Source organism: Acipenser ruthenus, chromosome 4 (genome assembly GCF_902713425.1).
Source record: "Acipenser ruthenus chromosome 4, fAciRut3.2 maternal haplotype, whole genome shotgun sequence".
Lineage (NCBI taxonomy): Eukaryota > Metazoa > Chordata > Actinopteri > Acipenseriformes > Acipenseridae > Acipenser > Acipenser ruthenus.
Window position 1 is genome coordinate 103,998,202 of NC_081192.1, and position 144,179 is coordinate 104,142,380.

Consider the following 144,179-nt stretch of genomic DNA (forward strand, 5'->3'; position numbering starts at 1 on the left):
TCCGTGGTCGTCTTCATTAGGAATTTATGAATTTATTGTTCCGACTGATTGTATCGCAGTTTAATTGTATTCATGTATCATTCTTCTACAGGACTTTGGCTTTTTGCCTGATGATTCAGAACTCTGTATTGTCTCAGAAGAAAAACTAACCCGCTGTGTTTATGAATTTAATAGATCAGAAACACTACGAAAGGCTATACTTGAGAAATGTAAAATGCCTAAATAAACGAAGACGACTGATGACTCTAAATATTATTTAGCAAATACATAAATAGAGCAACCCTTTTTCTTTTTAAATAAGCATGTACAAACAGAAGGGTAGGCTACGCAAGCATTAAAGCGCTGTGTTGGCATGTGGTCTTGTTGACTGTATTTGTTCTTTAGTTTGATGCGCTGTGTGGGTCACACCTTAACGTTACTGTTAACCTGTAGGATGTAATCTACGGTAGTTGCTTTTTTGTATGGGCGGTTTTCCATTGTAACGTGAATGTGAAATTGCCGTTGACTGCGTTTTGGACGAGTTTCTTCAGACGTGGTTCTGTTGCTTAACCCTAATCCAGGTGATGTGCTGTATCTGCAGCTGGGATGCGAGGCCGCTTGTACTCAGCACTCGCTCGCAACACTCGCCAAAATATTGCAATAGGCTAATGCGCACGAGTAAAGCATTTTAAATCAAGGCTTTTATAAGAAACTTTTTATTATAGTTTCAAGCAATAGGACACCCTCCGCAACCACATAGAAACAGCAGGTTCCAACAATTCATGACCCACTACATCATCACATTATCTTAGTTACATTATCAAAGAGGGTGAACACTGTTTAGCCTATTCAAGGTAACTGACAATTGACAGCATATGGGTTATGCAGAATTGGCCAGATAGATGATAATTTGTGCCGGAACTACAGAATAAATGTGCCAATTCTGGTGGACTCTGTACCAAAGTCCTACTGTCACCGTGTGTATTCTTCAATAAAACTAATCCCTTTAAAGCCCCAGTCTCTCACACTGGTGAGGTCCAACTTCAAAAGTCCAGTCATAGGACAGTCAGGGTATTAAGTCACCTGATAGAGCCCTTTTAAACCTAGATTTAGTGTAAATATGGGTTTAACTCACTGATATTTCAATGCTAAAGATTAAGCACAGGTTAGCTGAGCAATTAAAGCATGATTAAGATAATACATTGAATTGATATAAACCCGCTATTCGCTATCAGTGCTTCGATACTGTTCTCACTATTAAATTGTATTTATTAGGAGAAACCCAAGATTATCCAGGGCTGTGGATTTAAAACATGTTGCTATGTTACATCTGAGGACTTATCTTGAGTTTACTATTGTAACATTACCAAGAAAAAACCCTTTGGAATGGCCCTGTTCCAAGCATTAAAAAAAAACACACCGGTATTATACAAACCCCCTTTAACAAAACGTTAAAGAATATTTCTGTACCAATCAGTCTATTATAATATGCCAAATCGTGGCTATCCAGCGATAGGTTTTAATATGTGAGCTTTTACTGACATTTTGTGACATAAATAAGCTTCTCAAAAATATATTTTTTAAAATTTTAAAAGCATAATGAAACTTGACTTTTTTTTAAATATCAAGCAAAAACATATTTAAAATATTGTCACATTGAAAACAACTCAACGATTTACTTCTATAATTTAACCAATGTATACCAAGCACAGCAATATATGACATCCGGCACAGCTAAAGAAAAGCATTACAATTATTCCAACTCTGGAATAGTTGAAAAACAGTTTACAAAGGATTGCAAATGCATTCCAAGACCTCAGTAGCAGCTGTGTCAGTACTAGTCTTTCCTAAATATATTTGTTAAAGGGATGATACAACGATCATGCCTTTTAACCATGAGGCTACTTACACAAGCAACACAGAGATAAAGTGTGTCTTGGATCTTCTGCAATGGTGCATGCTTACTCACAAGGTGTTAGGTTTAAGGTGAATCCGTTATTGATTGAAGTAGAATTCAGCAGACTGCTGGTTTGCCCAGCTGTGGGAGAACAAAGGCAGCCCTGTGCAATCTCTTCAGCAACCCTTTCCAGAAGAGGACAAGAAAGGATGGCCCTGGTGTGGCAGCGCACAAAGACAACATAAGAGCTTCCGACCCAGATCACCTGGCTTCAGGGGCGAGGTCAGCAAAGGGACTTGTTTTAACCACAGATAATCTGCAAGAAACCAAAAGGGCTGTAGGCTTCACAAAATGTTACTACAGTACAGTAAATATTGTGACAGAGGGGTTTGGGGAACATATGGTAAAGTATGTAACAATGCATACATAAGCAACAGAATGAAAACAATCCTGTTTCCTCAATAAATCGCTGTATGTATACTGGGTACTGTGTGTAATGGGGTAAAATGGCTGCCGACTAAAAGACTACGTTTCCCAGAACGCCATAGTCAAATTGGGCTGAGGTAATTGTGTAATAGGACGCAGCTGTATCTTGTTAGGGCGGGGTCCTGGCTGTATAAAGCCAGCCTCGAATCCAGTGAAAAGGACAGTGACTACCAGGGAGGAGGTTGTAGTGTGTGATACAATGTTTCTGAGGAGATGTATGTAAGTACGCAAGAACAACTGTTACTGGGTGGAACAGTTGCGCTGTTGGTAACATTTACCAAGTGTTTTTCGGTACAGGGAAACAGCCTAGCTGTCCTGTCCTAGATAGGGACTGATTGTTAGTTAACACTCCTTGTTGGGGTAGGTTTTTGTTTGTTTATTTTTATTTTGGCACTGTACATAATAAACATACGCTACAGCGTTTCACTGCATCTCCTGTGTTTTGTGTATTTCCTACTGGAGGCTGCCTTGGCCATCGGTCACGCTACCACAATATATATATATATATATATATATACTGTATATATACCTCTCTCTCTCTCCCTATATATATATATATATATATATATATATATATATATATATATATAGCAATCTAATTGTATAGGAAATGGTTAGAAAATGGCAACTGCAAAAAAAGAGACATCTTCCAAAGTAATTTAATTAAACAATAATAGATTAACCCAATGATGTTATAACAGGCCAAAGCAGCCTCCAGGACTGGCATTAGACTAGATAGGTTTATATCATCACTTTGTTGAAACTTAATAGGAAATAATAATCTCCAGAATACTTAAATTATAGCAGCAGTGTGGAGTAGTGGTCAGGGCTCTGGACTCTTGACCGGAGGGTCATGGGTTCAATCCCCGGTGGGGACACTGCTGCTGTACCCTTGAGCAAGGTACTTTACCTAGATTGCTCCAGTAAAAACCCAACTGTATAAATGGGTAATTGTATGTAAAAATAATGTGATATCTTGTAAGTCGCCCTGGATAAGGGCGTCTGCTAAGAAAGAAATTATTATTATTAAATTATTATTATTATATGGAATTATGGTTTTACCACCACTTATTAATATTGACAAATTAATATTTTAATTAACAAGCTAGCAAACAAACAAATATATTCATACACAAATGGGCTCTACAAATCCATAATACATTATTAAATCTAGACATCCTGATAAGAGCTAAATCTCCTTCGATAAAACATTACTCTGCTGCTGTATATTTAGTATAGGCCTATTGCACTAGGAATCAAAGAAGTCCCACATGTCTGACCCATGGCGAAGTTCAATTCAAACTTGTTCTGTAATAAAGTACTTTGTTCTTATGGGCATGGTTTATAAATCACCCTGGAAATACAGTTTATACAATCCATAGTGAGCAGATATGCCTATATTCACTGGGCGCCTAGGAGGGCTTGAGAGTAAAAGGGGGGCGTGATGGACAGCGAGCTTCGGAGCGTGTGAGCGCTTGTGTGACAATGGTGTTGGACATAGAACAGGCTGGACAGATTCCTGTACTCACAGGACTGAGTCAGGTAACATCCTCTGGCTGCTGAGCGACAAGGAGAATGAAAAGACAAACATGAAGGACGCTCTCAAGTCCAGGTCAGTTCAGGCAGCATCCTCTGGCTGCTGGGCGACAAGGAGAATGAGAGATAGAAGACAAAAAGATAGATTCCGTCACTACTCAGGCAGCATCGGGTGGCGTGGAGAGTTAGAGAAAAGTGTCTCGAGTCCGTACAGGAGAGACGAAGGAAAAGACCCCCCCCCCCCCCCCCCACGCGGGGGCCGACTCAGCGGGTGGGGGACTCGGCCTGCCTCAGAGGGGGCAAGAAAGGTGCTCGGACCTGGGAAAGAAACTAGGGAGAGTGATAGCAGGTTGTGGCCCCCATGAGGCAAGTGCATAAGCTGCAAAAGTATAGATGTGGCCGGGGGTCCCCTCTGACCAGAGAGGAACCGCCGGCAATGACAGTGACGTGGGCAGGAGGCTGACCTGGTCGGTCGGGGAGAGTGAGACTTACTTCCTCCCCAGAGGGATCCCTGTGTGGTCAGTGCAGTATTAGAAAGGAGCGGAGGAAGAGAAAAAACAAACACAAGACAAAGAGGTGAAGGAAAGAGGGAGAGATTGACAGGCGGAGCTGCCAGACAGAACCCCCGGCGCTGCCCTGGCCACGCCCCTTGACTGACATGGCGAGTGCTGCGCGAGGCTATTGTTAGAGATGACTAGAAATGAGCTACTTTCAGTTACTTAGCTCCAAATGTTTTTAAGACCACCAGATAACAGTGATTTAAGAACTGTCCAGGCATTTTAACACGCAAATCAGTGAATCAAGGCTACAATGAATGATCTAAAATGATGGGGCTCTTCAGTTTGAACTCACTTGTACAAGTATGTTACAGTTAAGGTTTGCTATTCATGAAACCTCTCCAGACTGTGGTTAAGAAACCAACAGCAGCCAGTTTCAGGTTAAACTGTATTTATTTAATCAGAACAGATTTATTCTTTAAATTCAATTCAGTTCAATTCAAACCTTTATTTAACCAGGTAACAGGTTCTCATTTAAAATGCCGATCTGGCCAAGAGGCAACATAAATACAACAGACAACATATACATAGACAGAGACATTACAACAATATGAAATCAATAAAAAAATTAAATTAAATTAAAATTAAAAAAACCTAATAAAATCAGTGTCTGCTCTGACAAGCACAAGAAACAGGGAACAAAGCTTCAAGTCTAGAAAAGAAAGCAACCTCTGAGATAAAACCAGGGAGTTTAAGCCTTGATTGTAACTCATTCCAATCATGAGCAGCTGCATATTGGAATGAGTTATGCCCAACAGCAGTAAAAACACGAGAGACAATTAAACTAATCAAATTGCTGAATCGAAGGTTGTAATAGGAAACCGATATAGTCAACAATTCGCTTAAATAGAGGGATGATTTCCCGATTAGGGTTTTATAAATGAATCTGTATCAATGACATAGCCGACGTGTTTGAAGTGAGGGCCAGCCAACCAAAGTGTAGAGATCACAGTGATGAGAGCGGTAGGGAGCACCAGTGACAAATCTTATTGCAGAGTGATATAAAGCATCAAGCTTCCTAAGGACAACATTAGAAGCAGCCTTATAAATGACATCTCCATAATCTAAAATGGGTAGTACACACATATGTACCAATAAGTACTTAGCTGGCCGTGTGAAGCATGATTTATTTTGGTAAAGAATGCAGAGTCTAGCTCAAACTTTCGATTGTAGTTTAACGTTATGTGGTTTAAAAGTAAGTGCACTGTCTAGCCAAATACCCAGATATTTATAAACTTCCACTTGCTCAAGGTCAACCTTACAAAAGGTACCAATTTTGCAGCCTTGCTCAAGAACTGCAGGATTGGTAACATTTGCACGTCCCCTATTAAATAACATACATTTAGTTTTATCAACATTAAGCAATAAACGTGGATCACAAAAAGATTTTTGAATCTGATTGAAACTTATTTGCAAGTTTGATAGCACTGAAGATAGAGTAGGGCCAATTGAATATAAAATAGAGTCATCAGCATAGAGATGGATATATGAATTATCTATTCCATTAGCAATATTATTAATATAAATGGAAAAAAGAGAAGGGCCCAATATCGAACCTTGTGGCACACCCTTAGTAACCAAACAAGGCTGTGATATAAACCCATCCAATTTTACACATTGCGTTCTGTTTAAAAGGTAGTTCTGAAACCAAGCAGCAGAAACCCCATCACAGCCTACACTCCGTAGCTTGTTTAAAAGAATATAATGATCCACAGTATCAAAAGCCTTAGATAAATCTATATATATATATATATATATATATATATATATATATATATATATAAATAACCCACGAGTTAGAGCATTGCCAATAGGGCCAACATATTAGTAAAGATACCATTCAGCAGCATGAACTAGTGGACTTTTAGGTTGATTGGATCAAGAGCATTTCACCGCTTTATTCTGGAATCCTGGAATCACAATGGATAAGTGCTTGATGTAATCCAGTGTGATTTCTCAGCTCTGGTTTAGCCTGTACTATAAATATGTTACTACTTCACCCTGCACTTGACCCACCTCCAGCTGCTTCTACACAACCAGAAGCAGGGTCCTCGGGGTCAAAGCATTTCACTGGCTGGAAACACCCCAGTTAATGGGGGGAGCAGGTGGGTAATTAATGACAGGAAAGAAGACATTGAAGAGGTAGGAACTAACAGGTGAAATGACCAAGGAAGTGCAACACTAGCTGAAAGCTTGGTTTACAAACACAGATTCTTTTAACCTAGATATCAGGCATCTATCTATCTATCTATCTATCTATCTATCTATCTATCTATCTATATATATATATACAGTATATCTATCTCTCTCTCTCTCTCTCTCTCTCTCTCTCTCTCTCTCTCTCTCTCTCTCTCTCTATATATATATATATATATAGATAGATATAGATATACAGTGCCTTGCATAAGTATTCACCCCCCTTGGACTTTTCCACATTTTGTAGTGTTACAACCTGGAATTAAAATGGATTTAATTAGGATTTTTTGTCACTGATCTACACAAAATAGTCCATAATGTCGAAGTGGGGAAAAAAATCTACATATTTTTCAAAATTATTTACAAATAAAAAACTGAAAAGTCTTGATTGCATAAGTATTCACCCCCTTTGCTGTGACACCCCTAAATAAGATCTGGTGCAACCAATTGTCTTCAGTAGTCACATAATTAGTTGAATGGAGTCCACCTGTGTGCCATTAAAATATCACATGATCTCAGATTAAATACACCTATTTCTGGAAGGCCCCACAGTTTGTTAGAGAGCATATCTAAACAAACAGCATCATGAAGACCAAGGAGCTATCATAACAAGTCCGGGATAAAGTTCTGGAGAAGCACAAATCAGGGTTGGGTTATAAAAAAAATATCCCAAACTTTGAACATCCCCCGGAGCACAGTTAAATCCATTATTAAAAAATTGAAAGAATATGGCACAACCGCGACTGCCTAGAGAAGGCTGTCAGGAGGAGGGCATTAGTCAGAGAAGCAACCAAGAGGCCAATGGTAACTCTGAAGGAGCTGGAGAGATCCACAGCTGAGATGGGAGAAACCGTCCATGGGACAACTATAACCTGGATGCTCCACAAAGCTGGGCTTTATGGAAGAGTGGCAAGAAGAAAGCCATTGCTGGAAATTTTTTTGCCAAAAGGCATGTGGGAGACACAGCAAACATGTGGAAAAAAGGTTCTCTGGTCTGATGAGACCAAAATTGAACTTTTTGGCCTTAGCGCAAAACGCTATGTGTGGCACAAAGTCAACACTGCTCATCACCCTGAGGACACCATCCCCATGGTGAAGCATGGTGGTGGCAGCATCATGTTATGGGGATGCTTTTCATCAGGAGGGACTGGGACACTGGTCAGTATTGAGGGCAAGATGGATGGAGCCAAATACAGGGAAATTCTAGAGGAAAACCTGTTTCAGTCTGTAAGAGACCTGGGACTGGGGCAGAGGTTCACCTTCCAGCAGGACAATGACCCTAAACACACAGCCAAAGCTACACTGGAGTGGTTTAAAAACAAGAACCTGAATGTCTTAGAATGGCCCAGTCAAAGCCCAGACCTCAATCCGACTGAGAATCTGTGGCAAGACTTGAAAATTGCTGTTCACCAACGGTCCCCATCCAACTTGACAGAGCTTGAGCAATTTTGCCAAGAAGAATGAGCAAAAATTGCAGGATTCAGATGTGCAAAGCTGGTAGAGACTTACCCAAAAAGACTCACAGCTGTAATTGCTGCCAAAGGTGCTTCTACCAAGTATTGACTCAGGGGGGTGAATACTTATGCAACCAACAAATGTCTTTTTTTTTTAAATTAACTTTTGTGTCACAATAAAAAATATTTTGCACCTTCAAAGTGTTAAGTATGTTGTGTAAATCAAATGGTAAAAATCCCAATTAAATCAATTTTAATTCCAGGTTGTAACACTACAAAATGTGGAAAAGTCCAAGGGGGGTGAATACTTATGCAAGGCACTGTATATATATATATATATATATATATATATATATATATATATATATAAACATGTTATGTAACACCAAATGAACGTTACCGATGGACTAGCAGATGTTGTGGTGACTTGTAAAGACACAGGGTATTGTGTGCCGTACGAAGGTACTGTTATACTGTCACCAGTCGCTCCATGCTTGACCCGTCATATCTAAAGAACTGGGCACATTCAATTCTTTGTATCTTGCGATGGAGCAATATCTTATATCTGTATATTATTGTACTTCACCTTCTAACATCAAGTCAACATCTACATCCTGTGGTCCCAAGTGCTGTATGCTAGCATATGCTACTTATGCTTGCTATGTCTCCAGGACAATCTCAAAAGCAAAACTGTTTATTTTGGATTGGTGATCCTAGTAAGAGTTTGAGTATATTGCCTCCCCCCCCCCATGCTTTAAAGAATAAATACAGTGTTAAATGGCTGCCTACAATCAATCAGTGAGATTGCATGAGGAAAATGCCCCAGATGTACTGGCAGAAGGTCAGTCTTGACAAGGTCTTTCATTGAAACCTCAGGATTTTTCATTATCCTTAATTGACAGCCCTTCACCCTCATAAAGAGGCTCCTGGATGTGGATCAGACAGATAGTGCTCTGTTCATTGTCTCTCAGGCGACACATCTACTGACATCTCTCTTCAGAAATCATGTGTGTAACACGTCTGAACAGGGACGAGCCTGGGCTCCTAAAGCTTTGGAAGCAGAAGTTGCTGCTTCTAGTTTTGTGTGAATTGTGTACAGCAGAGATCTGAAAAAAACCTGTATTGCAGTTTCATAAAACCAAAAAACACATGGTTACATCTCAGTGTGTTTTATTCAATGGTTAATAATGGTTACTGTACATATCCCTCTGGAAGTATTTCTATCACAAGCAGACCATCAGCTTGAACCAGTGCTGCTGACCTGCCTAACAATAGCAGTCCTAGCTAATCCTGTTTATTTTTTAAATGTGTTTGTCCATCCCTTATAAAATATATTCTATTTATGCAATACCCAACACAGAGAGAACTGCTTTTAGTAGTATGGGCCAAAGTCCTCTGTGATTTCTAGCAATGACGAAGAGGGTATTATTGTGACTATAAGTTATTGCACATTTTATTTAATTAGTCTGTGGGAACAAGAAATCCCCTCAAAAGTTGTTGTCCTTTTTGTATAAGGGTATTACTTCTAGCTTCTGAAGATGAGCTCTCAGGCATGTTAGCAAGGATAAGAGTTTCCAAATATTCCAGCCATACATTTATACGGCTAAAGCTAAAATAAAAGATGTACGCTGATGAAGGCAATGCTAAGTGAAACGCTCCGGATTATCATATTTTTTTAACCATTATTTTAACCGTATTGCTCATTGGTGGCACACCCATTTTACATTTCTAAAAGTGAAAGGAAAAGGCTGAAAATGAACGTGAGCAAATCTACTGGTTAGTGATCCTGTTTAATACATTTTACACTGTACACCTAATTTTGACAGGGACATTAGGGCCAAGTTTAAGAGAAGAATGAACATACTGAATGTGGCAGTGCCCTGCCCCCTACAGGCTTTGTGAATCACTGTAATCCATTTGTTCAATGTTTTTGAAGACAAGCTTTTTTTCCTACCGAGGGCACCAGAAACAGCAGAATTTATCAACAACGGGATCTTCTGATAATGAAGCAAGGCACACATAAATTAAAAAAAAAAAAAAAACACACCTTTTATTGCTCCCCAGTCAGCAGGGAGAGAAGCTCTTAATCCACAGGTCAAAGGAGTCTGTTAATAGCTGCTTGTTTCCTTGACTTTGTATAGTGAATACAAACCTTGGAATTTACTGAAGACAATCTCCAGAAAGCGCTGCCCCAGCTGAAATCCATGTTAGTACAGGATTAAGGACTCAATCCCAAGGTCTGCTGAATGCAACAATGTCTTCAGGTTTCCTCTGCCTGATGTGTTACTGAGCACTTGGTGAAACATGCTACAGGACTCCAGCTTCATCATTGGCTGGTGCAGGGCCCTATGATACTTTTCAGGGAAATGTAATTCAGTGACGCTGTGGTACAGAATAAAGTAGTGACTCATCACAGTACCAACTCACACCTGCAGTGACGGATATCTCTTTCAATTGGTGAACAAAACAAGTTCTCTTGTTATTCCAATTTTAGAAAATATGGTTTTACTCTTTTAATTGTTCCATTTTAACAAACTAGCTTTTTATCTTAGTTTTTCTAAATTTACAATTACAACCACTTTTTTTGTCTCTTAATTTCTGTTTTTTTACATTTTGTATTAGACTGTTTTTAATTTAAATAACTTGTAAAGTTTCATCAGATTCAGACAAGCACTTCTTCATTAGCCCAGCCACAAGCCTGAGCTCTTCCACAATGCGGTTCCTAAATTTGTGTACGATGTTGTGCTATTGTGTGTGCGGTATGGACACCTAAAGCATATTCCTGTTGGGGGGGGGGTACACATTCCTGTACAGGCCTAACCACATTTTAAAATCAATTAAACCAAACAAATAAAACAGGTACTGCCTTATTTTACCAATGAAAACAAGGTTGTTGCTTAGTATTTTCCCAAATGCTGTCCACACATTCTTGGTGTGTTTAAGATTCCTCCTCCTTACAGTTTCAGCTTTGCATCCTTCACTTGCATGCCCTGCTCTGCCACGCCAGCCCTTTCTTTCAGCAGGCTTGCTTGCTCAGCTGTTCCCAGGCTCAAAGCATTCTTCAGTAAAAAGTGAGTGATGAAAAGCTTCAAGCCTTCCCGCAGCATTCCGAGCTTTGGAATTCCTGAAATCCTGCACAAAGTGGAAAACGTGATTCTCAGTTCTTGGGGATTTCAACAATAACACCCCCTTTGTACTCTTAACCCCCCTCCTCCCCATACGAACCAAAATTAGTGATTAAAACAATGATTAATCAAAACCATCTGTGGAACTGTGAAATGCAGTCTTTACTAGGATGTAGAAGGAATCTCGAGCTGTGGAATAGACAGTTTACCAGGATGTAGAAGGAATCTCGAGCTGTGGAATAGACGGTTTACCAGGATGTAGAAGGAATGTCCTGCCAACAATGCAGTTCTGTTACTTGCCTTTAAAATGAGAAGCGAAAACTCCTACAGGCAGTGTTTCTATTACAATTTCTACAGGTATGCTAGGATTGCTAGGACAGAAGATTCAGAAAACAATCAGCCAGTATTCCTGCATTGCTCATGGCTGTGTGCGCCATTAAAAGGAAGCTCCAGTTTCTCAGGGCACCCTTTTAAAAGATTGGTTTCTCTGTCGTAAACAGGCAGGAACTCATCAGCTACAACTACATCAGGTTTTGCTGGGAAAAAAGTTAAGATACCAGGACCCAAACATAGTTTATGAACTTAATGCATTTACATTAGTCTGTTTGCTTTACAAATAATGTACAAAAGGGTTTCATTCTAATTTAAAAGGTTTACATCGATAATGATCTCTTTGCTCAAAAGGGCTCAGACACAGTTTAATGTTAAAGGGTTAATAAATTGCTAAAGTAGGAACGATACAGTCACAGGTTACACTGAAGTGTAAAAAGATGTTGATTACCTCCCAAAAATGTCTTTCAGCTCCTCTGGTTCCGTTTCACACAGAAGTTTACTCAGCAGTTGGCGCAGGAACCGGACTTTAGGCTTATCCAGTTCACTGAACTCGATAACCTGGTTTAAATAAAAAAAAAATAACAAAAACAAAAACACATGTTAAAATAAGATGTATTTATTTATTTAAAACAGTTAAATTAGCCTTAATGAAATGCAACTCCAAAATAAGTCTTATTCTTTTTTTGTTTCTAAAAATGATCTCCCCAATTTTAACTATCCAATAATTATTTTCTCCTCAACGCATCAATTCCCTACACAGCTCCGATCCCATGACCAATGAAGCCAGGAACTCCAGAGCAGATCTTGGGCTTTGGAGGTTGGTGATGTTGTGAAAAGGTCTTGTAATGGTGTAGTCATTATATCAATCACTTACTTTCTTTCATTGAACATGGTTCAATTGGGCACTTCGTTTTATGTGAAGTGACAGCTTGCATTTAAAAAGTGAAACTGCATTCCCAAACACACCATCTTTAAGTACCTGGCTTTTTTAAATGTTATCTGCAACTGAATCCATTCTGTCCTGCTAAGAGCAGTTTTACTGTTTTAGACCCTTAATAAAATGTGCATTGATCAGTTTCCATCTGTACCGTACAACTGGTAGCAGTGGCCCATCAGTTAATAGAGCAGTGTTCTCCCCAGGAATTCTGTATAGCTGGGTGGCAGAGCATTATAGCCAGGTACACTTAACAGAAAAATAAAATGGCCTTACAGTAAATATATAAAAAGAAAGAATTTGAATAAGAAGAAATGTAATAATTAATAACAATCCACCCTAATTCATACACAGGCTACACTGCTCCATTTACTCCCTGATCCTTTGCAATCTTTTTTGTGTTTCTGGTAGAGCTTGCACATCATATCACCCAATGCCTTGCTGTAAGAAAGCCATTTCCATTTTTTCCCCACGTAACATCATACCCACTGTCATGACCTTTATTTATTTTTTTTTACACACCGGACCCTCTTTCGGTTCTTCCAATTTGCTTTTTACAAGTTGCTCTTCGTTTACTATATCTGGTTGCTCTAGTTCATTTTCTACATTTTCTTTTTCATCATCCATTTCGGTTTGGCAAATTCCACATTCATGGACGCTATTTTGCTTTGAAAATAAAATAGGTTATTTTTTTAGCAGTAATTAACACTTCGAGGGCTGGAAAGCCCACCCCTTCCACTCCCTGATTGGTTAAATGTAGTGTCAAGACGTAACACAGCAGTCCTGTGGTTCCAAGACTTTCTTTTCACCCAGCAACGCGCACAAGTGATCTAGTGTGCTAGCAGCGCAATCAATCCTTATTGTAAAAGGCACAATAGCATCTGCAAAACGGGCGGTGACAGCCACTTAGCTGGGCAGTTCGTCCGGCTGAAATGGCCTGGGGAGAACGCAGTAGAGAGTATCGTATCTTACAGGATCGGATATGATTGTACACTACTGTACAGTGTTGCACAGGAGACCTAAAACTGTACTTACAGGACATAATAATAATAATAATAATAATAATAATAATAATAATTTGTTTATTTAGCAGACACCTATATCCAAGGCTATGGTGTGTGAACTATGCATCAGCTGCAGTCACTTACAACAATGTCTCACCCAAAGGAGGTTAAGTGACTTGCTCAGGGTCACAGTGAGCCAGTGGCTGAGCCGGGATTTGAACTGGGGACCTCCTGGTTACAAGCCCCTTTCTTTAACCACTGGACCACACAGCCTCCTACATTACAAGTATTCATTCCTCCAACACCAATTAATAAGGTTGAGGTTAATTCTTAGCAGATCCATATCTACATAAAGACCTTGAAATCAAGTCTGCCGTCTGAACTCACTGCATGTATTTCAGTGTACAGTTGAAAATGCCAGGCCGTTTAGAACCTGATAGAAGATGACGGACCTTCAAGACTGAGAGTGAAAGAGACTTCTTCTTGAGCAGATGCACTAGGAGATGAACCAGGTTGCTGAAGGAGGTGCTGGACAGGTTTGCCAGATCACGGAATTTGTCCCACATGCTGAACTGAAAAGTCATCTAATAATTAAAGACATAGTTAAAATGAGGAGAGCCAGCTTACACGAGAAACAATATTTGCATGCATATATATATATTTATTTTCATTCATAGCATCTACTCATTATTCTAAATCAGTCTAACTAAATAAGCAGGACCCTCCGTGTCAGTTTACCCATTTTCTAAAATAAATACACAAACACTGTTGGATGTTTGATTTCCAGAACTTTCTCATTCAAATTTCCCTATTCTGATTATTGATATCCACCAGTTCTGATCAACTAAATGTCATTTAAGGACTGCAGCTAGCACACAGTACCACCTGGTGGTCAGATATTGTACTGTACAGAATTTTCTGAAACGAATATACATATACATATATACACACACACACACACACACACACACACACACACACACACACACACACACACACATATATATATATATATATATATATTATATATATATATATATGTATGTGTGTGTATATATATATATATATATGTATATATATATATATATATATATATATATAGGCAAAGTAAGTGAAGGGAAATATGTTAGCTTACGGCAGAGTAAAGCATTATTCCCCTATACAGGACTTGTAGAAAAGAAATGGGTAAAACAGACAGTAACAGTTTGCTGACCACTAAATGTCATCGGTCTGCAGAAATCAGAGCATCACCTGGAGTTAACCCTTTTACAAGGTATCCAGGTGAAGGGAATCAAATGAAATGGATGGTTAAGAAATTACAGGCGGGGTATAAAAGGTTTGCGATGTTGCAGCTCTTTGTCTAAGAGGAGAGGAGTACAGACTGAGAAGAAAACATAGGATTTATTTAGTTATTGTTGTTTTTGCCAACGTATTGGACGGCTGTACAGAGTGTTTAAGAAACTGGATCAACTGGATCAACACAAACACAGCTAAATACCAGTTATTTATATATATTTAATATACCTTTGTCAAGGGAAAGTGGAGGTACTTATAGCCTTTTAGATGCCTTGGTAATCCCACACTTATTTCCATTTAAATCTATTAATGTGTTTGTGATGTAATTTACTACATAGTTAATGATGTAACGATCTACTATTCCTTTCTATGTAAACCTCCAGGCATCATGGCATTGAGTATTTATTTTCCTTTATTCTTCTGTATTGTACATTATCTAATTGTATTTCTTCTAAAGCTACAAATTGTAGGGAATTAATGCTATGTTCATTTTTTGTAAAGTGTTTAACTATTGGTTCATTTACTTTATGTTTGATAAGTGATTCTGTATTCTTTTATATAATACTGTACCTGCCTCTGATATTTTGTTAAATTTTTTGTCAGAATATATCATAAACATGGTTACTAGTTTTGCATGATGGGTTTCTTCTGACTGAATATTCACTTTTATCTATATATTTGCATATGTTACATGTGTCATTACAGGGATATAGAGGACTACCTGAAATCGCCTGTCATATTCACAAAACCTCTCGCCCAAGACAGCATAGAAAGGGTTAAAGCCCTTCTCTTGCAGACAGCAGTCCATGAGAACATGCACAATATCTCTCTCTTGTTGATCCTTCAGACCAAGCCTGCAAAAACAAAGACAAAAGAAAAAGAAAAGGGTTCAAATTCAGCCATGAAAAATGAAACAATCAATAAGCCCTGCCTCTCAGGAAATAATACAGCTGACTGGGAGGGGTTTGTTTTGTGAACCCCTGGTTTCTTCTTGCAAGGCATACCTGATCAGTTTCTCAAAGGCATCAAGGAAATCCTCGCTGGTCATCAGGACACAGAAAACGTTTCTTCTTATATCAGTATTCATTCTCTGTTTACGAGCAAGCTCCAAAATCTTAGAGCTTACCTTCAAAAGAAGAGAAAGATTTTTAGAAATCTACAGGAGTACCAGCATCAAACTTTGAATCTGTTTGAAAACATTGAATTACACACAAACTGCAAAGGAACCACTGGATCTGCCATTTTACCTGAACAGACCTTTGAGATCTTGAAAGCTTGTGATTAATTACCGTTTAGTTAGTTCAATAAAAGGGATCACATCTCCTTCTCTTTGTCTATCATCTCTGGACTGACACGGCTACCATTTCATCTTATCAACCTTATTTAGCAAAGGCTGTGTACAGTACCACTGTGATAATGATTAATGCAACTTCTGCACGTGGAAACAAAACAAAAAAATGTTTGAGTCATCTTAATCTACAAAAATCATATGAATTGACCAAATGTACTGCAATTAATGTTAAAAAATTTGCATTGACGCAGAATAGTGCAAAGGGTTTTTTTATTTTATTGAATAGACTTCAGGTCCTAACTTCACAGTTTGAAACACACACACACACGCACACACACACAATGCTGGCTTAGCAAGCAGCAGTTTTGGCTCATAGGAGGGTACACATAACTATCCTCTCGCCACACTCCCTATACCGAGAAGCACGCTGCAATAGAAGACAGATTCATTATTGGTGAAAATTACCTGGCCTGCAGGCTGATTCAGTTGTGTGCTGCTGCCAATCATTGGCGCTCCGCTCCATGAGGACCCGACAATCCACCAGCGCCCCACCTGGTCTGCAGCTAGCAGGTTCTCCAGAGAGACCCGCAGACAGACATCGCTGCCACTGGCACTGCTATGGATCTGAAGAACAAGCATAGCCTGAGCTCTTTTCACTTTACAGTGAACCCTCGTGAAGTTTCATGCCTACTCGATGGCAGCCAGAAGAACCTGGATTAATTGTTAAGCAAACTGATTCAGATTGGATGTCAGAAATCCCACTGGGAAGTAAAAGGCTTGAACAAGATCCCTCTTACAGAGTGCAAGCTGTTTACTTGGATCTTGCTTCTCAAAACTTTAACAAAATCCTTCAAGGACATCAGTCCGAGGATCCTAAACAAATGTTATCTATCTGGAGGGAACTGTTGTGGTGCAATGCCCTCTGCTGGTGTTATCTTTAAATCTGTTCATACCAACAAATGCCTGGATACTGGTTTATCTTTTCAGTGGATTGCAAAGTTGTTTTTTTAATGCTGTAAAACAATGCCACTGTAAAACAAAGTTGTAAAATAAGATAGGGCTTTATTTAACCTAATCTTTCTTCTATTGGTTTCCTGTCTGGGGACTGTTCTGGCAGTTAGTGTTATCAGTTTTTTTTTTATATTTGGAGTGCCCAATCATATAACAGTACCTGCTGGTTCTGCATCCCTAACCTGCATGCGCGCCAGAGCTAATGGAACGCTCCCCTCCGGAATTGCCAGTGAAGACCGCCGACTTCACCCAGCCCGGACATGAACCTGTGCTCCCCTGACTGTATGACTCACCCTGCACACCACACTGCTGTGCTTTTACCAAGGAAAAGCTTGGGGGGGGGGGGGGGGGGGGGAATACAGTACCCACAGTTTCAAACAGCGCTTTCAGATGGTGGACAGGATTGGTGCTTTACAAATCTGAAATAGGTTGTTGCTAATCTGCCAAATGATGAAACGTGGTGCATATGGAGCATTCCGTTTCTATGCCTAAATTAAAATGGGGAGAGGAGTACTGACTGAGCGTGGTTACCAGTGCCCGCTGTAGCTTCCTCAGTCTATCCACTGGCTCCGGATCGTAGCCTGGGATTTTTCTCATGTCGTTGTTCTTGAGTGCAAGCATGGTCTCCAACATGAACCGCATCTGTAAGGAGTTCAAAGTTAACACTGCAAGAATGATTTCATAAAATAAGATACTATTTTAATAAACTAAATGCTACCCATTAATATACTGTCCAATGAATAAATATATACACTGTACATTTAAGTATACGCAAGACAAAACTATATATTGTGTCTGACTAAAAGGTGTACATTTCAGTAGGATGGTATGTGTTTCTTTAGATCAGGGATTTACAAACATAATGTCTGTTTTTTTTTTTTTTTTGCATTTTACAAGCACTCAGCACCATATTACTTTCCAATCCCCCTTGATCCCTCTTTTTAATGAGCACGTGGGATTCTGCATGCAGATTTCATTCACAGGTGCAGTCATACCCTGGTCTGATCTTGGAGCTTTGTTCCCATAGCGTTGGCCTTACTCTGTGCTTCAGAGATCAGCTCCTTCAGTGACACCGCATCATCTTTTCTTAATAAAAATCCAACGTTTTTCAGTAAAAACAGGATCAGCTCGATGTCCTTCTCTGTAAAAGCCTTTGTGAGCTTCTTCAGAATATCAAAGACGAGCAGAGAGTGCACCACGTGGAAGTTGTACAGGTGTGCGATTATGGCAATGAGGTTGTCACACTCTTTACCTTCACTGCCAACCTGGTAATGTTCTTCAAACTTACGAACCACTTTTTCCAGAAAGTGGGCACCAACCTGTAAAACACAAGCAGCACGATAAGAATGGATAAAGAATACAAAAGAAACACAGACATACCACACAGATAGAGGACAGTCTTTTCATTTGAGCAGTCACATCCTTGCAGGTAAAAAACAAACGACCCATATGAGTGGCTAGAGCACAGGAAATCCAGGATACTACCCTTAAGGCAATAGGGTCAAGCTGATCTCTACTTCGAAACAACTCACACTGTGCTAGATTTCGAGATGATCTATTCTTTGTATTAATCACATTCACAAACAACTGCCAAACTGCTAAAGTTTATGTGAATGTGTTTAAGCCTCATCTTTAGAATCAACCAAGTGCTTTATATTTCTGAAGAGGCAGCTAACATTGTTGAAACAGATTTAAGAAGGAAAGAGTAAATAGAATTGTGACATGAATTATGTAATAAAAGTCCCGTTGAAGGAACGCATCCGAAACAGGACAGTTGCTTTTGAATTATGTATAAAAGTCCCGTTGAAGAAACGCATCCGAAACAGGACAGTTGCTTTTGGGAGTTTAGGTTTATTCTTTTAACACGCTTCCTGTTAACACTGAAAATGAACATGGTCAATATGTGCCACTTATTTTCTTTAAAAGAAATCCCAGAAGCTAATTCCATTGGCTTGCATCCGAGTATCAATCACTGCTTTTCCTATGACTGACGTGTTTTCAACGTCAACTTGGTTCCTTTATTGCCCGGAAGTATCTGCAAAGAGAGTTCCATACATTTTCAAATAGAATACCTTCAAATAAAATATAAAAAAATCTAATTCACCTTTAACATAATGGGGAAAATCTGAGACCTATGAAATGATGGCAGTATACACAGTACTAAGATTTACTGGAATTATTTAGTTTTGTCTGTCACTGTGAAAGATACCCCCAGATTGGGTAACCCTCTATTTCATTTCTATAATGTGACTTTGTTTTTAAATGTACAGTACGTGGTTTCATTATTACTGACTCTGGGATCATGTGAACAGGACAGCTACAAACAGGATCCATTTTTCAGACAGCAGTATCTTCTCCTGAAGATCGGATGTCATTACCTCCAATCCCACTGTGTGATGGAGAATGCTGACCAACAGGACGTGCTCCAGCAGCAAGCGGTCTGGCATTAGGGCAGGAGTGACACAGGCCGCCAGCAGGATGTCTGTCACAGTGTCATTCATGTCCTTTCGACTGTGGCTCATGTACAGCTCCTCCAATTGGCTGCTTATAGATGCCATGTTGTGCTCTGTTAGCCTGCAGACAGATGAACAAAATAAAATACTTTAAACAGGGTTTCCACTGCCCGGAACCTGATATCTCCCCATCTCTCTCTCTCAGAATGGTTAGTAGAATAAAGCATTCTCAGTCCAGCTGAGTAAGTTCACACTGAGTACGTAGCAGAGTTTACTGTACAGACCACATTCCGCTATCTGCAAACGTAGCTACTGTACTGTGCGTCATGCCTTTATACAGAAATCTGTACAGAATTTCACGTCAAGGCAGTTATTTGTGTGTGTGTGTGGATTGAGGCAATGCTAAATATGGAAAACCTAAAAGCCAGATTTCTGTATATATTTATGGTCGATGCAAGCATGCTGTAAAAGCCGCCATGAAAGGTGACAATAGCTTAAATAGTAATATCTAGAGTGAGCCAATAATTTCAGGATATTTTTTTGTTTGTTGTATTATATACAGTACACTGAAATTAAAATGTGTGATGCTGTAAATGATAGAACAGAGAGTTTTAGACATATGACTTGCAAGCCTCAAAGCAGCTTGTGAAGCTGTTGTGTCTCCAGTGGTACAGGTGTAATGCTACAAACAAAAACATCTCATGAAATCACAGTTTTGTACTGTACAGAAAGGCCATCCAGATTATTAACAAAAACATGTGCAGAAGATAGTCACGTTTAGGGCTGTGTTCGAAGGGTCGAAGATTATCGCTAGCCAGGAATTCGAAGGTAGGTGTAAACCTTCAAGGTCTTTGTTTTCTCTGTTAACAGAAACTGTTTGACAAGATGTGAATATGATAATTAAAATCACACAGTAAATGTCACTTGCATGCAAAATTCTCTCTTTTGATTTGTATTATGCATATCACTTAAACAAAAGTTGTTGTATTAAAATCCACTACCAAATCATTATACGTAGCAGCTCTATATGGTGCCGCTGTTGTGTATGGAGCAGGGTACAATATGCCAAAGCACTGGGGGGGGGGGTTACCTATAGCAGTTGTAGTGCTTCAGTAAAATAGGTAATTAATACTTATTGTACAAGACAGTGTAAGAGAAGTGCTATTATTATTTGTTTAATTTAGCAGACACCTTTATCCAAGGCAATTTACAGAGACTAGGGTGTGTGAACTATGCATCAGCTGCAGAGTCACTACAACTAGATCTTGGAGCACAAGGAGGTTAAGTGACTTGCTCAATGGTCACACAGTGAGTGAGCTGGGTTTTGAACTGGGGACCTCCTGGTTACAAAGGTATGGTAGAATATGTTTGAAACATACAAAATATATGCAAACACAGAATTTTAATTTCGAGCACTGAGAACCGTCGGCCCCTCCCCCCTCCAGCTTGTGTTATAATTTCTTAATTTGCCATCTCGACAGCAAAGCGTTGTATAGCATAAGCTGTATTGAAAGAAATGTCTCGAAACCCCTCTGTTGTTTGAGATTTTTTTTGTTAAATGCCCAGACGACCAAAAAAAAAAAAGTTGAATGCAAACTGTGCAAGCGACTGTTGATGTATCATCGAGGCACATCCAATCTCTGGGATCGCCTGGCAAGCTTTAAATTCATATTCTTATTATTTTTAGTAGTAGTAAAATGTGACTGTGGCGGATACTCTACTTGAAACGGTGACTGTTAAATAAAGCTTTGTTTTGCCCAAGTCTGCTGCAGTTCTTTTAATTGACTAATAAGATACTGCTGCAATGCAAGCTTACTGTATATACAGCAAGCAGCATCAATTACATGTACATGAACAACGTGTATTTTTATATAAATGATAAAAACATGATTACTGTTCTACAGAACATATTTTTGAACTACATGTGAATGTTTTATTCCATTTACATGAATTACCTGTAAAACAGGATTTTCAATCAAATATTTAAAGTAGCTATGGTGATGTCACCAGTAAATTATGCAAATGAGTACCATCGAAGGTTCAGACCTTCCTTCGGTAATGTGTTCCGAACTTTAGAAGGTCAAAATGTACCCTTCATTATAGTCCTAGTCATGTTTCATCACAACTGGACAAGCAAACAAAAGAAATCCACGAGCATTACCTGTTTAGGAGTCCTTTCACATTCCTTTCCAGTCTCTCCAGCTCCTGTCTCCTCTTGGCATCGTCAGTCTCTGCAGACTCCCTCTGGTGAGGTGGGATGTATTTAGTGCTGCCTTCTTCCGAGCCCTTCACAAAACACACAGGAGCACAACTAATATGTTACACTTCAGTTTGTGCAAGTGCTGCACTGTACACTACCGATTAGGTAACACAAAGTGTGTTGCTACCACTAGGTGGAGCAACTAGTCAATCCTCTTTAGCTGTTCCAACTTGAGGGTGCTTGTACTTCAGAAGCTGCCCACCCCACACACACTTACAGCATGGGATAAGATACATCATTCGACCGCTACAGTAGTGCACTTAAAAGAAACGAGATACAATTTGAACAACATTCTGTCGCACAAGGTGCTTGTTGTTAGTATTCCACTGTTTAACTCATCACAGAGCAATGTATTGTAAATGGGCAGGTGGATCATGGAGATGGTACACCATACCATACCCATTTTGTTTATGTACAGGGATCTCAGAGCACTTTACAAAAATAAAACAAACTAAAAAGAGCTCTGAGCAGTCTGCTAGTAAAAGACCAAACCAAAAAAGATATTGTTTTATGATCGATTTTAAAACAGACTCAATGATGATGAGGAACAAGATTCAATGAATATTGACCATGGGCCATATACATTGACCTGTAGCAGATGCCTAGTTAATATTTGTACTGTATCTAAGGAAAAGTTTGCACCATCAATATCAAATGTGAAGCAGCACAACACACACAACTTTTTGGAGGATGGATGGATTCCTATATTTGGGTTAGGATGAATTTATTCCCCAGCTGCAGAACAGTTTAAAGCAGCACATTCATTTCTAATGCCACTGTATTCAGCGTACACTTGCAATGCACCGACTCACTCCAGAATCAGCGGCACACAGCCATACCTTTTCGTTTGTATTGCCTCCATGCTCCTCTGCTGTATTCTCTGCCTCTCCTCCCTCAATAACTGTATCCTCCTCATTTCCACTCTCCTGGTCCAGTACTTCATCACACTCCTCCTCTTCAATGACCTCCATCTCTTCAACATATTCACCGCTGTCCTGCTCATCCTCGTCTGACGATCCCTCCTGTTGAGAATCTTCAGACAGCTCAGATTCACTCCCACCGAGCTGTTCCAGTCTCTCCTTAGTCAAGTCCATGTCCTCGTCGCTCTCGTACAGCCCCGACGCGGAGGCTCCGGGTTCAAGAATGCCCAAAATATAATCCAGTCCATCCGCAGTGAAAGATTGGGGCAAGGTGGTTTTATTCTTACGTTTGTTCATCCCCAGGTACTTTTCCAGTCTTTTGATTTCTTTCTCTTCTTCAACATTAGCTTCCCGCAGCGCCCTTTTCCTCACTTCTTGTTGCTTGGTTATTTTCTTGAACGCTGCTTGCTGCGCAGTACTGCTGCTAGTTATTTTCACTGACTTCTTCCGCGAATCGCCGGCGGTACTGCTGGTCAATATTCTCTTTGACCCTTGCTGTGAATTTAATGTTTGCCTTTTCCCCTCCTTTGCATGGTGTGCTTTTTCTTTCTGTTTTGGATCAGCAGTGTTTTCTTGTTGCTCAGAAGATTCGGCTGCTTGTTTTGCAGTCTTTTCCCTTTCTTCAATGGCATTTGGTTTCGTTGGCTTTACCTTATTTTGTACCATTGAGACAGTAACGCCGGGGCTTGCTTTGAAAAGCTTCCCCTCATAATAATCTTTCATTTTAGCCTTTTTGTTTTTTCTTTTTTCTTTCCTTAATTCCTTTCTACGTTTCCTCTTAACACTGAACAGCATGCTCCCATGGCAACCATCCTCATCTCCCCCGGTCTCTGTGGATTTGTCTTCCTTTCGTAAAAACTGCTCAACGGATAACTTACACTTTTGAAGTTTGCTGAAATCTCTTTTTACTCTGCGCTTGCCTTGAGGCTTCCTCTTCATTTTACGTCCAGGCAAGTGCAAAGTAAAACAAATTCAAAGATAATCTTTCCAATCCAAACAGCGCTTAGTAGAGAGGCTTTTAAACCACGTGCTATGTTAAGTAAACGACTACTGTCAACATTCAATAAAATACCGTTGTAAACACAAAGCTTAAGCTTATTTATACTTTAACTGAGTATAAAACCATGCTCCTACATGGGCGCCGCCATCGTTGAAACATTTACCGGAACAGCTGATCAAAAGCACGCCCACTTCCGCCAGTTCTAGTGCTAATACAGGATCACTTACACGATTCACGCGGTTCTACTGCAAAATTCATGTTCAGTGTTATGCTAAAAACGATTCTCGGGAGTGTGTAAGTACTGTACACTCTGTCAGAGTTCACCCTTCAGTAAACGCAACTTTATCAGAAACCCTAGGTACATCCAGGTAACGAATTACACCTGCCAGACACATCACTCTATTGTTAATAAACCGTGTGAGACGAGACAGTCCACTTAAAGGTGTGCGAATGTATACACGGTCGGTGTTCTGTTTGTAAATGTATTTCACCCCCTGTAAATCTAATTTATTAAAAAATAAATACAAATAAAACCCATACCAATAAGTAACTAATGTTTATTAATATTATACTCTACCCATTGTATAAATGATGTGAACATAATCATCAAACCGTAAGCTTCATTTATTTTAAGGATGGATTTTTGTTGTTTTTAATTTTTTTTTAGATCATTTTTGCAAAACTGACTTGTGCTTTGTTTTATGCCACACTCATCACGTCTGAATAGCGTGCTCACCCGCACGGAACTTTATCGTCATATCCTGGGATAATGAGCTGAAACGTTTAGGCTATGTTTTTTGACGTCACGGTAGAGTCGGGCGTCTCAGAATGGACTGGTCAGAAAAAGGCAGAGCTTTTGAGAGAAGATAAGGCGCTGTGAGGCTCTGGGTGACTTCACGATACTTGATCGCCGGCTGCAGCCAGTCTGCGGGTGACGTCACGGTCTGCAGAGGGAGTGTTGACAGCGTTGCTACGGAAACTGCAGAAGAGCAGACTGAGAGTGAAATGGGATGCTGCTAGAATTGCATAAGCCAGTTATGCCCATTGTATGTAGTAAGACAAAGATACATGGTAATCTTAATACATTCACTCAATCATCTTTAGTAAAAGACACTTATATACGTGTGTTCAACAAAGCCATATCTATCAAAAATCACAGTTATTCAACTTCAATGGAATTGTTTGTTTCATAATTTTCTGCTGTACTAATTGTCCTTATGCATACGTCTATGCTGGCAGACCAAACAAGGTTAGATGAAAACATCCACATACAATGTTTTATTGTGAAACTGAGAATTTAAACGGATACGTGTAGCAGTGTGGAGTAGTGGTTAGGGCTCTGGACTCTTGACCGGAGGGTCGTGGGTTCAATTTCGGGGGGGGGGGACGACACTGCTGTTGTACCCTTGAGCAAGGTACTTTACCTAGATTGCTCCAGTAAAAACCCAACTGTATAAATGGGTAATTGTATGTAAAAAATAATGTGTTATCTTGTAACAATGGTATGTCGCCCTGGATAAGGGCGTCTGCTAAAAAAAAAAAAAATATGTATTTTTTTTTTAATTATTTGTAGTAGCAAGTTAATACAAACCACCTTTCAGTCATTTGCAATGGTACGTGTAGCGATGTAAAGCGTTTATCTATTCTGAGGCGTGTCATTCATGAAAACAAAACAAATGACAGCAGGACTAGACGGCGATTTTGTGTTATTCACACCCCCTGACTAGGTGGCAGCAGCAGGTTGAGTGATACTCGTATGTAGTTGTCGATGCCCTTCTCTGTCACTCAGCGCTCCTCCGCTGTTTTGAAGCCGTGGCTGCTTCAGCGATCTGTGGACCCGCTACTGCCAGGGTCTGCGTGACGTCTGATGTCATATCCTGCTGAGGTCAAGCAGACGGCGAGCTTGAACGGTTTCTGCGCAGAATGATTAATGTCTGCGCGTCAGGAACGTCCTCTCCGGGCTTCTGTTGTTTATTTTGGGGAGGTGGGGCGGTTTTGCGAAAGAGAATTTTGTAATTCTTGAAAGTTGCTATGCAGCGTAAGTAAGTAATTTATACTTCTTTGCAATATGAAGAATGGAAGAAGACGATGTGACCATCACCGTCAGAGAGCAGAATTTCCACAGCCAAGTCAGAGAATACATTGTGAGTGCTTGCTGTACAAATACAATATATGAACTTGGGGGAAGCGTGGGTTTGAATCAACAGCATTTATTTGGCAGGCCCAATACTAGAAAAACAATCCGGCCGACTGCAGGCCAGCTGGCTTTGAAATATAAAGGAAGTGTCTCGTTTCAAACGTGTAAACATTACATTTAGGGAACTGTTTTTCATTGTGTCATAGTTATTATTATTATTATTATTTGACGTGTATGGACAGTCAACGTGTGAGCTAGGCTTTATTATTAATACATTAAGCTTTAGCGCGTTTCCTTTTTTATTTTGTGGAAAAGTACCAGGGATTATGAATCAATCTTCATAACAGGCAGGGTAGGGATCAATTCCTGTTTTTCATGTCCAATTTCTTCGAAGGAATTGGAATTTATATTTGAGACATAATTACTATTCTGATTGTTCAGCTGCTTTCATTTGAAGCCAATTTAATTGACTAACAGTGACTTCAATGTAAGCAATTTGTTGCCACTTGTTTTAACAGAATAGCGTTAATTGTGATCAATGATGTGGGGGGAGATTTAAGAATAATTCATTTTAGCTTTCTTTGGTGCAAGTGACACCAACTGGAATGTGCTAGGTTCAGTGTTGTTTCCCTTTTATCTCATAGTAAAGAACTAAGAAACTCTAGAACAAGAAAATGCCATACGGCCCACCTATGCTTGCATGCTTTGATGCAAGCGTGGTCCGTTAGCACTCAGAAGAGGAAAAACAAACAAACAAAAAAAACCCTAACCAAATTAGTAGGGGAAATGAAACCTCTGGGAATGCATGGCTAGACGGACCGCCCTTCCTCCAGGTGGCTAGCTAAAGGTATTGTTATGGTCACAGAGGGTTATACTGCGTTGTTCATGACAGAATATAGTCTATTCTTGAAGGATCCCATAGTCTCTGCTTCAACAACTCTGTCCGGCAGCCTGTTCCAATGGTTCACCACCCTTTCTGTGAAAAAGCTCCTTCTCCCCTCGGTTCTGAATATGCCCTTCAGCCTCCACCTGTGGCCCCTGGTTCTGTTCTCTGTCACCTGTGAAAAATAATTCTCAGCAGTTATTTTGTTAAACCCCTTGACAATTTTAAATACCTCTATTAAGTTGCCCCTGGCTCTCCTCCTTTCTAGGCTGTATAGATTCAGCTCTTTCAGTCTATCTTCATATGACATACCCTTCAATCCTGGACTTAATCGTGTTGCTCTCCTCTATCTCCAATGCCTCAATGTCTTTCTTATGATAAGGGGACCAGAACTTGACACAGTGTTCTAGGTGTGGTCGTACCAGTGCGTGGTGTAATTAATATAACTTCTCTAGATTTGAATTCAACTGACTTGGCTATATAATTGAACATTCTATTTGCCTTTTTTTTAATAGCTTTTCCACACTGTCTAGTTGGCTTAAGAGATTCATCCACTACTACCCCAGAGTCCTTTTCATACATAGCCCCCTCTATTTCGTTACTGTTCATGCTGTACTTGCCTCTAATGTTTTTGCGCCCTATGTGCAAGTCTTCACATTTACTCACATTAAATTTACTCTGCCGTGTGTCACCCAGGCTTGAATCTTGTCTAAAGCTCTTATTAAAGTTGCTGATTGGGAGTTGGCTGCCCCTCCCAGTTTTGTCGTCTGCAAATTTGCATAGTTTACTGATTGTCTTGGTCCAAGTCATTTACCCCACTTGTTATGTTACTCCAGTTTGATGCCTGGCCTCTAATAATAACTCTCTGCTTTCTATCTTGTAAGCAGTTATGAATCCATGCTGCTACTGTACCATTTATTCCACATGATTTCATCTTTAGATATAGTGTTTTGATTTTTTAAAAGTCATACGCACTGTCATTGTCCACTCCAGTAGTCCCCTGAAAGAAATCTAGTAAATTAGTTAAACTAGATCTACCCTTCCTAAAGCCTTGTTGGCTGTCTCCTATAATGTTGTTACTATATAAATATTCCTCCATTTTGGTCCTTATTATAGGGTTGTTCCACGACAACTCAACCAGAAAAGGGGTATTTTGTTACCCGACCGTCTCAGATTTTGCTAGAAAAATTCACCTGGGGGTTCAGAAATGCTAATCATTTTAAAATTTTTATTTCCCCTTCAAGCTGTGACCTGTCAAAGGTCAACCTAAAGTGAAAATGTGACCCTGACCAGAAAAATCACCCAGGGCTCAACTTAGATGCTACGATCATGTGTAGCATCTCGTTCGACTCGTAATGAATAGAAATTTTGGTTTCAAGTCCCCCCCACTGGTCATTAACCCCCTATGAAATTAGAATTTTTGGTATTTCTACCAAGTTTAGGCCAAAATAACTCGCATGGTGGCGGCTCCAAAAAATCACCCAAAGATATTTTTGGATAGATATTAATGAGATCTACAAGAATCAAGCAAAACATTTTGGTATCGGCGGATTTTGGATTTGAGGATCACTTATGGCCACTTTGAGGCTAAAGTACCACATAGTCCTTACCAAACTGGCGTTATTCTTCAATTTTGCATTGTCTGGGGTTAGATCTAGATTAAAAAGTGACAGGCTATCAATGTAGGCCTATACTCCCATTACATGGTCTGTTTCAGTAATGTAGTAAAACTTTTTTTTTGTTCTCCCAAAATGTTTTACTAATTTAATTTACTAAAATGAACCCCTTCTTTTTTTCTTTTCAGATTTGTTTCCTACTTTTTGCAGTCCTCTACTTCGTTTCATACTTCATTATCACCAGATACAAGAGGAAAGCTGGTGAGTATTGGCTGTACATTTATAAAGAACACTTCAGAATATATTGTGCACACTGATATGGTCACTAAAAATCAATTGCTGCTGTGTTCTTTTACTGAAAATGTCAATCTGTGTGGCTTTTGAAGCATTGCGCATGTGAAAAGCAATATAATTGGTTCAGCGATGACTGTTTGCAAAACACCATGAAAAAGCTTATCTCATATACTGTCTGTATTATATACGGGATGTGCACATTATGAAACTAATGACAAAATGCATTAAAACATCGGTGTAACATCTGTATTATCTGTACAAACTGATTGTGCAGTATGTGGGAATCGTTACAACATGCATCAATAAGGCAGGATCGGTAGGATCACATAGATTTGTGTGTCTAACCTTTAATGCTTATTATATCAAATAGTTTTACGTTGACAGTGTAGATTTCACAGTTGGAATAGGTGTTGACGCGTGTGTTCTGTGTTTAAGAACATAAGAAAGTTTACAAACGAGAGGAGGCCATTCAGCCCATCTTGCTCGTTTGGTTGTTAGTAGCTTATTGATCCCAGAATCTCATCAAGCAGCTTCTTGAAGGATCCCGGGTGTCCGCTTCGACAACATTACTGGAGAGTTGGTTCCAGACCCTCACAATTCTCTGTGTAAAAAATGCCTCCTATTTTCTGTTCTGAATGCTCCTTTATCTAATCTCCATTTGTTTGCTGGAGCAGCTCCAGCTTCATTAGTTGTAAACCTTATTAGAAGTGTGCTGAGGTCTCTGGGTTCAGGTCTAGAGTGGCAGTGATAAAAACATGACGAGCCTTTCTTTAAAAAACGCTCGTTTACTCATGTCTGGATAGGCTGTAAACAGGACAAGGCAAATTCTTATACATGTGTAAAGCCCACCATACACAAGGAAACATTTACAATGCTAGATGGATGTCTTCATGTTTCATGCAATGAAACTTGTATCCACAGTTCACTTGGCGTCGCACCAGAACTATCTTGCTTTTTAGCCAATCAGGAGAGATTCTTTGAGCATGTGACTCTTATGTGCCTATGCAAGATGATGCGATTTGGACAGCTGCTATAACTTAGTAATTTGAATGTTATTTATGCAGCAGACCATGTCTGTATAACTTATCACAGCCGGATCACTCGATGTAGTATTAATGCTTTCCTCCATTGTAAGACTGTAGTTAGTTTTTATTTTGTGTTGTTCACTGCAGCAGGTAGTGCAGGTGGTGGTGTGTGACAGTCTGGCTCGCAGTGGTGACGTCACGGACCAGGAAGTAGAAACCAAAACAATGGTTGGGCGGTTAAAGCGTATTTATTAATAAACAAAATATTAAACAAATTAACACAACACAAAACAAAAGGGCACAAGGGCCAAACGAATGAACAAACAAACAAGTAAGTGATGTGCTGGGAAATCCAGCACGTCTTAGCAATTGTTTTGTTAATGTTGCTTTTTCTCTCTCCGCTCTCCCGTACTCTCCTCTACACTCTCAACCCCGAGTGCAGAGTGCTGCTGGTTTATATACTCTGGCCGAGGGATTAACTAGTTGGTAATTATCTTATTATCCCTCGGCCAGAGTCTGCACGCGTTTGGTAAGGATGCATGACTGTCAGCTAGTTAAATAATCAGTAGCTGATCAGCCATGCATCCTCACGGGGTTTTTAAATATAATAACAAAAGACGCGGCGCTTTTACCCGCGCCGCAAACAAAAATACAAATAATAATAAATAGGGGCGGGACACTCCGCCACACATGCCCCCCCCTTGTGCGCAGCACACATGGCCTTTTCGGCCACCTCCCCCCTTAGTCCCCAAAGTCCCGGTCAGCAGTCCCGGCGCAGGAACAGGGGCAGCAACGGGCCAAAGGTGGCGGCCACGGTGGGATGTCCTCCTCCCACCCAAACAGCCGTAGTGTTCCAATGGCCCGCGCACCGGCCAGCTCCTCTGGCCAAAAAATTTTTGGGGGTGGTCTCCAGACCTGCCCCCCCTTCTTCATGGCCGACAGCTCCCCTCCGTGGGGCTCTGGCCACCCTTTCTCCTGCAGCGAAATTGCTGCGGGGGAAGCTGGTCTCCTGACCTCCCCCCCCTTCTTCATGGCTGACAGCTGCCCTTCACGGGGCTCCAGCCACAGTATTTCCTGCCGCGAAAGTGCGGCTGGGGGAGCTGGTCTCCTGACCTCCCCCCCCTTTTCCATGGCTGGCAGCTCCCCTTCGTGGGGCTCTGACCACATGATCTCCGGCCGCGAAAGTGCGGCTGGGGGAGCTGGTCTCCTGACCTCCCCCCCTTTCTTCATGGCCGGCAGCTCCCCTCCGTGGGGCTCCGACCACAGTGTAGTGACCCCAGGCGAAGCAGGATCCCTGGCGACCCCAGGCAAAGCAGGATCCCTGGCGACCCCAGGCGAAGCAGGATCCCTGGCGACCCCAGGCGAAGCAGGATCCCTGGCGACCCCAGGCGAAGCAGGATCCCTGGCGACCCCAGGCGAAGCAGGATCCCTGGCGACCCCAGGCGATGTGGAACAGGCAGCCCCAGGCGATGCGAGGCAGGCATCCCTGGGTGGTGCGAGGCAGGGCAGGAGCAGTCCTTCCCATGACGGTGGATGTGGAACCAGCAGGTATTCACCCTCTGCTGGTGGAGGTGGGAGGGGAAAGCAGTCCTCCCACAGCGGCTGAGACGGAACCAGCAGGTATTCACCCTCTGCTGGTGGAGCTGGGAGTGGCAAGCAGTCCTCCCACGGCGGCTGAGGCGGAACCAGCAGGTATTCATCCTCTGCTGGTGGAGGTGGGAGGGGCAAGCAGTCCTCCCACGACGGTTGAGGCAGAACCAGCAGGCATTCATCCTCTGCTGGTGGAGGTGGGAGGGGCAAGCAGTCCTCCCACGACGGTGGAGGCGGAACCAGCAGGCATTCACCCTCTGCTGGTGGAGGTGGGAGGGGCAAGCAGTCCTCCCACGACGGTGGATGTGGAACCAGCAGGCATTCACCCTCTGCTGGTGGAGGTGGCGGAGGCAGAGGCAGCTCTTGCTGCTCTGCTCCTGGTGATGGTGGAGACAGAAGCAGCTCCTGCTGCCCTGCTCCTGGTGGTGGTGGAGACAGAGGCAGCTCCTGCTGCTCTGCTCCTGGTGGTGGTGGAGGCAGAGGCGATGGGGCGGATGCTGGCCACTCAGAGGGAGGCTGTGGCGGTGCTGGCTCCCTCTGCTGTGGCGGCTGGGCTGGTGTGTGCCGTGCTCCCTTCAGCAGCATAAATAGAGGCTGCTGGGGAACACCAGCATCCTGCCCTTCTCCCCCCCAGAAAAATTCAGGGGGTTGAGCCTGTAACTCCTCCCCTTCTGGCTCTTGGGACTGCAGCTTGGGTCCTAAGGCTGTGGAAGCGCAGACTTCCACCTCTTGGGCTATGGACGCACCGACTCCCCCCTCTTTGGGCTGTGGACGCACCGACTCCTCCCTCTTGGGCTGTGGACGCACCGACTCCTCCCTCTTGGGCTGTGGACGCACCGACTCCCCCCTCTTGGGCGTAGGACGTTCGGGCTCCTCCCACTCGGGCGTAGGACGTTCGGGCTCCTCCCACTCGGGCGTAGGACGTTCGGGCTCCTCCCACTCGGGCGTAGGACGTTCGGGCTCCTCCCACTCGGGCGTAGGACGTTCGGGCTCCTCCCACTCGGGCGTAGGACGTTCGGGCTCCTCCCACTCGGGCGTAGGACGTTCGGGCTCCTCCCCAGGCTGTGGAGGCGAAACCAGCAGGCATTCTCCCTCTGCTGGTGGAGCCAGTAGCGATGGCTCCTCTCCCTCTGATGCTGGAGACGGTAGCGATGGCTCCTCTCCCTCTGATGCTGGAGACGGCAGCGATGGCTCCTCTCCCTCTGATGCTGGAGACGGCAGCGATGGCTCCTCTCCCTCTGGCGCTGGAGACGGCAGCGATGGCTCCTCTCCCTCTGGCGCTGGAGACGGCAGCGATGGCTCCTCTCCCTCTGGCGCTGGAGACGGCAGCGATGGCTCCTCTCCCTCTGGCGCTGGAGACGGCAGCGATGGCTCCTCTCCCTCTGGCGCTGGAGACGGCAGCGATGGCTCCTCTCCCTCTGGCGCTGGAGACGGCAGCGATGGCTCCTCTCCCTCTGGCGCTGGAGACGGCAGCGATGGCTCCTCTCCCTCTGATGCTGGAGATGGCAGCAGCAGGGTCTCTCCCATATCCGCAGCCAGGTAGTTGAACACCATGGCTGCGATGTCTGGGAGGGAAGCTGGGTGGTGTTGCTGTTCCCAGGCCTCCCAGCGCTCCCCATCTCTTGCCCACAGGAGGTTGATCACTGCAGGGAGGGCTTCCTCATAATCCCTCCCCGGCTCCACCAGCCAGTCCCAGACTCCCTCAGAGGAGAGTGCATTCGTCCTCTTTGGAGGATGCAGGTCCTCCCTCACTGGACGCTCTGGCTCCTCTTTCTCCTGCCATGGAGGGGGTTGGTCTGGTGCCACGTGCCCAACCTCACCAACCGCGAAGCACCACTCCTCACCCTTCAGGCAGGTGAGGCAGACATCCAGTGTGGCAAGGTAAGGCTGATGTTGCTGCGCCTCCTGCTGCTGCTGCTTTCTCCTCCGGCTACTTTTCCCCATTTTTAATTTGAAAAAAAAAAAAACGAACAAACAAAAAAAAACGCACTTTTCAATCCTGGTCCGGCTGTTGGAGGCGTTGTTTATCCCACGCAGGACACCATATGTGACAGTCTGGCTCGCAGTGGTGACGTCACGGACCAGGAAGTAGAAACCAAAACAATGGTTGGGCGGTTAAAGCGTATTTATTAATAAACAAAATATTAAACAAATTAACACAACACAAAACAAAAGGGCACAAGGGCCAAACGAATGAACAAACAAACAAGTAAGTGATGTGCTGGGAAATCCAGCACGTCTTAGCAATTGTTTTGTTAATGTTGCTTTTTCTCTCTCCGCTCTCCCGTACTCTCCTCTACACTCTCAACCCCGAGTGCAGAGTGCTGCTGGTTTATATACTCTGGCCGAGGGATTAACTAGTTGGTAATTATCTTATTATCCCTCGGCCAGAGTCTGCACGCGTTTGGTAAGGATGCATGACTGTCAGCTAGTTAAATAATCAGTAGCTGATCAGCCATGCATCCTCACGGGGTTTTTAAATATAATAACAAAAGACGCGGCGCTTTTACCCGCGCCGCAAACAAAAATACAAATAATAATAAATAGGGGCGGGACACTCCGCCACATGGTGACATACTGATTCACCGTAGTGACACCAGAGAAAATGCTTTTTACTGTCATGCTCTACAATACCTTCTTAAAGGTCTGATTGTGCAGGAAGTAGAATTAATAATCGTGGTCAACTGTTGAATTCTAATTTGAGATTCAATGTTTCTTACTTATACACAGGGCTAAAAAAAAAAAAAAAAGTTTTTGAAACCTAAAATTGCAGCCACAGTGTTCATCACTTGAAATGCTGAATCTGTCCTGTGGTTCGGTTTGAAATGAAATCCGTGGCTGAAGCATGAGTCCTGTTATAGCAGTCCTTGGGTCCATGTCCCTGGATTGTTCAGTTACTATGCTGTAGTGGTCACCACCTAATTGAGAGAGTACACAGAGACAAGAATTATGTTTCTTACTGTGAAGCCTTATTATTCTATAAACTTTACAAATATACAGAACAACTGATATTGCTGTTTCTACTGTGTAATAAATAGTGCTGGGACAAATTATGATTTGTTTATTTAGCAGGCACCTTTATCCAAGGCGACTTACAGAGACTAGGGTGTGTGCAGAGTCACTTACAACAACATCTCACCTAAAAGATGGAGCACAAGAAGATTAAATGACTTGCTCAGGGTCACACAGTGAGTGAGCCGGGATTTGAACCGGGGACCTCCTGGTTACAAGCCCTTGTCTTTAACCACTGGATGAATTTTTTGTGACATATATTCGGATACAAAAATCAGATGTTCATATTTGCTAGAAATGACTAAAATACCTTGCAATTGTTTACCATCTCACCAGAGTTGCGCGATTCAAAAATGGCAAATGAAAAAAAAGCTCAGTGTGAATGTGAGATTTACTATATTAAAAAAAAAAAAAGCACAGGATCAACACAGCCTCTATTTAAAAGTTTTAGACAGCAAAAAGTAAAACCAGATTATGTGCTCGCATGCATAGTGATCTCTATGGAAAGCCATCTGGGTCAAAAACGCGTTGTGCTGCTTTAGAACTAGTCAATCTCATGGGACAGAAAAAAGGCAAGCACGTCATTCTGAAATGCCTCGCTTAAACAGCGCCCAACTTGCTGGAAATGTGTAGTGATTTTTTATATAGATTTTATACATTCTATATTTTTGGTTGCGACTTTCTGTTATATGTGGAATGTAATAAACAAGAACCAAAACGGTGAGTTTATTACGAGATTTACAGCGCCATTTCCACATTTGTTTTATTTGAAGTGTTTTAAAGTTAAATTTCTGTTTTCGTTTGCTTGTTCAGCTCCAAAAAGGCACAAGTAAACCTCATGTTATTACTTTATGAAAACATGTCTATGGCCACTGTTTACTGTGAAGAAACAGCAATGGCAAGGAATAAAAAAAATAAACAGGTACAAAATAAATAAAATGCTGTGTCACCTTTATGTACTGTTTATTTTGGGAATAAACAAAACGTTTAACTTGAACTGCCATGGCATCCTTTGTTCTTGTAGTTAATTCACTGGGGTAAAGCAAGGTCTACACAACGTATTCTTTACTCCTGGGATATTTTTCTACTGTAACATGTTGCATATTGTAACATCTTGCTTGAAAATAAAGGCACACACAGGGGCCACGTTCCCCTGCCCCTGCTGCTATACTGCTAATGGCTTTTATTACTTTTTGAAAACAAACAAATATTTAAATTATGAGCAAACATCCGAACATGAAAATCCCATGTTCGTCCCAGCACTAGTAACATATGATCATCTTAAAAAGTATAAAAGATTGCCTCAATGGAATTAAAGAGCGTGATGAAACACTTCCTTGCCATGTTTCTTTTGTCCCTTTGAGCAAGATCACAAATAATGTATGAATGGAACTATTGTAAAATTAGAAAATTCAGGGATGGAAATAAGACTCCCGTTGCATAGCATTGTGATCCATTCCAAACTTTACTATGACTTTCATAAGACACACCTGACCTTGTTACAGTACCTATACCCTGGGGCTTAACAAGCAGATCCCTGCAATTCCCTAGCAATGTATGCTACTGTCATGTGACATGTCATGTCATGTCATGTGTCAAATTTACAAACTTGGTTCCAGCTGCTTTTAAATTAAATCTGTGAAACTAAAGTAGGTCATAAATAAGGCCCATCCCTCTTTTTTGTTTCACTCAAGGTAGGAATAGATCTCATGATTTAAAATATGGTTTTGTACAATGTCACCAGTGCAAACTCTTCTGCTGTGTTGTCTGTGTGTTAGTCAATGGCTTCACATAGAAGAATGTTTCATTCCAGTAACATTTCAGTTCACTTTCCCATCTAATCACACCATATGCCAGTGTTTAGCTGACAGCCACAATGTGTTGTGTTTGTGATGAACGTAAGACTGTAGTCACCCTTCCCACCCCCTTTACTGCTCAGCAGGATCTTTTGATATAACAGATGCCAGTGTTTTATTTGAACTTATTTTTAAGTCGACATTACACAAATGTACCCAGTTGTGATGAAATATTATTATGAGTTAATTTAGTTTGTAACTGAAATGCAATATTTATTTCATAACGTTAAGCCTTTTTATCCTTCCTTATCACAAAGGACAGACAGGCCCACCGAGAGGGCGGGGAGGACGGGGAAATTTCCCCGGTGCCCAACGCCCCAAAAGGAGCCCTGGAGAGGGGGGAAAAAATATATAGTTTTAATATGTGTTTCCACCACCACATTTAAAAAGAGAAAACACCAGTACTGTACACTGAACTGATGTGCACTGTACACTGTTTCTGTTGTGTAATGTGTACGCGGCAGCAGTGCCGCTCTGTCAAAATACTATGGACTAGGGATGAGCCCTGGTATAAAAAATACAGTGGTAACCTTAATATCACATTATAGCCCACAGTACATCATGTTATAAAATGAAAGCTTACAGAAAAATTGAGTACTACTACAATTCACAATATATCATACACTTCCTTTCACGCAATGATTTCAATTTTTGCATTTTGTATTTTACTACACCAAAAAGCTGAAAAAAGGCAGAGCAATTTTATGTTTTTTTTTTTTTTTTTTTTTTTTTTAAAGACAATCAGAATTTTAAAACTTTAAAGGAACCCTCAAGCTGCATAATATGTTACACCACTACAGTATGAATTATTCTATTAAGATCTATAGTTTGCTCAAAACAACGTGGTGCTGCAGTTTGTTAGAAAAATTCTATCATATAAAATAAAATACTTTCTTCAGCTGATGGTAAACACAATTAGAGAATGATCGGTTTTAGTAATACAGGTTATTAGTTCAGAGCAGAGATGAGTGATTTATATTTGGCACAGGATAAATAAAATAGATGTATAGCAACACCATTAAAATACATATTAATACTAAAAAGTATGTTTGATGTTAAGTAAGCTTCCAATGTTGTTACTAATGACTATTACACATCTGGATTTTGTACAAAAAAATAACAGATTCACTTGCCTAATTTTATTTATTTATTTATTTATTTATTTATTTTTTTTTAAATACCGTAAATAACTATCTACTTTGAGAAAGTAAACTATCCTGCTGCAGATTTTAATTGAGATATTGAAACTTCTGTGTTGACAGTTTCCTCCAAAACCATTATCAAAGTACTATGTTCAAAAGATCTTCCTCAGACACTTTGCTGAGATTGCAAGTATCATCGCTTGGTTTAGAAGCAGGTTTGCAGTAGAAAGATGAAAGGCAAACCGACGGTGATGCTGGCATGGTGATTGACAGTAAGGCTGAAGTGGATGGAATGTTCAAGTGTAAGGCAAGGTGAGAAAGCTGAGCTGTCCTGAGCTTTGTTTTGTACAGGACATTGAATATTAAAAAGGACTTCATACAAAAAGGACCTTTTCCTTCACGTCGTTCATAGGAACACACAGATAGCATTAACCGTTGTATACCGTAATTCCAGTATGTGTGGTGTAGCATAACGGAAACTGTATCAATACTGTAATGTACCTAACTGTGGTAAACCGCTATACCGACTGACAGACCCCTTATTGCAATGACCTATCCATCAACGTGCTTTCGCAGAGTTATACGTGCTTGAAAATATTCTTAAATCAGATTTTTTTTATCGTGATTTTGTGTGGGTAGTGTAACAGCAGCGTGTGTGTGTTTGTGTCGCTGTTATGAGTACAGACAAGTCAGGAATGAAGTTCATTACAAAGTAACTGTTGGATAACTTTCACAGAACAGTTTGTTACTGAAATGTTAAATTTGTTTATAATTTACGAAAAGCTGCCTGTGCATTTTTTGATGTATGTGTTATTGAACTCAGCTGGGGCAACGAAACTTGCAAAAAACATACAGATTAGTTTAAGGGTTAGAACTCAGTTTGTATACATATATAAAACTTTGACTTGTTTACAATAGTGTATGTCTTTGACAAGGAGTGGTTGTTTGTGCATAAAACATTCATGAACGGGGTTAAGTTAATATGATACTACCATTGCAGCGCTTTTCTGCTTTTAAAACACAGATCAACACAGAAAATAGAAACAAAACCATTGTCCACTGTCTGTGACTGCAACAGAACCTAAAATATATACAAAGCAATAGGAAATTCTGCAAGACGCATGTAATTGTAAAAACATATATACTGTAATTGCAATCTTGCGTGCTTTAACTGTATAATTCCATCTGTTGTCTTCATCTCTGACATTACGTTTGACCATCAAGCGATCGCTAAATACAGTACACGTCATAATGTTCTTCCCTGGGCTGATGAGTCAGATGAATGCAGTACCGTGTGTGGGGCGGGGGGTGGGGGGCACATGTCAGTCCTTCCCCGGGGCCTACGATGGCTCTCTTCGGCCCTGAAAAAACTGCTCGGTTTAAAAAGACCAGTTTGGTGATTATGAATCTGGTTCCGCATCTTGAAAGGGAAAATAGAATACATGCACAAATAGTTTCAAGCAAATAAATAAATAAATAAATAAAAGGTGTGAGAAAAGACATGTATTAAAACGATAATGTAAAAATTGACTCTCTTTGGACATATAAACATTTAAAAGTTTGTAAACCACGCCCAGGTACTGTCCTAATCCAGCTTCAAATTCTGAATGCATTTAATACTTAGTTGTATGATGGAAACACACAAACACCTCAAAACTTTATAATATAAATGTATTATTTTTTATAAATAAAGCAATATGTTCAACATCAGATAATAAATAGTTAAAATAGAAGACAAATACTACATTTGAATCCTAGACCCCTAACTGTCTCATGACTGAACTCCCTTGATAGTAAAATATGCTGCTGCTGCCCTAAGTGAAACTTGTCAAATATCCATAAATGCAGAAATGATGACAAATGATCATTAAGAACATGCATTGAGGAATAATAAACAGATTTAAAACAGGCAAACTGGCTGACAGTTTGTCTTCATGACCTATGTAACATAGGCTAGGTGAGCCACAATGTCTTCATATTAGTAAGAGCTACAGTAGCACCCTCTAGTGCAAGCAAAACAATAGAGAACTTCATCCAGAGTGACAGATGACTGGATGGTTCTAGCTCTTGCTTCTATAAAGACACTGACCTAGCCTACACTACATCTAGCATTAGAGTTTGAAGATTGAAACGTTTTTCAATTGTTACAGACATTTAGAATTCTTGGTAAGAAACTATATCTGTGCAATAACTGTAGATAAAGCATTCCTTATTGGAAGCCACACTGGATTTGTTATAAAAAATATGCATGCCAAATATGTGGGCTTTGGTGTACCATGTAAGCTATGTATGTACCTGTATAGTCTGTATATACACAAATGTGTTCTCATTAATGGTGTTGTATATCATGTTATACACCATCACAATCTTTAACAAATCCTAATAGGTCTAAAATGAGTCCCCTCTGGATCATACATTAGAATCATACCCCGTCATACAGTAATACTTTGATTATCTCAACAAATCCATTTTTGTTTTGTCTACTATCCCAAAGAATAGAAACTTCGCTCTGTGTTTTTACTGCTTCATTGACTTTATTCGGTATTGTTTTAAACTCCTGTTATCTTAAGTTGATTAACTACAGTAAGTGGCCCAATCTTCTCTGCTTGACCTCCAGTCACTGTGACTCTTTTTAGACTAGTGCTTCCCAAAGGCTTGGTGCTCCAGTGGATTTCAAGCAGTGTGTCACATTGGGTTAGCTGAAAACACTTGGCCACGTCAACTCAAGTCATCATGTGGTACTGGTGTGGAAAGAGTATTCCAGGTTGCCTTCTCCTTCTGCAAGTGCTTGCCTTGGCATAAAGCATACAGTGTTAATCTATGTGTTCACATTCAGTGACACTGTGAATATCACAAATGGAACAGTTTATTGAACAGTCCTTTTGCACAAGCATGTGCAGTGATGAATAAAGCCATTTTGGCAGTGTAAAACTATGAAGAAACATCTTGGAACAAAAATGTTCCTGCTTATACTGCTAGTTTTATAACTTTACATTTCTTCTGAGACCAGGGTTATTAGACTGCAATCTATATGAGTTTGTCAGCAGTGCCTCAGGACACACAGAAAATAATAGCCAAACTAGTTGATTGTGTTTTGAAAAATGCAGGAAGATGCAGAGGGCAGCAGTCGGCCCGTTCCACGCTACGTGCGTTACACTTTGGAGTGCACTCACCCTCCTGCATTGTGATGTGGGCTGCAAACTTGGGCCAGTCAGCATTGGTGTGTTTAAATATGAATAGTGTGTGTTCAGTGTGCGGTGCCAGTGTGGAGTGTTTACCAAATCTGTCATACTAACAGTGGTGTCTTCTGTTTTCAGATGATCATGAAGATGAAGATGCCATTGTCAACCGAATATCGTAAGCTTACTTCTCACCTTTTGTCTTTTTATATTTAATATATATATATAGATATAGATATAGATATATAGATAGATAGATAGATAGATAGATATCTGTCTATCTATCTATCTATCTAAGTGGTACTGAGGCCAATAGATACCTTATGAACAACTACTGTAAGACTAACAGACATCAGTTGTTCAGCTTTTTGTGTCCAGAGTGACAATGTGTTGCATTACCCAAGTAGCACTGGTACTGTTATTTTCAGTAAGCCTTCACCTACATCACAACCTCTTATAAGGATCTTATGATAAATGGTAAAGGATTTAATGATAAATAGCTGTGGAAAAAGGCTTGAAGTTACACTGGAACCATCTTTTCATAGTGTGCTATATCGTCTTCTGCATGTGCTGAAGTACCCCAAAGTGCCCAGCAGAGGGAGTCCTGTTGTCACAGACGGTATATTATTTCACTGATAACTAATATCCAGCCAGTGGTTAAACAGAAATCATATACTTGGGAGTAGAATCCAAACTATGAAGCAAATGGGTTTATTTTTCTTGTGTGATTTAAAATCAAATAGCAATAGTGTATGTGTTGGTTGTACTACAATGATAAAACTGTATTTGATATTCATGCAGTCCTGTTTTAAAAGCCTGCACAGAGACATATTATTTATTTATTATTATTATTATTATTTGTTTATTTAGCAGACGCCTTTATCCAAGGCGACTTACAGAGACTAGGGTGTTTGAACTATGCATCAGCTGCAGAGTCACTTACAACTACGTCTCACCTGAGCAAGTGACTTGCTCAGGGTCACACAATGAGTCAGTGGCTGAGGTGGGATTTGAACCGGGGACCTCCTGGTTACAAGCCCTTTTCTTTAACCACTGGACCACACCGCCTCCTATTAGACCAATTAGACAAAGAGTAATTTGTGTGCAAATATTACACTGAGGATTTCTACAGGCAGCACAGGGCAGCTTAAAGCATCTCTTTATGACTTTGGCATGCTCAAATCAAGGTTGTATTTAAAGTCTTTATTTGTTGTTGATTTGTTAACTTCAGGTACACTTTGTTATTCTACAATAGTGTGCAAATGTATTGGAACACCCCATTGCTTCTGTTTTGAATTGCTGTGCATATGAAATCAAACCACTGGAACTGAATTGTCAAAACAGGCAAATTACTGTTTGTCTAATTGGTGACTTTTAATATGCCACAAATGCAGTTCATTTAAATTGAGAAAAGGAACACATAGCCACAAATGGTGCAATGCATGAGACTTTATAGAAGTTGTTTAAGATGCCTAATTAAAGCACAAAGTGGCCTAACATTTTCACACACAAGTGCCTGTTGTTTCTATATCACCGATTACTGACTGAAAATTGAAATTCTCACACCATGAGGTTTTCGTGCAGGTAGGTACAGTATGTAATGGATATGAATGACAAATCTTGAGGTGTTCTAACACATGTGCACACTGCTGTACATCCTTTTACAATACATTGAATCTGGTGACTAACACACACTTTTCTTTATTTTTGTTTATAATTTCACAGGCTTTACTTGTGCACCTTCACTCTGGCCGTTTCAGCTGGGGCAGTGCTTCTTCTGCCATTTTCAATAGTCAGTAATGAGATCCTGCTCTCCTTCCCTAAAAACTACTATATCCAGTGGCTTAATGGCTCACTAATCCGTGGTTAGTACTGTACCTCCTTTTATTGTGTTACTGCTGTCAATGTTCTGTGTGTTAAATATACAAATTCAGCCTGTTTGCTTTCAGCGTACCTACTGCTAACTGAATAACTCATTTCATTGATTTGCATGTACAGCTATAAGAAGTTCCATTAAACTTGATATGGTGCTGCAAAAATAATCTAATCAAATGCAATTTTTACTGACCTCAATGTTTGATAATGTCTCTGTTGTACATGCTTTCCATCCTATTTTTTTGTATTAAACTCAGTTCAGTAATTTGGTTTTGATCTGTGTAATTTCTGCATCTATAAAAGCTAAATGAAATCCATCAGTATCATGAAGCAGAGCCCTGTTACCCTCATCCACAGTATATTCAGATTCAATTCTCAGCGCCACATACATACTGTACATGTGATTGGATGTACAGGCTCCTCCCTGTATCCCCAGACACTGACACTAAAGAATATTCTTACAAGCCTCCTCACTGGGGTAGGCAGATCTCTCTATATACACTATTAATGTGCTATACATTTACAACAACTTCATTAGAATGAGACACTGTCTTCTTCATGACATACAGCTTTCTCTAAAATGCCCTGCCTGCATGTAAAGTGGCCCACGTATTAGTATTGTGGTGTTTTTTCAGACTTGTATAAACTACAGCACTTGGAACCTAAGGAAATGTTACAGCACACCTTGTTATTAGTTCGGTGGGATTTTCAATGCCTTCCAAGTTACTCCTCATACAGTAACGAGCCAGCTACAGAACTGCTTGTTAATGTTACCCAGCTTGTATATTTCAGGGCTTGTTTTTCAGCAAAGCCTTTGACTGCTGTGATCTTGCCCACTAGGGTGTGACCTGAGGTCAGTAAACTAATTTCACATGAGGCCTGAGTTGCACAGTCCACCGAGGTATAAAAAGTTTATAGTGGTGCTCTAAATCAAACCACAGTCCCGCTGCAGCTCGTTGAATAATAACCTCTAGCGAGTTCATTTCGTAATTATGACTCCTGCTCTAGTTACATCTTCTGGGCATTCTCTAGATGTATCCCTCTCTTGAACAGAAACATTTACTGATGTGCAAAGTTGGTAACAGTACTTGTCAAATCGAACGTGTCTGGACTGCAGTAACCCTCTGTGTAAAGTTTTAATTTTGCAACATGGATTACACTATGGGCTCTTATAGTGACCCCAGTTGCCTCTCTGAAACGGTAAAAAACAACATGATTGAGAAATTTCTTGGATTTTCCCTTCAGTCCTGACAGAATACACAAATACATATTCTGTGAAATTGAAAAGATTCTGTGGTAAGAGAAAAAAAGGTCCTATCAAACTAGAACCCGAATGAAATCTGCCCGGGTATCCCTAGACGTGCTATGTTGTGTAGTTTCTTTTGGGACACGGTTTGGGGGTCTAACTTTCAAGGGTGTATTCATAAGACTAAAAATAGGAATGTGCGTGTAAATAAATACTGGTACATTGATTCCCAGCCTGACATTATTGCTCCAATTTATGGCACAATCTCTGTATTTTAAGTTGTACTGGAGGGATCTCTAGCACAACTAGCACTTGAGAAAACTAACCTCTACATTTGCTCATCCTTTTAAATATGTTCTGTGGTGTGCCTCATGGTGGCAGTATAATATAACATCTCCAGGTCGTTCTTGCTTGTGAATTAGTTTTCCTGACATGCTTTATAATAAATTCATGAGCATGTGAAGAAGTTATCAGTAAATTAGTGTACACTGTTTGACATTTTGAAAATTCCAATACCGAATCTGATAAATAAATGCTACTTTACTTGTGAATATGTGAATTCAGTTTGAAGTGTTTGTGGATTGCTGATTAACCTCTTGAACTTGTTTCAGGCCTGTGGAATCTCGTGTCCCTGTTCTCTAACCTCTGCCTGTTCATGCTCATGCCCTTTGCCTATTTCTTTCTGGAGTCGGAAGGGTTTGCTGGATCAAAAAAGGTACATCAAGTTATTATTATACCACTCTAGCCTCTACGTTTCTATGAGCTTGTATTTCTATGTTCGCTCATGCCTTGTTACTTATGTGGGGAGACAAATACACAATAAAGTGAAGTTGGATGCCATAATGCTTCATGGTCATTGAAAGCAGTCATGAAATTCTCACCAAGTATAGCTATAAATATGAAGAATAAGTTTTTTTCTGTATTTGTTTTTGATAAACTGTTCCTGGAAATAGGTGTTGGACAAGTGTTCAAAACATACAAGAGGCCTATATTTGAATTAAATTTTGAACAACAAATATCTGGCTTATTTGCGGGATGGATAACTGAACGGAATTTGAATCTAAAATATTTACAAGTCGTTTTAAAAAAAAACAAACAAACAAAAAAAAAACTTGTTTTTAAAATTTTTAAAGTATTTGTAACAGAAACAGGTGTCTTTTTCCTGTGCCTTTTTGTTGACACAAGTCTGTGCGCATAACTTGTTAAAATAAAACATAACGTTACTCATCAGCAACAGCCACATCCTGAACTATTATTTAAATTATCCAGATGCTGCAAAATGTTCAGCATCCATGTGATTGAAGAGTTCAAATCCCCTAAAAAGAGAAAACTTCAAAAGGAAAGTCTAATAATAAAGCAGAATGGCAAAATATTCGAGGTAACTTCCTAGTTCAATTAATTAGCCCAAGAGGCCAGCACTGGTGCTCAAAAGATCCATAAAGCTAAACAACATGACAGCACAATAGACGAGGAACAAAGATTTCTTTTTAATACACTTCTATCCTGTGTCACAGTTTGAAGTGGTCCTGGTTTACGTCCCTTTTGGCAAACTGACATAAAAAATGACCCTGTACTGTATTTTATGACCAGATGACTTTTTTTCCTGTTGCTAATTTGTAATTGTGTGTGTGGGGTGGGGGGAGGGGTTCCATATTAAACGAATGGCTAAAATCGGTAGGACGTAAAGAGCCTGCTTCTGTCACTTTTTTTTTTTTCATCCTGCTCTTTCATTTTGTTGCAACTGTTTTCTGCTACTGGTCATCCATAAATGTGCGGGAAGGAAGTGCTGCTTAATGTTAGTTACACGCTCAGGTATTTGTGGGTGCAGAGGAAATCGTGTAAAGGCACGGAGACAAGGGAAACCCTTGCTCAGGCATTCAAGGAAATTAAAATGCCATAAACACTGGATTTATATGCTTATAATAAGACATTAGTCATGTGCCAATGACAGTGTTATGCCTCAGTCTTTCAGTGCCAAGATAATTGCACTTGAGGCATATCCATCAATACTGTGACTTACTACACATTATTAGAAATCTGATAAAGAAACAAATATGATGTGTTTGATTTCTCGTTTTAGCTGTTTCAAATGTAGAGACGGCACATGGCTGTGTTACTGCTATTGTGTGGTATAGGACCTGATGGACTTGCATTATTGCGATTATTGCTCAAGACGTTAATGTGTTTTTACATTGAGAATAATCTTTTTTTTTTCTTATAAAGATATGTGATGCTAAACTTAATACAGAAATATAGTTTGCCGCCTTATAAGTCACATCCCCATTGGATCCTATTCCATGCAACTACACTTATACTATACAATATCACTGAGATTGTAGATCTCGCACAGAATGTCATTGACCGAGCATTCTAAATGTTTAAACCACAGCAGGTTCTATAAAAACAGATTAAGTACGTTTGTATCAGCTTTTCATCTATTTTAAATTTAGATTTAATATGTTATGTTTTGTAAGAGTTCGGTGGCTGCCTCTAATCAAGTTGAGTGTACTTTCTCTTGCACTTTTTGTATGACAGACCCTGACACAGCAAAGAGTGCAAGAGATTGAAATACACTCTCGATTACAGGTAGCTACCGAATACTTAGAAACGTGTTATAATGAGGATGACTGTAGAGTTCCGGGACATAAGATTCTCTAGACAAATTCGAAGCAGCTTAAAGCCAGGTATACTGTAGCTGGGATCTAAATGGGCAACAAAAAGGGCAAGGCCAAAATGGCCTTCAGTTCAATAAAGTTGTAGAGGCACCAAGGCCACTGAACTTAAGTCAAGGCCCAAGTGTCACATTTTACAGTTTTTATGGAAAACTACAAAGCGGTATGTTATTCAATATGTTACCGTAACATTCGCGTTTATGAAGCAAAACGAGTTCATTCTATAGGGCAAAAGGCAAAACCTTTGGCCAGAGCTGTAGATTGGAGCCTGCGAGGACATAGCCCCCTGTGCTGAAGCCAGGCATTGGCTTTTATCACTAATCCATGGGACCACTTTTGTTCAATTTTAATAGCATTATTCTACTCAGTTCAACATAAACTAAACTCAGAAATCTTTTCCTGCGTGTAAAATACAAAATGTTGAGGTGCTGTGTTGCACCTGTTATACAGCTAATAAAAATGTAGACTACGTGATAGCTTTTTGCAGAATACTTATTTCAGTAAATAAATGAATCATACACACTAGCTGTATCCAGATCCCTGGAAATGGACTCAACATAAATGAATCATACACATTAGCTGTATCCAGATCCCTGGAAATGGACTCAACATAAATGAATCCTACACACTAGCTGTATCCAGATCCCTGGAAATGGACTCAACATAAATGAATCCTACACATTAGCTGTATGCAGATCCCTGGAAATGGACTCAACATAAATGAATCCTACACATTAGCTGTATGCAGATCCCTGGAAATGGGCTCCCAGATTAAATGGACTCCCAGATTTTCTCCCTCATCGCTGGGTCTTTATAATTTTGTTGTCCTTTGTTGTACAGCTCCGGGTATTTTGATACTGCAAGAATTCACTTTTCTTCTGCCATTGTTTTCTGAAGAAAGGTGCATAACGGGAAGCTGCACCTCATTGGTTCTCTAGTTGGCGTGTGACAAAATTGGAAAAATAGGCACCAATCCTATTTGCAATAAATCAGGCGTGTGACAAAGCGTTTTTTGGTGTTTCTACTAAAATGTATATATTTTCCACATTGGGTAAATACACACATCTATCTTAGGGTTCAAAGTTAAATAAACTATTTTTTAAAATGTTTTAAAGGTTATGATTGTCATGTTTGCTTATCCTTAGTCTTGTTTCAAATTGGTGCATCGGTGTCTTCATTTGTATATTCAATAAAACCAACTTACAGTAACCTTTAACCTTGGTTAAAGAAAGTCTGCTCAATAGTGTTGTGTTTTATTCGACTGCCATCTAAAAAAACACAAGACTTGAGCAGACTTTCTTTTAACCAAGGTTAAAGGTTACAGTAAGTTGGTTTGCAAGCTTTGCAAGTTTTTACTTTTTGGGTCGCAGCGCAAGTAATTCTTCGCTTGATGTATTTTTCATCACTCACTTTAAAAGCTCCTTTGCCCACATTTTGCAGTTATTTACAATTTTCAGTGAGTGTGGGGGGGAGGTGGGGAGGAAACAGCCTTGTGGTGTTTCTAATCACACTTCCTGCAGTCAGACTACTGTATCGTTTGATGAACAGATTTACTGTACTTTGGCAAAATGCTTTGAAATTTACTATACAGATAAGGCTTCTTTAAATGACATTTTATAGTTCAACATTATTGCAGTTGGTCTGGCTCCAGAAAGCCATTTCTTGTACAGCTCACATGAATTATCGCCTTGTACTTAATAGGCCGAGATAAAATTGGAAACATTCTTTGCTCCTAATTTGCATACTTTTTAAACAGCTGCTCGCTCTCTTTTAAGGTTTGCTAATACAGAATGGTTATCATCTTGTTTTCTGTATTCCAAAAGCAATTGGGTCTTTGCACATGGCTACATTTTGTATTTTATACTGTACAACATTTCATTACTAAGGAATGATGCACTGTACTTGTGGTTGAAACTGCTGCTGATCCTTGTTTGAAGGGATATACTGTATTGTTAGCATTTAGTTACTGGAGATGGAAAGGTCCAGTCACCATTACTGTTTTATTTTTCATACACATACATACACATTAAACAAATAAATAAAGGAAAGAAACCGAGTGTTGTCTGAAGGTGAAAGCGGCAAAATCGTGTGTCACAATCTTTTAGAAATACCTGTGGATAGAAGAACCGCTTTGTGTGATGTAATCAGGCTTCTGCCCTTCCGTCTGGTACAGTACCTTTCAGCTTCCTGTGAGGTGTTTTGTAATGTTACATGGTACATTTATCTGGAACCATCCTATAAGGCTGGTCTTCTGATTTTAACACTGTTGGTATCTTTGAGGTCAGGACATGATGCTCCTCAAATGCCACCTAAATACAGCCCATATGGTCCAGCAGAGAATAGTAGTTTTAAACTGTTTTCAGATGCTTCCATTGATCATCCCACGATGACAGACAGTATGTTTATAGCAGGCTAAATGTCTTACTGAGCAAACCTTATCTTAATGTTACTAAGATACCCTCTTTGTTGGAGAAACACAATAGGCTTGATATTTATTTAACATGTGCTGCGCATGCAGACATTTTTTCCCAGGCTTTCTCAAGGGGTGGGGGACTAGTAATGTTTACATACCTTGCTAAAGGTCAGGATGTCTCGGTAAAGCTGTGTTTGAACTCTGATTGCCATAGAAACATATTAGTTTATTGTTAAGAATTTTTTTTTTTTGCAGATTGTTGGATCCCCCCCCGTTCTTTCAGACCAAATGTATTGCAGTAGGTTTAAATTATTTGCATAGCTTTGAGAAACACTATGAGTATGTACTGAATTGGATTTAATAAATAATTTATCAATTAGATGTTCATGTTGGCTAACACACTAGCTGTGTTAAAACTAGAATGTAAGCTGCAGCCATGTTTGAGACACTGCTGGTACAGAAAAATACCCCACTGTAGATGAATTCCCTGTGTGGCAGGTACTAAGATCCCTCCTGAAGTCACCAAGTTTCAGGTGGGGTCCAAATAGTTGTTGTACAGGAAATTAATCTGCAGTGTGGTGGCAGGTGAAAATACACTAAAGTTGTTTTGGGAGTGTTTTGAAGCCTTGGTTAGTACTGCCTTTAAGAGATTTGGCTTAAGTACCATAAATATATTACCAATGAATTCTCCTTAGTTTGTGGAAGTTTCTTTTTAGGAATAGCTGGTTTTAATATATCTCTGGCTCTTTCAGATGTGAGGGATCTGGTGCTTTGGAATGGCACTGCAGTTCATTCTTAACACCTCGGCACCCTGCCTTAGTTGGTGTGATAGGCTATTTACCCTTGTGGTATTAGTCTTGATGGGGCTCCACATAAGAGTACAAGCTGCACTTGAGCCAAGATACATAGAGCCAAATATGTTTTTGACTCCTGGAACCTGAATACTTAGGGTGCATTCACACTTGGTTTGTTTGGGCTGAGTGTGGTTCGTTTGGTTTTGGAAGCATATGCAAATGCTTCAAAAGAACCAAATCCCTTTCAGAGTTGGTTTTGATCGAACCGAACTGAGTCCTTCTCAAGAGGTGATCTCAGTCCGTTTGGGCAAAAGGACTGAGTTTAGTTAGTTTGTTTCAGTGCAATGTGAAAGCACAGTCAGTTCAGAAAAATGTTGAGTGAACCAGCAAAAAGAACCAGAGTCTTCAGTTTGGTTCATTTAGAAACAAATCATACAGTACGTGAAAAAGCCCTTATTCTTGGAGTCACACTGGGTTTCACAGCCTGCTTGTCTGAGTGGGGTTTCTGCTCACAGTGAGGATTCTCCTGATCCTATTATAGTTCATCTCTGATAAATGCTACTACTGCCAGTGGAATTATATTTTTTTCACTTCTGTAATTTATATTTTAGAAAACTTACTATGAAATGTTGGAATTAGCTGCCATGTACCTCTCTTAAGAAGCTTATCAGAAACTGACAAATATATCAGTAATAGAAAACAGGTGTATTAACTATAGAACAAAAAAAAAAAAAACTAAAACTTTTTTATATTTATGCAACATAAATCTTTTCTCTTTAATCATACATACCGAGATATGTTTGATGTGACGAGCTTTGAGCTTTTGAAAATTATATTTTTTTATTCTTGATTTGGATTTATTTTTAATTTATTAAAAAAATAAAAATAAATAAATAAATAAATAAATAAATAAATAAATCACAGCTTAACACATTTTTTATTGTATTGTTTTTTCAGCCAAAGTGCTATAAGCCTTAAATTATGTAAAGCAGTATTTCGCATCTGCCATCTATGTGCCATTTACTCTGCTGTTTTATTATGAGTTGTAGCCTTCTGCTTTATGTCCATGACACTGCCCTGCACTGCACTGCTTCAGCTGAAGGATATACTAATAAGTTGGCCTGACATCTGGTGCGTCTTTAACTAAAGTAAATGCACAAGCTGAACTGATAGCAGGGCCTCTCTCGGGACCTTCCCGCTCCTGTCCCAGCTCCTGCTCCTGGCTGTTAATGGAAGGAGGAGCAGTCGGCTGCTTTGCAGTCTGTGTGCTGACCTGCCTGCCGCTGATTTAATGGTGGTAAAAGCTCCTCTCACAGCATCTGAACCAGAGGCAGAGATGCCCTGGAGAGGCACAGGGAATAAGACACCCTACCTTAATGACAGCCAGGGCTTGGGGCGATTTTATCAGCAATTGTTGTATTATAACATTTATCGGAGATTTTCTTTCAGCTCACTTTTTTTCTCTTTTAACTCTTAAACCTTTCCCTGGCTGCAGCCTACAAAGCATTTTTTTTTTAAATAATCTCTTTCCACTGAAGAAATACCACACTGCAGGCCATCAATGAATTTGAATAAATCAGCAATTCATTTTCATACAGTATTTATATTCTTAAAAAAAAAAAAAAAAGATAATATGATCATTGTAAACTGATTTAGTATGTAAGCCTATGTAAAATGAATGGGAAATTGTTATACAAGGTACTAGCAATAATGTATAGCTGTCCAGAGTAATCTGTTCCTTAACAACATTTTGCTTGCTGGCTGCCTATGCTGTCTCACGTTTACACTTATCAGTTAGTTTTGTCTTAAACAGCCAGTCATACTGTACCGCAGTGCCAGCTTGCCATTATTATCTACTTTTAAACTGAACAGACTGACATTTCAGGGATTTCCTTTGGGGCTGCTTTCTAACTAAAGTCTACGGTCCCCTTTGGGAACTACATTCCAAATGGTGGTATAATGTCCCAAAGAATGAACACTTGTGTTTGGCACAGACACTGACATTTCTTGGAATCGGAGCGCTTGATAACGATAGATCTGGCCGACATTCTGCTGAGCAGCATGCGGGAAATGAAAAAGCTCTGAATTGAGAAGCTCTTAAATATTTTATAGTGCTATATTTAGAGCAGGTGTAGACGTTTTAGAGGAGCAAGAATAGAAACGTATTTGACTTGCATATTGTTTTGTCCTTTGGACTGTGAGTTTATGATGCTTGAATGCACTGCTTTTTACAGTAGTAACGTAGTAGCATGTCCCTTGGGGTTCAGGGTTGTATTTATATCCTACAGACCTCATTCACCTAACTGAACAATTTCCATCATAAGCAATACACAAGTTGTGGCATTCTAACAAAGATGGGTGATTTAACACTAAATGTACAAATGGAGGATTGCATTTCAGTGCACTTGTTAAGGGTTTCATTTTTCAGTTAGGCAGCCCTGTGGCTATAACTGAGTGTGGTGTTTTATTTCCTAGGAAATGGTTGAAAATCAATTTTGTGTTATTAGTATATGTATTTATTTATGTATTTATTTAGTTTTGTAGATCTAGGCCTAGACAGGTCCAGCATCTTGTTTACTCAGAAGACTGGACCCTATTTACAGAGATAAGGGACCTCAATACTTGGTTGAGAACCGAAGAGAAACTGAATGTATTGGGATTTATTAACGCCCCTTCTCTTCTTTGAAAGTGTGCCAGGACCTTTGTGTACTGGCTCATCCAGATGATAGCAGCTCCTACACCACAGTGCTCTCTGTAACAGTGCCCTGGACGGGAGAGCAATCTCCAATGACAACCCTGCTTTTTGCAGCACCTGATTTTCCATTGAAGTCGCCCATCAAAATACTGACCTGAAGACGCAACATTGCTTCTAGCTTTTCAGAGCTGATGGGATCGGACGCCATTGTGAATTCTTTTGTTGTTGTTTTCAGGCATTCAACATTGGGCTGCTTTATCCTTCTCGTTGAACAATGTGAGTTGATTACATTCATGCAAGCCCAGTTTAGAACAGTATTGAAATTGAATTATCCAGTATGAACACAAAAGAGAATTACTAAAGTCGGTAGACTGGTTTGATGAATAAAAACAAAACAACAAAAAAAAGCAATTTTTTTTATTTTAAAAGCATTGCACTTCTCTCTTATAATCCAGCATCCTTGTTTTGAATTTCTGATACATGAAGGCCACAGTTGTGGCAGACTAAGTGATTGAATTGAGATGCATATTGTGCGTTTGGCATATACTGTTAATGAAATGTGCAGAGGCAGTCCAACATTCTGTTGGGTTCATAATGAATTGTTCCCCAATGTCTATCCTGGAATCTTTTTTGGGATACAGTTACAGACTGGTTTGTAGCACATCTTGAGTGTTGAAACCCACGGATAACAGTCAGATTTGATTACAACAGCTTTGCAATTGAAGGGTCATAAAAGGGCCTTTAAAATCACAGCTCAGCTTTTAAATTATTATTGTTTTTGTACTAGATCTATATGCTCAGAGCACCACCAGTATTAGACACAAACAGAAAGAGAAGAAAGCAAGCTGAGCCAGTAGGAGGAGCTGAAGAGACACAGATCAGACTGTCCGGATGTGCTCCAGTAGAAGCCAGACTGTTCGTTTGGAGCTCAGGTAGTTAGGCAAAGCAGGCACTTCATCCGAGGAAACTGGAAGGAAAACCTGTGCGTCTGTTCTGTGATAATTAAGCCACTACATATAATTATATATATGGCACTGCTTTCCACTTGATAAGGTTTCCTTCCATTGGTCTGCTGAAGATGGTGCATTGAGTTACTACACGTACCTTTCACTTTTCTGCTCGATGATTTTTTCAAAAGAATGGTCAGTTATCTGATGTGAAGATGTCAACAATGTTAAAGTTGTACAAAAACAGATTGCTATTAAATGTAATTTAAGGCCATCTGTAGTTTTTGTTGAAAGTCCCAAGGGTGGCCAAGTTGCAAAGACACTGAGAGAACATCCACTTAACTGGAGCACATTGAATTCTGAATGCTCTTCAGGGGTCACAATAATATACACATAGTGGTTCAAGCTGAGCTTGTGATCTTTGTAGTTTTTCTGCCTTTATTGAGATGAATTGGCATTAATAATGAACATGGAATGGCCTGAACTTCTCTGCAATGCAAGTCTTATTTTGCTTCCTTGCACTCATGGGTTTGTGTTGTAGCAAGATTAGCAGTTTGTCAGGCATCCACAGGATGGCTCTGTAGACTTGCTGTATGTTGATTGCAGTATGCTAGATTATTATTAAAGGATGACTAACCCTTTGTAGTAATTGAAACCGAATGATAAATCTATATCTTTTCAGTGTCGGACAGTGTTTATACTTCGCTCCATTGCAACTCGTCTTTTACCACTCTAAATTAAATGTAATCTATATAATATATATTTGGAAATACACTCACTGATAAAAGAAATAGGAGCATGCTGAAAGACATGTGCAGCAATGTTCTAAAGGCTCAAATAAATGTTCAAAGTTAAATAATCAAATGCCAAATACACTCACTGGCCAAAAAATGGCCACAAATGACAGCTCCTGGTGCATTGTTAGAGTGGAAACAGTTTCTGTGATTTCTGGGCATCAGTAGCATCGCAGTACATGGTTGATCTGTCATTACCCACTTGTGATGGAAGGTGTTCTTTCTGGTACAGTAGGGTTCCGGGAACTCGAGAGAATATCTTGATGCACACTTTGGTACCTTAAATATGCTCTAACCTTAATAATAATAATAATAATAATAATAATAATAATAATAATAATAATAATAATAATAATAATAATAGTAATAGTAATAGTAATAATAACAATAATTATAATAATAAAAAGCTTTTATTTCCTAAGTCCGGTGCATCACATGACATTCCACATGATCACATACATTTGCAAACTGCAAACTTTACTTGCATTCAAATAATTTGCTGTGGTTTCTGTTGATGGTTTGATGTTTTTTGCCTATCTGCCATGATCACAGACCCTTCCTGGATACTTCTCAACACACCTGGAGCCCTCTCTAGTCTGTTCTTGCTTACCACAATACTTTTCTTCTGTACGGTCATAGGTGTCTTTTTGGGCTGTCAGAGTACAGAGAGGGGGAGATGACGGAATTGCACATGATAAGTTCTATTCACTGGACCCAACAAACACGTTATTTGTAAAAATGTACTGGCTTGGCTTCCATGCATGGCTCTCTACATTTGTTCAATTTAGACAACTCTCCAAATCATTGCACTCGTCATTGTCTGCATATCAGAAAAAAACAACATGCACTACCATCTAATTCCTGTCCCCCAGTAGTACAAGTCTCTGGGGAATGCACATACCTGAGCAGTGTTTGGACAGCCACCTGAACACACCAGTAAGGTGGAGCCAGAGGCAAACCCCGGAAAGAAGGCTCTCCTGCAGATTTCCTTTCTGCCTGCCTTAAAGCTGCCATAGTGCTTGTTCTGGTTGCATCTGTGCAGGGGTATCTATTAGCTTCCATACGTTTGTATTAGAAAATATGCTTTTGTGGTGTTCTAGTTTATCATGAAGAAAAAGATGCTATTAAATGACTTTAAACAGTTAAACCCAGCCAGTTCCAACAGTGACTGTAAGCTAAATCAAGCCAAATTAAGGGTAAATGTGCTCTTGTCCTTCCTAGCCTGCTGTGGAAGTCCCCTTTGCCTGATTGTTTGTCTCTTTGCTATCTCTCTCTTCCCCCCTCCCACTTAAGTCATAATAGTTGTACAGTATTTCATGTTAGATTTCAAAGTGTCACATTTTTCAATTTGTCAGTTTATGGGAAAACTACAAAGTGGTATGTAATTCAATATGTTAATGTAACACTGAAAGTCCTAGAAAGGGACAGCCTGGTTTCTTCTTGCCCTGACGACAGTGGAGTGTTCTCAACCGCATCCCAACAAGGTCTTGGCAAAGACTAAAATTAGAACTGTAGCCTGTTGCTTTTCAAACGCCATACGGAAGAAGATTCAGCAGTTTTTTTGACTTTATGAAGCAAAATTAATTAATTTTATAGGGTGATCCAAAATGTTTGGCCATAGCTGTACTGTAAATATTTATTGCTACTGTATCTGTTACTGTAAAGTGATACAGAATAGATATGTAAAGTGTTTCTTCATACTGTTTTAGAATTGCAGCTGGAAAATGTAAGTAATATCCTGAAAACCTTACCTTTTAATGGCATTTGTTTGTCAACTAAGCTTCTTAATTTTACTAACAGTAACTTTGTCCTTGTCCTACAAAACATTGTATAAAAAAATAAAAACTACTCTCAGATATATTTCTTGTAATTGCTCGCAGTTCATGCTCCATATTTTAAACAAGGAGCTTGGCAGTACAGTACAGGGAGGGTCCAGTCTGTAAAGCCAGTTGAGAGGGCTGGCAGCTCACTGCAGCTTCCCCCAGCTTGTGGCACCCTGGTTATGTGTGTGGGAAGACATTCCCACCTGATGCAGTACATACAAACCCTGCCAGCAACACAGGCATGGCAGGCACTGCCACTGCAGTCCTGTGCTGAGGTCACAGATGCACTTACGAGTTGCACCCAATCAGAGGGCTGAATTGAACTTTTAAGCTGAGGGAACACAAAGCAACTTTTTCAGGAGCAGTGGTTTGAAGCCTGGTTCCAGGAGACATAGTTTTTGCTGTATCAAACCACAAGTCTCCCCTGGTGTGCTTTGCAATGGCCTGAAACCAAGTTCCAAGCCACAAAGTGGCTTCCTGTTCCCTCAGATTTAAATGTAGTGAGGTTTCAACAGAAGTTCATTTTGAACCTTGCATATGTAGACTAAGCATGATGCTGCTGCTAACTTGAGATATTGGAGGATCCTGCTAAAAAAAACAAAAACAAAAACATCTGCAAGCCTGTAGCTCGGGTTAGAAAACCAAAGACTGCATGTGTGAATTTCAGATATCTGAGACCAACATTTGATCTACCTGAAAACTAGATGGGGCCCTGCATTCTGAAATACGTTCCTCTTACAACGTGTTTGTGGACGTGTATAATATTAATCTTGCATTCAGAAGGTGCCAATGATAGATGCAGTGTTTCTTTTTTTTGTTTTTCAGGGCATTAAAGCTCGAGTCCTGGAAACATTTGTGATGCTTATACTGCTGGGGTTGCTTATTCTGGGAATAGTTTGGGTAGCGTCGGCTCTTATAGACAACGATGCAGCCAGTATGGAATCCTTGTATGGTAAGAGTTAATTTTAAATCTCCTCATGCAGGTAGTCTCTGCGTATTCACATCATCATGGAAACATGTATTTAATCAAGGTCAAATCAAATGTGTTGCGAATAACGAAGCTGGAGTGTGGTCTGTCAAGGACCTCCTCAGTCTTGTTCTGATGTGTTTTCATGTGTGTGTTTTTTTCATTTCCAGATCTTTGGGAGTTCTACTTGCCTTATTTGTATTCCTGTATTTCTTTAATGGGGGGTTTACTGCTTCTTTGTAAGTATTCCTTGTTTGAAATGTGGTCCTTTTGGTTTGCTCTTATAGTGAAATGCATACTTCTGAATAGAGAAATCTTCCATAGATAAAGCACAGGTGGGTTCTGTGGCTTTGAGAAACGCAGTGTGGTGATAATTGTATTTAGCAGTCTGTCACAATGTGTTCCGTTTACCTGGGCACAGTCACCTGTTTTATCTACATCTGGCATTAGTGGATATTGTGTGCTTTATGGGTAAATAACCATTATGTATGTAGGTATGTATGTACAGACGTGCTCAAATTTGTTGGTACCCTTACAGCTCATTGAAATAATGCTTCATTCCTCCTGAAAAGTGATGAACTTAAAAGCTATTTTATCATGTATACTTGCATGCCTTTGGTATGTCATAGAATAAAGCAAAGAAGCTGTGAAAAGAGATGAATTATTGCTTATTCTACAAAGATATTCTAAAATGACCTGGACACATTTGTTGGTACCCCTTAGAAAAGATAATAAATAATTGGATTATAGTGATATTTCAAACTAATTAGTTTCTTTAATTAGTATCACACATGTCTCCAATCTTGTAATCAGTCATTCAGCCTATTTAAATGGAGAAAAGTTGTCACTGTGCTGTTTGGTATCACTGTGTGCACCACACTGAACATGGACCAGAGAAAGCAAAGGAGAGAGTTGTCTGAGGAGATCAGAAAGAAAATAATAGACAAGCATGGTAAAGGTAAAGGCTACAAGACCATCTCCAAGCAGCTTGATGTTCCTGTGACAACAGTTGCAAATATTATTAAGAAGTTTAAGGTCCATGGAACTGTAGCCAACCTCCCTGGGCGCGGCCGCAAGAGGAAAATTGACCCTAGATTGAACAGAAGGATAGTGCGAATGGTAGAAAAAGAACCAAGGATAACTGCCAAAGAGATACAAGCTGAACTCCAAGGTGAAGGTACGTCAGTTTCTGATCGCACCATCCATCGCTTTTTGAGCGAAAGTGGGCTCCATGGAAGAAGACCCAGGAGGACTCCACTTTTGACAGAAAAACATAAAAAAGCCAGACTGGAATTTGCTAAAATGCATATTGACAAGCCACAATCCTTCTGGGAGAATGTCCTTTGGACAGATGAGTCAAAACTGGAGCTTTTTGGCAAGTCACATCAGCTCTATGTTCACAGACGAAAAAATGAAGCTTTCAAAGAAAAGAACACCATACCTACAGTGAAACATGGAGGAGGCTCGGTTATGTTTTGGGGCTGCTTTGCTGCGCCTGGCACAGGGTGCCTTGAATCTGTGCAGGGCACAATGAAATCAAGACTATCAAGGCATTCTGGAGCGAAACGTACTGCCCAGTGTCAGAAATCTCTGTCTCAGTCGCAGGTCATGGGTCCTCCAACAGGATAATGACCCAAAACACACAGCTAAAAGCATCCAAGAATGGATAAAAACAAAACATTGGACTATTCTGAAGTGGCCTTCTATGAGTCCAGATCTGAATCCTATCGAACATCTATGGAAAGAGCTGAAACTTGCAGTCTGGAGAAGGCACCCATCAAACCTGAGACAGCTGGAGCAGTTTGCTCAGGAAGAGTGGGCCAAACTACCTGTTAACAGGTGCAGAAGTCTCATTGAGAGCGACAGAAAACGTCTGATTGCAGTTATTGCCTCTAAAGGTTGTGCAACAAAATATTAGGTTAGCGGTCCCATCATTTTTGTCCATGCCATTTTGATTTGTTTTATTATTTACAATATTATGTTGAATAAAAAATCAAAAGCAAAGTCTGATTTCTATTAAATATGGAATAAACAATGGTGGATGCCAATTACTTTTGTCAGTTTCAAGTTATTTCAGAGAAAATTGTGCATTCTTTGTTTTTTGTGGAGGGGTACCAACAAATTTGAGCACGTATGTATGTAAGTATGTATGTGTTTTGATGAAGAATCTTACCAACATCCCAACCAGAAAATAATTTGGAATAATTAGTTTAATTTTCTTTCTATTGTAACAGAATGGCAGATTGATGATTATTAGAAGCTCAATTACATGAAACAGCGTATTCAGTGTTGTAATGTGTTTTGGTCACATAGTCTATATATGTACAATATGTGTGAAGGTTTCCTTTTGTTCTACAAACCTACATCAATCTTAATTTTAGCCTTTAACTTGAATCTATGTTTTTATAAGGTAATGCCCTGTGATTTAATGTTTGCAAGAAAGTTGGATTTGAAAACTAAATATTGCCTGTTTTTTTCTGTTCTCATCTTTTGATGTGTTCAGTATGCACACCTGTGGGCCTTTCCAGGATGTTTACAGTCATGGGACAGTTGCTGGTAAAGCCAACAGTAAGTAGCCAGACCGTGTACAGCTCTGTTCTCGCTGGTTAATAATAATGTTTGTTCTCTGCATCAGAGATTTCTTGTACCCTTTGCTACATATACAGTATGGCCCAATGAGTTATTAATATGTATGTGTTTTTTTTTTTTAAAGAATAAATACAGTATGATATTCTTGAAATGGTAATATAGTGATGTTTGCTTCTTTACTTCTTCCACCCCAATTATTACCATCATTTTGACAAGGTTATGAAGCTGAAAAATATTAGATGACCAACAAGAAGCTGTACTCCTTTATCTAACAGATTCATTGAGTTCTGCAGAAAATATAACTGTCTACATCAGCAACGCTACTGTGACTTTGTAGACAAGAAATCAAAACAATGTGTGTGCCTTTTTGAAAACAGCACATTTAATATGGAAACAGCATTGTGCTGATATGGAAGCTGTGCAGTGATGATTACAGATCCATCCTTTTAATCAGAGTATCATGGCATATTGCTAGAGAATATGGTACTGTAGGTGATGCTTTAGATAAGCTGCACCAAGTTTCTTTGCTTTTCCTCTTAAGGACTAGATTTAAATCCAGCTGAAAACCAGAATTGACAGCGACTGACCGTGTCCTGAAGGGCGTAACAGTTCTGCAATCTGTTCAGACTGCATGAGCAAGCTGTTTCCTGCATATCAGAAACCATGACGCACTGATGCTAAATCAGCCATCAAGGCATGGGGATCTGGAGCATGAGAGATATATCAGTGTCTAATTGGCACCGCGGCAGTATCTGCCCACCTGGCTGGGGTCAAGGGGGGTGATGCTTCTGACCTTGGGTGTTGCATTCTCTTTTGTCAAGGGCTGAAACTCCTTGGCTGCACATAGCAGTTCATACAACCTGACAAGAACGGGGATGCAGCTACTGCCATTTCTCTCTCATTTCAACTTTCAGATTCTGGAAGACCTGGATGAGCAAATTTACTGCATCCATTTACAAGAGGAAGCACTTCAAAGGAGATTAAACGGTACGTCACCGCAAATATGCCAACACGTTCTTGGAAAGCGAATAGCTCATTGGGTGTGAGGGAACACTGAGAAAGTCAATTAATTGGCATTGATGAATGACATCATTTTATTAAGACATTAAAGACTCTTCTGCCTGTTTATTATTCCCCAACTTTGTAATATAAAGTTTAAAAACTAAATTGTTATTACATGTAAGAAGAAAACTCAGTATTGTAGTAGTACACCATTTTATACTGTTTTATTGAATAACCAGATGTGTGCCACATTGCATTATATACAAAGTGAACAATAGTAAAAGATGTAATATGAATGACATTGTGACCAAGCCCTAGCCCTGGTTATATTTCTCTTTTTAAGATGTTTATTTTTTTATTTTACTGACTTCATTCTTTTGGTATTAATCCAGCTTGCCCTCTTTTTAAAAAAAAAAAAAAAAAAAAAAAAAAAAAAGCACTGCTACTGTAACTGCTGCTGTTCAATCTGCATTTCAGTTACGTATTCCCATGGATACTTTACCCATTTTTATTTCATAAAACATGAAGCAATATAAAATAAGACCATTTGTCTTGGTTGATGCATTGATGTATCGGTGGTTTTGGAAAACAATGTATTGATGGTAAAAAATGAGGCATCGTCCCAGTCTTAATATAACACTTAATAATTTCACTGCCAATGCATTTCCAATACCATACACACATGTGCTTCCCAGTTTTACAGTACAGGGTCCATTTTGAACCTTTCAGAATTACAGATTTCAATTTGCAGATACATTATGAATGTTGTTGTGTTCAAGAATACATTTCACACAGATTCAAACAGAAATGCTATAGAGTGATTTATGAGAGGTTTTACATACCTGGAAATATTCCAAGTCCTAAGCAAAATGAACTGAAAGCGAGATATGATAATAAATGTGTCTTTTATTACTTGCAGCATTAAAATAGGACACGAGCTCCCCCGGTGGTTTTCTGGCAGTGTAGTTTTTACATACCTTTATCCAGCATTGACCATCTTGTAACTAGATTTCTGTAGGCTAGGTTTCATTTATTTGTCATGTTTGATGTGCTGTCACTCAGTACCTGAAACAAATTCTCCTAACCTGTATGTATGTTCTGCTTTACAAACACAGCTGCCGTTTTGAAAGGGGCTCAGTCCCATGCTACAATTTGAGAAATGGACACATACACAGTTCATGTCAGGACATTCAGAAAAATCAGACATTTCCGATATAACTGCATTAACAAAACAAGCAACACAAAAAAGTGCCACAATAACCTGGTGTTTATATTACATATTCACAGGCATGTCTGCAATACAGCTTTTGATCTGACAGTATCTGCAGGCTAGTAGCCGTTGTATGCACTTACTATGCTCTCTGTGTGACGATCCGATAAATTTAGTGCTGCTCTGCAAATGATCGCTTCCAGTTACTCATAATAATGTGAAGCTCATGCTTCGTACCTGTGTGAAATACTTAATTCCCAACTGATTCATTTTATTAAAGGCACAGATCCAGATTGTGTCCGGTTCAACATGCGCAGGCATTCGGATAAATAGGACATTCAAATAATAACCGCATCAACACAATCAGAACGATTATCAATAAATTACTTCTAGTGAGTAGAAAGTGTATTTATTTCTATTCATACAAATCTATATTTTCACAGCAACAATACTGTTCATTCCATTCCATATTCTGTAGATCCAGGTTCTGCACTGTACCCAATATAAGCAGCCATTGGGGGATGTTTACTATAATGGAAATAATTAATGCATATTTTATTATCAAAAAGCCAGTCAGACTCTGCTTGCCACATTTTGTATCTTGCCCAGCACTATCCAAATGGATTACACAATCTTATAGTGAAGTAAGCACATAAACATAAACCTTCCTTTTGAAAGTATGGGTCCGCCTCCAGAAAAGAAACTGACATTTTCAGATGCCAAAAACATTTAGTTACCTTGTTTTTCTACATGCTTCGTATACGATGGATATTCTGATAAATATTTAACCCAGAGGGAACTTAATGTTCTGTGAACTTGAATACAGAGAGAGAGAGAGAGAGACAAGCCTTTTAGCAGGCTAGCTTCATACCCTAGTGTTTGATATCCCGGCATCTTCCTTGCATCTAAAAAATCATAGCATATGAAGTATTTGGACACTAGCCAAACCCACTTTTTAATATCAAGTCAAGCGAGCAACCAAGTGTGCAGATGTAAGTAAATAAAAAGACGAGTTTGTATTTAAAATGGGGAGGTAAGCAAGATTTCCCAGTTGATAAGAAAAGGAGATTGCTTTACTATTTGTAGGCTACACCTATTCTCTATAGGAGTTCTGTTTGGTAGATTTGCGTTTAATACCAAACAACTGAAGATTGGCTTGCTGCAATGCTTTGAAGGCCTGATGCAGTAATTGTAATCTCTTCTTTATCAGCTGGCCTTGTTTGATCTTTCTTTGCCACTGAGTTTTCTTTTCCCTGCATTTGAAAACATCACGATATGCTGTACAGTGTGTTCAGCGTGCTTTGGCCTCTCTTGGCATCTCTGCTAGATTGTTGTGTTTGTCTAGAGTTCAGCATGGCATGATGGGTGGTGCTGTTGTCTGTTTCTCTATTAACTGGACTGACATGAGTAGTGATACAACACTGCTGGAATGGTGGAGTGTTCAAAACACATACTAACCTAGTCCCCGTTCGAATCGTGTGGATATCAGTCTGATGCTGATGGAAACATACGGGACAGATTTCAAATCGCTTTCATCTCAATCCCAGTTGCACAGTAGAATCCAGGCATATGATACATTTTGAACACGGTGCAGCCTGAAGAGGATAGCCTCTGGGTCAATATTTTGTCAAATGAAAGTGACAGAAATGTTTTGTAGGAATACAATATATAAGTAACATGTCAGGCTTTTACATCCGTTTAACATTTCTGCACTGCATACTGTAACTAGAATAGAGTATGGTGGAACTGCACTACCCCAAATCTGTGCCTTTGTGTGCAGTGCACACCTGCCTCTCGTGCTAAAACAACACCAATAACATTACTGGCTTAATATCCTCTTCAGCTTCCAAGACGCATAACAGACTTTAACTTTGATCAGTAGACACTTCTTTCAGCACATTGTCCCTCTGTGCAGCTGCCCTGTTGCCAGAGTATAAATCGAAATTACACCTCTGCTCAAGTTCCAGCTACTCCTCCAGGTTCTCCAGGGATCGTGCTTCATGCTGCTGGTGAAGGTGCACCCTTGCATTGATTTAGACTACTCAGTAATACAGTGAGGGCAAGGGTTTAATAAAACATATGCATAGTTCAGACCCAGGTCCTTCAGCGTATTCATTTTGAGGGGTAATTGAAAGATTATGCAAGGTACATGTATTATATAAAGACCAAGCGTGAATCTACGATTTTATACTGTATAAAAAAGTAAAGTGGAATTTGACACCCCTTTTCTAAATGTCCTCTTTCAGCTACCAGATTGCACTGTTTACTATGCAAACATTCTATTAACAACAAAAAAGGTTAGAACATGGTTCTTTCCGCTATAGTAACTGGTTTATCACACATCCGTGTCAGATTATATGCTTCAAAGCATTCACTCATCTATTTTTGCATTACATACATGATGGACCGTGGCTAATGATATGTCAGACAACAGTGGGTGTTTATTACTTTTATTATGTCCTATTCATGGCAACTCTCACAGGTTTGTCAATACAGAACTGCAAAGGAGAAGTGAAAAGATCATGTATTTGTAACTATGCCTTACATACACATAGTAATGAAGGCTTTTTTGGACAGCTATTTTTTTTTTACATTTATTTTAGCACATCCTGATAACATTGTAAAAATAAGTTGTTATTGGTTGGCATAATTATTATGTGAGCTTTTGTAAAAATCGGATCACAATTAAAACCGATTAAGGAAAAGGATTCCGGAATATTAAATGATGTAACCCCTTAAAGGGTGGACTTTAAAAGGAGGAATTCATGTCATAGACATGCATTGAGATCACATAACATGAAACTAACCAAAACCCCAACAAAATGCACAAATTACCGCGCATTTCTATGCTTCTATTCATTGTCCCCTTATTAGAGTAAACTGCAATTGGGTTTTCTTTTTGCCAGTTTTTTTTATTTTTTGTAATGTTGTATCAAGAGCTGGGTGTTATTGCTCGGAGAATATGTGTGAATTTCCAGTACCTCCTTCTGCCTTTGCATCTGTACTTTTTTAATACGTTCGACGATGCAGATCAGTAAATCGATTGAGCTCAAGTATGACGAGTGAAATCCAGGTTCTTACCTCAAGTCACTAAACAAACAATGACTGCATTTCACTTACTAATAGGTGATCTGATTTCCATTTTGTTATGAGACCACGCAATAGGACAATGCAATAGCTGCGAAGTTTGGCAGCCAATGCTTGGGAGTAATAATGTGACTTATTCCTTCAAACACAGACGGAACAAAATAACATATCCTGTTCCACATTTTCACTGTTTTATGATATAGGTCTTACCAGTTCAAATTTGCATTAGTGGTTGCAATACAAATTTTGCCAAGATACTAATAAGACAAAGTGCTGTTAGTTATTTTAAATTTTTGTGTTTCTTCTCCCTGAATCCAAAGAGATGGGGTGTGGTAGGATGAAAAAAGACTTTTGATCAAAGTTAATGGCTCTTCACCTCTGTAACAAAAAAAGGTGTTATTTTTATTGCACGCTAGTAACAGTGCAACACTGAACTAATTGGTGTTGCTCTGCCAATCCCCCGGAGGGGATGCAAATAGATACTCTTCCACTTTACTTTGAGGACTCAAACCATACTTCAGGGCTGGAAGAAAAACAGAGTATAACAGATACATTAACCTTAAATGAGGTGCTTTGTGGTTTTCCTGGAGAATCCCTTTCTATTTTTTCCTGACGAGTCGAAGCATGTAGCGTCTACCACAAGATCTGTTCTCTAGACGGCTCTGACACGACTCGTTTTGTATCAATGTTTGAAATCATAGTATAATCCATTAAAGTAGGATTATCAATCTGTCGGGGCCCCTAGAACAGGATCTGAGTTTAATAGGTGTGTACAAAATCCCACAAGAAAGTACGGGTTTGTTTTGTACTTAAAAAATTAAAAAAGACAAGTGGAAACCCAGACCATTTCTTTTTTAAAAACAGGACTGAGTGGTCGTGTTGAAAAGACTAAACCATACTGTAATAAATTAAGTTATTTATGCAATTATATCTGAACATAACCTTGTACATTCAATACAGTAGTTCATCTAGTATATGTCTGTCTGTTTTTGTATCTGTGTAATATAATTAAATGTGTCTGCACACTGTGTTTTGCTCACTGTATGAGAAGTTAGCACACTGTTTTGCTCACTGTATGAGAAGTTAGCACACTGTTTTGCTCACTGTATGAGAAGTTAGCACACTGTTTTGCTCATTGTATGAGAAGTTAGCTCACTGTTTTGCTCACTGTATGAGAAGTTAGCACACTGTTTTGCTCATTGTATGAGAAGTTAGCTCACTGTATGAGAAGTTAGCACACTGTTTTGCTCACTGTATCAGAAGTTAGTTCATATTGGCACATCTTCTAGGTAGACTGTGTTTATATCTACCCTCCTAATGTAATTCTCTCACATGCCAGGGTTTTTGTATTTTGAAAATCAGAATCAAATATTCCAGACATGTGTCACTGTGTGTTGTTTTTTTGTTTTTGGTATGTATAGTATGTTTACATTGTGTTTTTGCATTTTTTAGGGATGACCTCACATTCCCAAAACAACCCAGTAGATCTGCAACAGGAGCTGGACAGCGTAAGAAGCATGAAAAATAAACTGGGTGAGCCGTTTCTTACTGTTCACGAAGCATAGTCAAGATGGGTATTAAATAAACTGGGTGAGCAGTTTCTTACTATCCACGAAGCATAGTCAAGATGGGTATTAAATAAACTGGGTGAGCCGTTTCTTACTATCCACGAAGCATAGTCAAGATGGGTATTAAATAAACTGGGTGAGCCGTTTCTTACTATCCACGAAGCATAGTCAAGATGGGTATTAAATAAACTGGGTGAGCCGTTTCTTACTGTCCACGAAGCATAGTCAAGATGGGTATTAAATAAACTGGGTGAGCCGTTTCTTACTATCCACGAAGCAGTCAAGATGGGTATTAAATAAACTGGGTGAGCCGTTTCTTACTGTCCACGAAGCATAGTCAAGATGGGTATTAAATAAACTGGGTGAGCCGTTTCTTACTATCCACGAAGCAGTCAAGATGGGTATTAAAGCAGCCGTGTCTCTTTGAATATTATTGTTTATGAAGGGAGTTGTTTTCCTCGGTCACGGAGGCGGAATTCATTTGTTCTTTTTTTTCTAGAATCCTTTTAGCTATATTTTTAATTAAGGAAACTACATCTGAGCCTGGGGTGGAATTGGCATAGTGGCACTTAAGATATTGGACAAAACCTTTCAATGATGTTTATTAAGTACATGGTGCAAACAAAATAATTCCAGTATAATATTACCTAATATATATGTGTTGCTATAATTGTGTTGGTCTCCGGATTCTCCAATATATGAAAAACGGACACATTATGGTAAAGTTGAATTTCATTTTTTTTGGTAATTTATTTTAAGATATTGTCGAAAAATATTTATCAAACACTCTTTGCAGATACTGCAATGCTGTACTTCCAGGTCAACTTCCTAAACTCACATGAAGGAATGAAGTCCCTATTGAAAACCTGTTCGTCATAAGAAAAGCAGGGATTTGTACTCACTTGGTACTTTCTTTTTACTGATACTGGTACCAATGATGCTGCTCTCTTTGGTTTGGTTTTGTCAAAATGCATCACATTCCCAGACAAACTGGCCCTGGCCGACCCCCTCTAGTGTTGCACTTCTGGAACGCAGATTTCCAAAATACCTGTTGTAATTCCATCTGGCCGTTCCGCCATTGGTCTAGTATCATTTTTTTAAGCATCACTGCCCATTTGTACTGTGAAGTATTCAATTACTTTGGACATTAGAACCTGGTCTGGTAAAATCACCGGATATTAGGTCTGACATCTGATACATAAATTGACAAAGTTCTCAGTGTGTAAACCTCTTTGTTACTACATATCTCCTGCGAGGAAGTCTAAAATATGTTCCTCTTCTCCTACAGAAAGGCGGAAGAAAGCTTCTGCATGGGAGAAGAATTTGGTGTATCCTGTTGTCATGTTAATACTCCTGGCTGGAACAGTAAGCATTGTATTTTTGTTTTTTTCTTACTCTTTTTGAATAGCAAGATATTTTATGTAAGTAGAGGTATCCTATTGATAGGATACACTTTGTATTTTAAGGCTGCGTGGCGGAAAAGGTCACTGTAGTCGGATGGTTTAGGGGGACGTTTTCTTTATTTTCATGCATTTGTATTTTTAATGTTCAAGGGTTAGTAACTTTGCTGGAACCATGAAGTCATTTTAGTTTAAATGTGTTCTGTTAATATGACCAACTTTCGTTTTTTGTTTTTATTACAGACAATTTCAGTCCTTCTGGTTGTGTTCAACATCCTCTATTTGTTAGTTGATGAAACTGCTATGCCAAGGGGATCAAAGGTAAATAATACAAAGGTACACAGCATAGGCTGTTCTCTCTGTTTAATCGCAATGCTGACCAGTTCATTATGGTGTGACTCTGCTTGTTTTGAAACTTTGTTTAAATACCGGGTATGCTTAGATGCATTGAAGTTAAAAAGCCAGAAGTTGTATATTATCTGATTTAAGATTTTTCTTTTCTTATCAGATATTTCATCAGTGTCAGCATGTTTGTTTTTTGTTTTTTACCATTAAGAATCATTTCACAGTACCTTGCAGATCAAACACTAGACATGTTATTGATTTGCAAAATGTACACAAAGTGTAATGTGTTCAGCCAAATATATACTTGGCATTAGTTAGGAATCTAAGTGCAAAATGTATTGTGCGTTTAAAATTGCACAGTGTGTTCCACATTCCATAGTTGCAGTAAGAAGCTTTGTATCTTCAGTTAATAGTTAAATTTTTTTATTGTATGGGTTGTAAAAACATAATCTCTCTGGATTGTGATTCTGCGATAATTCAGATTTTAATGAAAAAATAAATAAAAAGGAAATTATTTTTTATTTCTATTAAGTGTATCTCATCCAGGGCCATTGCATTCAAATTTCACAGTGCCATAGATCTAGTCATTTTCACCTGTTGCAAATCCAAATGCTAAGTGGAGCGCCTGTGAGTTCTTTCTTTACAGTAAACACATCTGTTTCGGGCTGCATCTAGAACTCGGGTCCATGTGAACTTTTTGTAATTGTAACTAAATAGGTCTTATTTCTGTCTCTCTTTGCAGTACCTTTTCCGAACATTCATTTTTTTTCGTTTATTTAACTGTATTTTTTTTGGCATGACCCACATGAGAAAATCCCCTAAATTACACATGTCATAAGTGATGTCAGCTTCTTGACAGCGCTGTTTGGTAAATGGTTATATGTTTGAAGAGCTGGATGCATTCCATTGCTCTGATCTCCTGTCATGTGTCTGAGGTGTCCTCTTTAAAGCTAATCAATAGAGCTCTCCGTTTGATAACCATCTTAACCCGACATGTTGCTGTGTTTTCTTAGTTGCTCATGCACTGCCTAGAGTTTGTGAAAGGTAATCGGATTGGAGGTGAACATTTTTGTGTTTTTGGTGTTTTGAGAAATAAAAAAAAAATACCAGACTGGTAATCCATATACCTCTGTGTGTGTGTGCGCTTATTATTATATATTATATTATATTATATACAACATAAAGAAAAGAAAACGAATTGTTTGTCATGTCTGTATTTGAATGTTATATTTTTGATATTGAGACCCTTTGGTTTGTATTGTATGTCATACTGTCTGTTGCTCTTACCAATGTAATAACACAATAATCAATAACAGAAGTGTTTCACTGCCTGTAACTAAGAGCAGTGACCTGATCAAGTTCTGTTGGAGGCTGTATTTTTGGAACAACTAACTCATTTGATACCATATATTGAATATATGACAAATCTCATCAAGATGACCTTTTGAATGGATGGGTAATTTCATTTTTTTTTTTTTTTTTAAATACATTTTTGCCCACTCTTTTAAGTGCAGAACATGTCCAACTCGCTCACTTAAACCCTTTTTAAATTTACTTTATCTTTTTGTAACGTTTCCTGCAGATATATTTTGTACCTTTTAAAGAGTGTGATTAATTAGTTCCTGTTTTGTGTCGTCACCACCTGGTTGTTGAACGTCATTTATTGTAAACTAAATCCCTTCATTGTTGTGTTCTTAGCAATTGCTTCTGAATATGTTGAGCTTAATATGAGGAAATCACATTTGTTTGCCCTTTATTGTCAGATATCGTTGAGCTTAAAGTATATTCAGATTCTTTGTTGGCAAGAGGTATCAGATCTTTTGTGCTGTTCATGTCTCAAAAACAGCAACCTGTGTTTCATATCTGAGTAATAAGATGACAGTTGCACAAAGACGTGAAAGAACATGTTCAAATTCAATAAATATACAGCTTACAACAAAGAACTTAAAAAACACACAAAATTAATTTTTAGCTTCATGCCGATGCATCAAAAGAAGCTGCTCCCCTTTTGGTTCATGTGGGTTTGAGCACCATGGACACTTCTAAATGTGCAGGTTTGTGTGGTAATCCCTGAAATAAAGAGCCAAGTTGCGTAATGTAAACGGCAGACAATGCCAAGAAGTCTTTCTTAGGAAATTATCTTGGGTAACGTTTTTAAGCATCCCTGTGAGAGGAGCGTATATGTTTTTGTAAGCCGCTATTTTAACTGCTAATATCTCACAGCCATGTTAGATGCCGACTTGGTATTTTCAGTGTATTGGAAACGGACGGTACCCTGGACTTTTGCCTCAGCACGGCTGCCATATAGGGGTTGTACAGTCCTATCACCTCTTCTAGGTTTCTAGAATAAGGACAGGGAACTTTCAGCTGTGTTCTCTGTGAAAAAGTATACCAGTCATTTGAAATTCTATAAGGTTTGTGTCTGGAGACATACTGCACAGAGCACACATGTTGCTTTTATATTGTTATTTTTTCAAAACAGCTGTGTGAGTTACCATTCTATGAACTGATCCTTTCAATTGGGTTGGGTTTGTACTTTTACTGAGAAATATAAAATAGTAAAAAAAAAACATGGCTTTTGTTCTTTTAGTATTGTTTGTTTTCACGGATTCTCTTTCTTTTTTTTTCAGGAGCAGGGGATTGGAAGTGCTTCCTTGTTCACATTTGGATTTGTGGGAGCAGCACTTGAAATTATCCTGATTTTGTATCCTTTCTGTTGTGTTCTGTGCGCTTGCTTTGTTTTGAAAAAGAAAAGATAGCTAAGAACTTTAAATAGAACCGTTACATTAGTATGTTACCCCAGACTTTGTTTTTATTTGTCCTTGATTTTCACAGCTATCTAATGGTGTCTTCTGTCGTTGGCTTCTATAGCCTGCGCGTCTTTGAGGAGCTCACGCCCAGGAAAGATGACACAACCATGACAACGGTAAGGTAGGCTCCAGGTGCTCCTATGGGCCTCGCGCTTTTCTTTTTTTTGCCCACCCAGACTAGCTGTCCTTCAGTAGTTGCCCTGAATGACTCATTTGCGTGGATCAATATTTGTTTGTGAGCTGCGTAAACACTAAGTGGAAGGTTTTCATGAAGCTGAATGAGTGGGAAAAGTTTGGTTTTCATGGTGCCCATTCATTTGTAAATAGCTAGGGATGGTGAGGCTTGTTAACTAGCCACAGCAGTTCAGTGAAAGGACTCTACAAATGAAAGAACCTGGTAATGAGCAACTTCAGAAGTACTAATTGCACAATCAGTGGAATCCGTTTAACTAGAAGAAGTGTGCGTGGTAAGGGACCTTTGGAAATAACGTGTTGCCTTACAAAACCATATGATAAAAAGTACGTGTCATAGTTCTAAGCTGAATATGTTTTATTTATATGTATTTTATAACAAAACTGCCACATTGAAACTATCCTACTTTCTGATTATAGCACCAACCCCCCCCATAGAGAAATACATAATAATAAAAAAAACAAAACCTGTCTAATCGGAGTTCTCAAAATGATCCTGTGCAACCTTGTCATAATTCTAAAGTATATATTAGTAATTAAACAAATTAATAAATCTCACAGTCTTCATCATCATATATAGTTACACAATGAACACAAACACGGTCTAAACAATGAATTCGCCACACTGCCCCCCCCCCCCCCCCCCCGGAATGATGTAGTAGTACTGAGCAAGATAAGAGTGTCTGTAATAGAAACTGTTGGATTCTACTCTGCTAGCTTTACATTGTCTCAGGAATTGTAAAGGTAATCATTTTGGGTATAAAACAAGTGACAGCTGAAATGAATGAGTGTGATATTGATTTGATTTCTTTACACTTGCTGTCAAATGTTAACCTTATTTTTCTCTGGTACATTATGTCATTCTGCCAAAGAGCATAACAAATATTTGTTATTGATATTACAAATATCAGTCTTGATTTATATCTCATATTGATCAAAAGACAGCGTCTTCTAACCTGGTTTTGTATTTTCTCTTGGAGAATCTGTATGAAATAGTATTTGCAGTTTTATTCAGATTTGGCTTTAAGTGCAAATGAAAACGCTAAAATGCTTAAATCGGTGTCTGCTTCAAGTGTAATTTGTAATCTCCATGTAGATAGGTACATTATGTAAATTGTTGCAGAGGGATTGGTTGGCGATCTAGGCTCTCCTTCGGTGCCACAAACTGTTTTGGATTCAAATGACCTGGTGGCAGTTTTTAATTTCTCAAGTCAAGGTGCTGTTTTGCATTATGAAGTGCGCCCAAAAAGGTTCTGCCAAAACAAACTAAGTGAAGCAAACTAAGTCAAACATTAGTGGATTGATTTTGCAGATGATCTACTAAACAAAGCTTGTTCTAAATAAGTCTAATTTCTCAGCAACCACCACATGTATCATTTTATAGCAATATAAAATGTTCTATATTAACATGCATGGTCTGTACTTATAAGTGATATTGCAAATTGTAGCTAAAGCGGTTTTTCTTTTATAAACAGATCATTGGCTGCTGTGTGTCTATCCTTGTGTTGAGTTCTGCATTGCCAGTTATGTCAAGAACCTTGGGTAAGTGCTTGCATAAATCCATTAAAATAGCATTGATTATTGGTGGATAATTGTCTCCTGCCTGTAATTTACAATAAGAGTCATGACAATGAAAATGATACCGCCATAGCTGGTTTATAAAGACATTAAATGCTGTACTCTTTAATGAACTCTTAACAGATTTTGTATTATTGCCATATATTTAGCCGTTTCAACATTTCAAGTTTGTGTAATTACAAAGACGCAGGAGTGCTACAGCTGTTCGTCTAGCAATTCCGGTGCCACCGTCTTGAGAAGCAGTAGCTCAGCAGCATTATTCATCTTGCATCTCAATACCTGCTTACTGCTGCTGGAGAACTGACTCACTTTGCAGACAGGAGGCAAGACTACCGCAGAGTTTACATTGTAGACTTGTGCCATAGCTGAGTCAACTCCAGCCAGAGCAAGCACCCACGAACTCCCAGTCCCTTGTCTACATTTATAATATATATATATATATATATATATATATATATATATATATATATATATATATACACATAATATACAGTTGTAGTCAAAAGTTTACATACCCCAATGGAAATTTTATAATTTCTAGAAATTTCTCAAAAACAAATAATTATAGGAAAAATATTCCGGACCAAAAGTTTTGCTTTTGTGAATGAGGAAAAAAAATCACAAGTAGATGTCTACAATTATTTTATTAAAGCATTTTTTTTGCAAAACTCCAAAAATGATCATTCAAAAGTATTCATACCCTTTGATGCTATGATAGTATTGTCTTCAAGCTGCTGGACATTTCAATATGATAATGCAGAACCCAATTCTAGAAAATGTTGGATTGTAGGTGAACATTCTTAATAGGATTAGGTATAAGATGATTGCTGTCATTAACAATAAGTCAATATGGGACAAAGTAAAGAGCTATCTGAAGACCTTGGGTACTAAATTATTTATTGTCATAAAGCTGGAGAATGATACAAGAAGATTTTCAAGCATATGAGTATCCCAATTTCAACTATTGTTTCTATTATCAAGAAGTACAAGACTCATGGTACTGGCACAAGGCTCCTTCGGTCTGGAAGAAAGAAGGTTCTTTCACCAAGAATAAGAATTGTGAAGAAGGTTAATAACAAGCCGAGATTGACTGCCAAAGATATTCAAAGTGAATTGGCTGCAAGTGGGACTGGGGTTTCCATTTCAGCCATAGGTTGAATATTGCATGGTGAAGGTCTCAATGGTCGCAGGCCAAGGAAAACATCACAAGGACAATCGCTTAAAGTTTGCAAAACGGCATTTGAATGATGGATATGAGTTCTGATCAAAGGTTTTGTGGAGTGATGAAACAAAAATCGAGCCATTTGGTCTCGCTGATAGTCGTTACGTTTGGAGAAAGTCTGGTGAGGCGTACAAAGAAAAGAAAACCATGCCTACTATCAAGCATGGTGGTGGTAATATCCTTCTGTGGGGCTGTTTTTCCTCTAATGCCACAGGACATTTAGTTCCAATACATGGTAAAATGGATTCCATAGCATACCAAAAGGTACTGGCCAATCATCTGAAACCTTCCGCTACAAAACTTCACATCAAAATCTACTTCAGAATGGTTAAAGAAGAATAAAATCAAGGTTCTGGAATGGCCTAGTCAAAGTTCCGATCTAAATCTGATTGAGAATCTTTGGTATGAGTTGAAGAAGGCTGTGCACAAGAGAAGTCCTCAGAATTTGAATGAACTGGAACAATTTTCCGTTGAAGAAAAATTAGGTAGAATCAGGTAAAAAAAATCAGTAAAGAATCATGCCAAAAGCTCATTGACAAATATCCTAATTGTTTAAAAGAGGTTATTATTGCTAAAGGTGCCTCAACTAGCTATTAATTTAATTTACCTTTTCAGGGTATGAATATTTTTTAATTAGAATTTCATTTTGGTAAATCACTTAATATCTATCTATCTATCTATCTATCTATCTATCTATACATACACACACACACACAGAGATTGACTACTTTATTTTGGTTTACATAGAAGCATTTAAATTATTTTAACAATGAATATACCTAATGAAAAATATCTGCAGCAATTTTGGTATGCTGTACAGACACAGATACAATTACTTTTCATACAATTTTATGTGAGGAGCGCATCATATTGGTGTACTTTCTATTATAAAAGCAGACAAAATAGGTGGCAAAGGCTCACCACTGTTTTAGATCAACAAACTAAATTCTTCAATAGTTTACCATAGAGATTGAATGAGGGGGAAAAAAGAAAAAAAAAAAAGATGGAACAATTCAAATGAAGCTAACAGATGCACGGACACAGCTGTCCAAACAGGATTAATGGTGGGTGTTAGACTACAGAGGGTCATGTGGTGCTTCACAGAATACCAATATGCATTGCTTTACAGGCTATTCCAAGTGTCATTCAGTGGATGAAAATAAATACATGCGTTAAACAGATTCATTGAGTCTTTTCACAGTATACCAAAAAATGAGCAGGATGAAGAGGGGAAAAGTAGCTTTTTTAAGTGTGATGGGAAAGGTAATCTGGGCAAAGCTACTGTTACTCTCATTTGATCATGGAATGAACTCGACATCACATATACAGAGAGTTCTGTTCAATTAAAGAAGCAGTGGTGCACAGATTTCATATTGGGAAATAATCCAGCCGACAAACAAGAAACAACAACAAAGATTTGCATCCATTTGCATTGTAGGAGACTTCATTACTGTACCCTGTGACACTGACAGATAACCTGGAGAGACTACAGTGAAGCTGATAACCACAGTGGAGCAGGAGTGCTCACAAGTACAATATGAGAGACTACAGTGAAGCTGATCACCACAGTAGACACAGAGAACAGTTTAGAGGTAGAAAAAGTTTCCGTACAGAGATGAAGAGAAAGGAACCATGTGGGATCATCCCTTCTTTCTGTTTTCTAAGTGCAAGCTGCAGCCCTACACAGAGATGTAACTTTTGCTTTTATGTTAAAAGCAATGTCTTACTTGCAGCGATTTGTGGATAGTGGGAACGCTGGTGCAAAGCAAGGGGGATTCTAAAACAGCCTCCTATAGATGTTTCATATTGCATGTGGCTTAATCCGATACACTCTCCATTTTCATAAATATATTTCAGACCGTTCAAGTACTGTGACATTATTAGGCGATTGAGGACCCTTTTTTTATGTGCATGCATCAGTTACCTTTAAGTACAGACGAGCTAAACCACATGGGGTGAAAGAGTATGCCGTCTAGAGCAGGGAAAGATTAAGATCATGTAATTCCAAAAATAATCTGAGGGGAACATCAAATCAGCCCACCCTGCGAAAGTAAAAATAAATACAAAAATATCAAAAATAAACACACATAGTCCTGTGTTAGCAATTGAAGCAGGGCCATCATGTTCTCCATAGTGGTTTGGTATTGCTGGTATTGTATGATTCTAATCTAATAGGACAATAAGTGCCCTAAAGTTTGAGGTTGTGCTTGTGGACTCCAAGCTTCGGGTAAATTCCTGTCAATTGTAAAGTATAATGATTTTCCTTCTACTCCTGCAGAGCACATTTAACATCTCGTCCACGACTACATGTTTGGGCACATCTTTCATCAGAGTCTGACCTGCGGGTTCAAATCTATGTATAAAAAAAACCCCAGGGATTTCTTCAGGAACCTTTTATTTAATATTCATCTTTTTCTTTTTTCTTTTTTTTTCTTAAGTCTATCAGTTAATCTACAATACAGATGCCAACACCTGGTGGATTTAGTTAAATCTTTTGAAGAAAAAGTAGCATCAATTATCATATCAATGCCAGCACCTGGTCAACTTGTATAAATCTGTTAACAAAACCAACAGCAGTCATTGTGTTAATGCCAAGACCCTTTCAGACTGGTTTGGAATGCAGACAAACTCAGGGAGCCTTTCAAGTTGCATCATCACTGCAGCGGCAGAAGTACAATATACACAACACTCCACTTCCTTCCACAATTATTTGTTGTTTTGTACTGCCACAATGCTAATTTTTTGAAGATGTTTCTTTAGAATGATTTCCTGAACAGTATGGGGACGTATTACTTAACAAGCTGATGCAGTGTATAGGCCCTGGCTTTGTTTTTTTTTATTTTCTTTTATTTTATTATTATTATTTTTTTATTTATTTTTTTAGAATAGTGCACTCTGGGGTCTTGGCAATCAGATGTTCAGCTTCTCATCTTTTTTCTGCAGTTTGAAGTTTTGCATGTTGTTTGTAAATGCACACGATTTGGAGAAACCTGTGCCAGGCTGCAGTCTATGGTTGACGGAGTCCCAATTCAAATGGGGCCATTTCCAGGTCTGCTGCCAGCAGATATGAACAGTTCTGATTTGAGCTTGATGCCACTTGATTTAGATTCAAAGCCCTTTTAATGCATTACAATACCACAGGTTCATTACTATAGATGTACAGACGAGCATATTGTTTTGGTTAAAATGTTTGGCCATTTCAGTCACTACACAAAGTAAAGGGATTTAAACCAGTATCTGATAGCAGTTTGACAGCATGTGCTAAATTAATTCAAGTAGTCCTCTTGTCACAGAAAACTAGGCTGTCTCTCAAGGTAATGTTAGTAGTTTAATCGCTTAAACTATAACTTTTGCTTAAACGTTGAATATATATTTAATTAATTTAAACTAGAGTAAAAAACAACTACATAAATTCGTCTCACATACATCCATAAAATGTGAGGTAAATACTATTTTGCATGCCGTGTAGTGACAGGTTGATTGCATCTGCGTGGACAGGAAGGAGAATCCAGCTAGTAGCTAACATGGGTCGTTCGAAAAGGAGCTGGAATCATTTCTAAAAAGTTAAAGAAACGTGTTAAATGTAAATTATGTAAGGCAGAATTTACTTCTTCAAACAGCACTGGAACAATGCTAAATCATTTGAAACTTAAGCACCCATGTGTTTCAATGGGAAATAAAGATGACAGTAAGCATACAACGCTGACAACATTTGTTTCTGAAAGTTCACGTAGATGCGGCACAACCCGGGCTGAGAAATGAACTGAGCTTTTGTGCACTATGATAACTGAAGACATGCTGCCAGTAGGTTTTGTTGAAGGTGCAGTATTTCTCAAATGAATGGCTTTTGTGGAGATGAAATACTGTGTGCCTTTGAGGCAAATTATAACCACACGGTTCATGGTGCCCTCGGAGCGTGTTTCTTCCGCTGCTGGACTTGCAGTCAGTTGCAGTGGACTCACCCCGGAGCATGTTGAGATGATCATTTTTTTAAACAAACAACTTAAAGCATGTAACTGAAGTAGAATGACGAGGTTAAACTACTGTTAACATTGAACTTTATTATTTTTTTATTTATTTTCGTTTTTTAAATTAGGATTTCTGATTGAAGCTGAACTTTTTTGACAGCTTTTTAGAATATTACAGGCTTTGTGTTCTGGAGCTTTTTTTTTAACTGAATTCTCTTAAACTAAAACAACTGAAGTTGGATGACAATTAAAACTATTCAAGGAAAACGCAGCTACTGTAAACTGAGATTCAAATTGAACTTGTATTAACTTTTTTTCATCTTGAAAGAATATTTTGAATATTCTTGGATTTGTGGTCTTCAAATTGATTTCTGTTCTGCAGCTTTGGTTGCACTGCATTTGTTTACTGTTCCTAATAACTTTAGCACTGGATAAATGATTCTTGGTAAGTACAATAACATAACCAACATATTGATTGTGTACGGAATAGAGGTATATGCCAGTGTCACTTTTTGTTATCATTTAAACGTTAAACTACCACAGTAACGAGTATAATTGAATACCTAATTAAACAATATTGATGTCCCTAATATAGACAGAATACTAAATGCTTTTAAACACAAAGGGATTAGATGGGGTTGTTGCTTTTCCAGAAAACCATGTTAAAATGGTGTGTTTAATCATCTTTACTGCCTGTATATTTCTGTTTAGTTAGAACAGCTTAGCTGGAAAGCGCTGTGTTCCCAATAGTTAATAATACTCATCCTACCGATGAGGTGAGGTTTATGATTGCATGTATTGCATATTACCTCAAGTATATAAGTGGAAGGCATTGCTGTAATAAATAAAAGCATGTATAGCCATACAGTAGCACAACACTGCAAATTGATGCCAGACCAGACTCTAGAATAACCCAGCATAAATAAATACAGCACAACAGGGTGTTGATAGCTCAGCAGGCAGCATATTGTCCTCCAAGACAGATGGTTCTAAATGGAGGATCTACTCAGTCTGGCAAAACCCCAGCATGAAGTTTGGAAGTTGCAGTATTAAAAGAGCTATCCTTCTGATAAAATACAAAAGAGAGATCATCTTTTCATCTGTGGATGTCAATGATCCTGTTGCTTTTTTTTTTGGGTGCATGGAACCCTTGCTTTGGGATCTATTTGGTATGAAAATGATATCACGCTCGAAGGACTGCCGCATACCTCGCATTATAAACCTAACAGGTCATTATCTACCAGTGAACGCCCACTAGTGTGAACAAAAAGCCTCATTACTGTGTATTAAACCAGCAGTATCAATTCATTTTGAAAACCATTTTGGGCAACAAGTCCTCCGAATGGAATTGTATCCGAGAAAAGAAAACTGAATGAAACTTCTCACCATTTTGTTTAATGAAAAAAAATATATACCAATTGAAACAAAACAACTACAGGGGGGTTATGTACTATGTAAGAAATCTTAAGAAATACTGCACTTTTCCAGACCTAGAAAATACATGTTTGTGATTTGCCTAGATTGCTTAAAGCCCCTGTTGTTTTTACTTTGAACCCAAAACATCCCTCCTGCCGTATGGTCTGCCGACTGCTGCATAATCCAGTTTATATCCTGCCCGTCATTATTTGTTTACATCGTCGAGTTGAATTTGTTTGAATTTCAGTCTGAAAACAGTGACAGTGATGTTTTAGTCACCATGTTTGTTTGGAGCATTTTTTTTTTTTTTTTTTTTTTTTTTTGTAGTACGTTTCGAAATTCATTTTCTGTTAACTCATAGAATCTGTGTTCAGACATTTTCTCTTGTGAAGAGTGCAGGGGACAAAGGCGTTAAGATCTCAGTATCTACTCTTTCAGCAAGGATTTCTTCAATCAACTGACTTAATCACATCAGTGTTTCACAGGCTCTGTTATAAATCGTGGAAGAATATTTAGTTAAAACCCTTTTTTTAAAGCTTTAACATTGTTTGAAGGGGGCTAACTTGCCCAAACTATTGCAATAATATGGTTTATAATAACGTTAATGACCTCTGTGTTGGTCTCTAACTGGAAGATAATGACATAAGGGTTGTTGAGAGCCCAACCACCCCCTTAGGTCATTATCTGCGAGTTAGACTCCTCCTCATTGGGCATTGAAGCTTAAATAATGCCCAACAGGTTGTCTTTACACAAGAGCTGGGAAGCTGGAGTAGATTGTACCATCCCCTCTACCATCAATATGTTTAATTATAATGCATTTCATTGCTCCCTGATATGTCCTCTACAGAGATTGTTGATTGAAACCATTTTGAAACGCTTTCACTAGCAATCCTCCCTGATCATTAAAAGCTTTAAAAAAAAAAAAAAAAAAACTGTTTCCAAGTTCAGTCATAGTTATAAGGGCTACTGCATTAACCCTTTCAGTCCTGAATTATTTTTGCAGAGCTGAAGAATAAACATGAACATCAGAACATAAGAGAGTTTACAAACGAGAGGAGGCTATTAGGCCGATCTTGCTTGTTTGGTTGTTAGTAGCTTATTGATCCCAGAATCTCGTTAAGCAGCTTCTTGCAGGATCCCAGGGTGTCAGCTTCAACAACATTACTGGGGAGTTGGTTCCAGACCCTCACAATTCTCTGTGTAAAAAAAGTGCCTCCTATTTTCTCTTCTGAGCAGGACATGTTTGTATTTTTTTTTTTTTTTTTTTTTTTTTTTTACACAAATAGTTATACACTATCTCAGACTGGGACCTAGGAGTCCCGTGAGGTTCCAACATGATTTCCGACGCTGTATGTTAACACACGGCACTAAGATAAGATGGGACCTTGAGGTCCCGCCAGGATTGAAAGGGTTAATGGTGCCGGAAATGAGTTTTTGCATATTACAAAGTCAGAAAAAGGAGGCAGTGAGAGAATCCCATTGAGCTATTGTGAGCAACAAGATTGTGCTTGCTTATTGTTTGAGTTTGAAATATGTAAATGGAAAGTTGACCCAGGTGTATTTAAAGGAGGCTGGTTCCATGGAGGTTTGTGGTGTGTTAGGTGTGGTTAGTAAATGTTCCCAGTTTGCACAAGCGCTCTTCTATTATATCTGGTTTCTCTGTTTTATGAGACTGCACGATTAAGTGAATAGAAGTACTGGCATTCAGAATGAAGGCCCCAGCTGAAGTCTGGCTATGTTGTGGTATTATTCCAGTGACCTTTGTAAGTAATGAGTTATTAAACGGTAGTCAACACTTTTTTTATCATGAATAAAGGTCAGGGTTAATTTGTTCTTCCCACACATATTTGGAGAAGGTAGGCAACTCCCATGTGTTTTTTTCCTTCATTTTTGTACATTTATCAAGTTGCTCTTTTCTTTGTTTAAAAGACCACAGCATTTTTTGTCATTCTTTTCTTGTTAATTCATCAAAGGTAGTTGCTGTGCTTAGTTTTTTTTTATGCCTGTCCACACTGGTGAATGAAATGACAAGCCCAATGGGGGCATTTTTTCTTCTTTTCTTTCTAAAGAGGATATAGACGGAAGCTGTTCCTTAATTAGCACATTCAATATGCTTGGGGATAACCATGTCTGTCTGCTCATAATCTGGTAAATATTTTAGATGTAGTGTGCCATTTGGTGCCCCTGCAATCGGAGGTATAGTGGTGGCCATTAAAAATACTGTGTCACACATTTTTATAAAATGCTTTAGCACAAGTTATTATACAAGTTATGTAAGGCGATGCCTGCTCATGTGACTTGTACATCTGCCACATTTATTAATGATACTGATTTCTCTAATCTTGTATTGACAGCTGTGTTACTAACAGACTTGTTATTTTAGGCTTTACTTTCCATTTAATACTGTTTGTCCAGGTATCCAAGTAGGATGGTACAGCTTGCTGATGACTCTGCATGCTCTTAGTGTGCATGCTTTCAGCAATAAGCACCCAACCACAGAGCTACAGACACGCACACACACACGCTACACACCCACTCACCTATCAATATATGTAGGTGGACCTGTAGTATATAATGGATATGTTCAATCAATGTGCCTGGCCCCTTTATGGTATAAGGTGCTTTTTCTTGCAAAGCATCTTATACAAGACAACATATGTTTTCAGTTTTTTTTTTTATTTCCCAATGTATGAGAAAGTAATTATTGTATTAATTATGTTTGTGAGTTGTGGTTTAGACAATTGTTTTTAATGTCCATCTGTTCAGCATGTGAGTTATGAGAGGAAATCCGAAGAAGATTTATGGCCTAATGAGACTATTTGTGTATATTGGAAGTCAATGCTTCATCAGGGTTACTGATGCAGATGTAACAAACACCTTGAAATCGTTGTGCTACACCCTGTTTGATTCATGTGCTGTCTCTGCTTATGTTTTCCAGGTATAACAAGGTTTGATCTCCTGGGTGACTTTGGGAGATTCAATTGGTTGGGAAATTTCTACATCGTCTTGTCTTACAACATACTGTTTGCTGTTGTGACGACACTGTGTCTGGTCAGAAAGTTTACCTCAGCTGTGCGGGAAGAGCTTCTGAAGGCATTAGGTAAAGCTCTGTGGTACAGCTTGCTGTATTTTAATCGCATTAATACAACGATTCGGCTGGAATCACTGAATAGTAAAATCCAACTTCAACCGATTTGTCTTTTGCTCATATTAATATAAAGCTGCTAAAATGCTATGGTAAAGTTATGCCAGCTAGAAATTAAAATACTGTAGTTCAAAATAGATATATATGTTCAGGGATACCGATATTTAGTAAGCACGTAGTCCGAGTGAAGTTATCCAGCAACAAACTCCCCATCCCCAGTTTTACTGCTTTCCTAGGTACCATTCAACTTGTTAGATGTCTTGCTCATTCAAATATTTAGCATATGTTTAAAGAGGAGACGATGATCTATTCAGATACCAGGGTATATTACTATACATATGTAACGAATCTCTCGCAAAATCAGGTATGAGAAACTGAGCAGACCAAAATGTAGCTTTAAACAGGGTGTATATGCACTATCTTGAATTGCTGATTTGATTCAGGCTTTTTAAAAAAATGACATTGTTTCTTTTTTAAAAACACTTGACTAACTCTGAAAACTATTGTGGGATAAATCAATGTGTTTGCTCTCTCGAGTGATGTGAAATCACACCAGGAAGGTGTAGAGTGTTAATTCCTGTCAGACCTGAACTACGTAAAATGACTCAATTGTGTTGGAAGTAATATTCTTCTACCATAGATGTGGCAGCAAAAAAACCTTTTAAAGCTTGTTCTAACAAGTCCAGGTAGTCGGATGCAAGGAGACCTATAAATGAATTTACTTTATAGGCCAAAGCGTTTTAACGGTTTAAGGGTTAAAATCATGTTTCATTCCATTGTTGTGTTTTTTGTTTTTTTCTTACCCAGGTCTAGATAAATTACACCTATCAAATAACACAAGGGAACCGGAAAAGCATTCTGCAAATGGGCATCAGAAGTCACTGTGAAAATACGACCAGTAAATAAGCAACAAAGACTGAATACAAGAAGGGAAAGCTTCCACCTCATGACAATCCGTAGATTCCCCCCCCCCCCCCCCCCCCCCCAGAAGTACAATTGTGTCTGGGATATGTTTGAAGGACCTGAGCCTGTTCACAAGTATATTGCCAGTCATGATGCATGGATTCTTCCCTGATTCCAGAGGGCCATTAATCCTGTAGAAAGTGGCTCAATTTACAGATTCACACCCACTGCAAAATATGAGTCTGTGCAGTCTGCAGAATATGCACGAGCCCTGGGTTCGGGGGCAGTGGGTTGTAACCCCAGCAGATAACCTTCATCTTTTTTACCAACTAGATCGCAGGCTTTTTTAATAAACAAGATGGGGGACTTCTTCAGGTAATCCTCTTGTAATTTGTTCATCAACAGATATTGGAGGTTGCCAAAGACAACCATTAATCACAGTTTTCATTGGCAGCTTGACACTTTTTTTTTTTTAGGCCAGTTGCATTTGTTTTACACTGAGATGAAAAATAAAAAAATAAATTTTTATTTAACAGCCATTTTAAAAAGAAAATCTCTCTGTTAACATAGATGTTTTTTTCTTGTTTTTTGTTTGTATGTTTAAAACGCAGCTGTACATTTCCAGCTCTGCAGAACTGCCTCTATATAAGTTGGCAGCTCGAGATTGATGCTATGCTAATGCCGGTTTTATTCTATAATCTGATGCTGCAGTTTGTAACCCTTCACTTTATAAAGGAGAGCACACAGGAGCTGGGTGGCTCAGCAGATCCATATTCACATTTAAAGCTTTAGTTGAGTTCACCTAAGCTTGGTAGTGAATGAAGTCCACTACCATCTGATGACTGCTGGGTATCTGTGAACTGAGTTTTTGTGGTTTCAGCCCAGCTTTTAGTGGACAGCTGTCCACATCACATAACCACCGTTATATTGGCTCTGGAAAATGAAAAGGCTCTGAGAGTCCAGAGATTGGATGAGCTTGGTGACCAGAGCATCCTCTCCCTCCAGAGCAGTCACTTGAGGAAAGAGGCTTGCAGTTTCTAGCACCTTTCATGGGTGTTATATTGATTTATGGAAAGTAAAGTACAGAATGTCCCGATCACAGGTCACAGCAAAGCTCTCGCTATAGGCAACATTGCAGACGGCACCTACTCTGTGGGATCAGATGAGAAACAGGATTTAATAGAACATTGATAGCTTTGCTCCGGCATTGGGCTGGCCTGGGGCGATGTGGAGCTATTCTGGGCAGAGCCTTGATCCACACAGCCCGAATGCTGATTGTGGTTGCAGAGTACAGTATAGGGACACTGCAATGCTGGATAAGTCATGCGACTTGACAATTCACATGTTAGGTAAATGGAACCAAAATAAAAAAAGTGTATAAGGTCATGAAAGGTTAGTCCTCTTTTAATATTTTAGATGTGTTATGTTACAAAACAACAATACTTAATTGTATTTTTTTTTTTTACTCCCTCTATCTCAAAAGCACCACTGTGACTAAGAACTATAATCAGTATGTTAACTTTTTTAAACCAGTTTGTAATGTGCAGAAATTTAAAAGTCAACACTTTATAATGAAAGAAAATCTACAAAACACTGGATAAAATAGTCCAAATATACAGTTTAGAGGGGGGCATTAGCATTGTTGTATTGAATAGTTTATATGCACACCCTTTAGATCTGACTTAATACAGTACACAAGAATTACATTTTGAACAAAAACAAACAATTGTACTACTGTATATCTCATTGTTGGTACATTTCTAATATACTCTTTCCTGCTCTGAGCAATATTAATATTACATTACAACCAAGCAGTATTCTTTTTTGGATTAGCAGTTACATATATAGTTGGTGAATTGATTTATTACTGATCGGTTTTTGATGGGTTTATTATATTCTGTTGGTGCACTTTAGCTTGTTGTGGCATGATATGGTACAGAAAGGGTTTATGCGGCCAGTGGGTTCTGCTAAGCTAGTGTGTGGCAACCTGCGTTTGAAAATCCTGATTGCTAGTCATGGTGAAACCAGGGGTTTGCTGTTTCACACATTCAATAGTTGCATTTATTATACGATTTCATGAAGTTTATTCATGTCCTCATCAGAAATTGTTTGAACGGATTACAGGTTAAGCTAGGGACCTCTGGGATAACTGTCCAGGTAACATCATTTTCATGTTTAAATGTGTAAATAACAGTATGCTGTGCTAGTGTGTTTATCTGTACACTGATTCAGTTTGTTTGTTTTTTTCCTAGCTTGATTGTCTGTATTTTGTTATCAATGACTACCTATTGGGTTGATTACATGGTTTTTTCGCAGTTATGGCAGTAGATTGCTATGTTCTTTTTGAGTTTCAAATCAGACACCTCAATATGCCTTATGAAGAGGACATCGCTAACATCTTAGTTTGTTGCAAGGTTTTTCCGTTGTCCTGTGAGTGTGTATTTAATGACAGATTCACTGTGAGCGCTTCTAGTCAACAGCAATTTTCAGTAGTTGATAAATACCCTCATCTGAAAAAGATGTCTTAAACAGATTCAGCTGGCTTTTCTTAAAAAGGGTGGGTTGGGGGGTCATGCATTTTGCATACTATCTCACACTTCTTATTTCAGTGTTCATTTAAAAGTGGTATTTCAGTAGTAATTATTTGACACAATTCAATAGATGGAATTTGGGTAATTTAGCTTTACAGCAGACATGGCTCTCTCGATAAGGACACATGACATGTTGTTTTCATTTGAATGACAATACGAGGGACAAGCCCCTGCTCTATATACAAGGCTGGGTTTCCGTACAGTAGCTAGTAGAAATTAGAGTAGACATTCAGTCCTGTACATGATCGAGCTTTTTATACACCCAAGACTATGCGTGGAATTGAAATGTGAATTGAACGGTAAAATGAAGGCTTGACGACTAGTTTCTTATTCTGAAATACTTTAATTCTTACAAGGAAAACATTTTCTGAGAAACAGCTTTACCATTCTAAAATTGGGGAGGGAGGGTAGTAAACCCCAAATAATGAATTACTTCAGAGGGCACATTTAAACATGTATCATTCACTGGTCCTTATTGTAGGGATCCACAATACATACAGCGTATTGTTGTATACCTGTACATGATGTATGTAGAATATTTACTATTATGTGTTTGAATATGTACATCATTTAGTTTTTAGCAGTAGAAGAATGATTGTGCCATGCTCTGTACTCTTTTTATATGTGTAAAAAACATTTCCAACAGGGCAGGTTGTGGATGCAAATAACCTTTGACTTCTAAAAATGCCAAACAACAAACCTCATGGTTAGGTTATGTGGCTTAACAATACTGTGACGAAGTAGCACTGACCAAAAAGGATACATTCCATTGCCTACACTAGTTACATAGAAGTGAAACCACACTTTGCTGTAGGAGCAGCCCAGGATCTCAATTGACCAGACAAGATTTGTTGAATTTTTGCCCCCCAAATGTATTATTTTAATTTTTATTTATTTTATAGTTACTGGAACAAATTTTTTTTTTTTTTTGTACATCATGACTCAATGTTGTCTAAACCATAATACATCTAATTTCCCTTTGTTCATAATATCCATAGTGTACATTAAGTTAGTACTTGTTATGTGTGTCATTCTTGCAAACACTTTAGTTAGAACACTGGCTTTATTTTTTTACAGATTGAATAACTAATGACCCTAAACCCAAGGGAACATAAATTTGCAGTGTATTACTTTTTTTGTAATTTAAAGTAGCATGCTTTCTATTTTTTCACCTTGGAGTAGGCAGATATGTTGAACATAACATGTAATAAGTCTATTTTCTATTCACCGCTTGCAATGGATGCACAGGGAGTATTCTGAGCTCATGAAAAATTTTGGTTGCCTTGCAGTATTTTACAATTTATAATACCCGAGGTCGAGGGAACAGTCTGTTGGTTATGCAGCTGTTGATGTTTCTGCATGTCACTTGTAAATGTGAATGTATTTTTTTTTATATATATATATACTGTTGTTTGTAGAACAGTTTTGTAAAAATGTTGCAAAAATTGTATGAATTTTACATTGTGTACTTTTTCAGTTTACAATACATTTGATGAATGGTGAATGTGTTGTGTTCTTTTGATTATGCTGAGTATGTTAAAAGATACATAGAACACGGGTACTAGATGATCTGTCAGATAATCCATTCATGGGGCATGTGGGTTGTTTATGGCCATCTTCATGAGGGAAATAAACACTATATAGATCACAGAACATAGAATACTAAAATCACACTTTTTTGTGTTTAAATCCTATTTTTGAGCTTTCTTTAATTAGCAATGTGCCAATTTAAGTGTCCCTTACTCCTCCCAACACACACAAACACAAATGTATGAGAATTACAGATCAGTAAACACTGAATGAGTGTTTGCAGTGTAGCTGTGTATCCCTGCAATCCTGTGCATGGAGACAGCTGTGGTAACCTCAAGGGGCTGGCATCTCACAAAGTCACTGTGACTGTGAAAGGAAAAGCTGTTACAGGTTAGAATAATCTGTTAAGTGCCAGTGATCATATCAGTTGAGAGGAATATACTAACAAAGCGGTCACCCCTATAGCCACAACCGCCTCAAGGCCTACTTTACAAAAGTTAGACTGGCTGTGTACTGTGTACTTTATGCGCAATTGGAGACATCACCTAGAATTCCTTAATAACTAACCAGTGATCAAACCGAAGTTGTTTTATTTGTATAATCCATTTCAAGATGAATTATATGATCTCCCTTAAAAAATAAAAATAAATGCCTCCAACAATGTTAATGTACTTGTTGGGCAATTACTGCACACCCAGCTACATATTGTGTACTGAGCCTTGCAAAAGTATTCAGACCCCTGACCAATTCTCTCATATTACTGAATTACAAATGGTACATTGAAATTTCGTTCTGTTTGATATTTTATTTTAAAACACAAACTCAAAATCAATTATTGTAAGGTGACATTGGTTTTATGTTCGGAAATATTTTTAAGAAAAATAAAAAACTGAAATATCTTGCTTGCATAAGTATTCAACCCCTGTGCTGTTGAAGCTCCCAGTTTACACCGATGAAAGAAATTGCCCTAACGAGGACACAATTACCTTACCATTGGCCTCCACCTGTGAACCATTAAAGTTGCTGTCACATTTTCTGGATAAAAACCCCACTGTTGAAGGATCATTGGTCAGGCTGTGAATCTGAAGGAAAATGAAGACCAAAGAGCATTCTACAGAAGTTAGAGATAAAGTAATACAAATGCATAGATTAGGGAAAGGGTACAAAATAATATCCAAGTGTTTGGATATCCCAGTGAGCACAGTTGGATCAATAATCAGGAAGTGGAAGCTGCATCACACCACCCAGGCACTGCCAAGAAAAGGCCGTCCCTCAAAACTCAGCGCTCAAACAAGAAGGAGACTTGTGAGAGAAGCCACAGAGAGGCCAACAATCACTTTGAAGGAGCTACAGAGTTCAGTGGCTGGGAGTGGATTAATGGTGCACCAGTCAACCATATCAAGAGCTCTGCATAACACTGGCCTGTATGGGAGGGTGGCAAGAAAGAAGCCGTTACTCAAAAAGTACCACCTGAAAGCACATCTGGAGTTTGCCAGAAAGCATGAGAGTGACCCAGCTGCGATGTGGGAAAAGGTTTTGTGGTCAGATGAGACCAACATAGAGCTTTCTGGCCAAAACTCAAAGCGCTATGTGTGACGCAAACCTAACACTGCCCATGCCTCAAGACACCATCCCTACAGTGAAGTATGGTGGTGGCAGCATCATACTGTGGGGATGCTTCTCATCAACAGGGACTGGGCATCTTGTCAAAATTGATGGAAGAATGGATGGAGCAAAATACAGGGAAATACTGCAAGAGAACCTGCTTCAGTCCGCTAAAAAACTGAAGCTTGGGAGGAAATTCACCTTTCAGCAGGACAATGATCCCAAGCACAAGGCCAAAGCAACATTGGAGTGGCTCGAGAATAAAAAGGTGAATGTCCTACAGTGGCCCAGTCAAAGTCCTGATCTCAATCCCATTGAGAATCTGTGGCAGTATTTGAAAATTGCGGTCTACAAGCGTCGTCCAACCAACCTGAACAACCTGGAGCAAATCTGCCAAGAAGAATGGGCCAAAATCACTCCGACACTGTGTGCAAAGCTGGTACATACTTACCCCAAAAGACTTCAAGCTGTTATTGCAGCGAAAGGTGGCTCTACCAAATATTAATGTGTGGGGGTTGAATACTTATGCAAGCAAGATATTTCAGTTTTTTATTTTTCTTAAAAATATTTCCCAACATAAAACCAATGTCACCTTACAATAATTGATTTTGAGTTTCAGTGTTTTAAAATAAAATATCAAACAGAATGAAATTTCAATGTACCATTTGTAATTCAGTAATATGAGAGAATTGGTCAGGGGTCTGAATACTTTTGCAAGGCATTGTATTTGCTTTAGGAATACCTTGTTTTAGCAGTAGTTGCTACTTTCAGAGAATCCTTTTCTGGTACAAAGACCTGCATAAAGGGCAGATATGCCTCTCGTCTACACAGAAGTCTTCAAAGGCCTTTAGACAGTTATGGTGGAAAACGTGTGAGCAAGATAAAAGCACAGTCTGTCGCAAAGAAAGGTGTGTATCATTATCACCAGATGTAGTTGGGTGTAAGATGCTGCTGATGTGACACAGTGGGGTGATACAAATCGGGCAATCGCTGGTCTCCCGCAATACAGCCTGAAACAAAACAGAACATGATTTAAATGAATTAAAAAATACACATTATTCCAGAGTGTAGATAACAATTTAATTGCTTGTACACTGTTCCCAGTGGATCTGATAGGCCATCATAATGCTGAAAGACTTGTTTAGCATGTAATACTTCCTCCTCCATAAAAGAAAATACAAAAACATGAAAAGGAATATTAAAACATGCATACTATGGCACTGGATTAACATCTGACATTAAAATTACACAATGCAGATCTTTATTTTACTGTACCAAATGTTTTCTGAGAGGTGCATATCAACAGAGCTCATCTTTGCATCACTTATAAGTAATTGTCATATTTTGTTACATGTTAAGTTATTGGCTGTGAGGTACCAGGTACCAGCTTTCAACTATTAACTCAAAGGCTGTACATTCCAATGAAACACTACTTGACCACTCTAATATTGAAATGTTTGCATCATTAATGATGTGAGCTTTCGTGTGGATTATCTTTGGAAAACATCCCACAGTCATAGACAAGGTTTCTTAATAACCGCAGAGCACTTGACCTTTCTAAAAGGCTGGAAAAGGTACAGTTTTGCCTGCATGAGGCAATGGTTGTGGTTGGTATCAGATGACACAAAAATAATGCTGGATTTCCTCTCACTTTTTTATTAGTAAAATACATATTAGACAAGTACGTGTTGACTGTACAAATTCCATGTCCATAAAGCTTTGCATACAATATTGTCCATAGTGTTTTAACCCTTTCAGGTTTAAAATAAACTCCTTTTACATGAGAACAGGACAGCATTTTTTTACATATATTTACACAGTAACTCAGACTGGAACCTAGGAGTCCCATGAGGTTCCAATGTGATTTCCAGCTGCTTATGTTAACATACAGCACTAAGATAAGACGGGACCTTCAGGACTGAAAGGGTAAAAGCAAATCTGTTCACCCTTTTGTATAAATAATACAATTCCAAATTAGAAACAGTAACACACCTTCAGCTGTATTTCCTCCCATGTATCCTCAGAGATTTCCAACCCACACTCTTTCTCAAACTGGTGTAGAACACCTTTACTTGATGCCACAGAGTTGTCTATTTCAGAGAGGAACTCATCAATGTTGGTATCACATGACTTTAAAAAGCTGTCGTTCATTTCTTGGAGCTGAAATGATAAAACATAAAATCGCGTACCACTGTAAGAAACAATATATTAGACAGCATGTTACTGGCTTCCATTGCGTTGTCTTATTCCTTTATCTTTTCTGTAAAAAAACATTTAAACAAAGAAAAGCTGAACAACATGAACACCTGTGTAAAGAACACGAAGTAATGAATGATCTAAAAGCGTTTACTGCATGCTGTTTGGTTTTAAATATACAGTTGCACTTTTAAATGTTTGCTTTTAAATGCAGTCTTTGTTTATGCAATTACTTGTGGCCAGATAGTGTGCCCAGTTTGAAATACACCCTAACTAAAGAAACAACATTAGCCATGTTAACAAACAGGAATCGTCTATTGAGGAATGAGCCAACACATCAGACAAGGGTTTACAATCAACTCAGTTTTATCTCAGTTACACAACTGACAATAATTAAAAAATAACTTAAAAAAGGAATACGATTACCTATGGTAAAGTTGTCAAAACAAAAGTTTCCAGGTGAACTTTGTCCCACACGGTGGGGGAAGGGGAGAGTTTTTCAAGCGATCCATCTTAATGTCAGCAAATTGCCTAGTAATGTGTTGACTTATGGTAAGGCCTCAAGAGTAAAATGAAAAGGCTGGAATTTACAGCATATCAGTGAATCGACTGATAAGCTTGTACTTGTTTAATATCCTCCAAACCCTGCTCCTTGGTGCCACTGCAAGTTAGCAACAGAATGTTTGCCATCTCTGTGTGATAAAGGAAGTCCACCAACTAAGCAAACCTCAGGACCATTATTTTGTTTGGCGAGATCTAAATTAAAATTGCTGGAGAAGTCATGTGGGAAAAGCCACAGTCAACCGCATCATTCTTACAAATGACTCCAACTGCCTCCTCAAAGAACTGTCAATACAGCAAATGCAGTTGAGGATATTGTGATGTGTCTGAATAGATTTAATTGCTGCAATAAATAACTGAACTGCAATTATGTGACATGCTCAAGCAAAGTTTATAGATAAAGATCAAAGACGTGTTCCAGTGGGCTGTAGATGACACTTCGCCTTCAGTACACTTTGGTTATATGTTTTTAGCATAACACTTCAAATGACATTATGGACCCCTTTGATCTGAATTAAGGAACCCAAATAGATTAATGGGAAAGACTACTGTATCACCACCAATCCAATAAAACATAGTCCGGCACCATCCAAACCATTTAACCTTTTCCCAATATAAAACATGTAGTTCAGTTAAAGAAAGGTTAGCAATTCCTCTGTCTCACCATGATGGTAATAAAGGACCTGTGAACATCAAATAAGTTCAAATATATTGTGCTGATGCAGTGGCAGAACTCAAAGCAATGCCCTAGCCCAGTGTACAGTAGGGGACTCAGCAGAGGTCCTGTCCACACCGTGGATATTAATAACCCCAGGGCCATGGGACAGTTTAGAAGAAGAGCAAGGGTGCTTACCCAGTGTCCTTGCCAGATTACAAAACCTGATTCTGGCCTGGCTAATTTCAATACAACCCCCCCCCCCCAGAAAAAACCTAAGTGAATGAATAATGTTTAAATATCTTCAAATCAAGTTCTGACTACTGACATTAATTCTTTAAATCTTTAGGTGGTTATGATTGTGAACATGGCAAGAAAAAATGACTGCAAGGGACAGTTACTTAATTCATAGCCTGGAGACTAAAATACATGTTTCAATGACAGCTGTCAGTAAGTCAGTGCTGTGAAGTACTCAAGGTTGAAAGTGGCTTCTGGCTTGCAGACAAATTGCTCCAAACCAGGGTAACTGAGGGAAGGATTATTTCTTACAGTGCCATTTGAAACTGAGGTATATTTAACAGTAATGGATCATTTGGTTTAAAATTGATGACAGATATTTTAGAAACCAGTAAGTTACTTAAATGGAATTTCACAGTGAATCAATGCTAATGGTTGCTTTATTCTCACATTAACCAAGCTGTTGTAAAGTGTAACCAGCTGCAGCCATGTAAACAGCTTCACAAGAATCTAGTATTCAGTAGCAATCTTGTATCCCATATCAGACAAGCATTAGACTCACTCACTATGCATTATAAATTGGCATATTTTTTAATTGATTATAAAAATGTAATCTATGTACTGTAACTACTGGATTCTGAGTTTGAATTGATAACATCTCACCATAAAGGGCATTCCATCACTAACAGCAATTTGTGATCTCTGCATTAGGTTATTATGATACATTTTAAAATGTAGGCCTAACTTCTGTTTTTTATCCGATATATGTGCCTCTAATAAAATTAAATTTGTGATAAATGCATGTAATGTAATGTCATGTAATTTGAAAGCTGCTGACTCTTTAAGGTAATGGCAATGCTTTCTTCCATTTTCCAGAGAGATCCCTTTAGTTATGAGGAGCAGTGAAATGCCCCAGTGTGAAACCAATCTATATCCAACTGACTTCAAAATGAAACATTGCTTGTATGTTCTCTCAATACAGTTTTTAAGAGAACCAACCTAGTTTTAGTAAGTGTATTTATTTAATTATTCAGTAGCATGAATACTTGTTTTGATAATCAACATACAGAAGTTTACATGCCACAGTATTGAATCTTATGCATAAAATGTGTCTTACTTTTTGTTCAAAGAAGTTTCTTCTTAATTTTGTATCTTTTGGCGGTACTGTTTTTCTCAAGTGTGAATACCATTTACGTACAATATATGCACGCCAGCATGCTTGAATTCTAAGAAAACAAAGAAAATGGGTAAAAAACAAATAGACAGACATTTCTTTTATGATCGACATTGTCATCCAGTGCAATGTAATGCCCTACCTGGTTGCACACTTGGTTTTGTACAGCCGCGCCCCATCATGTATGACTCTGGTCTCGTATAGCTCTTTCCGACACATGGGGCATGTCTTCTTCCCTGAAAACCTCTCAAATGCCTGTAAACAAACCTGACAGAAACACACACATTTCAACCTCTTTAATAATGTTTCATTATGCTTTACTTTTGTTTCTTTTCTGCTGATTACTTGCATTTGCTCATTCGTACATCTCTTGTCACAATGATGGCTCCAGCACAAGATTAGTCTTTATTAACATTTTGGTACCGATACAGATTTTTAGAACATAAAAACGTTTTCAAACGAGAGGTGCCTTTCGGCCCATCAATGCTCGTCTGGTTCCAAGCAGCTGGTTGAAATCAAAACTTTGTCAAGATGGGTCTCGAATGATCCCAGGATTTTGTCCTTTTACAGAAAAAAGATGCATTTGTTATGTTCATCAACAAGCATTCATATTCATGGCAATAACATATACAGACCCCCAACCTACATTTTTACTGTGTACTTCAAAACCAGTCACCATTACGATTGTTTGTACCTGTAAACCCTTATAAAAGTTTACCACAGTATTCTTGCAGTTTTACCATGCTTTTCACATGGTTATATTATGTATTTACCATAGTTTTCCCCTATTTGCCATGTTTGTTACTATGCTTTCTCATACCTCGCTATTTGCAATAATGACCTATGCTTTACCATGCTTTCACTGTGGTTTATTCGACTTTGATATGCTTTTATTATGGTAAACTTTTTTATAAGGGAAATGATTTGCTATGCAAAAAAGTCACCTCTTTCCAATAGTTATCCTGGATGAGCACCTTGGATTATCTTCACGTAAAACCTTCCCCATTTACTAAGGGTACAGCTGGCAAGTAGGTAAAGTACAAGGTGTGAACCGCAGTAATGAAGCTCAGGCCAGCTGACACACACCATTGTAGTGAAAATGTGTTGGTAATGTTAAACCAGTTTGTGGAGGTGAATTTGGCATAAGTAGTTGCTACGGTAACTTAGCATAGAATGATAAGGCATGTGCAGAAATGTATGGGAAAGAAAAATATGGTAAACAATTAACCACATTAACCTTGTACCATAGAGTTGGCAGTGGTTGGTTGTACCTGAATGGAGTAACAGTTGAATAACTCATTTCTATTGCTAATTAGCCAGATTACAAAAGCAAACTATATGTATGTTCTAAGCTTACTATAAGAACCTAAGAAAGTTTACAAACGAGAGGAGGCCATTCGGCCCATCTTGCTCGTTTGGTTGTTAGAAGCTTATGGATCCCAGCTTCTTGAAGGATCCCAGGGTGTCCGCTTCAACAACATTACTGGGGAGTTGGTTCCAGACCCTCACAATTCTCTGTGTAAAAAAGTGCCTCCTATTTTCTGTTCTGAATGCCCCTTTATCTAATCTCCATTTGTGACCCCTGGTCCTTGCTTCTTTTTTCAGGTCGAAAAAGTCCCATCGACATTGTCAATACCTTTTAGGATTTTGAATGTTTGAATCAGATCGCCGCGTAGTCTTCTTTGTTCAAGACTGAATAGATTCAATTATTTTAGCCTGTCTGCATACGACATGCCTTTTAATCCCGGGATAATTCTGGTCGTTCTTCTTTGCACTCTTTCTAGAGCAGCAATATCCTTTTTGTAACGAGGTGACCAGAACTGAACACAATATTCTAGATGAGGTCGTACTAATGCATTGTAAAGTTTTAACATTACTTCCCTTGATTTAAATTCAACACTTTTCACAATATATCCGAGCATCTTGTTGGCCTTTTTTATAGCTTCTCCACATTGTCTAGATGAAGACATTTCTGAGTCAACATAAACTCCTAGGTCTTTTTCATAGATTCCTTCTTCAATTTCAGTATCTCCCCTATGATATTTATAATGCAAATTTTTATTACCTGCGTGCAGTACCTTACACTTTTCTCTATTAAATGTCATTTGCCAGGGGCTCCCGAGTGGCGCATCCAGTAAAGGCGCTCCGCATGGAGTGCAGGATGTGCCCTATAGCCTGGAGATCGCAGGTTCGAGTCCAGGCTATGTCACAGCCGACCGTGACCGGGAGTTCCTAGGGGGCGGTGCACAATTGGCTGAGCGCTGCCCGGGTAGGGAGGGCTTAGGTCGGCAGGGGAATCCACGGCTCACCGTGCATCGACGACCCCTGTGGCCGATAGGGCGCCTGTGGCTCTGCAGTGGAGCCGCCAGATCTGTGTTGTCCTCCGGCACTATAGGTCTGGTGGCATTGCTGTGGATCTGCAGTGCGAAAAATGACGGCTTGGCAGGAGCACGTTTCGGAGGACGCGTGTTTCAGCCTCCGTTTCCCAAGTCGGTGGGGGGATTGCGAGCGGTGAGCCGAGGATACAGATAATAATTGGGCATGCTAAAATTGGGGTGAAAAGCCGGGGTAAAATAATTGGCGACGACTAAAAATATAAAAAAATAAATTAAAAAAAAGTCATTTGCCATGTGTCTGCCCAGTTTTGAATGCTGTCTAATTTTGAATGACCTTTGCTGCTGCAACAGTGTTTGCCACTCCTCCTATTTTTGTGTTGTCTGCAAATTTAACAAGTTTGCTTACTATACCAGAATCTAAGTCATTAATGTAGATTAGGAATAGCAGAGGACCTAATACTGATCCCTGTGGTACATCACTGGTTACCTCGCTCCATTTTTAGGTTTCTCCTCTAATCAGTACTTTCTGTTTTCTACATGTTAACCACTCCCTAATCCAGATTCTGGTATAGTAAACACATTTGTTAAATTTGCAGACGACACAAATTTAACACATTTGTTAAATTTGCAGACAACACAAAAATAGTATAAATACCAGGCATAGAGGTGACACAGACACAGAGAAGCTTTTAATACCTCCAGGATCATCAGGACCATCGATGTATCAGTCTGAGGCTGTCTCTCCAGGGGTTAAGGTAATCCGATCAATTGCCTATCTGTTAATATTAGTGGTATGTATTGTATCTAAACAATGATGTTCAATGTAAAATGTTATGGGGGTATTTGGAACTAATAAATGGTAAACACTGTTAAAATTTGAAACATGGTCTGGTCTCATCTTTATAGCGTAACATGTTTACCTTAATTCATAAACCTTATACAATGTACTAGACTAGGGAGTTGATAGATACAGTAACATGTAAAATACACACAAGGATGTCATGATAAAATTAAATTAAAAAAAACTTACTCTGTGAAAAACATGTGAACAGGACAGCAATACCTATAGAAAAAAAATATCATTTTTAATTTGCAGTAATATCTTGCATACATGACTAACTATGACCTTTTTCTACCTGTGAATATGTATTTTGCAAGCTGATGATATTGTGCAGCTAGTGCTGAAGCTATAAAAACTGCATTGATTTCTGGTCCTCCACATACTGCATCATCACAAGACACCCCACAGTGCGCAATCTGTATCTAAACCAGACAAATTATTAGTCTGAACTGAATTTCTGTCTGATAAGTGCAGGATCCAAACTGTGATGTGAAAAGTACACAAAGGTCATGAATACCTGCTGTTGAAGCCCAAATTCTTCTTTGCAAATCACACAAGGCTGTGATGACTCTCCTTGCTGCACAGACCTCTCCTTTACTTTAATCCAGTCGTCTGCAGTGAGAGGCATCGCAGGAGCCTCAACCAGACCCATTTTCTGAGCTGAAAAACATGCACAAAAGAAGACCTTTTACTTTTTGGGGTGCTGTGGCAAAGTGGTTTGCAGTGCGCAGGTGTAAAGGTGATGCAGTGCTCAGTAATAACAGACACAAGATAGTTCACGCTGAAATGCGGCTCTTTTGTTTGGCTGGTTTGCGTGATCGCAACTCATACTGTACTACTGTTGTGTTCTGGCTTCCGGTAGACTTGTGCGACATCATTGTAGTTTCTTTGATTACATCATGTCAAATAAAAATATCTAAATTATGTTCATATGTATATATTAGCATTACAAGAGCCAATCAAATCGCGTGAAAGTTACCTAACGGCTTCTACATTCACAGCGTTTTAAAAGTCAAAATTCAGTAGCTGCATACATGTTTCACCCTTTTTGGGGCTCATCAGTACAGCGCAACTGTATTTTGACTTCAGAAAAGCTCAGGAGAGTAATTTAGATCTTTTTATTATATATATATTTAACTTATGTCTCAATCCTACAATTCTAGGTCTTCTAAACTTTTGTCCATAGCTGTACATTTCATTTATCGTCTCATTTGTTCCCAATCCAATTAGTTAACCTTTGGCATCATAAACTGTTCTCTTATTTCTTTCTTCCATATGACAGAAAAAAAAGAGAGTCATGCTGTAAAATAAATTATGAAGGTCTCTTGGCTCAGGAACTATCAAGTAACACAAAGTGTGAAGGATGTTCAGCATTGAAATCCAATGCAGTCATCGTAGAGTGTGGAATGCTGCTTACCCAATGTCATTGCTGGAGGACTTGGATCAAGCACATACTCTTTCTCCTCACTTCCATTGCACCTCTTCTTCAGGAGCTTTCTGTTTTTTAACCCAGTGTCCACCAATGGGTTTATTACACTTTTATCAACAGATTTACAGTTGTGCAATCGGTTCCTGTGTCCTTTCTTTAGAGGAGCAGAAAGTGAGAGATTCTGGATTTGTAGGCTCCTTGAGATGTGATCTTGCAATGCAACAGCAGTAAGAGCTAAACTATTACATTTGGAGCCTGCTCCCTAAGAGAAAAAAAAAAGAAATGTACAGTACAGTAGGGTTGCCAACTGTCCGGTTTTAGACTGGACAGTCTGTTTTTTAAACCTGCTGTCTGGTTTCGTAGTACACAGAAAACCGGACACACATTACCCGTTAACACTCGGTGCCAACGTCGCCGAAAGGCCACCACTGGCTCTGTGACAGTGGTGCAAATTTGTGACAGCAATTGCTGTTGCTAAAACAACAAAACAGCTGGACAAATTGACGTCACCATGATGAGCAGCTCAATTTCAGCTTTTTATAGGTACATAATTTAATATATGCTGCTATTCAATTATTTTCAGCACAGTAAAGATGTTGCTAGGAGCCAAACGGAGAAGGAGGCAGTGCCTGCATTGTAATAGGGATGCCAACTGTCCGGTTTTGGACGGGACATCCAGTTTTAAGGGAATCTGTACACTGTTCTGGGTGGTGAGGGGGAGGGTTTGGCAGTGGTGATGTCCGGTTTTAAGGGAATCTGTGCACTGTTGGTGGTGGTGATGTCCGGTTTTGAAAAAATGTAAAGTTGGCAACCTTAAGTACAAGTTGTTGGTTGTCAGTTTCCATATACATGTACTGCATGGTCTATTCTCAGTACAGATAGCTATAGCAAATAGAAGCATTCTTACTGCCAATAATAGAAAATAATAGCATGCTATGTTGAGGTATACTATAGATAGACAGATAGGTAGTACCTTTTGCATTGCAGGTTTTGAATTTGGCACCGTCCTTGATTCTGAATGATTAGGATTAAGATCCATTCTGGCAATATCTAATGGCAAAAGTGGTTCTTGTCCTAAAAACAAAAGTGCACATTAGACTCAATGCTACTTTATTACAATGCTTTTTTGTAAATTACATTTGTACTTAAAGTGAGAGTAGCTAATAAAAACAAATAAGTGCCAGGCACATCCATTCACTGTATAGTGTATAGTTTTAAAAGAATTTTATGTTTCAGCCATCATATATTTTCATTCTAAAATATGATATCTGGTATATATTTGTTATTCGCCTGTGGTATATATATATATATATATATATATATATATATATATATATATATATATATAGGTCAGGCTTTTAGTTTTGTTGCCTTGGTAGGTGCAGCACTGAAAGTATGTTGTGTTATAAATGTAATATTTGTATTTCTCCCAGACCTCCTCTCCCATGAGCAAAAAATTAATGGTCTGCTTTCTTGGAAAACACTTTCTGAAAAACTGGGAAATCTTGTATGTGCCCCTAGCATTAAAAAACTAAGCGTTAGTATGCTAGCTTTATTTTTAACTTTTGGTATTCCCGAAGACATCATCTGGATTATAAGCAGTGAAGCACATTTAGTAAGAAAACAAGAGAACACCTTTTAAATGTGCAATTATAAAACACGTGTTTTGTGATAAACACTGACATCCATGACATCACTAGATATAAAATGAAAAACTGTATCATGACAAAAGATAATTTTACCCAGATAGTTTAAAACTACTACTTTGGAAGTAGTGTGGAAAGCCTCAATACAAGTAATACAAATACTGTGGTAAACTAAACCATTTTAAAAATATGGTCAAGCAAAGACAATAAGCACAGCAAATGCATTGAACTGTAAAAAAAAAAAATTGCAGATAGGCCACAGTAAAATGTAATCACCATATATTATAATATACAGTATGTGTTCTGGATATGTATAGAGACAATTGAATCGTGATCGTGCTATATAATTATATCACTGTATATTTTATAAAAAGTTTGAAACCTTAATAGCATGTATTCTGAAAAGGTAAAAATGTTGGTGACTATATTTATGCCTGGAGGGCTTCGATTCCTATTTAGTAAATATGTAACGAAAAAAAAACTGAAAGCAGACAGTCTACGCAGTCCTAATGGGAGCATCTCTCCTTTTGATTAAAATTGTACTTGACCCATCGTGAGAAGTTTGTGTCCTGGGGCTGGGAGAGATTAGCGATCAGTTATCACCTGTTTCTACATTCCGATCAAATCGTAAGTGGTGTTGTGTTTCAAAATGACAGGTAGGCTAGCTAAAGCTATCCCCATCGTACATGCCTTATATCTGAAAATACATTGACCACGCAACACAAGGAAAACGTGTGCTTGTAAGGGTCTTAGAAATCGCATTTGTATAATCATTACTCATATAAGAGACAGAAACTATACAGTACTGTGGGTTTAAATGACCACACATCCAATTTTCTATCCACCCTACAGTATACTGTACAAATATGAATTCCTATGTCATTTACACATTTGGAACTCAACTAGTATTGTGTTAAATAGATTAATAAAGACTAATTTAGTATGGCTAATATCTAGTTTAATAATTATTAAATCAGTTAAAACATATGTGACACACTTAAAAAAAGTTATATCTAATGAGCATAATTATAAAGCCTAATTGTTAGGAGACAAAGTGGACAAGAAAATATTAATTGCATCTATCCAAACAGCACCAAAAATAAAGCATTTGCTGCTGTAATTGTGTCTGCCTACAGTATGTCTTAAACACACAGCATGAATTAGAGCAGCCATGCTTCTCAAAGTTCAATGAGGGAAATGACTGTGATCCACCTGTCGCATTTATAAGGCAGGTAATATGAGAGGTATTTAGGTGTGGTTGGAAACTGACAGCCAATATGATAAAGTAATGTGATCAACTGTATATAGAAACCCCTTCTGTCATACAGTATATTGTGCACTCAGCATTGTACTGGCCTGATACCACATTGTATTGGTATATAGAAACAATCCCCTGTTCTGGATTAGTCCCACTGGCTTCTGTTACTTGCTCTTTGGTATCACACTGAAGACACCCAGAAATGGCTCCTGCTGATGTTAGGATCTCTTGGAAAACTGAATTCCTTGGTTTTTGTAAGATCTTGACACCAGCTGAAGATTGCTACTTCCTTTTTGCTTGCAAATGAGAAGACAACTTGAGCTTTTGTAAACGTGGAGGTATTACTGTAATGCAAGCTTAATTATAACAATAATAAAAATAAAAATATTTTATTCAGATGTAGTCATTTTAATTTAATGGAGAGTAAAATGTGTGCACATTACTGCATTTAGAATACTTCAAATACAGTACTACTTGTAGGCCTATGTCTTATAATAATTAGGAAAAATTATCTAGAAACATGTTGCCAGACCACATAATATCTGTTAGATAGCATGTGGTTTATTTTCTTCCCCAAATACCACATGTTGTAATTCTTTTATTCAGTATAAAACATGCTGTGCGGTTAATTCAAGGACATTAAAGGCTTGAAGGATTTCACAGTTTGGTGATGTACTCCCAAAAGCCTCCAAAGAGCCTGTACTTTAGCTTGCATATCTTTCAAATTGTATTTTGTTTTTTAAATGGTACACAGATTGCCCATAAAGTCAATTCATGGACAATCTGTCCCATTTAAAAATATTTCCACAGAGGTATACTGATGCACAATGAAAACGCAACAGTCTAAGTTTTACATCAGTAGCTCACTGGGCACATTACATAATGGTATTTAGATTTTAAATAGTGAGCAGATAGGTTTGTTGATTGTTTGACTAGTATTGTTCCTTGGGATAACAAAATACTGAGATCAAGTCATGTGATTTCATAGAAATGCTAGGTGCTCAGTGCTTGGTATTTGAGTTGAGTTAAAATTGCCAAAACGAGTTGATTAAGAATTAGAATGCCTTTGGTGCAGATTGAGGGCAACCTTACTGCTCAGCGATACATTGATGAAGTCCTTGGGGCAACAGTTTTTCCGTTCCTGCAAGCCAATCCGGAAGTGTCAATTTTCCAGCAGGACAATGCAAGACCATACAGTGGTAGGATTACAATTGCACGACTTCAAGAAAACAACGTCGAGGTCTTGCCGTGGCCAGTTTTTAATCCTGAGTCCAATAGAATATCTGTGGGACCAAATCGCCTGTGCCATCCACAGGAGACAACTGCGACCAGCCAACCTTCGCCAGCTGGTTGCAGCTGCACAGGAAGAGTGGCGGAACATCCCACAGCAGTCTATCCGGAGGCTGATGAGGTCTATGCATCAACGCTGCCAGGATTGTGTTAATGCTCAGGGAGGTCATACCCGATACTAACTTTGTAATATTTTCATTTTGACAGAGTGTCACATTTCATACTGAAAACTTATCATGATTCTTTGATCTGTATTTTTGTTCACATTTTCTGTGATTTTGTTTAAAATATTTGATTAAATCCATTAGACCTGAGTGTTGAGTTTCTTTTGTGCATCAGTATAAATTACTTTGTTACCTATTTATGTGCATTTATTTTTATTTTAATTATTATTATTTGGATTTTTATCCTCCAAAGTGCTGATTGTCAGGATGTGGGGGAGAGGCAGTATTCGAATATAGTAAGATATTTTTAACACAATTATAAATCGCGTATGAGAAATTAACCAATCACAATTACATCTTATCTTGTGTATAAATGTAATTCTGTGCATTTCAAAACAGAACGGCCATGTTACAGTCACATAAAGGGTCCAGCCATATAAAGACGGGATATCTTCAACAGGGGGCAATTTACATACACAAAAAAGGGTCAGCTTTACAGCCCTGTACAATGTACTGTAGAATAGCATTGGATTTAGATAATGAACTTGTCAGGGACAAGTTCATCCCAAGCCCTGTTATCCCAAGCCCTGTTCTCTTCCTGCTCGGGGTTTAGAAAGATTAGTTATGAGCAGATGGGAATTACATAATCATATACATTTCTTTATAATACTGAGACTCCACTGGCTAACTACTGAACGCTATACACTGGAAACCTATTGTCTGGTTTTGATGCAAATATGCAAGGGCATTTAGATGAGAACAGGCTGGAGTGCATATGTGACAATGACTGTAATGACTTGACACTTGTAAGTATTATTTATAAAGTCTGAGGGCTTGGACATCCAATGTGTTTATCAGTTTAAGGTAACCTGCAGTATGTGACCAGTAGGGTACCTCAAGCAGCAGTGCATTAAGCTTCTTTAATATCAATAAACACATTCCTGATTGGTTCAATTAAACCTATTTCCTGTATATGTAATTTAAATAATAATAGTGATTCTCTTGCAGCAACATTGTCACTTATAAAAGGAACACATACATTACACGCAAAACGTTGTATGTCTCGTCTAATTTAACATAACAACAAGGGTCTACGACGTACACGTACAGCAAACACGGCTTTGTATTTGTAAAACGGAGGTTGATATGATAAACGACCATCATTTTGGTCGCTTACTTACGTTAGTTCTGTGTGTTCACTATAAACTCCCTAAAATAGTTACTTTAAGTTTAATTATGATACTATAGCATGTAATTGAAAAATGGTAAAATCAACATAAAAGAGAACTAACCTTCAACACTGGATCTTCGACCAGGAAGTGTTTACGGTTGCTCGGCAACAAATGTGTTGCAGGCAAAACTGCACGCGGCTTCAGAAGCGGGTGATTCAGTTAGGGAGAGAGAGGCTGCTTTGTATCAATATGAAAATAATGTATTCTGTTCCACCTAGCTTTATTTATATAGGTGGTTTGAACATATATACTGTATTATGGTTGACAACGGATATTATGCTCCCGGTATTTTATTGATTATGTACAAAGAGACAATCAAAAGTCAACTAATTAATGAGTGAGAATTTTTTTTAAAAAACACATTGGAGTGATTTTAGGGGATAGGCTACTAATGAAATACATTGCCATTCAGTCCAAATTAGACGTGCCTGGTATTGACATAATTATGGCAATTTCATATAATATGTAACCCTTTTTTCTTCTCTTTTCAGTTGTATGGCTTTTCACCTAACCACTATTCAACAAATCAAACTTCCTTGAAAAAGAATTAGCAGAAACCTCGTACTTTACAGCTGTTGCTTTGTTTGAAAATGTAAAAATTGCTATTGTACAACTCGGCACGCAGTCATTGTCCTGTGTACTATACGTCAAACACGGACATTTAAAAAAAATGTAAAGAAATACTTCTCGTGCACTATGGGAACCCCATCACTCATTATAACAAAAATATAACACCAAGCTCAAAATTAAGCCAGCAACAAACAGCTAAACTCTGAAACCACGCTGAATACTGGCTGTGTTATATACTGTACTTGTCATCTATTCTGTAGTGGTCTCATTTGAAAGGAGAAACACCCATTACATTATTTTTGTATCTTGTTCTTTGTAGGGCTGCCAGATGTGGTACTTATAGAATCAACACACTCTGAAATGGATTCCTTAATACTACAATATTAACATTAACATTTCCCTAATTGTGACACCAATTCATGGTAATCCAGTGACTGAAGGATGGACAACATGCAAACATTTTGCTCTTTGCAGGAATTTTGGAACCATAATCTATTAAAAACAGATGTACAGCTGACCACATAATTATTCTAATTTTAGAACCATTCTTTCTTTTGAAATTGAATAATTTTGGATTTAATTTGAATGGCAATTCATTAATCACCCTTCATTTCAGTAAAAAAAAAAAAAACAACAAGGATAATAATGATTTCAATAAAATGTTATTATTGTTGGCAGGTAGGGTTGTTTTGACTAGCCTCATACATGTTTGGGCATTCAAATAATATATTGTAATAATAGTGTTTATTTTGAAATAATATTTTGAAGCACTATGAGAAGAGATATTTAAGACTTGTCATTTAGAACTTGGATTTTTCTTAACGTATCCTCTCTAAGAGTAACAGTTCAGTGTTGTGTGATGCACTGCCCTTTACAGATTCTGTCCTTTCCCTGTCGGTGAGATGAGATGAGGTTAAATGCTCTACCACCACAAATTCAGACGAGCCTGGCTCTTTTGCATTGTGGTTTAGACACTTGCTTGCAGTGTGCGGGGTCGCAGGTTTGTGCTCAGCCTCTGCCCTGCTACATGAGATCAGGTGCATTTTCAGTCAGATCCTGGTTAAATTGGATTTAGTCTGACTTGCAACAAGTGGCCTCAATGACTGGATTCTAATCATATCTGTTATTTATTAGTTCTAAAAATATAAACTTCAATTTGTCCCTTTGTTTTTATTTAAGTGAGACCTGCATAGATGATGCAGTGCCCAAAAGTTAAAATTTGTGGAATTATTTATTAGCTATGTTAATTGTATTAATTGCAATATGAGCTTCCCCTTTATTTCTACTGTGTAAAAGCACCGCACTAGTGTGTGCAGAGTTCTAAGGTATTAAACTGTCTCATAAGGATGGCACTGTGGAATTAAACATTCAGGTAATTACATTTTAGTACTTTGGAATAAATGTGTGCGCAATTGCAAAGAGACAGCATTATTGATAAAATAATTGATGTGATAACATTTTCAGGCCAGTACAGTTGAAAAGTGCTATAATGTATTTTTCACCCCACTTATTTTCAATGCCGATAACAAAAAACAGCTGCAATTAGTTTTGAAAGAGCAGCTGTCTGTCGCAGGCTGCAAACTATTGAAATAGACGTTGGTTTAACTACACAGATTGATAGAACGTTATTGTTGTTTGAAAAAGGTCAACGGAACTGATGTGAAAGGGTGTGATAGGTGAATACATTTAAAAGGTAAAGAATCTGAAAAAGTTTGTTCAGGTTTCATTATGGAGTCATAAAAAAAGCCAGAATGTCGGAAAGCTCAGAGGGAGACATTCATCAAGGGTTACTAGGGATGTCAGGTTACTTTTAATGTCCCAAATGTTTAAACATCTAAACTTTAACATAGTGGGAAATGTTGTAACCAACCAACCAATCAATCAAAAAAGTCACCAGGAAAAGCCGTACATTAGTGCTGTTACTTCTTCATGCTATACTACAACGTGCATGTACACAGCATTTATGTGTATAAAGAAAATACGTATTTTAAATATAACCTAGCACTGTGCACATCATAATGTGTAAATACTAGCTGACCTCTGTATTTGACATGCATAGCTCTGACAATTGTTACACTTTAATGATAAATGCTAAACATTTAACAATCGGGAAACAATTCAACCTCTCTTAAGCTGAGGGAACACAAAGCCACTTTGTGTCTTGGGACTGGGTTTCAGGAGACAGCATGGCACTTCAGGAGAGTCTTGGGGTTTGACAAAGCAACGTTGCCTCAAACTAGGCCTCCCTGAACCAGGTTTCAAGCCACTGTTCCTGAAAAAGTGGCTTTGTTTTCCCTCAGCTTTACATAAAGAGAGAAAAATGCTGTGATACTGTGAATCTGAATGTTTGCAAAGTCAGGGATGCAGTGCTTGAAAAGGGCATGAAGATCACTTGATGGTGAAAATTAACAACTAGAGGCTGGTTCATACTTTATATGACCATTGCTGAGGGTGATTACCAGCATCTTTCGTCAGATGACTGCCTGGTGCTCCTCTTCCAGTGGTCACAAGACTGGAGTATTAACCAGCCTTAACAAGTAAAAAGGAAAAATTTACTTGCTACAGCTAACTGGAAAACAATTACACTTGCATCCTTCTCAATATTTTGGTTGACAATAAAGCAAGATCTTACACCACCAGGTTTGTTAATCTTTACAGTCTGCATGCAGCTGAGAAGGGTGCTGCTTGTGTCAGCTATACAACACTGGGAAGTAGGAGGGTACAATGAGAAAGTTGGGAGTGCATTTGTGGATAAAGGTGTCTGCCAAATAAACTAATAATAATAATAATTCTTGATCCAAAGACACTTAATTGCCATTTGCAGTAAGATATTTACCCTTTACAAACGGTGACTATTACCCAATACAGTTGTGTGTAGTTTTGCAAAAACTAACATTTGTTTTTATCTGCAGTATGATAGTCTAGACTGTGTAATTAAGTTCAGTTTAACAGAAAACTGAGCAACATAAATCATTGTCTTTGATGTTAATGATAGAAGACTGCAAGTTATGGGCACTTTTCCACCTCTTGATAGCATTTTGACCTAAGGCAAAGTTAAACATTGAACAACATGGGTAAATACAGGTACTCCAGGAACTTGATATCCGTGCATTAATTCGAAGTGCAAGGCAAAACAGGCGAGCAACTGCAGATCAATTGACTGCAAATTTCAACCTGGGGCGCGAGCAGCCAATTTCATCAAAAATGGTCCGCCGAGAACTCCACAGAGCGGGATACTTTACATTGGTGTTTCCATTTTTTTTGTTCACTACCTGTATGTTACGTGTGTCTCAGGGTTTATGGCATTATTGCAAATGTAAGCATGGTTATTGTTCTTTGGATATCAGAGTTAAAACTAAATGTAGAAATGTAATCTGCGGCACACCTGCTCCCTAATTCTTCTCCTTTAATTTAACATGCACAGATTTACTGGCTTTCCTAAAAAATGTCCATACAATACATTTTAGTAGCTGTTAACACAAATATTGTTTTCCATCCAGAAGAAATCAAGAGCTAAAATGGTACCGGTGCTGCCGAATTTGAATGTGGAGCCACTTTCAGATACTTATTGCAATCAGTTCTGCTCATGAGTGATAGCTTACATACCTGCATAGCTGACATGCATCATTATATGCTCAATTGCTTTCATAATTGCTTTCTGCTGATGCTGTCAGATGTTTAAAATGTTCGACATTTATTTAGCTATGATTAATAGCAGAGGTTGTTTTTTGTTGCATTATATACTTCATTTCTTTTCAAGCACATTAAACTGAATGCCCTCTTTGGTAATTCTGTTGTATTGGTGGTGGTTGTGGTGACAGGGAATGAGACAGGGAAATCACTCCCAGACTGTAAAATAAACTGTTTAAAAAATGTATTTTAAGTATGATAGAGATTTATTATAGCAAATTGAGAAGTGTGCTCCACTAATGTGACTGTCTAATGTATACTTTTTTTCACGATAAATTATAAGGCAAGTTATATTACCTGCCAAAAAAGGAAATTGTACATTTTTAAAAAAAAGTATTAAACAATGGTCTGAATACTATAAAAATATTTTCAATGTAAACATTTTTAACTATTGGGGATATGCTAGGAATTCTTTAAAGAAGTTTGTTGGCATTTTCATTTTTATTCCTTTTCATGCACACAGTATTTAACCCACCTCTAGAGCAGTGGTTTGTGGCATTGTGTACTTAGATACAAAAAAAAGAGATTCCGTGTTCTTTTGCATTATCTGGATTTTGAAACATGTTGCAGGGTAGTGAATCTGGATGGCTTGGTATATTTTCCAGAGTACAGTATAGATATCTTGAGATGGACACATAAAGAAATGTTTTTGTTGCTTTTCTTGAGGATTGGTGTTTTGGGTTTCGCTGGGAAAGGCCTGATTTCTACTCTCTGAAAATGGTGTTAAACACAATTTCAGCAGAGACCGGTATCAAACCATGTCATTTTGAATCTGACAGATCCCTTTATTAATGTTGGTAGCTATTATAAATCAAGGTTGTTTTTAACCATCACTCAGCATTGTTAAAACTGTTCAGTAAAACATTGAATCAATTCCTAACTTTCAGTGTTATATTCTAAGATATTAAATATTATTCTAAATAAGTTTCTTCAATTTCTTCTGCTAGTTACACGTGTTTCTTTTGTAACATGCATTTATTTTGTGTTGTGTGTCTGATTTCACTAATTCCCTTTGTTGAGTGAGTCATTCTTAGGAGAGAGACCAAGGGAATAGTAAGCCTAGAGGTTAATTGGATTAATTGGCACATAATATTTGGAACTCATGTAGTTACATGACTAAAGTGATTACAATAAGCTTAGCAGATAGTGAGGAAGAAATTAACTACTGTAGCTTTGTGTAATACAAGCCTTACTGTAACATGACCCCATAGTTTAACAAGCACTCATTTACAACCCAAGTGTAGTTTCTAGGTTGTCTTACAGGGAAAACAATGGGTGTATATACAGCAATTGCCTACAACAGATTTTCAATTAAAGGCTTTGTTCTCTAAAAGGAGTTCATTTAAGCGTGATTTTAACATATAAAAGCCAGACACATAGAATCGTGTTTATACCCCAAATCCTAATTTAGTACCCAAATCATCTTTGTCCATCTTTTTGCTCAGGAATACAGTATATCGAATCTGAATTTACTCATGTTGAAATTGTTAACATCTAAAACCGGGTATGTTAGTTAGCATAGGTCAGAGGTCGAGGAATTAAAAGCCTGTTTAAAAAAAAAAAAAAAAAAAAATTGCAGTGACATTTGAAATACCATTAAATTGCACTGTGAATTCCTGTCTTTTTCCACATGAGGGAGCTTTGGTAGGTCTGCACTAGGGAATGGTGGGTAAGGCATCACCAGTTAAATCTAAGATATCGTAAACAGAATTTGAGACATTGTAATTGCTTAGCTGTGACATCCACAGTAAGGGGCGCTGTGGGAATTATTTTTCTGTATGAATGCGTGACAAATGTAAATGTCTGCCTACGTGACCTGCTACCTTGAAATCACTTACTACTGCTGCTCAGCACGTTCCAAGACATTGCACTTCTTGCTTTCAAGGACAAAGAAATGAACAGACATGTAGCTAATCAGTGAAAGAATTGCTTGACACTATCAGATCTTCATCCAGCTTGCCTTGTTGATCAAGTGATTTATTCCAGTACAGTCATTCTTATTTGATATGAACAGTTATGTCAGCATTGTGGGGAAGTAACTGATTTAAAGATGTAAGATCAAAAGTAACGTGTGCATGACAGATCCTTTATTTCAGTGAATACTGCATAGAAATCGTCATCATGATCCTCAGCATTTATTCCTATGACAGGAATTCACATAAAAGATGGGATCCCTGCTGAAGGTACAACATGTATCCACCTGGTGGCACTGTATGCTAATTTAAAATCCTGATTCTGTCTATGCTAGCCTACTTTCTGGTTGGACACATCAGCAGTACTAACCCTAACTGTTTACTAACTCTTACCACAGTCTTTAACTTCACCCTGTTTTACCTGTCCTGCCAATCCTAACTATATCCCAGGAACTCTTCCATTCTGGTTTCAAAAAATATCCAGTAAAACATATTGTAATGTTATTTAAAGATGACATTTAAATAAATCAATTACGTAACAAGATTAATCAATTTAATTAATAACATGATTTAGTTAATCTTGAAACATATTAATAGCTTCAAATTAGTGACAAAGATGTATCATAGGTATCAGCTGGATTAATAAATTAATGTTATCAAGTACAAAAGTTAGTATGAAAATGTTTCTATAAAAAAACACGTCTGCATTGCAAAACTTAGCCATAGTACAAATGCAGTCAATACAACTCTTAAGTGAAAATGAACACACTTAACAAATAAATATTCCAAAAGCAAGTCATTTTTGTAAATACTGAATTTTTAGTATCTGCTGTATCACATCTGCCAGCAGAGCAATCACATAACCTTAACAATACCGACCTATTGCCAGAGCACTCGCTCTACGTCCCGCCTCCAGATAGACCATCTGTTGGCTCTGATTTGCGGATTTGTGTTTTGATTGACAGTCCGCCAGTACTACCTTGCTACAGTTTATTTTTCTAATCCCAGTAGATCAGAAGGTGCCTGTATATTTTTTACGTTTAGCCATTAAAGTGGGCTCAAAAGGCTGGGCCCGGGTGCAGTTGCGTTTTGTTTTAGTCCTGTAATTGTACAATTCTCTTAAAATAACTTGTGCCTTGGGGCTTTGTGGCATCGTTCTACACCCATTAACAAATTACTTAAAATTATTTTTCAGCCAAATTATATGAATTACAATAGCCTAAAACATGTTAGCATATTCATGAAGTCTGTTCAGGAATTATTCACAAGACTTTTTTTATTGGATACAATAAGTGTAATATTCATGCAGGTGATGTAGACTGCTATTGTTACAGGTGAGTTTTGCTAAATGTTGTAGATGAGTTGTATCTGGTAAAGGGGTTGTATTTATGCAGATACATTTTGATTACAGATAGAGAGAGGGTATACAGTAGTAGATATTGATCAAAGATATGCTTTTTTAAATTGTCATACTCGGGGTAATCATTTCATTCTTTGCTTGCTGGCCTCACAGATGCGTCAACGAATGGGTTGTTTTAGATGCCAGTTCTACCTGTCATATAGTTTTGAGGACACTACATTGGCTTCCAGTGAAGTGGCGTTCTCCTCACTTATAAAGCTATCCATGGGTCTGGTCCTGCCTATTTGCGTGACTTACTTATCCCTTTCAAACTGGTCCTTATTCAGAGATGTCAATAACTGTCTCTTGGGAATTGTAAAAACTCAATCCCAGAACTATGGAGAGAGGGCATCTTGTTCTCAAGCTCCTTCACTTTGGAACTCTCTTCCAGGTTCTATTCGGAATGCTGAGTCAATCTAAGCTTACTTTGGTTAGCGAGTCGTTTAGAGCTCTTTTTATTTTGTTATATTTGTACAATGCAGTTACAGTAGACCCTGATATTGATGTGATACTGCTAGCTGAAATGTCGTTGCACCAGATAGTTTGTGTCAGACGGAAATGATGTCACAATGAAATGAGCTCTATACTGTTTAATCATAGCAGTTTAGTGTAGTGCAATAGATATCAGCACCCCATACAGTATTCTCTATGTAAAGCTTCCTGGGGTGCTTGTGCAGGAAGGATGCTATATAAACGAACTGGTATGGTCTGGTGATGCTCAGTAACTACAGATTTGTTTTGAACGGTGTTTGCAGTGAAAACCAGGTAATAGAATTGCCACTCGTCATTTGCTTAAATGGGGGGTAATTCAGTATAGCTTTTATCAATTGATCATTTTGTTTATGTCGTGAGGGAAACCTACAAAGAAGCACATCACAAAAACCAGGTCAAGTCTGTATGGAATAGTAAGTAAAAGTACATCAACAAATCTTGTCTCTTATATAGGCAGTTATCTAATTTACTACCTTTTTAGTGATCAATTGGATTTGTTTGACATATATAAAGTAAATATTGACTTTGACATTCTCATCTGTGTATGTGTAGAAAAGGTCAACCATGGGTTACAGAACCGACTAAATACAACCTAATTACAGGTAGGAGATTATTCTCAAGGGTGTCATTTAAAAAAAAAAAGACGACTGTAGAAATGTGTTGACATTTTTCATTTTATTTGGTCAATGCAAAGGTGCTCATTCCTTGCATGTGAGATAAAGCAGCTACTTTCCTGGGTTCGGAGAGAAACTACCTTTAAAAACATGCAGGATCTTAACAAATTCCTTTCTTAGGCTGATGAAAGTAATTTCTTGTTTGCTGTGTCAAACAAGGCATGCTATTTGTCACATTGTGGTTTGTGTATCATTTTAAAAGCTTTCAACTTTGATCTTATTTAAAGGAAGGCTCAGTAGCCCAGATGGCAGAAGTAACAAACCAATGATGAACGTTGTCAGGCTTCTAAGTCAACAAATCCTCTTGACTCATAGGTACGAAGCCCTTGCACTTTTAAGAGGCTTGTGCATTCTTGTGAGGAATCACAGACCTATGCCTTCTTGCTTCAGACAAAGGTGTGGAACAATTTATTAGTTAAAGATTCAATTGAGTATACAATCAAATAGCTGCCTCTACATGGACTGACTGGCCCTTGCTTGTATATTTAAGTCAACAATTGCATTTACAAGGCACTGCAGAGATGGGCTCAGCACTACATAAAAGCTGCTTTCTTCAAACTGTCATCAGAATGGATTTCAGTACGTGCTTTTATTTTCAACAGGGACAGCGTTTGTCTTTTTTTGAAAAATACCATTTTAAAGAGCTTTTTATTTAACTTTCTTCACTGTGAACCCTTTTTACCTGATCTGTGGTATTTTGAAAAGAAACTTGCCTTGTCGTGCAAAGAGATGCTGACTTAAGAAAAAGAAGTTCTGTATAGCTACTTACATAGCTTAAAAAGAACCCTTTAATGAACAACTTTACTTAGTTTGTAAAACAAAGACATCTAGAACAGGAAGCACAGCTCTGCCAAACATTTTGCATCACCTACAATTTTAGGATTGAGACATAATTCAATATACAGTCGCAGACAAAACTATTTGGGCAGTTAAAAAATATGAAAAACCACAAAGAAAGTGATTTCTAATTGTTTATTTCTAATACTTTATAATAAAACAACAAATTATTACATAACATGCATAAAATGAAAAATAGCATTCATACTTTGACAAAAGTATTTGGGCAATCAACATATTTCGTATGAAACCCATTCGTTGCTAATTATTGACAATTATCATGATTGAAAAGCAACACCTGATGATAATTATAGAATAAATAAATACATAATCATCAAGTGCTGAAAAAAAGTGGAAATTTGTGATTCAAAAAAGCAACAAAAATGGTTAAAACTAAAGAGTACAGCAACAATCTCAAAATGGCAGTGATTCAACCGAACAAAAAAGGAGAAACTACCAGAAAAAAAGCAAAGACTCTGTTTAACGAAAAGCACTGTGTGGGTTTGTGGTAGGGTATACCCCGCCCGTGTGTTTGTATTATTTTATATTTGTTTATTATTATTATTATTATTATTATTATTATTATTATTATTATTATTATTATTATTATGATTTATGTATTTTATATATGACGGCGAAAATCCCTGATTATTGTTTAAATGTAGGATGGGCAGAAATGCCGTCCGCCATTATGTGTTATTGTTTTGTATGATTAAGTTCCTCTCATGAGAATGCGTGGCTGTCATCTAGTAATTATTGAATTAGCTGACAGTCACGCATACTTACTAAACTCGTGCAGACTATGGCCGAGGGGTTAATAAGATAATTTAATAGCCAGTTAATCCCTCGGCTATAATATAAAAGACCTGCAGCTTTGGCTGCATGGAGGAGTGTGTACAGGTGGAATGAAACGTGAGTTGTGAAAACTAATACTACAGAATACGGACTTGTAGTCGAGTCCTCAAACCTCGAGTCCGAGTCAGTGGCCGAGTCCCAAGTGTCGGTCAGAGTCCGAGTCACTATCATTCAAATCCGAGTCACTATCATTCAAGTCCGTGTCACTATCATTCAAGTCCATGTCCGAGTCTGAGTCACTGTCATTCGAGTCCGAGTCTGTCATTCGAGTCCGAGTCATTATCATTCAAGTCCGTGTCACTATCATTCAAGTCCATGTATGAGTCTGAGTCACTGTCATTCGAGTCCGAGTCTGTCATTCGAGTCCGAGTCACTGTCATTCGAGTCCGAGTCTGTCATTCGAGTCCGAGTCATTATCATTCAAGTCCGTGTCACTATCATTCAAGTCCATGTATGAGTCTGAGTCACTATCATTCGAGTCCGAGTCACTGTCATTCGAGTCCGAGTCACTGTCATTCGAGTCCGAGTCACTGTCATTCGAGTCCGAGTCACTACACTATGTAACACAATTTTTGTTCCTGGGTAGTAAGTGTTACTTCCTAATTGCTTATGCCTCAAAAGTATAGAAAATGGCTATTATTCCCCACAAACTTTGCTTTTGTGACCAGGACAGTGATATTTTGAAATTTACCTATTTCCAATGAGAAAACGGGCGAATTTGTGTCTTTTCGTTCACATAAAGTCAGAAAAAAACAACATATGAATCCAAATTAACATGTATTTATACTAAAGTAATACAAAAATGACTACAAAAGATTTAGAAGTGAGTATTTTTTCGAGATTTACGATTATACTGTAAATCACTTTCACGAATCAGCCCCCAAATGTAGTCTCCCATCATGTTCTCGTTATACTGTCCTTGGTAGCGGCGTTCAAAGTCCAGTATATCCTGGTGGAAGCGCTCGCCTTGCTCCTCCGAGTACGCTCCCATGTTCTCCTTGAATTTATCAAGATGAGCATCAAGGATATGGACTTTGAGGGACATCCTACAGCCCATTGTGCCGTAGTTCTTCATCAGAGTCTCAACCAGCTCCACATTGTTTTCGGCCTTGTGATTGCCCAGGAAGCCCCGAACCACTGCAACAAAGCTGTTCCAAGCCGCTTTCTCCTTACTAGTGAGCTTCTTGGGGAATTCATTGCACTCCAGGATCTTCTTTATCTGTGGTCCGACAAAGACACCGGCTTTGACCTTTGCCTCAGACAGCTTAGGGAAGAAGTCTTGAAGGTACTTGAAGGCTGCCGACTCCTTATCTAGAGCTCTGACAAATTGTTTCATAAGGCCCAATTTGATGTGCAGTGGTGGCATCAGCACCTTCCGGGGGTCCCAGCCGTACTCATCATACTTCAAGGCGTCCAGCAAGGTCTTGATGCTGTTGTAATCCTCTTTGAGGTGCACCGAGTGAGCCAGGGGAAGAGACGGGTACTTGTTACCATTATGGAGCAGCACGGCTTTGAGGTTCCTGGATGAGCTGTCAATGAAGAGGCGCCACTCATTCTGGTTACAGACGATTCCGATTGCCTCGAACAGACTGGTCACATTGTGGCAGAAGCAGAGCCCATCTTGACGGGTGAAGAACCTGGAAAAAGGTTGGTGACGCTTCCTCTGATCTGCGACTTGCACACTTTCATCCAACAAGTTCCACTGCTTGAGCCTAGACGTCAAAAGCTCAGCATTGGACTTGGTGAGACCAAGATCTCTAATCAAGTCATTGAGGTCTTTTTGGTTGGGGTAGTATGGGTTTCTCTCCTCAGCTCCACCTCTGAAATTGTCATCTGGATCTACAATGTCTTCCTCGCTCTCTGACTTGCTGCTCTCTTCTAAAGACGGCTGCTCTCTCTCTGGAGGAGTGGGTACGGGGAGCTCATGGCAGTGTGGCACCGGGGCGATGGATGAAGGAAGGTCCGGATACGTGATAGCAGGTGCATTCTTGCCAGTCCGACGTTTGGAAGGGTCCACCATGCAGAAGTAGCAGTTGCCTGAGTGGTCAGTGGGTTCCCGCCAAATTCTTGGGATAGCGAACTTCATGGCTCTCTTTTCCCCTCTGTACCATCCTACAAAAATACATTTATTTCACCCATGACTAATGTGTAAGAGATTCTTGCAACATTTTTCATATATGATATATTTTTTCAATAACATTGAAAATTGTAAAACATTTTAAAATTAAAAACTTTTACAATTTTAAACATTTTAAAAATTTTATAACATAAAATTCCAAGCAACAATTGTCCATCTTACCTTCCAGAGTTTTTTTGCAGTGCTCGCAGGTGAAATGAGGTGCCCAGGGTTTGTCTTGATCCCCGACAGGCATGCCGAAATATGCCTTGTAGGCCTCACACATCTTAGCAGATGCTTCCACGGGGTACTTTTTCGCTCTTGTCTTGATAAATTGGCCGCAGACATAGCAAAATGCGTCTGCCGGATGCTTGCAGCCTCTTGATGCCATCTCAGAAAAATGCAGATATGTATCCACTTAGGCAGCTGGAACTAAACTGAACTGGTGGGCTTAAGGCCCCTGTATTTACACTACTATTTATATTACTGGAAAGTTCTAGAAAGTTCTAGAAGTTACTCCAAGTTTACTCAGCACTGAATCTATCTGGAATGTTCTGGAAAATAGGTAAATTTCAAAATATCACTGTCCTGGTCACAAAAGCAAAGTTTGTGGGGAATAATAGCCATTTTCTATACTTTTGAGGCATAAGCAATTAGGAAATAACACTTACTACCCAGGAACAAAAAAAAAAAAAAAATTGCTACACAGTGCTATCATTCGAGTCCGAGTCCTAGTCCGTGTCCGAGTCCCAAGTGTCGGTCAGAGTCCGAGTCACTATCATTTGAGTCCATGTCACTAACATTCAAGTCCATGTCCGAGTCTGAGTCACTATCATTCGAGTCCGAGTCACTGTCATTTGAGTCCGAGTCACTGTCATTTGAGTCCGAGTCCGAGTCCAAGTCCGTGTCCCGAGTGTCGGGTCCGAGTCTGAGTCACTATCATTTGAGTCAGAGTCACTATCATTTGAGTCCATGTCCGAGTCCGAGTCTGTGTCCGAGTCCGAGTCTGTGTCCGAGTCCCGAGTGTCAGGTCCGAGTCACTATCATTCTAGTCCGATTCACTGTCATTCGAGTCCGAGTCACTATCATTCGAGTCCGAGTCACTGTCATTCGAGTCCGTGTCCATGTCTGAGTCTGAGTCCGAGTCCAAGTCCCGAGTGTCGGGTTCGAGTCCGAGTCACTGTCATTCAAGTCCGAGTCACTATCATTCGAGTCCGACTCACTGTCATTCGAGTCCGAGTCCGAGTCTGAGTCCGAGTCCATGTCCCGAGTGTCGGGTTCGAGTCCGAGTCACTGTCATTCAAGTCCGAGTCACTATCATTCGAGTCCGAGTCACTGTCATTCGAGTCCGAGTCACTATCATTCGAGTCAGTCACTGTCATTCGAGTCCGAGTCCGAGTCTGAGTCTGAGTCCGAGTCCAAGTCCCGAGTGTCGGGTTCGAGTCCGAGTCACTGTCATTCAAGTCCGAGTCACTATCATTCGAGTCCGAGTCACTGTCATTCGAGTCCGAGTCACTATCATTCGAGTCCGAGTCACTGTCATTCGAGTCCGAGTCCGAGTCTGAGTCCGAGTCCATGTCCCGAGTGTCGGGTTCGAGTCCGAGTCACTGTCATTCAAGTCCGAGTCACTATCATTCGAGTCCGAGTCACTATCATTCGAGTCCGAGTCACTATCATTCGAGTCCGAGTCACTGTCATTCGAGTCCGAGTCACTGTCATTCAAGTCCGAGTCACTATCATTCGAGTCCGAGTCACTGTCATTCGAGTCCGAGTCCGAGTCTGAGTCCGAGTCCATGTCCCGAGTGTCGTGTTCGAGTCCGAGTCACTGTCATTCAAGTCCGAGTCACTATCATTCGAGTCCGAGTCACTATCATTCGAGTCAGTGTCTGAGTCCGAGTCTGAGTCCAAGTCCGTGTCCGAGTCCCAAGTGTCGGGTCAGAGTCTGAGTCACTATCATTCGAGTCCGAGTCCCAAGTGTCGGGTCAGAGTCTGAGTCACTATCATTCGAGTCCGTGTCCGAGTCCGAGTCTGTGTCCGAGTCCGAGTCCGTGTCCGAGTCCCGAGTGTCAGGTCAGAGTCCGAGTCACTATCATCCGAGTCACGAGTCCTTGAAACAAACTCAAATCAATTTTCATTCAACTAGTGGTAGATGTTCTGAGAACATTTTCCCTAATGGCCGATGATTTTGATTTCTTTTTTTAGCTAGATTATTCTATTTGCATGCCTTTTTCAACTTTTCTGTCACTATCTTCTTTTCTTTTGGAAATGGAATTGGAATTGGAATTGGAATTGGAATACTGTTTGAATATACCTGAAGTTTATAGATAAGCTTCAAGTTCAAGTTTGTGGACGTTGTTTTTTGCTTTGATAGAAGCCGTGATCTGGACTATAGAGCCAGTGTAGCGTTAGAAAGTGGTACATCGTCAGAATGTGGTATGCATACCAAAACCTGACTTGTGTAATGTCAGAAAGTGGTACGCTGAGATATTACAAGTGGTGCGCTGTCAGATTTTGGTACAGGTGCAATCAAATTTGAGATCTGATGGGTGTTTTCCTATTGTCAAAAAGAGGTACATTTACCATTAACATTAATATTATATACATAAGTTTTTTGCAAACGTAAGCTGGAATCAGACAATTAATTTCTCTAAAAAGAAAAAAAACAATTTACGATAAGTCCACCGCAAAGTTGCACAAGTAAAAAAAAATGTACAAGACCCAATGTATTGCATATGATAAATATCCTCATACTATTTTCTTAATGGTGGAAAAATATGATCAATTACATTAAAAACTACGCAAAAGACTGGAAAATATGATAAATTTAATTAAAATAAGATGTAAAAGACTGAAAACAGCATAACATACCAGATTTGAATGGGTGCTTCCCTGCTTTCTTAGCGGAAATTGTTTAGTAATGAGCGAGCAAGCTCAGTGCACTGAGTAGCACTTTTTAACGCATACCTGAAATAATACTATTATTAATAATACTTATTTTTTTGGCCCTCAAGGTACATTTTTGCTGCAACAAATGTTTGCACTTTTGGCCTATTAGATTACACAATTCAAAATCATAATGTTATTGTTTGAAAAAAACAACTATTTATTGGCATATCAAAATCAAGTACAGTACATGGCTATTTTGGCTTGTGTTGAAGGGTCATACTCATAACTTCTTCATTGGCAGATGCTACTGCTCTTGCTTCTGGTGCCTTTTCTTCTGAGTCAGGAGTTCCTGGGTTGTTTTAAAATTTTACCCAGCGGAGAAGCATGATTACAAAACAATGAACGGTTCTGTTCTACCCTATAATCTTTGGGACCAGCACCATGGCAACTGAGAATGTGCACGTGACCAGAAATAATGTACTGTAGAACTGCTGTTGCAATTACCCATCAGGTGTGTACTGTATGGCTGGGATTGATATTGCAAATATCTACCAGAAGCCATAATAGTAGTACAGCATTTCATGTTAATTTTTTCAATTTTTGTCTGTTTTTAGTTCAGTACATGGACAAGTACAAAGCGGTATGTAATTCTATATATTAACGTAACATTATTCAACAAGTTTCATTCGACTATATGAAGCAAAATTAGTTATTTCTATAGGGTGATGCAAAACTTTTGGCCATAACTGTATATTGTAACGACCCAGCAATTTGATCGTCGCAGGTCTTATTGACTGTCCTGTTGTTAGTCCTTTCTGTTTCTGTACTACATTACAGTGTTTTCCAGGGCCACGCCACTAGCGAGCAGGGGGGGGGGGCTCTCCAATCCTCCGAATGGCATGCCTGAGATTGGTGAAGGCGGATGGAGGGTGCGGTTTAATGTGATGAGATAAACAGGCGTGCATGCCTGAGGGCGCGCAAAGTTGGAAAGCGAGTTGTGAGAGTGGAAAACGAAACCGAACAACACGAGCACGAAACTACTGCCTGCGTGGAGCCTGCTTTCATTTTACATGCAACACTACATTGGTATTCAGAAGCAATATTATACATGTGCAGTGAGGTATATTATAAAAAACTTATTGTAAAAGTGTTTGTCAGTGAAACAATGTTTTAATGTGGTTTATACTTACAAAATAAACATTAAACAAATACATTATCCTGTAGCATGAAAATTGTGACAAAGTGTCTGCCATGTGTTTGCGACGGCATTAAGGCCATAGTGCCGAGTTTACGATGGCCTTAAAATTGGCCTGTATGTATCATGACACTTTTGGCAAGTTAAGGCCGTGTTAGCACTGCCAAAACGCGCTCCGCCGCTCATTAGCCATGCACTTTAAGCCATGTCAAGCCTTAATGATATGCATGGGCAAATTGCAGGTGGGGCTCATTTGTAAATGAAGTCTGTGATATTAAAATGAGATTCATGAAGCGGCAAAACAACTGCGCCGGCTCTAAAAGGGTAAAAAAATAAGTCAGATTTCAAATTGGTCTTATTTGGGCGCAAAGAAAAAGTCAGAGAGCATCTGATAGGAAAGAGCATTATGGCAGCAGTCATAACGTATTTCTTATGACAGAGAGTGCAGGCTCCTAACCTTCCTGAACAACCCAGGAACAGAGGGAGAGCACTGAGGATGAAACTATAGCTCAGTACCGGCTATTCCATTATGGACAATTGTTTGTATTCGTTGTTTAATTATTATTATTATTTATTCCTTAGCAGTCGCCCTTATCCAGGGCGACTTACAATTGTTACAACATATCACATTATACATTATTTCACATTATACAGATATCACATCATTTTTACATACAATTACCCATTTATACAGTTGGGTTTTTACTGGAGCAATCTAGGTAAAGTACCTTGCTCAAGGGTACAACAGCAGTGTCCCCCACTCCCGGTCAAGAGTCCAGAGCCCTAACCACTACTCCACACTGCTGCCCACATTTTGGCGGTGCTAACGCGGCCTTAACTTTCCAAAAGTGTCATGATAAATACAGGCCAATTTTAAGGCCGTCGTAAACTCGGCACTATGGCCTTTATGCCGTCGCAAACACATGGCAGACACTTTGTCACAATTTTCATGCTACTGGATAATGTATTTGTTTAATGTTTATTTTGTAAGTATAAACCACATTAAAACATTGTTTCACTGACAAACACTTTTACAATAAGTTTTTTATAATATACCTCACTGCACATGTATAATATTGCTTCTGAACACCAATGTAGTGTTGCATGTAAAATGAAAGCAGGCTCCACGCAGGCAGTAGTTTCATGCTCGTGTTGTTAGGTTTCGTTTTCCACTCTCACAACTCGCTTTCCAACTTTGCGCGCCCTCAGGCATGCACGCCTGTTTATCTCATCACATTAAACCGCGCCCTCCATCCGCCTTCACCAATCTCAGGCTTGCCATTCGGAGGATTGGAGAGCCCCCCCCCATCCCCCCCCCCCCCCCCCCCCCCCTGCTCGCTAGTGGCGTGGCCCTGCAAAACACTGTATTGTAATACAGAAACAGAAAGGACTAACAACAGGACAGTCAATAAGACCTGCGACGATCAAATCGCTGGGTCGTTACAATATACAGTTATGGCCAAAAGTTTTGCATCACCCTATAGAAATAACTAATTTTGCTTCATATAGTCGAATGAAACTTGTTGAATAATGTTACGTTAATATATTGAATAATTTAATAAACTTGGTTCATTAAGTTATGCTTTTCATTATGTATATTTGGTTTTATTCGTCGTATAATAATAATATACTATAAAGTCAAGACGCTTAGTCAACACGGGTCATTTCTGCCTCTCCAAATGACCTACCTATTGTTCAATTGAGGTAGCCCATTTGAAGGGGAGCGCTATTTTCCAGATTAGTCTGTTAATCTGTGCTACCGGTAACCCACTTTGAGGGGGAGTGTGGCAAAGTGGTAATTAGTGCGCAGGTGTAGAACAGGTGCAGTGCAGGTGCAGTAATCCAATGATACAGACAGACAACAAAGTACGGGTGAAATGTTCTCTTTTATTTATAATCCAATGGTCTGATGGCCAAGCAGTAAATAATAGAGGGCTGGCAATACACATCAATGTGTATTGCTCAGTAATAATGAAGGGTTGCAGTACCGCAAATAATAAACACAGTACTAAACACAATTAGGCACACACACTTGTGGTGAGGTACAATTTATTACATGAAACAATGGTGCAGCGTTGTCCGGGTTTTGTGCTGACCCTAAGCGTCATCTTCGGATCGTGTTTGCCGTCTAGTCTAGTGAACAGAGTTTTAGACAGAGAGACAAAACAAACAAAACACTCACGGTTCTCTATAATAATACACAGGTCCTTCCGGTTTCAGCATAACCATAATAAGGGATAGATCACATCACTACGTCACCTTATATACTGTCAACCATGACCCCTTGGTTAACGAGTGCAACTGCTCCTCCAATCCGCGGATGCCACATCGTTTCCCTTCCGGGTCAATGATTTTGTGTACTGTAACTCCACCCCCCTTCTAGATGGCAGACTTCCTCCGAGTCCTGGGAATGAATTGTCGGGCCATCCAGTCCAGGGTACTCTGTTCAATGTCCACAGTGCCCTCACAGGTCGGGAGGGAGATATAACACCAAGAATCATTCTTTCTCTGTCACAGGGAGGCACAGATTTTCAGAACACCGGCACAGCGCATTTAGGCATTTAAATGTGGCAGCTTACGCCGTGCCTCATTCATTTTGGGCCATTTAATACATTTGGGACAGGGTAAGGTTTGTGCTGCGGCAGAGCGCTGTTTTACACTCCGCCAATTTAGCACTGTGTCGGTCGATCTTGATACATGCCCCTCTCTGTGGTAGTTACAGTAGTATTAGCTTGCAGTATTAGTAGCTCTTCCTTGTCATCAGCAGAGGGTGCTGTACAGTTGTCAGCATAGCTGCACATTGGGAAACAGTTGTTTATCTTGGCTGTAAAAAAAGAAAATCCTAAGAGGACCGACCAGTTCACAAAGAGTACAATATGCAGTAAGTGGTGCATTGGTAAACTATACAGTAAATGCATCTTGAACATATGAAATTGGAGATTTCAGAGAGGAGCTTTGCATGTTAGGGTTATTATTCTTACCTGCCTTTAATATGCAATGTTACTATAATCATAAGAAGATCAATCAGATTAAATTTATCTAAACTTATCTCTACAACTAGCATATTAGTTTGTATTAAGTTTTGGGTTGTCAGCTCCCCCGCTTTCAACCTGTATAAAGTAATTCTTACAGGTTGGTCTGAAGATTTTGACAGATTTTCACAGGGGGATTTATACAAAAGATGACCAGTGAAAAGGGCAACATGTCAAAGGGGTGTCTAGGCAAATAGTTTTATAATTGTGTTGCCTTTGACCACTGTGAAGAATAAATCCAGACAGGACTGTGTCTGATTTTCATAGAATTACCTTTTCAGAAGTGATTTGCAAGCTGCTTAGAGAGCAAGGAAAGATAAGACCTTTGTAGCTTTGGGGAGGAAAAGTCCCACAGAGATAAAGGTATTGCACTTCCTTCACAATAGTGTAATTCCTAAGACTTTAGGTACAGTATTAACACATCTGCTGTGCTGCTTACAGATCTTCAGTGCAAACCTTGACCACATACGAAGGTGGAAACACAGCTAAGCCTGCAACAAGGTACTTGCTGATTCTACATCTCCATGTTAGGGAGTTGTAATAGGCTTTAGGTATAAATCTAACACTCAGAATAAGAATGTAACATAACATGTGGTTCTTACTGACTGTTAATCTTAACATGTTTAAAAATCACACCTAACAAACAGAGTTTTGAAGATTATATGACATGTCTGAGTATAGTACTATCACGCAATAGTTTCAAACAAAGGTTAATTACGAGAAAGGACGCAAGACTGTTGCTCCGTCCTCTCTAAATCTCAATTCCAGCCCCTAGTCTTTCTTTCTGGAGTGTCCTGTGGTACATTCTGTAACCTTACTCCAGAGCTAACAACAACCCATCCAAACAGCATGGTAAACATATTCACATCTTACTCCAGAGCTAACAACAACCCATCCAAACAGCATGGTAAACATATTCACATCTTACTCCAGAACTAACAATAACCCATCCAAACAGCATGGTAAACATATTCACATCTTACTCCAGAGCTAACAATAACCCATCCAAACAGCATGGCAAACATATTCACATCTTACTCCAGAGCTAACAATAACCTATCCAAACAGCATGGTAAACATATTCACATCTTACTCCAGAGCTAACAATAACCCATCCAAACAGCATGGTAAACATATTCACATCTTACTCCAGAGCTAACAATAACCCATCCAAACAGCATGGTAAACATATTCACATCTTACTCCAGAGCTAACAACAACCCATTCAAACAGCATGGTAAACATATTCACATCTTACTCCAGAGCTAACAACAACCCATTCAAACAGCATGGTAAACATATTCACATCTTACTCCAGAGCTAACAATAACCCATCCAAACAGCATGGTAAACATATTCACATCTTACTCCAGAACTAACAATAACCCATCCAAACAGCATGGTAAACATATTCACATCTTACTCCAGAACTAACAATAACCCATCCAAACAGCATGGTAAACATATTCACATCTTACTCCAGAGCTAACAATAACCCATCCAAACAGCATGGTAAACATATTCACATCTTACTCCAGAACTAACAATAACCCATCCAAACAGCATGGTAAACATATTCACATCTTACTCCAGAGCTAACAATAACCCATCCAAACAGCATGGTAAACATATTCACATCTTACTCCAGAGCTAACAATAACCTATCCAAACAGCATGGTAAACATATTCACATCTTACTCCAGAGCTAACAATAACCCATCCAAACAGCATGGTAAACATATTCACATCTTACTCCAGAGCTAACAATAACCTATCCAAACAGCATGGTAAACATATTCACATCTTACTCCAGAACTAACAATAACCCATCCAAACAGCATGGTAAACATATTCACATCTTACTCCAGAGCTAACAATAACCCATCCAAACAGCATGGTAAACATATTCACATCTTACTCCAGAACTAACAATAACCCATCCAAACAGCATGGTAAACATATTCACATCTTACTCCAGAGCTAACAATAACCCATCCAAACAGCATGGTAAACATATTCACATCTTACTCCAGAGCTAACAATAACCCATCCAAACAGCATGTTAAACATATTCACATCTTACTCCAGAGCTAACAATAACCCATCCAAACAGCATGGTAAACATATTCACATCTTACTCCAGAGCTAACAATAACCCATCCAAACAGCATGGTAAACATATTCACATCTTACTCCAAAACTAACAATAACCCATCCAAACAGCATGGTAAACATATTCACATCTTACTCCAGAGCTAACAATAACCCATCCAAACAGCATGGTAAACATATTCACATCTTACTCCAGAGCTAACAATAACCCATCCAAACAGCATGGTAAACATATTCACATCTTACTCCAGAGCTAACAACAACCCATCCAAACAGCATGGTAAACATATTCACATCTTACTCCAGAACTAACAATAACCCATCCAAACAGCATGGTAAACATATTCACATCTTACTCCAGAGCTAACAATAACCCATCCAAACAGCATGGTAAACATATTCACATCTTACTCCAGAGCTAACAATAACCCATCCAAACAGCATGGTAAACATATTCACATCTTACTCCAGAGCTAACAATAACCCATCCAAACAGCATGGTAAACATATTCACATCTTACTCCAGAGCTAACAATAACCCATCCAAACAGCATGGTAAACATATTCACATCTTACTCCAGAACTAACAATAACCCATCCAAACAGCATGGTAAACATATTCACATCTTTGCACATGTTGAAAGTTAATTACATTATTGAAACTCGGAAACCTAAGATGAATTCAGTATGTTCATGCATGCTAATTATATCTCCCAGTCATAAACAGTATTTACCTACGCATAAACAACAACAACAATGCATCGGCTATCCACAACAATACAGGAAGGCGTGCATAGAGGTTAAAGGATACTCCTAAATGTTTCCTAATGAGTTTGTGTGCATTCCTTGCATTGCTGCGCTGGCATCAAAGGCAGGGCGCCGGCAAAGAAAAGCGCTTTCCTCTCTTGTTTCAGTAAAATCATCATACATTTTCATCAGGTTTTCAGGAATGAAAGCTGGGGTCTGCAGTGTTGTCAAAATAATAAAAAGAAAGCTGTGCAGATATGATGGCCAAAAGGTGCCAAGTGCTGAAGCAGTAGTGCATGAAAGCTTTTGATTTGCTGAAACAATGTCCACTTGAGCCGTGTTTCTTTTGGCGTGGTATATATCATGGGAACCGCATGGCCCGTCGTGGTTTATACCTTACATATTTATCAGGTTTTCATTATTATCAAAGCTGAAGCAGGTGAAGCCAGCTGTTGCACTGTGATGCAGTATAAAGACCTAGGAGGTAAGAAAAGAAAGATAATGAATTAATGTGTATTGAGGACTTTTTTCAGCACTATTTTCATTATGGTAAAAAACGTAATGGTGTGGAAACTTGGAAAATTTCAATTTCAAATCCCATGTCACAATGACAGTCCCTTTTATCCCTGGAGTTTCCCTCAAGAAGTACCAAGAGAATCGACACTGGCTTAATCTTCCTATACCTTCAGCGCATTTCAGACAATATGGGTTATATGAAGACAAGAAGAAGTGTCAGCCCTGGTGATCTGGTAACTGCTCATACAGGTATGATTATGGACTGACTGAATTCCTACAGTCTGTCCATGTCATCTCAGGGGGTTTATCCTATATAAATATTTGAATAATAGTAATAACACACCTGCAAAATGATTTCCTACCCTCTATTTATGTATTTGTCTGTACAATTATGATGTTAGCAGGAGAAACATATTTCCAGGATTGCACTGCCGGCTTTCCATGTCTTGCGACATTAGCTGTGAACCATATCATTGAAATCTGTAGGTGGACACTATCAATCATCAATGTGTTCCTGACTTACCTCAGCTCCTGATGGCTCAGTGTTGACACTGCATACCAGTGACTGCTTCACGCCACTCTTCAACCAGAGTTTTTGGTTTGCTTCATCTGGTGCAGATTATTGGTCTCGTCATATCTGGGAGAGCTGTTCTGTTCTCCAGAACTGTAGCCAGCATTTGCAGACTCAATCAAGTTGCCTGCGGTACTTGCCCTGCACAATTGCCTGGATACAGTCCACCTTAATGTGGTTCAAGTACCAAACAATCATTTTCTTAAATGTATTAATTAATGCTTGCACACAGAAATCTAACTATTAAAGTTAAATGGTCTATTTTGCAGTAGCTCAGAATGATAAGTTCCTGCCACTTACTATGATTTTATTTACAGTAAATCTTTTGTGACTGTATCACACAACAAACACAGTAACAATGCATCCGTTAATCGTCTGTGATTAGATCACAAATTGAATTTTCAGGCAGAGTGTGTGATTATGGTTATTAATGGCGCAAGCAGACATTAACAGCATAGCTCATTCTAGAGGTAACACCCCCTCTACAGAAAGCGTAGTCATCCCCCTTTTTCTGGAACGTGAGTAATAGTTCATCCATCTCTCCACAGTACCCTCCCAGTCGAGTGGTGCACATGGGAAGCTGCAATCACCTTACATTTGTCCTGAGTTAGCCCCACCTCCTCAATTATATTTACTTAATTATTGTATTCTGAAAAATGTATGGATAATGCAAACGAAAACATGAGAAAGCTTCGCTATGTAAGAACATAAGAAAAGTTTGGGAACGAGGAAAGGTAATTCGACCCATCTAGGCTCGATCCTTGTTAGCACAATGTATGATGTCTAACACCCAGGCCAGTTGTATTCATCTGCTAAAAGATCTATTGCAGTCTGCCTTTCCCAAACAATTTCATTCAGATGCTAGCCATCCAAATGACTTGATCACCAGAGAAGTGTTTTTTTTTATAAATGCATATAATAAGGGCAAATCCAAACACATACTGCAAACACAATGATATTTGAAGACTTACATAAAAAAAAGGGCCGGTTCTTATTTGTAACATAAACAAAGTTGTAATCTAAACACACATTTAGAGAAATGAACCTTCTCTGTACATTTGCTGCTTATTAACATGATAAGAGCTATTCATTTTCTAGAAATGCTTGAAAGGTAGTGGGTTTCAGAATAAAAAAAACTGCCATTCAAAGCAGAGCAAAATAAAAGAGGTGCGAGATCCAAAGCAGAAACAAAACAGCTGACCCCTAGAAAAAGCTGTTAAGGCTCCTATTGTCGACCGGCTGCAAAGTAAATGAATGATGAGAGCATAAAGACTAATCACTATTACAGTTACTGGTGCATCCTATTAAAACTGAGCAGGAACTGTATGTAGCTGAGTGCATTCTGTTTTTACAACCAAGAAATACATTGATATCAAGTTGCACCAAAGTCTAGCTTTGGGATTTGGTAGGTTCCTTGTGGTCTCTGAGGCTCTGACAGGGCAAAAGAATGTGTGAGGGTGTTTGTACTAAATAGATTAGGCTGTCTGTAAATCTGCCCCCCTTACATGAAGTGGTGGGGCAGGACAAAGGGGCAGCCGTGTTATTGTTTGTTGGATTTGTCTTTAGTCAAATGGACAAACAAGCTACACAGCAGCAGATCCTTAAATCCCTAATGAGTGATTGGACCGAATTCAAGGAGGTCTGTGCAATGTGAACAAAACCAAGCTAATAATAATAATAATAATAATAATAATAATAATAATAATAATAATAATAATACTACATTACATTACTTTGATTCGTGCTTCCTCCAATTCCTTCCAAAAAGTCTCCTTTTTCAGTTTTCTGACAGTGTTTTTAAGATGCATAATCCTAGTAACAAATTTGCGACAGGAATTTCTATTCTCCACAGTGTTGTCACTTGTGATAAATAGGTCCTTGCTCAGTAAGTGGTGACACATCTTTGTGACAGTTTCTGTATCTCGAAGGAGAGATGATTAATCTTGCTGTCAAGGCCCATAAACAAAAAAAACAGACAAACATACAAAATATTCATATTATGAAGCTGCTTTGTCGCTCATTGGCAGCCTCCATCACAAATATGTCCTCCTGAGTCATGCACTTAAAGGGATTAGCTGCTTTTAATCATGACTATAAAAATATAGCACCCTGGAGTAACTCCGCTGTGGTTTACACGCTTTCCTTCTGTCTCAGTCATTAAATTAAATAATTACCATTATGCCGGCTAATTAGCAGATCAGCGCCGCCTTTATGCTAACTAGCCACTGGAAACCATTTCAGAAGAACTGAAAATCTAGCCTTTGTGTTAGGATAATATATTACAAGGGGGACCTAGCATGTGGTAAACAGTCATCCTTTTCTTCACCACTATTCCAACTATTTAATCACACAGAGAAAAAAGATAAAATATACTAAGAGGATTTATTATATTGTCGTATTATAAAATGGGAAAAATAGAGGGAGCCATCTCATTGGCTAATAAGTGTTCCAACCTGTGCAGATATGTCACCATACCAGCACAGCTTGGGACTTTCAGAACCACTCTGTCTGATTCACATGACAACCAATTCACTTTGGGAGAGGTGGGGTAGAGTGGGGGTGCCATTTTATAAGACCAGCAAATCACTCCAGAGTGTTCAAATATGTTGCAAACTACGGAAGACTATGCTGTTTAATGAGACTGTTTTGCCTCATGTCAAAACAAAATCCCAGTCTATTCAATGTGTGTTTTTAAGCAGTTTAAACTAGGCTTTTCAAAGCACTGTATTTCTTTTAAATGTTACTTTGACAATACCAATGTAATGGCCATACTAAACGCCAAAAGTTGGCATAAAGAAATATTGTACTATACAACGTTCATCACATGAGGACGGTAAACTAAACAAAAGAAAACCAACACATTGCAGATCAGTTATGCCTAAGTCCCACAGGGCTATACTCAATTCTACATGTTTTTGTATTGCGTGCCACAGGGCTATACTTAATTCTACGTGTTTTTGTACTACGTCCCACAGGGATATACTTAATTCTATGTGTTTTTGTATTGCGTGCCACAGGGCTATGCTTAATTCTACGTGCTTTTGTACTACGTCCCACAGGGCTATACTCAATTCTACATGTTTTTGTATTGCGTGCCACAGGGCTATACTTAATTCTACGTGTTTTTGTATTGCGTGCCACAGGGCTATACTTAATTCTACGTGTTTTTGTACTACGTCCCACAGGGCTATACTCAATTCTACATGTTTTTGTATTGCGTGCCACAGGGCTATACTCAATTCTACATGTTTTTGTATTGCGTGTCACAGGGCTATACTTAATTCTACGTGTTTTTGTACTACGTCCCACAGGGCTATACTTAATTCTACGTGTTTTTGTATTGCATCCCACAGGGCTATACTTAATTCTACATGTTTTTGTATTGCGTGCCACAGGGCTATACTTAATTCTACGTGTTTATGTACTACGTCCCACGGGGCTATACTTAATTCTACGTGTTTTTGTACTACGTCCCACAGGGCTATGCTTAATTCTACGTGTTTTTGTACTACGTCCCACAGGGCTATACTTAATTCTACGTGTTTTTGTATTGCGTGCCACAGGGCTATACTTAATTCTACGTGTTTTTGTACTACGTCCCACAGGGATATACTTAATTCTATGTGTTTTTGTATTGCGTGCCACAGGGCTATGCTTAATTCTACGTGTTTTTGTACTACGTCCCACAGGGATATACTTAATTCTATGTGTTTTTGTACTACGTCCCACAGGGCTATACTTAATTCTACGTGTTTTTGTACTACGTCCCACAGGGCTATACTCAATTCTACATGTTTTTGTATTGCGTGCCACAGGGCTATACTCAATTCTACATGTTTTTGTATTGCGTGCCACAGGGCTATACTCAATTCTACATGTTTTTGTATTGCGTGCCACAGGGCTATACTTAATTCTACGTGTTTTTGTACTACATCCCACAGGGATATACTTAATTCTATGTGTTTTTGTATTGCATCCCACAGGGCTATACTTAATTCTACATGTTTTTGTATTGCGTGCCACAGGGCTATACTTAATTCTACGTGTTTTTGTACTACGTCCCACAGGGCTATACTCAATTCTACGTGTTTTGTATTACGTCCCACAGGGCTATACTTAATTCTATGTGTTTTTGTATTGCGTGCCACAGGGCTATACTTAATTCTATGTGTTTTTGTACTACGTCCCACGGGGCTATACTTAATTCTACGTGTTTTTGTACTACGTCCCACGGGGCTATACTTAATTCTACGTGTTTATGTACTACGTCCCACGGGGCTATACTTAATTCTCCGTGTTTTTGTATTGCGTCCCACAGGGCTATACTTAATTCTACGTGTTTATGTACTACGTCCCACGGGGCTATACTTAATTCTACGTGTTTTTGTATTGCGTGCCACAGGGCTATACTTAATTCTACGTGTTTTTGTACTACGTCCCACGGGGCTATGCTTAATTCTATGTGTTTTTGTATTGCATCCCACAGGGCTATACTTAATTCTACATGTTTTTGTATTGCGTGCCACAGGGCTATACTTAATTCGACGTGTTTATGTACTACGTCCCACGGGGCTATACTTAATTCTACGTGTTTTTGTATTGCGTGCCACAGGGCTATACTTAATTCTACGTGTTTTTGTACTACGTCCCACGGGGCTATACTTAATTCTATGTGTTTTTGTATTGCATCCCACAGGGCTATACTTAATTCTACATGTTTTTGTATTGCGTGCCACAGGGCTATACTTAATTCTACGTGTTTTTGTATTGCGTGCCACAGGGCTATACTTAATTCTACGTGCTTTTGTACTACGTCCCACAGGGCTATACTTAATTCTACGTGTTTTTGTATTGCGTGCCACAGGGCTATACTTAATTCTACGTGTTTTTGTACTACGTCCCACGGGGCTATGCTTAATTCTACGTGTTTTTGTACTACGTCCCACAGGGCTATACTTAATTCTACGTGTTTTTGTACTACGTCCCACAGGGCTATGCTTAATTCTACGTGTTTTTGTACTACGTCCCACAGGGCTATACTTAATTCTACGTGTTTTTGTATTGCGTCCCACGGGGCTATACTTAATTCTACGTGTTTTTGTAATGTACTGACATGTCTTATTGATACTACAGTTGTATGTTTTTATGTATACATGTGCGAATAGGCAGTGCGTTAACACTATTTTTCGTTTTGCTAGTCTTAATTGTAATTTAATAAACACAGCTGGTAGCTACAAGCAAAAATAAATATACCAGTAGTTACATTTTTTGAGGAGTTTATTAACTCACTACATCTGTTATTATTATTATTATTATTATTATTATTATTATTATTATTATTATTATTATTATAGTAGAACTGCAGCTCCACAGACAGCCTCCTTGGCTGTCACACTGGGGCTGACCCTCACAACAATGACTTCTGAGAAAGTAGCTTTCCTCATTTCCACTATGAAAGGTGCTATATAAAATAAAGATTGATTGATTGATTGATTGATTGATTGATTTCAGAAATGCTTGGGCATTACAGGGGTAATACAATATTTAGTAAAATAATAATGTTTTTTTTTTTTTAAGTAGGTTTAATAAGATGTTTAATTTGTCAAAAACACCTACCTCAGCACAGGGATATATCACAGTGATGTTCTATAATCTAAAATAAACAGCAAAAAGGAGCATTGCATTTTAATCAAGCAATCCACAATATATAAACTATTGATTTATTACTTGCGAGTAGCAGACTACCACAATAAAAATAAATGAAACTCCTCCATTTGATTGACAACTGTAATAGTATTAAACAATCAGGACTTCTAGGTTCTGTAATAGTCCATATACACTGTTTGATCTATTATAATGATTAAGAGCAGGACACAACTACACAAATTACCCATTCGACAAGATGGACAACTGTAAGATTTGTGTTTCCATGCTATTAAGAGAGCAGTAATAATAATAATAATAATAAGAAGAAGAAGAAGAAGAAGAAGAAGAAGAAGAAGAAGAAGAAGAAGAAGAAGAAGAAGAAGAAGAAGAAGATATTACTTTGTCTTAAATCCTGACCATTACCTCTTTGTATAAGAATGAATGGGAAGGCAGTCCGCAGTATTCCTTGGAAGAGGGTTACTTTGTCAGGCTACAGTATTGTTTGCCGTTAAGCTTGTAAACTGTAGGTGCTAAGATTCCCTGGTGAAATGTTTTGCCCTTGATGTGTCCCAAACAAACACAACAAACAACAGAGATTAAAAGATGTTAGTAGGCGGTGCTAGAAGCTCCTGCACATTTTCACAGTCAAAGGGCAGCTGTTCTGAATACGAATTAAACAAACTAAACAAAAAGCAAAACAGAGCTCTGGAACATTGAACAGAGGACATGATGTTGTGCTGGGTTAATAACACTAAATACAGCTGGAAACAGGGCAGGTACAAAATAAAACAAAGCTGTCTGGCATAAATACTTACATAAAGTCCTTTGTACTGTAGCTGCACGGCTGTTAATAGAACCAAAAATTGACAAAAGCCTTAAAGAGTAAGTAGTAGGGTTCCAAAATATAGTGTTACACGTCCCCACGTGCTGCTACAACTGTTTCAGTGATGTACCTGAGTCATTATTCTTTTTATTGTTAACATTCTGACAGCTGTTTACACTTGTAACTTTAAAGTATGTTTCAAAGTTCTTTTCAAAATGGCTGCTCTAGTGCACTGATAACGTAAGGATTATTGCCCACATTGTCAAACAAGCAATGATCCATGATATGGTACAGAACAGAAAAGCCAGAGCACTTGTTGTTATGTTTTTTTTTTTTTTAATCGCTCTTCCTGCAGTGACAGATCTCAAGAGGATAGAGGACAGATCTCAAACCCTAGTGCAGTGGAGAGGCCATTTTGAAAACAGCTTTGAAACAGATTTTGAAGTTAAAAGTGAGTAAAAAGTTGTGAAAAGAAAAATGACAGATACGTTATTTAAACAGTGTAACAACACGTGGGGACATGTAATGCGATATTTTCCTTTAATAGCACAATGGTTAAGGGTATGCACGAAGTTTCAAGGTGCACTAGGTTACCCTTGATCATAAAGGATTGTGTGAAATTAATAATCAAGCATATTTGTAATGTGTATAACAGGTTCAAACTTACATAACTTATGTTTATGGCATAACGGTACTTTTGTAACTAATGTCTGAACAGTGGTGCTCACATTCCATCTGAATCTATTCTAAACATTTTCCTTCTATTTTATTTTTTTTAATAAATATCTGTATTTGTTCATTCTTTCATCAACTTACTGACAGTATCTACTTCTCTTTAACAGGCTGTTTAATGATGGGTAAACAGTAACATTTTCACTTGCAACAAATATCATACGAGCTGAATTAAATACAACATGTGCTTTTTAAGTACAAGAAGCGATATGCATATATACAATAAGTTCCTTATACTAATCAAAAACATGAATAGCTAATTTATTGAAAGAGAATGTACTTTATGAAGATGAAATTCAAATAATGTAAGCATGTCCTGCTAGAAACATTTTAAACCATATGTACTGGCAACATATGGCTGAACTCCCTGTGTGCTCTTAGAGAAGTTTACTGTGCTATGCTTTTTTATAACAGAGAAATATTTCAATTTTACCTAGACAAATGGTTTTCTCTGAAAACACTGGTAATGGTGACCTACTTTTGCACAAAATATGATTGCCTGAGCTGTTGGAGGCTATTCAGTATATTGGGAGCTACTTGCACAAATTTGAAGAAACTGTTCATAGACATTCATTACAACAAGTTATTCCACAGTATTGTTAATAAACAACAGTGCTTTATCACTATACTGGAACCCGATTGGCTGAACCTAAAGAGCAACGTGTGTGTTTGCAAAGATATATATATTAGGACCCCAAGCCAAAATACTTGCGAATGACCCCGTCGTGATGCAGAAACTTCACTTTACCTGAAGCCGATCTGATGATGAAGATCCGATAATAGAAGACCCGGCCATCCCTTCATCTCAAAGTGAGACTACTTTGAATTACCCATCTGAGTTTGAATTATTCTCGGGGTAGCTCCAGATGTGTCCAACGAGGCTACTTTAGAAATAATAATAAAAAAATAAAACCTTAATGCGTAATAAATACGTTGCATGCCTATGCTTTTAAATAAAATTATCACCATCTGATATATTTATTTATTTATTTATTAATATTGTATGAAACTGAATACAATCCTGTATGAGCAGAAATGAAAACTAACTTTCTTTAAGAAAGGAGCATACTATATTGTATTTAGCGTATGTTCATTCCACAACTTTAAACACTCAATTATAAATCTTACACAAAACTATTAAAAAAAAAATAATAATAATCTGTGTACAATTCTACCCGTAGACCATGTTTATATACATATATATGATATTAAGATTAATATGTGCAACCCTGCGTATTGTGTTTTGATTGAATCAATAGGCATGGGTGCCTCACCATATTATATAATATACCTAGGACCTGTCTACCCATTTTGTATTTGGCATCATCCTGGTGTGGGGCATGTTCTGGGGACTTTAGTCATCTTCCATGGCCCCTACAATCACCAGATATTAGTCCGATTTGAGCATGTTTGAGATAAACTTCATCATCGTCATCATCATCATCATCGTCATCATCATCATCATCATCATATAAAATACATTTTAAAGCGATGATATATGTTGTAGCTAAGGATAATACAACTGTTACATATTGATTTATTACATCATAAAATATAACATTGTTTTAAAAATTAATTATCGGATAGGACTGGACAGGGAGTTGTGGGACAAAAAAGGTCAAGCCCTACCACTTAATTAACCATTAAGTCATTCACTTAAATGACCTGGTAACCAATCACTTTGATAAACAGTGAAGTTGACAGAAATCAAATAACCAAACACTGTACAAAAAAAAAAAAAATCTTAAACATGCCCTTAAGAACCTCAAAGCATTAGAAAAGTTCCCAGTTGTTAAAGATGTAAAATTGCAAACTGTACCAGAGGCACAGTAGCCTAAGCTTCTGCTGAATTCTAAGAGTTCCATCTATTGATCAGATTTAGTCTGCGTGGCTTATTTTGTCCATTTAATACAGACAGACATTCAGACAAATTAATGTAGCTTTTGTAAATGAAATACAAATCATAAATTTGAATTGCAGACTGGTTTTACTTCATTTACTAAGTGCTACATTACCTCATGCTCTGGTTTTAACAATGGATTTTCAATAACTCTTTGTGTGGTTTAAATGACAAACTGCCCTACATATCATGAAACGTGGCAGTGCTTATTAGCACTTGAGAAGCTATTGATTGACCGTCCTGATTAATCTTTCATAGGCCTCCGTAGTATTCAAGTCTTCAGAGGCTCTGCAATATTATTGCTCATTCGTACTTTCATTTTCAATTACCTAGAATTCTGCTGACTGCTATAGTTAAAGTGCTTGCAGGAAGTCATGGCACTTACACAGTCTACTCTGTAAATGGACATTTCACCTTATTGTCTAGATTTCTATTTCTCAGTACTATTTAACTCACAACAGTGAATGCAATAGAGAAAAAGGTAACATTCCTCCTGATAAGTCAATGCATTGTTTTCTTGAAAATGTGGTCTATTCCTTCATTAATCCAAATATGATGTGTTATACCAGCAGCATTTGTATAACCTTAAAATGTTTTTAGAATGCTTTAAATAACTGAAACATTAAGAAAAATAAAAAGTGCTTAGGTTTGTCTTCCCACTGATGCAACTAAAATCTTGTGAAATATAAAGCATGTGTGAGATACAACACTAACACTGACATGTGCAATTAACAATAAACGACTGTGCCATTCTGACAGCCGCATTACATGGAAACATGGCTTATTAAGGCTGGAAAGCTGTAAGAACAACAGTTATTTCCTAGCGACGGTATTGTTAAATACCTGGAAAATGTCACAATTCACTTTCTTTATTTCAAAGGACATTAAGGGGTGTAGTAACTGAAGAATGACATTTACAGTCCAGCAGCTTTTACTGGCTCAGAATGCCTTCTGCTGGTCTGAATGTGTTAAATTAATTTCACTCACACACTGCTGTAACCTGCAATTCGAACAATGCTGATGTCATTTTAGCCTTTTTCTGTCATCGTAATGGACAATAATTGGGTAAAATCTATCATCTAAATTATACCCCGATATAGAACACCTTTCAGGCTGTGAAATAGTGCTTTGAACAGGGATCTCAAGCAGGAAAGTCACCAGGAGCTGCAGAACAGGGACATCCAGCAGGTTTTTATAGTTTCTCAAAAGAATGACTTCAAGCACTGTGTTATTTTTAATATCTATCAAGTGGTGTCTCATCTGTGCTTTATATTTAAGATGAAGGGACGTTTTAAAAATTCTAGCTGTCTTTTAGCATTGCCTTAAAAAACACAAGTGGACAATTCACATTTTTTTTTAAATTGCAGATATACAGTGGTTTTAGGAGTATTATTTTTTTAACGCTTAAGTACTAAGAACAGTGGCAATAAAATATGTTAGTTATTAAATGGGAGTGCCTCTAGTTTCTTTAGGGTGCTCTTTTCACTTTTATATCATTAATGATGTCTATATTACTGATGCCTTTTGAGGCGGAGGTATTTGCATGTTAATGAGAGATTATTGCCTGTTTTCCCAGATGTACATTCTGAGAGTCAACCTATATATTCTCTAGATTTTTCCTTTTTTCATTAATACACATTTGTCAGGCCCAGGGTATGCACTGTAACCTATGTTGTTGTCTCCGGGAATTGGGGATTAAGTGGCGTTTCAAAAAAGATCAAAATTCAAACCTACACTTGGTAATGAAAAAAATGTGTTTCATCCAGTAGTCTTTGCTATTTTATTTTCACCAGTGATACTATTTCCATAGTAGTATGCTTCAATCAGAAACTGTTCTAAAAAGCAAACATATTTTTATTTATTGAATAATTACTGATACAAGACTCCTGCCATTTTATAATTTTGTTTCCTACTGTCTTGTCTAATTGACCAAAAAGGTCACACATTTATTTTCTGTAAGTGCTCAGGATGAATAAAGAAAACTCAAGAGCTGATCATACCTTTCAATGTTATTGTCAAGCACTTTATAAAAACCTCCACTGTAAGGTGGGTTGTAGGAAAGATCAATTCTGAAATATGTTTCAGACATTTATAAGGGTTATACTTACTGTCATCTATGTGTTCAGCAGCAGATTGTTAATAATAATTCTCAGGTTATGTGAGCGATAATTATGAAGGTGTTTGTATTTTGGATGGATAACTTGTGGCCTGGCTGGTAAAGGTACTGCTATTTAATGAGCTGCATTGTCTGAATGTGTAGCGCAGCAGGTATTTAATAACTGATGTTGCTTCGTCTTTTTTTCACAGTGCAGAGATCTCACCTGTGTGATGAAGCACTCAGCGCTGTAATCACACACCTGTATCTCAAACACCATACCCCTATGTGCAGTACAAGAAATTAGGTTCACCTTAAACTGAAAACTGTCTCATTAACATATGTATGCCACAAAGATCCTGGCCTACGTCTAAATTCTCCTATGGATCATACCATCTCACGAAGCTAAAGCTGAAGAAGTACTGTTTAAAAAAGCTAGATCAAAGATGCTTGAATCAAAGAAAGTAACATATTGATCAGACCAGTCCCTGGACTCCCAAGGCAAGCTATCCAGATGAATACAGTTATTGATAGGCACAAGACAGCAGTATTGTTTGTACTGCTGGGATACAAATTCTGTTGAAATTGGAATTCTTCTTATATTATGTACAGTATGACAGTCATATAGGAGGCTGTGTGGTCCAGTGGTTAAAGAAAAGGGGCTTGTAAGCAAGAGATCCCTGGTTCAAATCCCGCCTCATCCACTGACTCATTGTGTGACCCTGAGCAAGTCACTTAACCTCCTTGTGCTCCGTCTTTCGGGTGAGATGTAATTGTAAGTGACTCTGCAGCTGATGCATAGTTCACACACCCTAGTCTCTGTAAGTCGCCTTGGATAAAGGCGTCTGCTAAATAAACAAATAATAATAATAATAATAATAATAATAATAATAACAGTATGGTTTATTGAGAACATTATACAGTAAAATCAATACATTGTACTTATATTAAACATGTTTCTTTTTCCAGGTAATAACAAAGGTTCTAAAAGAAATGTCTTACTTCTTATTAACATAACACTGGCTATGGTATGTTTACAACAAAAACAGAGGTAACACGCTATGACAGTAGCACTGTTCTTCCTGATTAAAACATGTTATTTTGACTTGGATTTAAAACAAACTTCTATTTGGAGCTCTGCTAATATTTCAGATGTCACACATTGTAAGAACTGTGTGATGAATTCAACACTGCATTGCATTAGAAGGGGTGTTTACAACAGCTGTGTAAGATTTTAGAAAAATATTACCGATGTGTTCCAATGTTACTTACCTAATCGTGGCCTTCCAAGTGACTCTGCTTGTCATCCTTGCTTTAAGAGAAAAATATTTGATGGTTAAATGTAATTATTTGTTAAATGTTTCCCTTGATATCCCCTTATAGCAAGATATGCCAATATGCTATCTCTCCTACTAATGCCAGTGTTTATTTGTTGAACTCGGTGCTATTAATGTGTTACGCGCGGACTCCTCTTCACTCAGCAATGCAACCAATACATTGATTGAACTGCATGGAGTTTGGCTTGCTGCTGAGATTTCAGTGGTTTTGTCTTGTGGTGTGTATTTATTTATCTATGTATTTATTTATTACATTTATACAGCGCTTTCCATATAAAAGTATCACAAAGCACTGTACAGTACATTAAAAAAAGCATTTACATTTACACAACACAAAACCTTTGTATAAAGGTTCCCAGGCATGTCATACACACACAGCTGCTACTAATTAAATACCATATTTAAAAAAAACAGTATATAAAAACATTTTTTATAAAGCAGAAATTTAAAAGTTACATTAAAACCCACTAAGATAAGAAAGCCGTTTTATAAAAATATGTTTTCAGTCTTGACTTAAAAACTGTAACAGTCCCAGCTTCCCTGATGAACAAAGGGAGGACATTCGATAATATATGGGCTCGGTTTGAACAAGCCCTTTCTCCTGTGTTAATTTTGTTGACCCTAGGATTAACCAGCAGCCCTGCATCCTGTGATTTGAATGATACAGGGTCAGTAACTCCTGCAAATAACTAGGTGCTAATCCATTTAGGGCTGTATAGGTTAACAGCAAAATCTTAAAATCTATTCTATACTGCACAGGGAGCCAGTGTAAGGAGGCTAAAACAGGGGTAATATGTTCACTTTTAAAAATTTTTTTTTTTTTTTTTTATAAATTTAGTGGTTGCCAATTATTTTTTATTATTTTCTCCCAATTTGGAATCGCCAATTATTTTTAGGCTCAGCTCACCGCTACCACCCCCGCGCTGACTCGGGAGGGCGAAGATGAACATACGCTGTCCTCCAAAGCGTGTGCCGTCAGCTGACCGCTTTTTTTCACACTGCGGACTCACCATGCAGCCACCCAAGAGCTACAGCGTCGGAGGACAACGCAGCTCTGGGCAGCTTACAGGCAAGCCCGCAGGCGCCCGGCCAGACTACAGGGGTCGCTGGTGCGCGGTGAGCCGAGGACACCCTGGCCGACCTAACCCTCCCTCCCCCCGGGCAGCGCTCGGCCAATTGAGCGCCGCCCCCTGGAAGCTCCCGTCCTCGGTCGGCAAAGGAATAGCCTGGACTCGAACTTGTGACGTCCAGACTATAGGGCACATCCTGCACTCCACGTGGAGTGCCTTTACTGGATGCGCCACTCGGGAGCCCACCCACTTTTCCTGGTTTTAGTCAAAATTCTAGCGGCGGTATTCTGAATGAGCTGTAAGCGAGACACCATACCTTTCGGGATACCAGAGAGAAATGGATTACAGTAATCAATTCTAGATGAAAGATAGGCATGCATTAGTCTCTCGGCATCAGCCTTCATACTGTATTTGTAATTGATATTTAGACCTATAAAAATGTACAGTCTAAACGATCGACCCGTTCTGAGATTATTCAGAGAAATCTGCTGTGAAATTCCTGAGGCTGTACTTTTGACAGTCATGGGGAAGCACTGCTGCAGCTCTGTGCCCTTTCCATGCTTGGTATTTAAAAAATGATTCCCTGACCCTTGCGTTATTTGTTCTGAAGTTGTGCAATATGCATTTCTTAACACAAGACTAGCAACAGGATTACAAGGGATAAATAAGTGTATTTCTGTCTCAATAAAATGCTGATTGTTCAATTTGTCCATTGAATTTGATGCATTTCGACTCATGGAACAATGTTAATCATACCAAATTGGCTCTGGCCGATCCCCTCCATGTGTTCCACGCTTGTGACGCCCAGTTCCAAAATATAGTGGTAGATTGCATACATTGAGGGTATGATGACATCCAAATATAGTGGTCGATTTAATACAATGAGGGTATGATGACATCACAATATAGTGGTAGATTTAATACAATGAGGGTATGATGACATCACAATATAGTGGTAGATTTAATACAATGAGGGTATGATGACATCACAATATAGTGGTAGATCTAATACAATGAGGGTATGATGACATCACAATATAGTGGTAGATTTAATACAATGAGGTTATGATGATATCACAATGTAGTGGTAGATGTAATACAATGAGGGTATGATGACATCACAATATAGTGGTAGATTTAATACAATGAGGGTCTGATGACATCACAATTCTAGAAAAGAAAGCGTTCCATTCTGGGTGCCAAAAGCCATTGCAACAAAGCCACTGTCTCATATTAGTCTCTTATTACTTTTGCTTTGAATAAGGAACACCTTACACACCACCATGTAAGATAAGACAATGGCTCATATCAACACACACAATATCAGATTTGCAAGAACCATTCAGAAACATGACAATATTTAGGTCTACCTCCCCAAGTCAAGCAACATAACTACATTTCTTAAGACAGAGCTCAAAGTCAAGATTGTTTCGAATTTGTGTCTTGAATTTTGCAATAAATGTTCCCATCAACAAGTTAATAAGTTGCCTGGTGTTTCCTGAGTTTAAATGACTGCTGTTTGTATTGGTCACTGTCTCTGGCCTCCAACACCTTGTATGACTGCTCTTCCACAGCAGCAGCAGCAGCAGCAGCAGCAGTGAAACATGGCCGGTGACTTTATTACCACTTCTTTTTGAAGCAGATGTTTTTTGTTCGTGTGTGTGTGTGGATTTAGAAGAGCATAGGTGGTAAATCTTGTTAATGCCAAGTTCTTTGGGCAACACGTATATATAAAAATAAAATTACTTAGTTTAATTATAGGATAATTGGGGAATTTCCATGTGAATAAAGGATGTTTTTTTTGTTGTTTTTTTTACAAACCTACATTTATGTTTGAACCCGTGTGTGGGTTTTATTTATTAAATGTGGGTTTTATGTTGGCAAGTGTTAAAAGAAGAATATGATGTGCCAATTGAAACAACAGGTAAGCATACTTAAATAAGGAAGAAGTTACCTGATAACCACATAACAGGACATGATATTTGTGGTAATGATATAATATTGTTTTTTTTTGGAGGATGATTTAATTGTAAACGACACGTTATAGTTCCATTTTATTTGTAGAACTTTTTTTTAAAAAATTTATCTACTGGTACATTTAATAAATTCAATGGCAAATATTAAGGTATATATTTGTGATTTACTAAGTAATATCTGTGTCCATTGTCAAGGCTTTTCAAAAAAAATATATTATTTATGCAAGTCAATGTTTTTTAGTGTGTAATTCACACAATACTGCCCTTTATACTCTTCCTCTCTTGAACTCAGTATTTTGATGGGAGAAGGAAAATATGTTCAGTTTGTCCTTCACCTCCGCTGGTGATTTCCTGAAAACATTTTCTAATTTCTTATATTAGTCTTCTTTTTTATTGCAGTCTTTATATTACGCACATCAAACATCCCATGAAGATTTTCTATCATGAAAGAAATCAATCAACTGCAAAAGTGTCCTCATGCGTCCACTTGTCTGTAGCCATACTTCCTATTTAGCAAAATTGAGAGGGAAATCAGGTGATTCGAAAATGCAATATCATTGGCTGATCACACACAGCACACGGAAACATTGTCAAACTCGGGTTGTCAATTTTGATTGTCAATTTGAGTTGCCAAGAAAAAAATGGCTTAATAAATTGCTTGTGCATCTCCAGCATCTCCGGCATAAGGCAACTAAGTACAATAGATGGTATACAAAGGGCATTTCTATACTGCAGCCAAGTGCGCTATGATTCCATTCATAAAATTAGATATTATTATTTCTTAGCAGATGCCCTTATCCAGGGCAACTTACAATTGTTACAAGATATCACATTATTTTTACATACATTTACATTTTTTTTTTTAAACATTTTTTTTTTATTTTTACATACAATTACCCATTAATACAGTTGAGTTTTTACTGGCACAATCTAATTAAAGTACCTTGCTCAAGGGTATAGCAGCAGTGTCCCCCACCTGGGATTGGACCCATGAAGAGGCCAGAGCCCTAACCACTACTCCACACTGCTGCCCATACCAGATTACATTTAATTTTGTAATAAGAATATGTCTTGATTACACCATGGGATAATAGTGTGAGAATTTGAAATTTGCCAATAATTA

At 38.6% G+C, this 144,179-nt stretch overlaps 3 protein-coding genes across 3 annotated transcripts; 1 reads left to right on the top strand and 2 right to left on the bottom strand.

Annotated features, from left to right (window-relative positions):
• Positions 1-9,258: 9,258 nt before the first annotated feature.
• Positions 9,259-24,087, bottom strand: LOC117399495 (nucleolar MIF4G domain-containing protein 1-like). The gene is made up of 11 exons (XM_033998723.3): positions 22,652-24,087; positions 21,714-21,838; positions 19,478-19,673; positions 18,095-18,418; positions 17,631-17,741; positions 16,554-16,712; positions 15,802-15,923; positions 15,519-15,651; positions 13,954-14,085; positions 12,012-12,121; positions 9,259-11,237 (listed from the first exon to the last, which is right to left on the bottom strand). Exons 1-11 carry the CDS (start codon positions 23,669-23,671, stop codon positions 11,060-11,062), a joined length of 2,610 nt encoding a protein of 869 aa, XP_033854614.3. The 5' UTR covers positions 23,672-24,087; the 3' UTR covers positions 9,259-11,059.
• Positions 24,088-25,496: 1,409 nt separating this feature from the next.
• On the top strand, positions 25,497-83,204 carry LOC117400492 (limb region 1 protein homolog). Its single transcript, XM_034000538.3, has 17 exons — positions 25,497-25,876; positions 28,557-28,629; positions 40,605-40,644; positions 42,192-42,331; positions 44,199-44,302; positions 56,551-56,677; positions 56,863-56,931; positions 59,196-59,260; positions 60,196-60,268; positions 66,033-66,113; positions 67,437-67,513; positions 67,792-67,869; positions 70,524-70,597; positions 70,729-70,819; positions 72,371-72,437; positions 82,018-82,179; positions 83,032-83,204. The coding sequence occupies exons 1-17, from the start codon at positions 25,808-25,810 to the stop codon at positions 83,109-83,111; spliced, it is 1,470 nt and encodes a 489-aa protein (XP_033856429.1). The 5' UTR covers positions 25,497-25,807; the 3' UTR covers positions 83,112-83,204.
• Positions 83,205-89,553: 6,349 nt separating this feature from the next.
• rnf32 (ring finger protein 32) lies at positions 89,554-104,005 on the bottom strand. Its single transcript, XM_034001067.3, has 9 exons — positions 103,933-104,005; positions 99,256-99,356; positions 98,271-98,544; positions 97,371-97,513; positions 97,043-97,075; positions 93,819-93,943; positions 93,620-93,728; positions 90,846-91,013; positions 89,554-89,863 (listed from the first exon to the last, which is right to left on the bottom strand). Exons 2-9 carry the CDS (start codon positions 99,319-99,321, stop codon positions 89,621-89,623), a joined length of 1,161 nt encoding a protein of 386 aa, XP_033856958.2. The 5' UTR covers positions 99,322-99,356; positions 103,933-104,005; the 3' UTR covers positions 89,554-89,620.
• Between the last annotated feature and the right edge of the window lie 40,174 nt (positions 104,006-144,179).

Coding starts and splice junctions, on each gene's coding strand:
- rnf32 (XM_034001067.3), bottom strand. CDS start 99,321: ATGGATCTTAATCCTAATCATTCAGAATCAAGGACGGTGCCAAATTCA. Junction 98,545..99,255: donor CAAAACCTGCAATGCAAAAG/GTACTACCTATC, acceptor TTTTTCTCTTAG/GGAGCAGGCTCCAAATGTAA. Junction 93,729..93,818: donor AAAACCAAGTGTGCAACCAG/GTAGGGCATTAC, acceptor TTGTTTTCTTAG/AATTCAAGCATGCTGGCGTG.
- LOC117400492 (XM_034000538.3), top strand. CDS start 25,808: ATGGAAGAAGACGATGTGACCATCACCGTCAGAGAGCAGAATTTCCAC. Junction 70,820..72,370: donor ATGACACAACCATGACAACG/GTAAGGTAGGCT, acceptor TTTTATAAACAG/ATCATTGGCTGCTGTGTGTC. Junction 82,180..83,031: donor AGAGCTTCTGAAGGCATTAG/GTAAAGCTCTGT, acceptor TTTCTTACCCAG/GTCTAGATAAATTACACCTA.
- LOC117399495 (XM_033998723.3), bottom strand. CDS start 23,671: ATGAAGAGGAAGCCTCAAGGCAAGCGCAGAGTAAAAAGAGATTTCAGC. Junction 21,839..22,651: donor GAGGCAATACAAACGAAAAG/GTATGGCTGTGT, acceptor TGTTTTGTGAAG/GGCTCGGAAGAAGGCAGCAC. Junction 11,238..12,011: donor CTGAAAGACATTTTTGGGAG/GTAATCAACATC, acceptor CACTTTGTGCAG/GATTTCAGGAATTCCAAAGC.